Source organism: Aythya fuligula, chromosome Z (genome assembly GCF_009819795.1).
Source record: "Aythya fuligula isolate bAytFul2 chromosome Z, bAytFul2.pri, whole genome shotgun sequence".
Classification (NCBI taxonomy): Eukaryota; Metazoa; Chordata; class Aves; order Anseriformes; family Anatidae; genus Aythya; species Aythya fuligula.
Genome location: NC_045593.1, coordinates 5,342,686 through 5,486,864, shown reverse-complemented (window position 1 = coordinate 5,486,864; position 144,179 = coordinate 5,342,686). Strand labels below are relative to the sequence as shown.

Here is a 144,179-nt window from a genome sequence, read left to right as displayed (position 1 = left end):
TTTAGTTGTGGAAATGGCAAGAAGAAGCTATAAAGTCATGGCACTGGGCTCTGAGCACAGGTCTGAGGCAGGACCAATTGAGCCATCTTCTGAAGCAGAATCAATACAGCCATGTGAGTGCAGCCTGTGACCAAACTGATTAGGCTGATGAAAAGGTGGATTTTGTGCCTTTGTTCATGTTATTAAACATGCCTCAGTCTACTCTGTGACACCAAGACTAGCATGCAAAGCCTCATGTCAGTACTGAACCCTCCAACACTCTGAAGTTGTGTGGCTACATCCAGACTGCCCTGAGGGAATGACCCCAGACCATGATAATATCCCAAAAGCATCTCTGGATGTTTCCACTGTCTGTGGGAGTGCCTGGGGCAAGAATGCACCAACAGTTTATCAGTACAGACAGTAGAGCTGCAGTGTCCAGCACTGTTTAATTTAGAAATACAAATACAGCCAATTAAACTGCCTGTGAGACTGACTGAAGTACTTGCATCTCTTCATGAGTGAACGTGCCAGCCCTCTGGTGTTGGCTGTGGCCTCCTCACTATGCCCATGACCCAGGACAGCCCCATCCTTGTTACAGGCTTTCAACATCAGACCTTGGCAGACCCAGCTTTGCCACCCCACTGCACCTTTGGGGGCAGTTGCTGACTCTCTTCCCTCACTCTGTCCGGGCTGGAAGGTCTTATTCTGCTTTTGAGATAGTTCATCACTGTGGTTACAGGTCCATTATTTTGTTTTTGGCCCTTGTCGTGGTTTAACCTGGCCGGCAGCTAAACACCACACAGCCGTTCGCTCACCCTCCCCCTCCCTCTCTGGGGCGGGGGAGAGAAATGGAAAGTGAAGCCCGTGAGTTGAGATAAAGACAGTTTAATAAGACAGGAAAACAATAATAATAATAATAATAATAATAATAATAATAATAATAATAATAATAATAATAATAATAATAATAATAATACAATGGTGATAATAGTACTACTACTAATAATATGTACAAACAAGTGATGCACAATGCAATTGCTCACCACCCGCTGACCGATGCCCAGCCTAACCCCGAGCAGTCCGGCCCCCTCCCCCGGCTAGCCACCCCTGTATATTGTTTAGCATGACGTCAGATGGTATGGAATCCCCCTTTGGCTAGTTTGGGTCACCTGTCCTGGGTCTGTCCCCTCCCAGCTCTTACTGCACCCCCAGTCTGCCTGTTGGCAGGACAGAGCAAAAGGCTGAGATGTCCTTGGCTTGGTATAAGCAGTGCTCTGCAACAATTAAAACATCAGGGTGTTATCAGCACTCTTCTCATCCCAAGCCAAAACACAGCATTCCACCAGCTACTAGGAAGAAAATTAATTCTGTTCTAACTGAAACCAGGACAGCCCTTCAGAGAACTTTCTTTCCCTGGAATATTTTGGTTAGGTACTTGGTTGGCAGAGAGCATGAAGATGAAGCCAGATCTGAAGCAGGACCCTCAAGAAGAACAGCACACACTTCTGTGCCCCTTCCTGGCACCACATGCAGCACAAATCCTGCATCTACAAAAACAACAAAAACCTCCCCAGGTGAGGTTTTTCTGCCTGTGAGTCAAAGACAGCAGGAGAGCAGTGGCTGCGGAGGAGGGCAGGCTTTAACTGGTCTCTGGTTGACTCATGTCTTTCCAACATCCTTTCCAACATGGCATGTGCAGCATGAGGCGAGCAGACACCAGTCACCTCCACAGGCTCCAGAGACACGCACTTGTAAATCAGTAATATTGTCTCACTGAGCAAAGCTTTGAATAAGGCCCTAATTGTAGCATTTATGTGGAAGAATAACTGAGTAGCTGGGATAGCAAAGAAAGAAGGGGTTATGAACATCAGGAGGAGCCTGGGGAAAGGTGGGGAAAGGAGCAGGGCTGTCAGGGTGAAGGGGAATGAGCTGGGAAAACAGTTGATATAAGGAACATTTGTATGGCATTAAGGAAAATTCTGTGAGAGATGAAAATCCATGAAAAATTAAAGATGAATAAAGAGCTCCAGACACTCACTAATGCTGCAGTTCAGTGTTTGGAGTCTTTGACAGAAGATATGATTCATCAGCCCCCACATACACTTTTTTTTTTTTTTTAATATGCATGTTCATTCCTACAAATGTGATTTTTTTAGTCAAAGCAAGAGAGCTGCAAACCCACTCATCCCCAAACAGCCTGGCATGGGTATGCTGGTGGAGTCCTGGGGCTCCTGCCAAGCTCAGCAGACACCACCACACCTCTATCCTCCTCCTCCCAATGGAGCAGTAAACAGGCACTCTTCACTCTCCTGCTCCTCCCCTGTGCATTTTCACAAGAAAAGTTTTAGGCTTATTCTGCTATGAACTGGGTGATTCATCTCTTGCATACGTATGAATTAAAAACAAAAATAATATATATATATGTATGTATTATTTGCTGGGACAGCTAAGCTCTGAGGGGACAAAGATTTGATGAATCTGATGAATTTGATGAAGAGTGCATGGAGATACATAAGGACTTTGAATAGCTACCCAGAGGGCACTCGGAGTCTGCCATTTAATGCAAAGTTGTGCTCTGCCATTCATAGTTTGGTTTTACAAAGAAAATGTTTCAAAGCTCATAATTGTGTGGAAAAAAAAATAAACAAAACAAAAACACCCACACACCCTAATATGAAAGATGAATGGGATCAGATGTAGTAACAGCAGTCTGAATATTCAGTGGTTTCATACATCACCTTCAGTAAATGGACGTGTCCATGATGATAGACAGCTCTGAAACCTAATAACATTGGAAATGTAATCTATATTAAACTTTTTCAGTTTAATGAGGCAGTAGTATCTGAACAACCTTATTATGATCCCTCCTCTACCACGCTGCTAGAAATGCCACAATCCCTTACAAAAAGCAAACTTCATCTTCCTCCCTGATAATCCAAACACATGACTAGCAATTATTACATAAAATGGACAACAACAAAAGCAAACAAATAAACGAAGCCTACACTTAAGCAGGCAGATGAATAAAGTTAAATACTCAATTGCTTTTCTGCTGTCTTATTCATGCTTCTATACTTAATTTAATAAAAGCCTCCATCAAAAATAACTGAGGCTGCTACAGACTTTCTATCTTCTTGAGTCTCATGCAGCAAAATTTAGGGATCCTTGACTCAGGATTTATGTCTGACTTGCCACTGAGTACCATCACCTCTGTTGGTGAGAACAGCCTGAATTATCACCCTGGCTATGAACTAGACTAGATGACCTCATAGGTCTTTTCTGGCTGTGCTTTTGGAAAGTCTATTAAACGCCACTGTCAAAACTCCGCCTCTGTTCATGCCACCAAGAGGGAGGGGGCATACTGGTTTTCAGTCAAGGCACAAACCTGAGACATGTAAAATTAAATTTCTATCCTTCCTCCTATCCCAGTTGATATGGGTATGGATACAGATCAGCAGAAGGAAAAGTAATATTCTTCAAATGTTCACATTAACTTGGTGACTTAGACCCATCCTCCAAAATAAATGAAATACTGAGGAAATGCAGATTTTTTTTTCTATGCTAACCTAGTTTCAAAGAGCAAGCTGCCCTATGGCCAGCTTATTATTTGGTAGGATTTTCTTAAGACTTTCTTACAAGAAGACTAAGAGAGAAATTGGAAAAGATAGTTTAAGCATCTGCATCCTAACCTCAATACATACAGTGTCCATGTTGTACTGAGTACGGGTGGTAATTTGAAAGATATGGACACAGGCAGTCTGCACTAACTGCCTCAGGGAGCTGCATGGGGCACAAAGTCATTACTGCATCATTATAGATCTTAGAGGAGTAAATTCCCTAAATTCCTATGTTAAGTTCAGTATAAGTTTTGGGCAACTAAGTTTTGCTGCAGCAAATAGCTTTATGATCTTGGGCCTGATTTCTTTTTCATATATTTATGCATAAATTTGGACACAGATCACTTGAGGATTTCATATAGAGATAATTGACCAGGACAACTGGGATGCCCAGCTGAATGATGAGATTATTGGACATCCAAGTATCTAAGAGCAGGACATGTGAATGCATGAAAACAGAAATCCAGGAAACAAGTACAATCATTTTGTCTTTCTCTTTGAGTGCCAAAAGTACTCAGTGATAGGTTTAGATGGAGTTCATTTGCTTCTAGCTCATAGCAGAAATTAGGTGGAAGCTGGGCTATCCACCTTGGCTAGGTGTGGAGTGTGAGGTGTGCCCTCAGCTATACATTTGGGGTACAACTCTGCTTGGTTTCTGCTCACAGGCATACTGTAGACACCTAAATTCAGGTGCAGACACAGACAACTAAATTCTGATTCAGGCCAAATGTGAGACCTCCAAGGGAAGCTGGCAGTGGAGGAAGGAAGGAGTTCTAGATTTTGCCATCATGGCATTTACACTTTCCCCAAATTTTGCTTCTTATATTGTTTTAGAACCCTATCCATCATTATTTTTGAAAATTGTGCAGATTTCATTTCTGATACACACCTGATGGTTTCCTTCTGGAGACTTACTGTACGGCAGCAGCCAATATGCACTTACATTTCTGAGGACTGTCATATTCGATGATATACAAGAGGTAAATAATGTCACATATTCTTAGTTGCCTTGAGAAATGTACAGGGAAAATATCAAAATATAGGGCAATGTGCTGCAAAAATAATCAGTTAAAAAGGAACTAAATGAAACTGAAAAACAACCCCATGCATATGATTACCATTTCAAATGGAAAAAGCCTGACCCATTGGATACTCCAGAGGATCCTCCCCCATGGAAAGGTATTCATATATATCAGCATTTGTACGATCCGGAACAACACTGGGGTCATTTTGTTTAAAATATACTGTGAACTCAGCAGGATACATCTGCTTTATATTAGTCCTGTGGAACTACTATAAAGGGCTTTGGGGGGCTTTTTGTTTTTTGTTTTTGTTTTTATTTAGTGGATAATTGAGGTAAAACTAAACTTGTGCAAAAATGAAAGCAATTCTTGATAGAAATAGCTTGCCATCCTAAGATAACAAAAAATGAAACAGCAGTTGGAAAATTAAGTATGTACTTTTGAGCAACAATTTATTAAATTATCTAATGAACTTTCAATATTTCCATTGTCATTATATTGCAATGCTGGCTTTTTATTTCCATTCTGGCAATATGAAAAAAATATATTTTAATTCTTAACGCAACCGTAGTTCAGGTTTCTGAACTGATTACTTGTGGAATGAAGTCAATTCCATTCACCTTGTACTGTCATTAAAGCATGTGTAAAGCCAGCAGCTCCTGTAGATAGTTAAGCTGATCTGATTTGGTAGCATCTCTGTTGCAATTCGTCATTCTCCTTGCACAGATGCAAATGACAAAGGAAGGGAGAGTCAGGCCCTCCACACTGACAAAGGGCTCTTATCTTCATAGTGTTTTGCTAGCTGATCGTACTGTTTCCTTGTCCTTTCATTTAAGGGTCATCTAGATAAAAGTGTTTACTTGAATTCTTTTTTCTCTTGCTCCCAAGTCCTGTTATACATAATGGTTTTACTCAGGATGCACTGTGTTCCCCTAACTAGGTCTTTATGTGTCTCCAGGTTCTGCTCTGCTGTTACATTTTTTCTTAATTATTTTATAAAGTTATGTTAGATCTTAATACAGAAAACACAGTGAGGTTGTGATGGATCTTAAGCATCATTCACAAATTCTCCTCTACAATCTTTCCATCCTGTTAGGAAAGATTCCCCTTCTATCTGCCCTGTCCTCAGGTCCACAGTCCCAGCTCTGCTGTGTGGCAGAACCAAGCAGGAAGTGTTTATTTAGACAAGGTCTTGCATCCTTAGCATCAGTGTTGAGATCAGGAGCTACTACAGTCATCTGTTTACTTTCTTTCTCAACTTAAATAAAAAAAGAGGGGAAAAATGTTCTAAAGAGACAGTTCCTGCTTATGTGAGAAATTCACAGGGAATAAAAATAAAAATCTATTTACCTTCAACCACTTGCAATGAATTATGAATACAGAGGTGTCACCAATTTGCATAGAGCATGTACATGCAGCTCATTCTTGCTTAATCCTTTTGCTTGAGCTTTTTATTATTTCTTATTATTATAAATTCAAGTACAGAAGGTAATTTCAGCACCTGAAATATTTAGAGAGGAGACTGATTATATTATTATGGAGAAAACTGATTTTTATCAATTGATTTGGCAAATTCAGGCTCAGACACCTCCAATTCTGTGATCTCCCATCTTGATTATTGTGACATCCTGCTCACTTTACTTTGATTCATATTTCCATGGTGTCAGCCATTCAAAGCACAAACAGCGAAGCACAAAAATGAGGTCTACTAGTTTACCAGCAACATTTCTGTTTCTGGTCCTGTCCCTTACTTGTCTGCCACACTTTTTCAAGGGTTCAGTTTCAGCTTCTTTACATCTGCTTCAGCTTATACTCAGGACAATGAGGATACTGAGGAAAATCCAGCTTTGATGGAAGAAGGCAAAGTATCATTCTTCTTGTGAAGATGAAGATTAGTTTAAGAGTTCCTTAAGATAGGAAGCAGGGTAAGGCAAAAACTGAGTAGCAGGAGCTTTTCTGAATAGCAATGGGAACACTGCACCTTTGCATGGTTTGAGAAGCAGCTGCACAGAGTAAGGTGCAAGCTACCTTTCAGTTTGATTTCCCCAGGTTTGTTGGGTTATTGACCCATACTCTCAATACTGTGTATTGTTGCCTTTGACTGCGGTGATGGCATACAATCCATAACACAAGTATAAAGAAAAGACGAAAAAAAAATGAATAAGAAATTAGGAAAAAATGGGAACAGAAGAAGTGCCCAATGCCAAGGTCTGAGAGGAAGAGAGGCTACATCTGGGGAACAAGAGAAGGCAGAGCTGTCACATGGCTGTAACCATGAACTTGAAAAAGACCAAGAGAATGGACAGAAGAAGAGAAAAGATGGCAACCAGCAAAACCCTGCAAGATGTCATCCATATCGGTAAAGTGGAAGCAAAGGAAGAAGAAATGAAGCCAAGAAGACAGAGCAAGAAAATTGAGACCAGAAAAATCACTTTGTGGTTTAGCTCAGGACAGAAGATCTCTACTGGACTTAGTCAGTTGACAGCCAGGAGCTGAGAGCCAGCTTACAGGAGATCAAAAGAGAAAGCAGGAGGAGCAGAATTTAAGCCAAGAAAAGGCATGCTCCGTAATTTTGGAGACCATGGCATTTGAGAAGCAACTGGAAAAAGTAGGGCAGTAGGGGACTACCCTGTCAACGAGTGATGCTGGTGCAGAGCCACCCTGAAGCATCCCTGGCTCAGAGGAGCCTTCTGAGCCTTCTATTTCTTTGTTTCTTCCCCCCATTACAAATAAATAAATAAATAAATAAATAAATAAATAAATAAATAAATAAATAAATAGGGAGAAATTATGATTAGCAAAGCAGGAAAATGGTTAATGGCATCAAGCAGAGAAAAGCACTGTCACGGCCCAGAGCCCCAGCCTATATTAAGTGTGTGGCCCATATGTCAAAAAGGTTAGGGCACTCCCTGACTACCCAGATGGCTTCCCAAGGGGGAAAAAACATTTTGTCCTCATTAACAGGATGGTAGGTGAGAGGGATGGGAGAGGAGGAGAAGGGAAGGAGGCAGAAGATAACTGAAGAGGAAATTGATTTACATTTAAATGTTATGTTTTTATTACTTTCCTTTTTTTTTTTTTTTTTTAACTCAGTGTGAAATCTCATCTTTTAAACTAGACAAACCAGAGTAGACTATTTTTCTTAGCACAAAAAAATGATTGACACTCTAAGGTAATACTTTTTAAATTCCTCCAATTAAACAAAGCGAATTTAATTTTAAGTTTAATTAAAAGGAAATTTAATTAGAAAGAAGATTAAATTTTAATTAAATTTCTCCAAAATCCTTATCCTTGCCTTTACTGCTAATATTTCTCTCGGAACCAAATCCCTTTTTAATATTCTTAAATTCTATTCTAGTAAACTTCCTCTTTATATTAAAATTATATCTGCCTGGATGTACTCGCTACCACGAAAAAAAAAATCATTACCCCTCTTAAAATACTTGAAGAGTACACCTGAGACACAGAGTAGCTCAAGAGCGACCAGTGGAACATTCAGATATGCTCGGAGTGAGACACTGCTGAATTAACCTGCTTGCTGCTGAGTGCCCCACAGCCAGCCAAAAAAAAGCATCTTTGTGTTGAAAAATATTCCTTTCCTGCACACAGCTGTCTGCTGCTCAGCATAGTCAGGATGTCCGTATGGGCTGTACTGCTCAGTATGCCCCATGTTCTGTTTCTGCATCCTTTTTTCTTTTCATCTGCAGTGTTGTTTTTTGTTGTTGTTTGTTTGTTTGTTTTAGTTTGTTTGTTTTTTCCCCATCTTCTCCAGGTCATTGGACAGGCTTGCACGGGCTGCAGCCCTCAGGATGGACTGGGTCTGATTTGTCTTTGCTAACTCCGTACTCCTCAGGCATCAACTCCAGTCTCCTCAGCAGACAAAGCTGTTTAATAGCTATAAGATTATCACTATGAGGTACTGTAAGGATAGCGCAAAGCTTTGCAAGACTCTGCTTGGTAGTTTCTGCAGGAGACAGCCGGAGCACCAATGCAGCCACTCTGACTGTGCACCTCTTAGGACACATCTCCTATGGCCAAAGCAACACCATGCAGAGACAGGGAGCTGACACTGACTGTGCATCAGAAGCAGCTGTAGGACAGCACTTGTGCCAACCAGCCAGACTCTCACACTTCCAATTTTGTTCTTTTTTCCAACAAGTGCAACTGAATTTCATAGCAATAACCAGATGAAACGAGAATTTGCAACAGTGGGAAGGGGACAAAATGGTACTTGGTGGGACTTTCCAGGGTTCAGAGCAACCCTGGCAGCCATCTCTCAACACCTACATGAAGTGTGCTGCCACTCTGCCAGGATCTGTCTACAAGACCTTTCTTCCTCATAAAGAGCTAGTTTATGTCCATCATTCCACATTCAGAAACACCCATGTTTATTTTAAAACATTGTTATGGTGACCGCAAGTTTTGGCTATGGATACTGGATTGTAAAGAATCAGTATTTATGCAGCTACTCTTACATGTAAAATATAATTCTCAGAACCAATAGATTGCTATGACTGACAGCTGCCTATCTGCTCCAGCATCCTTTCTTTAACAGCAGCCAGGACCAGATACTTCAGAAGAGGATTTAAGAAACTCTATAATGTGTGGACCACTTGCAAAAACCTGCCCATAGAGAATGCTTTGTCCACAAATCTGTCAACCAGAAAAGTCACATGACCACTTGGAAAAGGAAAAACAAAACAAAACAAACAAACAAAATAAAAAATATGACTGCAAATATTTGTGCCTGTGAAATTCAATTATTTATTTATTTATTTATTTATTTTTGAGTCAAAAAGCTCCATTCAACAGTTCATTCAGCTTTTGGAGGACTGCTCATAGACAATGTTTTGTAGAATCCAGAGAGCTCCATTTACCTTGCACAGGAAGCCAAATAAGAGCTACCTTTTCTGCGGCAATCAAAGTGGATTTCTCAGAAGCTGCTACATTTTCAAGGTCAGTCTCAACAGCCTCACCACCTATCATAACCCTGCATACCATACTCTACAGAAATCATCCAGTAATACCTGCCTGCTTTGGCCACTTCTCTCCTACTTGTTGACGTTTCTGGAGTCACTCATTCTTTTTTTTTTTTTTTTTTTAAATAATCTTTCTATGTTCCCTCATTCTAAAGTCATCTATTTTGTCCCTGGTGGCATCTCATTCACCTTCTGATCTTTATGCTCTCCATGCTTCCCTCCCACCCACCACAAAAGTCGTCAAGAGCTGACCTTTCTCCTCACCAGCTGTCAGACCTGGCTGAGGTTCTTGAACAATGAAATTATTGCCTTGTGGGGCTTTTTTTTTTTTTTTCCCAGCCTCTCTTAAAGATAAACATGGACCGAGTGACAAAAATTCATACACTAGGAGTATGTTGCATCCAGTGACCAGAAAACACATAGAGCACAATGATAACAATGATAAATAAAGTGGGCCAAAGGTATTATACAACTTATTTTTTCATAGATGCAGTCCTGAATGTATTCCAGGAAAGGCTTGATAACATGTTGATAATCTTTTATTTACAGCCATTAAACTGTAAACATGATGGAGATTTAAGTTCTTGTTACTGTATACCATTATTCATTTCCAAAATCTTTTTGTGGGGATGAAGGTATTTTGTTATCAGCTTCTATTATACTAGGAGCTGCACAGATGATGTCCAACAGACAACTTTAAGATTTTAAGTAGAAATGGAAATAAGGGAAAGGAAATAAAATTACACCTATTTCTAAAATGAGAAACTGAGGCAGAGGGAAAAGAGTGTTGCATACTCACGACTTGAAAATGCTCTCTCCACCTAATTTGAAGAACTCCACAAAGCTGACCTGCAAAATCTGTTGCAAAACAAAGAATTTAATCCTGATTTCCATAGTCACAGACTGCTACTTCAACAACAAATAATTCCATTAGTTTATATGGAAAACAAAATTTAAAAGATAACATAAAAAAAGAGAAAACGTTTGGATCACTGACTGAAATGCTTCAATAAATATAGTATCATCCAGATGATGAAATATGAAACAATCTAGATATCCTCGAGAAAATCACTGCACTATACATCTTTTAATTAATGGATAATTTGGCTTCATCTTTTGTCTGAGGGCTCAGCCTATTGAGATGGCTCCCTGAGAGAGAAAAAATGCCCTGTTAGGGCAATTACAAAACAACCAAGGCTGCCAGTACCATGTCAAGTTTCAGTGTGCAGATGTGCTGCACATACCTAGGGAGCTCCAACAGCAGGAAGCCTAACACTGTTGCAGCCATTCAAAAAGGAAAAGGAAAAGGAAAAGGAAAAGGAAAAGGAAAAGGAAAAGGAAAAGGAAAAGAAAAAGAAAAAGAAAAAGAAAAAGAAAAAGAAAAAGAAAAAGAAAAAGAAAAAGAAAAAGAAAAAGAAAAAGAAAAAGAAAAAGAAAAAGAAAAAGAAAAAGAAAAAGAAAAAGATTCATCATTTTATTAGATGTTTCTCCTGAAAACATGGCCTGAGCCACGTTCTTAATCAGCATGTGTTGTGACACTGAGCTGGAAACTCTTCAGCACATTGGTACTGTGTTATGTTAAACTACAAGGCTCATGATATTCGAGGTGAGATTTGAAAACAAAGCAAAACACAAATGTATATGAAACTGTAAATAAAAGTCCAAGTGCATAGCACTGTGCCGATTTCCTTTTATTTCAACTCTTTGAGGTGATATGCCCTACCTATAGATCTGAGTTTTCTGCAGAAGAGTGAGGAAACAGGCAGTGCCGGACTGCGAGAAGCCAACAGCTAACCTGATTCTGTAACCAAGGAGGTATCAGAAGAAGGTTCAAGAAATTTCTCTTACAAAGGAACTTTCTTCCTTTCCTACAGCAGGTTGAGATCTTCTTGTGTCTGAAAGTATACGGATTTATCTCCCTTCTCTTGCTGATGTTGAAAGAAAACTGTTCTTTACCATTAAGTGTATTCTGCAGACTATCTGGAGAGTAAGGAGCTTTCATCACGTAGACACAAAAATAGAGAGAGTTTTATGGGGTGTGTTTCATTCCCGTTGGGTGCCCACCAGCCATGACTACTGCCCTTTGGGCCACACAATCAACCTCCTCACTCATGAAGATAAATGTCGTATCAGCCCTGCAGTAAGCCATCATCTATTCTTGAGAAATAAAGAGAGAATATAGCATGACCTTCCTTGAAATATTGGATCTATTTACACGGGTTTGCGTGGACCACATTACTTATGAGTCACCAAGGGGAAACTGAGCTCCTTGTAGATAAAGCGATCAGTGCAAACCACTGTAAATAAATCTGAAATTTCTATGAAGGTCGTACTATGTCTGATTTATACTTCAGCACCCTATGAAATAATGTTGACCAGGTAAGTGGTTTTCAATTATTATTTTTTTTTTATTCACATAAAGAAAAAAACACTTTTTTTTCCTTTTTTTTTTTTTTTTTTTTTTGGTAGTGTAAGGGACTACATATTTTAAAGCACATCTTGTTAGAGAGATGACACATGCCCAGGAAGTAAGTTACTATTGTCTGGCATAAGGCTAAATGTCCCTGGACCAGTTTCTGCCACCTTCACTCACCAGGATGACTGGCTTAGACACACATATCAGAATCAAACCCAGCAGCAGCAACAGATGATGCTTAGAAAGTTTGAAGCTCCATTTTACTGACTAACCTATGCCTTTGTTTTCATGAAGAACCCCAGTATAAGTTAAGCCTGAGTGAAAGCTTTGTATGAGTAAAGTAGGAGTTATCACAAGCACAGGCTTTTGGTATGGGAAGGTAAGTAATGCTCCAGTGACCAATTTACAGGAGTGGAAGTCAGGAATCTTGTTTCTGTCATTAATCTGCTTTGTGACTAATTTCACTTCCCTTAACAGCTTTCACCTGTCTTGTCTGTTAAAGCAAGAGAGCCCCTGATATCAGAGAGGACTACCTGATGCAATTATAAATTGGCGATAACCATTCGGACTTCATTTTATGGTCAGAAGTCTTCTGGTTAAATGTATATCTTGTTGCTTCAGTTTGCGAAATCAGACCAGAAATCTATGAGCACATTCTCTAAGAATTATAACAAGATTTCCACTTGCTGTCCAGCATGTCACTGGTAGGAAAAATGGTGTCTAGGGAGTGAAATTAATCCCATCATATGTACTTCTGAGGCACAGAACAGATGTTTCAGTGTTCTAAACAGGACAAAATAATTATTATTCCAGTGCCTGATATGAGCACAGGAAAAATAATCTTTTGAGAAAAAGCTTGGATTTGCCTGAACTGTTACCCTGTCTCACAGAAGTAAGCTTTACTTAACACACGAGCAAGTCAAGATTCAAGAAGACTGAGAGCATCATCAGAGAAACTAAGCAGCCTAAGTGATGGATAGCAGAAGAAATTCAGAACTGGCAAAGAGAATGATGCTCTTTGGAAGAAGAGATGAGTTTTAGTTACCAGTGATTCTTCCGCAACTTCATATTTCAGATTACCTGTAAACAAGACCAGCCCCAGGAAAAAGGCAGTCACCTAAGGCAGCAAAACAGTTGGGGAACAACAAAATGTCCAAAGTCATGCTATTTCACTCCCAAATCTCTGAAAACCAGAACTAGCCACTGCAGCAGTGAGAATAATACAGATCAGCAGTTACCCCACATGGAGTTAGTCCCTCTTAACAGAACTGGTTGTCAAAGTATTCTGCCACACCTGATGTACATTTCCTCCACGGCCACCAAAGTCAGTGGATGCTCAGCTGTTGTTGCAGTACCTCACATCCATGCAGGCTGGTCCTGGTACCCATCCCCCCGCAGAGGTTGGCTCTGACTGCTGCCCACCACAACACTCAGAAAAGAGATGTGTATATCTGTATGGCTGTACTTACCTCATGTAGGTATGCATAAACTAGAAGACAGAAACAAAGCAGAATTGCTTTACTGTTTAAACATAAAATCACAGAATCACAGAATCACAGAATCACAGAATCACAGAATCACAGAATCACAGAACTGTAGGGGTTGGAAGGGACCTCGAAAGATCATCAGGCCCAACCCCCCTGCCAAAGCAGGTTCCTCAGAGCAGGCTGCCAAGATAGGCATCCAGACAGGCCTTGAATATCTCCAGAGACGGAGACTCCACAACCTCCCTAGGCAGCCTGTTCCAATGCTCCGCCACCCTCACCATGAAGAAGTTCTTCCACATGTCAGTGCGGAACTTCCTGTGCTCTAACTTGCAGCCATTGCCCCTTGTCCTATCCCCACAAACCACTGAGAAGAGGTTGGCTACAGCCTTCTGTCCCCCACCCCTCAGATATTTATATACGTTGATGAGATCCCCTCTCAGTCTTCTCTTCTCCAGGCTGAACAGACCTAGGTCTCTCAGCCTTTTTTCATAGGGAAGACGCTCCAGGCCCCATATCATCTTTGTGGCCCTCCGCTGGACTCTTTCCAGGAGATCCCTGTCTTTCTTGCACTGGGGTGCCCAGAACTGGACACAGTACTCCAGGTGAGGCCTGACCAGGGCAGAGTAGAGGGAGAGGATCACCTCCCTTGACCTGCTGGCCACGCTCCTTTTAATGCACACAAGGATCCCATTAGCCCTCTTGGCCACAAGGGCACAGTGCTGGCTCATGGTCAACCTGTCGTCCACCAGGACCCCCAGGTCCTTTTCGTCAGAGCTCCTCTCCAGCAGGTCATCCCCCAGCCTGTACTGATACATGCGGTTGTTCCTTCCCAGGTGCAGGACTCTACGCTTGCTCTTATTAAATCTCATTTGGTTTCTTCTTGCCCATCTCTCCGGCCAGTCCAGGTCTTGCTGAATGGCAGCACAGCCTTCTGGCGTGTCAGCCACTCCTCCCAGCTTTGTGTCATCAGCGTACTTGCTGAGGGCAGACACTATTCCCTCATCAAGGTCGTCAATGCAGATGTTGAGCAAGACCGGACCCAGCACCGACCCCTGGGGAACACTGCTAGTCACAGGCCTCCGGCCTGTTTAAGGCAACCCTGCACCCTCGCTTTGAATACTAATTTTGATTCCATTCACCTCATCTTTATAAAGGTAGAAGCAAAGTGATGGCTTACTTAGCACTGACTTTTCATTGCTCTGCTGTTCCACTGCTGACATTTACCTGGTGCAGGGAATTCACTGTGGGTGTAAATAATTTTAATAGTTGTGTTTTGCACCTCCTCTTCACTGTGTAGAGCAATACAGAATCAACCTTTCTGATTAGATAGCAAGAGCGGATGCTCATTAATCTTGGTTTTGGTGGCCAAGAATCTTTGTTATAAAGCATCTCTTTCAAAACTGGGATTAACAACTTCATGAAAGCTAAGGTTTGGTTTGGTTTTGTTTTGATTTTCTCAAAAAGTGAGTGTGTGAACTTCTGTCTTTCCTATTTCCATTTCTGTTTTGTTTTTGTTTGTTTGTTTGTTTGTTTGTGTTTGTTTTCTTCTTTTGTTTTCAAACAAAATGAAGCCCAATGTGTCTTTGCATAGATACTGCAGGAAAACATTCATTCGTTACAATTTCCTGTAAAATATGCCTGATACTGAGATTTTAGACTGGTTTTTAAACATCTAATAAAATGGTCTAAGTTAGAAATGGGTCTGAGGCACAGCCTCACAGTCCAGCTAGATTAAGGTTTCTCTGAACAAGACTGAGGTTTTAAAACTAGGTTGGTTAATTTAAACCAGACCAGGACCATCTTTTTGTTATCATCAGCAGTTCTGCCACACCTCAAGACCTTTTATCAAATCTATGCCTCAGCAAATTTAAATGCTAGTTTAACTGCAGTTGTTAGTTAAATGACAGTTAATTACATTCTTGTAGCTCAGATTAATCGCTTTAGTAGATGAGTACCTTACACATTGGACAGGATGTATCTGAAATGTCTCCGGAAAAGCTGAGTCAGAGCAGCAGGTTTTCTCTTCAGTATGAAACCACCTTTCTGTCCTTCAAAGGGCAAATCTTAACACTCATGAGCTCTCCAGCACCATCTTTCAGCGTTTGGACTGTGCTCTTAGAATTCAAAAGAATTCAAAATTCACAAGAATTCACAAGAATTCAAAATTCTTGTGAATTTTTGGGTAGACCTGTGTGGTGCCAGGAATTGGACTCGATGATCCTTATGGGTCCCTTCCATCTCATGATATTCTATGATCATATGATCTTTAGGAATGGGAGGTGACTCACATGAGTGCATCATTTCCTTCCTGAAGAAAAGATCACAGAAACACAGAAGGATAAGGGGTTGAAGGGCCCTCTGGAGGCCATCTGCTCCAAGCCCCCTGCTCAAGCAGGACTACCTACAACAGGTTGATCAAGATCAAGAACTGCCTCCTGACACACAGGAGCAGAGCCTCAGTAAATTGCTAAAGTAGCTTTATCACATTAAACGTTATTATTGTTGTTGTTGCTATTATTAATTCTATTATTATTGTGCCAGGTCTTCCTACAATTACCAGACAGAAACAATCCCCAAATTTTTCAGAGCCTGTGTAAATGAACAACAAAATGCCAGTCTGCAACTTAAGAAAGTTTACAGTTGAAGTACATAAAGTGATTGCTATTTAATTTAAAATGGGTTCAATGAGTTAAGAGTAATCACATTAGAAAACCATCTATGCAAAATATTAATTCATATCTTTATTTCTTTCATTTGACAGTTTGTTTTGCCTCGTCTTCTCAACCCAGATTTATCAGTAGTCTGGCGACCCTCAGAGACTATTTGAGAAGTGGTACAGTTTTGGCAAGGGCTAAATTCTAGCAGAAGACTCTTTGAAACTTGCTGTAAATCTCTCTGTTCTGTTGCTCTACAGACCCCGCTTCACCATCTGCCTTGCGAATTGCATTTTTGTTGCGGTATTTCACAAGTTTTAAAATATGGTTATTACAATCCATAAACTGGCTTTCACAGAGATTATTAATTAAGTCCAAAATATTGAACCGACGTGCTTTGTGAAATATAGCTCAAACGTCACTGCACTGCTGCCATTATAACCCATCTGCATAACATTAGATTGGAGCACTAAGAAGCTGTAAGTTTTCTGTTTGTTGCAGGGGGGAGGTTTGTTTTGTTTTCCCTTGTAGCAGTCCAAGAAGTAAAACCTGGAGCCTTAAAGTCAGGTGGATGAGATAAATTGAAACGGATCTTATTGCTCCCAAACACTCTCCTGGAAATAATGGCATCTTGACATTTTATCAGTCACTCATGCGGTCATTCTCAGCGGTATCAGCCAGAGCTTGAAGGATAGAGCCGTAAAGAAAGGATTGTCAGCCATAAACATTCCTCAAAACCATGAAAGCCACAAATGAAAGCTTAAGTAATGGAGGACGGAATACCCTTGATATTTCAACAATTACCTGCAACAACAGGCTTTGTTCAGAGCCCTGGACATTTTTTCAAAAGCCTTTAGTTGTCATGGCCAGAATAGAATAGGGAAAAAAAAAAAAAAGGTGGGGGGGTGGGGGGGAGAGAGGAGAGGGAAAAAAAAAAAAAGGATCAAAAGCTGTGATGTGAAAGGATAAACATCGGTGGCTGCACATATGAGGAAGTTTATGGAAAATTTTCAATTTTTTTAAAATCATAATTTATTGCCAGATATTAGAATTATTAGGCTGGTATTGAGATATTTTTCTCCTTTTCTCCAAGAGATCATTAGGAAGACATTCATGCTGCTGATCTGTTACCTTTGTGTCCATTTCTAATGTCAAATTACAGAGGAAAAAAATGACACTTGCAAGCACGTGGCAATTGAAGGAGCTTCAGTAATGGACAGAAGTGAGCAAAAAAGTGGAAAAGCAAAAGTGAATTCAACTTCCTTACATTTTGGAAAGATATTATACTTAGTGGCGGACAAAAAAAAAAAAAAAAAAAAAAAAAAAAAAAAAAAAGGAAAGCTAATTTCACATAGCCTTTGTGCCATTATTTTGGCAATTTAGAGCTCAGGGAACCTAAGTAAAATGTAGTGCTTGGTATCCAAGTCAACCCAAACTCTGGAGGCAGTAAACATGAAAGGTTAAATGCTCTAGAAATTGCATTTGTAGAGTTTCTCAACTTAGGAGATTAATAGTTACTCAAAGCAATGGATAAATATTAGCAAAGGACCATTAGCAGAGGAAAGCACATCAGTGAATCAGAGCTCCCCAGCTTATCAGATCAATTTTAAATAGGTTTATCTTGGACTTTTCTAGCACCTTAATGAGGAACAAATTGGTTTTTTTACCCCTTTTTGTTTCTTGAGCCTTTGTTGACTTTTTGATGTTTCCTACAAACAACCAACCATTAAAATAAATGGGTCAGCAGCATAAGTGTATTAATTCCCTCTCCCCTGCAGGTTCCTGGATACAGTCATTTTATAAAAATTCCTTTTTATTACTCTGCTTATAGTCACCTAAAGTTTAAGAACAAATCAGTTACTGTTGTTTAGTGATTCTAACTAAGGCAGATGAGGGCAAGCAATGAATGGAAACAAGACCAGAAGCAGGAGGCCAGTTTGCCTCTCCTTTTATATTTATGTAGATGACTACAAGAACAGCTAAGTTAGTGCATGTACAGTTGTGTAAGCCTGTGGTCAGAGAGAAAAGAATCACATCTTGTGTTTGCAAACAAATATTGAATCCAACCAATTGAACATAAAAGCTCCATTTTACCCTTCAAACCTCTAGGGGGGGAAAAGAGAGACAGATAGAGAGGGCGAAAGAGGTAATTGAAATATGGTCCTTGTTAAAGCAAAACAGAACACTGACTGCACTTTAGCAATGGCAGAGAAGAGGGCAAAGCAAGGGCACTCTTTCTTAACTAAGCTCATTTGCTCACTTTTGTTCACATTTGTTCAAATGTAGAAATTTGAGGCCGTTTGAAATGCCCCAGGACATGCCCCTGGCCTCTCTCTGCCATCTTAGAAAACTGCACTTCTTCCATAGGTCCTAGACCATTTCTGAAACAGAATTGGATCTCTTGAACACCCAAGGTTGTCTCGGATGATTCAAAGCACCCAGGGGAGGGAAACTGAAATGAAGTGGAAAGAAAAATTTCCCAAGTCATACAGACACCTCCCTCTGGGCCAGGCATCTTATTGACTACAGACTTTTGGCACCTAAATGCTCCTTTGGAGGACTGTAGGATCCTTTTTTCCTGGGGTACCTCTGTCTGGTATTCAATAACATTGCCCTGAGAGCTGGGAGCTGAGTTTTGCTCCTGACCAGCTGAGTAAATCCTAAAGATCCATTACTTACTGCTGCCTTCATTTTTCATATTTGTCGTATAAGTTTGGTTTATTTAAGCTAAGTTGTCAGCAAATCCAGATTGCTCTATGACACTGTTATTGGAGACTCATTCTTCTCATTCTTTGGGGACCACCAAATGGTGAGGTAACAAAATAGTTTTCATGGCCTCTGAATGCTGAGTTAGTGGTGGTCAGTTTGGAAGGCTGCTGGAAGCTGTTTGTGCTTTGAGGTGCCTGTGAAATGGACATTCGTTGCTCTGTGGACCTGTAAAGTCTCCAGAGGAATGTGCCTTCACTTCCAACACCCACTATCTCAGGTGAGGAACATCATACTGTCTCCTCCTGACCATGGACCTCATGGACTACAGACATCCACTTAGTTTCCTCCATTATCCGCTGACCATAGGTTCCAGCAAAAGTCTTGATTTAGTTGATGCCATTTTTTTTAGAAAATAATTGCCAACAGGCAATGTGAGAATTGAGTCTGACAATGGAAGTCATTTCAGAAACAATCTTGTCACCTCCTGGGCCAAGAAGCATGGTATTGAGTGGGTGTACCACAACCCTTATCACCCACAAGCCTCTGGGAAGGCTGAGAGGTACAATGGACTGTTAAAGACTATGTTACGAGCATTGGGAATGGGACATGGAAACAACGGAATCTACCAGAAGACACTTGGTTAACAATAGGTGCCTCTGACAGCCATGCTGGTCCTGCCGAAACAAAACCCCTACATATGGTGAAAGGAGCTAAACTCCCCATAGTGCATGTAGGAAAGTGGATGGGGAAGGTAGTGTGGGTTGCTCCTGCCTCAGGAAAAGGCAAACCCACTCGTGGGATTGTCTTCGCCCAAGGACCAGGGTCTACCTGGCGGGTCATGCAAAAGAATGGGGGTATCAAGTGCATGCCTCAAGGAGATTTAATCTTGAGAGAAAACTAATCTGTAATCTACATTATATGTTGTAGGAAGATGCTGCAGGATCAACGTCAGGTCAACTTTGCAGGGAACCAGGCAGTGCAACAAGGACTTGAGCTAAACTGGTGCTGGCGTCCAGACATCCAACTCTGCCTGCCCTGAGTGACCACTTTGGCAATATTTCCAATAAAAGATGGAAACAGGAAGAAGAAGGGAGGGTTGGGCTCTCATGAAAACGTCAGTCCTCCTCCCAAACAGCAGCTACATGTGTTGAGGCCCTGCTTCAAGGACATGGTCAAGCATCGCTCAGCTATGGGAAGTAGAAAGTAATTTCTTTCCTCTGCACTTCAACATAGTTTTGTTTGTTTGTTTGTTTGTTCTTCTTTTTTTTCCCTTACCTTTTCCTTTTTCCCTTTTCCCTTTTTTTCCCCTTTAGTTAAATTGTTTAGTTAATAATAATTTTTCCTTAATAATTATTATTATTATTTTTTCCCTTTAGTTAAATTATCCTTATCTCAACCCGTGAGTTGTTCTTTACTTTACTTCTTCCCCTCCTCATCTAAGGAGGGGGAGTGAAAGAGCAGTTGTGGTGTTTAGCTGCCTAGCACAGTAAAAACACCACACATTGAAATAATAGTTGGTTTTATACAAGATTTGAATGTACAAGGTCTAACACTATAATGTAGGAAACTCATTTTATACCAATTGCAGCTAACAAACCAATGCCCTTATATTTTTTCTTATAATCGGAATTGTCTGAGTTCTGCAAATACTGATGCTGGCAAGTTTAGAAACCCTCTTTGGATTCATGTATTCATTCCATTTTCACGACAAAACAATTGCTTTTTTTGTGTGTGAATACTTCATTCTTTTATGGAGGGAAGAACACAGTTACCATGAGGTTAAATGTTGCAGTGTAGGTCTGGGCAAGTTGAAATACAGAATAATATTTCTACTTCCTCCAACAGAAGATGTATTTTATCTTATATGATGACTTGTTTCTTGCTAGTCTCTGTCAGCAGGAGCCATCAACATAATAGTGTTTAGCTGACCTGTGAAAGAGCTTCTGGTAACCACTACTCAAGAGCTCCATTAAGACAGAATCATTTAAGCTGATTCCATAACAATGTGAAACTTTTGTAAAATGAGGTTAAGAGGTTGATGCATTTTATATAACCAAATGCAACCATTTTGGGCCTGAACTTGTGAGCTGCTGAATAATCTCAGCTTCCATTAACAATATAGACATGCTCAGCATTTTACGGGTTCAGTATCAACAAAATCTAAAATTTTAAGATGTTTTAGTTACAATAATAACAGTAAAAGTGCACAGGAATTTGAAGACATTTACGAAGTAAAAGAAACAAAACCTCATGACAGTTTCTAGTTAAAACTTGCCTTACCTTGCTTTACCTTCCTCCTTTTTAATGTGGAATGCCTCTTAGAGTACCTAGTATAGCTAATTTGATTCATGATACTACATTTTTTGACTACACTGTTCCTCAACAATCATCAAGCACATTATGGTTTTTTAATAATTATGCTTTTTAAAAATTACTCAGACAACTCTAGTTTTTATTAAGTACAACTGAAGACAGCCCGCCCATTTAATGTGAATGTAAGGGCCAATATCCAATGTAGGTACATCAGATCAGAAATCTAGCCTGGAAAGTGTCCAGTCCAGATCCATGCTTTCACCTGTAGTTTAGTTCCACATATAAATGTACTGAACACTATTTAAAACCTCGTTGAGTCTTGTTGATTCCAAAGGAGACAAGTTCCACAGCCATTTTCCACTAACAGCTACAATCCTTACCTTTTTTTTTTTTTTTTTTTCCAGGCTAAATTTATTCATTTCTACTTTATCCCTATCAAAAAGATGTTGGTGATACTAGTAATGCCTATGATCTGAATGTGTAGAGTTTTAGACTCTGCCTGGAAGATATTCAGTATCTTCCATTCCTACTGACTGCAGCAGGTTTGGGCAGATGTCACCAGTCAGGTCCGAGCTAGAGCGCCTTCAAAATTAAATTCTGTCAGTGTAAGTAGAAACATCACTGCTAAAAAGCAAGTTAAAAATAGTTTGCAGGAAGTTATAGACAATTCCCCAAACAAACTCACTTTCCTCTTGAAACTCTTAGGATTTGAACACACAAATCACTCCTCTTTCTTGGGCTATTTATCCTTTTTAGACGTTATAGATTATATACACCAAGCACCGATTCTATACACCAACAACCTTCACAATGCAGATGCAAAACACAACACTCTGAAGGATATGCTCCCCTTTCAAAAGGGATGAAAAAGAAAAATAAGACGATGCCTAGGTCTGCAGTAATATTTTCCATTCAAGGATCTCAAACTGGTTATAAAGGGGCCATTAACTTCATTAAACACCCACGAGACAGGAATTGAGCCATTATATCATGAAGGGGAGGTGTATGTGTGTGGGGGGGAGCGTCTTAAGTTTGTATATCTTAAGGGGAAGTTCTGCAAATGTTTCCCACACTTGCTATGACTGGTTCAACTCTAACAGTTTTAAGCAAATCTGGGAGCAATGTATTGATTGTTCTTAGTCAAGATAGATTACAAGATATATAACATGCTGAGAGCAACACTGGATAGATCAGGGCTCAGGATTGTTGTTAGAACTACCATTAAATTTATTCATAGGGTGCAGCCAATGCCCCACAGAAATCAAAAGCTGTATATCATTGCCAACCAATGACGTTTGGGGTCCTTCACTGCCTCAATAGAAGGAAGGTTATCATAAGCTGGAATTAGGAAGCCACCCTCAACTCCCTGCCAAGGGGAATATCCTGAGTGGAAAGGAACAACTCACAAAGCTAAGGCCAGCAGCATGAAACCTTAGAGACAAGTTCTGCATCTTGTTTTCCTTTTGGCTAGCTCTTGATGACTTATCAAGAGAGATTCAACCAGTATTCAACCCACCCTAAAATGGATACTGGCAGTTGCCAAGCTGTAGCTACGTATTATTAACTAATCCAACAAATACCTCTTAAGATTATTGACCATACAGTACTGACTGCAACAGACATATACACCCACAGCAAGTACAAAAACATTTATGTCTAGGGGTCTGAATCTAGAGCCAAATCCCACTCTGAATTGCACCACTGTGGCCAGGCATTTATTTTGTCAGATACTGAGATGCCAAAGTTAACAATCTGAGTCTTGCCCTGTGTGTTTATAGTTTATGGCACTTTGGGTCTTCTGCCTCCTCTTACTAATAGCATTTTTTACAAAGTTTCTATAAGCAAACAGGCCTAGAGAGGCTCATCTTATTGCTCAGGGCCATCACCACAGAAACAGACTCCAAATCTCCTGCCATCTCCTGCCCCCAAATCACTAGGCAGACCTCCTTCTCCTGTGGAAGACATGTTTTCCAACAGAGTTAGCTTATTCTCTGGAGAAAGTCTCCTTTGAAGTCTCTCTCTGGGTGTCTCCAGAGACTTTTAATTTCCATTCAAAACTCACTCAGCTCAGTCCTGACACTGCACTGGCACAGGGAGGTTGTGCCTTGTTGTGGCATGCTTATCTTTCAACTTTTCTCATTTCTCTTCTTTAAATACTACATGTGGATCATTACAAAACCTTAGGAGACTACAGATACGCAGTATTCCTCTAGAAACACATAAACTAATAAGCCATTTCCTAGATACCTTGAGTTTTAGTAATATTTAGGTTCAGTCAGTACTCAGGAGGAAAATTCCAATTTTTGTTTTACTTCATAAACATTAAGAAGGTCAATCTTTGTTCACCCTCATTATAAAGTAAATTTCCTGATAAATGTCAAAACTGCATCATAAGCAAAATGACTCTTGCATTACTGGTGTCATCAGTTTGGAGATATTTCTTGTGTGGTGAAGATATTAAGGGAGTTTGACTGGTGTTGGAATATGTGGGAGACTGGCTCCCAAACTCCAGCACAGCCACTGTGGCAAGTGCTGTACATGGAGTGGGTTCACAGAATAACAGAATCATTAATGTTAGAAAAGCCCTCCAAGATCATCCAACCACCACCCTACCATCAATATCACCCACTAAACCACGTCCCTAAGCAGCACATCCAACCTTTCAGCCCCAGGGATGGTGACTCCACCACCTCCCTGTGCAACCAATGCCTGCCCACTCTTTCTGAGAAGAAACGTCTCCTCATTTTCAACCTGAAACTCCCCTAGTACAACCTGAGGCCATTCCCTCTTGTCCCAGAGAGTTGGAGCATCCCTGAACTGCTAAACAGACAACAAGACATAAGATAAGACAGATAATATCCATGAAGGCAACTGGGCACAAAATATAGAACAGGTTAAGGAGGAAATGAAACATGGATCACAAATCCCTTATCTCATACTAAGTGTCTTTGACACATGGTAAAATATCAAAATAAGTTGTTCACCTAGCCTTTCTATTTTAGTAACAACCACTAGATGAGATTCCCCTACTCTTTGTTCAGACTAATTATACAATTTTAATATTCCTGACTTAGTAAGGAGTTCAAGTCCTGAAAGACTGAAAGCCCAGTTTGTTCTGGACTTTTGTTCAGTATGACAAGCAAAAGAAAACTGACCAGGAGAAGTAAAATCCATTTTCTTTAGCCTTACTGCAGAGATGTTCACAGGACACATATATGTCACCATCTGATTTTCCCCAGAGAAGTCTAGATAATCATATTGCACTGTGCTCTTAAATAAAAATGAACCTGCAGACTACACACTCTACTTTTCCCCCCAACACCTGCCAAATACCTGTAAAACCGTAAAGAGTTTAGGCTTTTCTCTTTGTAAATGTGCTTACTTGGGATATGAATTCAAGTCTGAGCCATGCTTTGCTTGATCTGGAACTCATTTTGCCAAGAGGATGCAAACAAGAACATATAAGTGCTGACACTTCTCCAATGCCATCTTCACAAATCCTCCTCCAGGGACAGATGAATAATGAAGCAACTCAATGGGAAATAACTCTAAAGTATCTCAGCCCACAGAACCACGGGATATGCACCAGACATACATGGGTGAATGAAGAAACGCTGAGAACATTTAGCAACAAGGATACGACTTTGGGAACCCTCATGCTTGTCTAGGCTAACCAAAGTGTAAATCTGAAATAAATGGAGCAACAGTGATGCAAACTGTCATAACGGATTGAGAACCAGACTCAGAGTTCCTACCGTCTACCTGCATGATAGAAAAATCTCCATCATCTCTGTATCACAGCATATTTCTTAATATTTCTCTTTCAAATGCTTACTCTGCCTGTTTTAGCAGTGCTGAAATGCAAATTATTCATCTTACATTTTCCACAGCTGACTCCCATTCCACTAATTCAGTTATGCAACACTTGACCAAAATGATTTCTCTCTCTCAATTTTTTTTACTACTTTACTGATATTTGTAGCAGCCTTTATGTCCAAGGCTGTCAGTGAACTGAACTTGATCAGGCAAATTTTTACTCCCAAGACTGCGCTGCTGAATTACATGTAGAATGGCAGAGTGTGCTCTCAGCTACTGCATTAAGTAAAACAGCATAACAGCATGTCACATTTTAGACTTGTAGCCTACAATTTCCCCTCCTGCCCAGAACTTATCAGGGAGATCTATTAACATCCTGCAAGCACAGGATTTTTCCATTCAGTTACCATTTCCTTTCCTATTCATTACTAACAAGCTATTAACCATTTCCATCGCTACTGAGCATTGAGCCGATGTTTACAGAGAACTAAAACGATTCTAAAACAGTCTTCCTGACTGTTACGTATTTTCTTAAAGAACTCTCTGAGCTTTCTTTATAACTATTGTAAATGTATATATATATTTATTTCCTTAATTAGGAGGATGGACCACTATAATTAGAGAGGGGCCATAGACCACCACAGACCCACATATGATCTCTGAAACTTCTCAGATACATGAGGGTCTCCAAGATGATGGATTTAATGCTTGTTATTGACAGGACTGACTTTAGTTTTCTCTAAGCAAAAGGCAAGTGTAGGATTTAGTCATGTGTTTCAGTCAGTAAGCTGCACATAGTCCTCCTCTCCCCGTTCAAGAGTTTACTCCTGACTCCCCTCTTCTGAGCTAGTGAGATGAAGCATTGGCTCTGTTTGGAGATGACATCATCAGTGACCCAATTTTCTATCACTGACTTTAGGTAAAGCACATCTCTTTTTCTTATTCAGTACCTTTTTTTCTTTTCCTGTCAGTATAGCTTTGGAGTATACTGTATAATATGATATCTGTTGTTCTTTGGGAGGATTTTTCTGATTTTTTTGCAAGACTGCAGTGTCCCATTCAGATACACTTTTAACAAGAGGCAGGAAGGGGCCTTTAACCAGCTTAAAAGGGAAGTGCTTTTCATACAGCAGCTCTTCAGTTTTCATATGGCTCTTGCTCATTGTGCTTTGATCCTATTGACACTGAATGCTCTCTTGCTATACCTCAGTGTGATATAATGGAAGGAACGCCATGTGGTAGTCTGCAGAAAAGTCGATTAAACTAGCAGACATAAAACTGCAAACAGCTTTTACGCGTCACTAATGGACTGGGACCGCTTGGCTTTTATGATAGCTCAGAAAACCTTACACACCTGAGGTGTTGTAAAAATGAGTAACAGTTAAAAACAGGAAGAAATGTAAAGGATGAGGGGCAAGGCTAGATGGCTTTTGGCATTAGCTGTTGAATGATGCCAGACCATGGTCTGTTTACAGGTACACACAAAATGAGCTCTCCTTCTCATGGGAGATTGCATTTATCCCAAACACACCCTAGAAATTTGGTGATCAAAACTTTTGCTGTTAACAGAATCCCTTTCCATCTGTTTTAAAGAGGTAATAGCTTTGGTCAATAGGGATATTTAAATTGTAGGTTCAGTGTTTGTCTAACTAAGGATGTGCTTTGGCATTTTCCTCTGAGTTAGCAGAAATACTAGTCATTAAATATTTCCCCATATTGTGTTTAGTTCTGGTTAGTGCTGTCTGACTTTGGCTTTCAAAGGAATTAGAGCCACAAGGCTTTTTCCATCACCACCTTGTTGCTACATGCAAGTCCTGCATGGTGCTGTTTTCCATTTTAGAGCCCAGGGCTTGAGAGGACAAAAGTTCTATAAAATCCTTTTCTCGTCTCCTCAAGTTGTAGACACATGGGTTAATTTTCCAAGATGAGCTTCAGAATGTGCTATCCGAGAAATGACAAATTTCTATAAATAATGCTGAATACTGCAAATTATAGGCCTGAAAAATCACTTGATCATTAAACAATAGAAGATGCCTTCTATAAAATAAATAAACAGTGAAAGGAGAAGGCAAAAATGAAGCTTATGATTGATATGGTCTGAACAGTTCAGGAAGTTGTTGGCCAAATGCTGTGTGTGTCATATACCTTTGAGAGATCCTGTCCCTAAAGCAAAACTGGTTAGGTCTGACACCTGACTGATACCAACAGCATAGACAGAGAAATCTCCAATGCTGGCTCAACTAGGCAGCAGACAGCAGGGTTTTTTATGGCAAAATCTTTTGACCATCATAAATTTTCATGCTCTGTACCTGGATACCACAGTGAATGGTGATAGATCAGATCCATTTGTCATTCCTCTCCGAGTCACTGAGTTAAAGGAATGTGACACTTAGCAACCTAGTCATGAAAAAATAAAACCTCGGTGATGTCTTATTAATATTCTTGCATGTAGTTGGAGGAAAAAAGTTAACTTGCAGATAGTATAGCTCAATTAAGCAGAAAACACGCATCCTAAAGAAAACCCCACCTTAATTGCATAGCTTTGACCTAAAATGAATTGAGTTTGATCATAACTGGCTGGGCACCAAAATACATATTCTATTATTTTTTATCTTGCTGTGGTAATTAATGTAAGAAATGTTTCATGCCAAGCTAGCTCTGCCTGTAGTGTCCTCAGATTAAAGGGAAATGGAAATAGCATCTCTGTCAGAGTGGTTGCACAGTGTTCTCATCCCCTGAAGGAAACCCAAGCCTTGCTGACTAAGAAGACTTCAGCTTTTTGATCATGAGTTATTGGATATCGACCCGTCATTCAGTCAGGGTTGCAAACTGACTGTCCTGAACTGAAAGGGTTGGAATCAGATCATATCCAGGGGGAACAGCTCTCCCAGGAAAACTTCCTTCCCATCTAAATCAAGCCTACAAATAGCAATTCACGTTTGTCAGACATTCATCAAATGTGACATGCTTCATGGAGCCAGGCCACAAAAACACAGGAACCTGTCATAATAACCTCATGGAAGATGGCAGACAATTCTGATGCTGCATGACATGTCAGGTAGCGGATAGTGTGTTTCCTGAAGAGGTGAATGTAAAACTCAATCTCGTAGAAAGGGAACTTGTCACTCATGAAATGAAAACAAAACAAAACAAAACAAAACAAAAAAAAAAAAAAAAAAAAAAAAAAAGAAGAAGACTATCTGATCCAACTAAAATGTACATTGATTACTGTCAGGTTGTGAAAATGCTGACATGCAGGGATTGATCCTGCTGAGGGATGTTGCAGAAAGCAACAAGCCCTATAACTGGAAGCTATTGGTCTCTTCAAACCCACAAGGAGTAGCTGTTAATCTCCAAAATTAGATATCTCAGCCTATCACTTAAAAGCACTACTGTTTCAGGCAACAATAATCACTATTTTTGTAATTTTGCAGTACAGCCAACTCTGATTTAACCATTGTGGAAAGGGCAGACTTTCCACAGGGCAGACCCTCACCCTGAACCACTGAGTCTTCTGCACTGAAGAGCAGCTTGCAGGGCTGAGGCTGGGTATGGACTGATGCAAAAAAGTCACAGAGAAAATCTGTGATGGGCAAGAAGACTCAGTGTTTGTCCAAACCCACCTTGATTCACAAGTGCAGCAGGACTGCAATAACAGGAAATGCAAGGGGAAGATGTTGAGGTGTAGTTGAAATCACCAGTGAAATCACCAGTAGCTTTGATTGTTTGGTTGGCTTTTTGTTTAAAGCTTATTTTCCTATATGCTCGTGTGCCACTTTGACTGAATGTTGGGAGTAAAGGCCAAAGAAGGATCAAAGTAAAGATGAATACTGCTAAGGTGAAAATACAGTCAGTGAGGGCTCCCAGTGCGTGGTTCAGGTGCCCAGGTGAGTCTGGCAGTTTTCATGTATGTGGATGTCTCCCTGACAAAGATGGTATAAAATGACACCTACATTTAGGTAACTGAAGGGCCTACTACTTAGATTTTATCCCCTTAGGTGAAATTACATTGATTTTCCTTGTATCAATTCATTAATCTTCAAAAAACAAAACAAAACAAAACAAAACAAAACAAACCACTAATATGTTTTCTGCATCACTTGGAAAATTCTATTTAATCCATTGACAAATTTACAGACACACAATATTAATTTTTGGGGGGCTTATTTATCTCATATTGATATATTTTAAATCTGTAGATGAAGGGACACAGATACTAGGAAAATATTCCAATAGGATGGTATGAGGAATGCAAAACTCAGCCTTCCACTGAAAGAAATCATCATTGTTTTACTGTCTTACGTCCTTCAGCACAAGAGATAATTGCTATAGGAGGTAAGAGCTTATAGGTGATTTTTCAGGTAAAATGATAGATGTCAGTAGTGTGCTGATAGAAAATTTTGCCCTTCTATATTACTGTTTCAGACATTTTATTGACAGCCTGTGACAATACCATCTGTTTAGAGGTAGGTAGCTGTGCCCATCTAGTTTATGCACACCTATCAGTCTGTGAGCTACAACTTACAAACCTCCCAGAACTGCAAGTCATCTTGGAAAATCTCCACATGGAACTTCCTGCATCCTTCTTCTCAACACAAGACATAAGAGATATTCTATACTATGACATAAAATGAACAAAAAAGAGCCCCAGATTATTGACAATCTGCAGCTGGAATGAGGTGCTGTATGATTAATGCCCTATGGGGAGGATGCTGTAAACAAAACATTATTTTGTATTGCAAATAAATGGGTCTGCTAAGTACTGTGTAAATCCCCCCAGGTACCAACAGTCTGTAGCTCTGACAAAAAATGCATTTGCAGAGCACTTAGTGTCAAGAAATCCCATCTCTTGATGCCAAAGGGTTGACTGTCTCCAAATCACAAGATAAACTCATTAAAATAGGCCATTACTGGAGGAAGAAGAAGCCCCAAGACTCCTTCCCCATTTCTTTGTAGGGTTAGCAGGAAGAACCAAAAAGCATAATACAGGTTTGAGTGAACATAAAACAATAGTAAGCTCCATAAGGAGTAAGGATTCCAAGGTAAATAAAATACTGAAAGTCAGCAGAGGCAAAAGTTAACTTAATATAAAATACTTGACCCTCAGGTAAGGCATTAAGATGCTGTTTTGGCAGCCAGAACTGATAGCAGACTTGCTGAAAGGGTATTGGCTTCAGAAAGAAGACAAATACAATCCTAATCCCTTTTTCCTGCCACACGCTGGAGATGAGTGAAACCCAAGGGGAAAATTCTTATTACAGCAAATAGGTGCAAGTCCAGAGGAAAAATTAAGTCAACTTGACAATTTACAAATTTCCTTTCAAGCATGAAAGGTAGATGAAAACAGAAGGTTATTTTTAAATCCAGACCACAGTATTTTGTATGTTAATATCACCGCTAAAGAATAAGGGTCACAGGAAAAGAGTTCATAATGAACCCAAGCTTCATCTCACTGGAATGAAGCCAAGATAAAATAACTTTTGTCAGACAAGCAATATTAGGAAATCTAATACAGGGAAACGACATCCTTCCTTCTTCCCATCAGGGGCAGCAAGACCTGGACGTTTAAATTGAGGCACAGCTTTCCAGATGCAAACCAAGATAAAATCTGCTTATCCCTGACTTTGCTGGGATAAGGAATATACATCATGAAGTTCCTTGGAAAATAGATATTTCTTTGCTGTTTGCTTCATGTTTGTCTTGATTTATTCCCCCACAGTCGAAAGAGGATTAGATATAATCGAAGTTTGCCATCAGCATACCTGTACTATTTCACAAATGAAAGACCTTTAGCTTTGTGGAAAATATCAGTCCTGTTAGGTGGGCATCTGCTTAACTTTTATGGTCCCTTAACGTGCTTTAAAATGCTCAAGCATGTCAGGACCACAGACCTCAAGTCCTAGCAGTGTTGAATGTTGTTTTTGTAGGTGGACAAATTCCAATCCCTTTTGAGTTGTAGAGAAGTGATTGTACAGATCTAGTTATATCCTGACAACTACACTAAGCCAGATACTCTCTGATGTTGAATCTTGGGCTCAGTCTTCCCTCAAACTGCACAGTCACTCATTTTGCGGCTGGAAAATAACCCCCTCTCCAAATTAAGAGCAGTTTGGGTTTATATCAACACAGGAATGATAGTGTTGGTGAAGATTATACATGGGGTCAAAATAGATAGTTTGGGATGAAATGCAAATCAGTTGAAATTACATCTTTTCTTGATGTTCCAATAAGCATTTGGTTGACTTTTTTTTTCTTTATTTTTTTCCCCCCGTTGTAGAGCCAGATGCGTCTTCCTCTTGAGTGAGGATATCAAAGCAGACTACTCTTTTCAAGGAGTTGCATGAGCTCTAGGCACATGTGGCTGCCATGAAAGCATATTCTACAATGAGAAAAGATCTCATACAGAGGAGCAGAGAAATGCTGGAGGAAAAGAAACCACATCTCAGGGCTGAGAAGAAGGAGTTTTGCCCTTTCTTGTAGACCAAAGAGGAGCTGAAATGAGGTGGCAGATGACATAAGAGAATTTGTCCAGAAATCTGTTTTGTTTCTTCTCTCAGAGGTCACCTACATAGATAAATGCGTCCATTCCTTGGGGCACTCTGTGAACTTAAGGCTGAAGAAGTGAAGAGTTTTGTAGAGAGAGTTGCCAAGAGAAGAGAATATCAATTAAAATTCTGAAATGGAAAACCTCATGGAGGTTCTTAAACTGAAAATATTTAAATGCCTCTGTCAGCAGATAGGCTGCATTATCACTTGCTACCTCAGATTGCAAAAGGATGACCAGCCAATAAATAAAACAAAAATACCATGCCTGAACACAACAAAATGCCACTGAAAACTTCCATACCATAAGAGGAATCCATCTGGTGGCATATTTGTATGCTTTTCTTCCATATGACTTATAGCTGATTTATATCCAAATATGATATATGTGTACCTCAGCTAGCACGATGGGGTCTAGCATTACACACATAATGTTAATAATGTAATCGTTACCATAAATTACACTGTAGTGATACTAACATATAGTAAGTGCTTACAAGATTGGGGCCTAAGCTGCTACCTCATGCCAACTTTCCCCAAATCCAAAACAATTGTTTTTGAAAGACTGTTCTTCTTTGACAAGATCTAATTAGAGAATTGCTTGGTGAAGAGATCTATATGTAAATATGCATATAAATAAATATATACCAATGAATATATAAATACCTTTATAGAGAGAGATTTGAATAAGCATTAAAATGCATCTTGGTTCCAGCAATGTAAAAAAAAAAGGATAACTAAGACAGAGAACAAAATTTCTGTTACTTTGCTTTTTAAGATGTCACCACAGATCCATCCTCTCTAATCTTATATATTTAATTGTTGGCTGTAAGTTATAAGTTGGTCACATTTGAATTTCTGTGTTGTTCAGAGAAAGGCAAAGGGAGAAAGATACTCTTTGAGAAGGTGACCTTTTGGGGGTTGAACGACCCTTTTGGGTTGCCTATTTTATTCCCAGACCAAGCAACCAATGTAGAACTACTCATTTAGCATGCTGTTTGAAAAGCCAAACATTGAATACAATTTGGTCACTATTTCCAAATTCCTTGATCATCTACATAAAGTAATGCCTGTACTTATTTGGTGCAGAGAAGAAGCATGCACGGTCTTTGAAATCAATGAAGTTAGCCTGATTTGTACAGCAGTTGTTCTCATCTTGGAACAGGCATCTGCAACTAGTGACATCAGTGCTACAGGTGTCAGCCTGATGTGACTAGTCAGACATTAATGTTATAACTTTGCAACTTCTGAAGTTACATGAGATCTTCTCTCTGCTTCATGATATGCATATTTTCAGTCATCTGGGTGAATTCCAGATTTCCTTGCAAAATCATCTCTTAAAATTCAGGCACAGCTAGGAAACACAGCAGATTTTTTATCATTGCTAACAACACTGTACAGTTCAGGAAAGAAAATGATTTAAGTCTGCGCTAGACATCTAAGCTCTATCATAGATAATAAAAAGTGGTAAACATCTTCAGAGGGCAATTAATTTGCAGGCTCAGTCTTGCTTTTGGTAAAGTGAAAGTCATTTTGGGGTGAATATGAGATGTAGGACTGTCTTGCAAGAGTGATAAATATAAGAAGAGGTGTTGTGAGACAAAAACAGGGAAGATAACAGCATAGGTGCTAAACATCTGAGCTAAGAATGCAATGGCTGGAATTTATCTCATCCACCTTTGTCTACTTTAAAGATCATCATCAGGTCCAAGTTAATCATCTAGGCTCTTTTCTAGCTGATGAGACAGTGTGACCAGAGAGTGGTCAGCTCTCTATATCCAACATTGGCAGGCTGAAATGCCCATGATATGTGTTGGTGTTTGCCATCAACTTCAAAAAACAAAAAAAAACACTTGTTGATCCAATTACTGATTACTTATACACAACTTAAGTGAGGTGAGATGAATCGCATACCACATATTTCCTATGTAGTCATGTTTATTTCATTTAACTGTTGAGGTGGGAACTGGCCATGGTCCTTCAAAAAACAAAACAAAACAAAACAAAAAAAACCTTCTATTTTATAAGCTCAGAGAGTATAAGGAGGCCTGGAAAGAGTTTCGGCACACCTAGACTAACCACTTGGTTATCATTAGCTATTTATGGACATACACTTATTGTACTAAACCCAGTTACATGGGTTTGGCTAAAACATAATCTCTATTTTGCTGCATTAACTCTTCAGTCTTGAATTGAACATATCAAAACTGGAAGAATCCCCCTCATCTCTGTATATTGTCCTGAGAGTTAATTCCCTGGTCCAGTACAAATGTGTACCTTTTTCCACATTTGAATTTGTCTGGCTTTCAGCCACTGCCTCTTGTTAAGACTTTATTTTTGAGATTCAAGATCCTTTTATGACCTAGCATATTTCCCTTAGGAGGCAACTTACACATGGTCACAATGTAAAAGTGTGACAGAGCAAGAAACCAAACCTTAGCCTCCAAAATCTCATGATAATACACAGATCATCAGCTCATCCTTGCTGTTGACAGCCCTTTGGTGGATAATGGTTATTAATGCATGATGTAGAAGGGTTTTACAGGTGAGACTGCAAGAAAGGACAGTGTTACTTCTGACTCTTACAGTCACACATAGGCAAGTGAGCCACAGCTGGAGGATAACAAAAGAAATCAAGTTTTATACAACACAAAGAGCTTCTGATCTCAGCTTTGTATGGCTTTGGCCCCTCATGAGGCAGACTGTTTCCTACAGTTCTGCTTCAATCCTTTGCTAATGCAATGGCTAAGGCCTTCTTGATTGTCCTCTGACTTTCATGGCCTTGATGATGCTGCAACCACAAAGTGCCCATGACCCCAGCACTCCTCCTCCAGCTTTTTCTGCTCCCCACACCCTGAGCATCCCATGAGTTAGTCAATGTTAGGCAAGGTGCAGAGCGCGGCAGCCTCCTCCAGCTGCTCAAGCCCAACCCGGCTCCTGCTCAGCCACTGGCACCACAGCCTGGGCCTACACCCCTGGCCTGATGCCAGCAGCTGGCACTAAATTCACACACAAAAACAGGTCCCACTGTGAGTTGGCACCTGGACCTTCAGCACACATACACATGGGAGGGAGTGTAAATATGCAAAGAGAGAGAGTTGAGAAAAGATTTAATAAGAAAATATGAGAGCACAGGACAGACTGCAGTGACCAGACACAGGCTTGACCAGACAAGAACACTGACCTCCCTGTTTTACACTCAACCAGCCCTTCTCCACCTTTTCTACTGATTCCCCTTTGATCCTGCTGCTCCTCTTACCCTGCACTCCCCCTCCCTACCCCCCCCATGGCACCCAGTTTCTGCACCCTCCCAGTCTGGGCCCCTTTTACCAGCTGCGAAGTCCAGGCTGATCTTTCTGGAAGTGGGCGTCTACTTTGGAGCCCATAAACTAGTGTTGACTGGGAGGTTTGTTTCTGGTCATTGTCTCCATTTTATTTTATCAAGTCTGTGTCTTAGCATTCAGATTATTGTTCACTCTGCTTTTCTTATTATTCAGAAATCCTCAGTCAGACAAAACCATGTTTGAATCCACATCCCCAGGTTCTCGCTCTCCTTATCAATTTGTACAACTGACTAGGTTTGTATCCAGTCCTTGTCTCCCAATTTAGGAGTCCTCTGTCAGATAACCCTGCTGAAATAAACATTCCCATATTCTCATATAACCATCAGCTTGTGTGGCTGACTAGACTTTGTTCCCATCACTGATTCCCTTTCTTATTATCCCTCCTTGACCATGTACCCTTAAAAGGTGCAGGGAATCTCCTTCTACATACATTACAGCCAAGAACCATGAAAGGACTTGCAGCTTTTATAGAAAGTAGCAAATTTCACTTATGAGAAAGCACCTTCCCCCTCCCTTGAACTTCACCTTGCAGTTGTGAACTGAAGCTCTTCTCTCTGTCTGCCGCAGCCCCACATAAAATGAAAATTGTTTCTCATAAATTACTTTGGAAATGCACATTGCATGTTAATTGTAAAATAAACAGTTTAAATTCATTTCATTGAGCACAACATCAGAAAGAAAATGAGCCAACTGCAGTAGATTATTTTTGTTGGATAGGTTTCAATCATCTTTACTGATGCCCTTCATTCTTCTCCTGATTACCATCACTAAAAACCCCCACAGCAAATTTCATCTGAGTATCTAAAAATAGAGATATTTATAACTTGGCTGTTTTTGTCTCACATCTCTCCTCCCCCTTTCCTCCTTGCATTTCTGATCAGACTTATTTCAAACCCTGCTGAAATATGTAAAGCATCCATACAAGGACTATGTACGGAAGAGAAGCTGGGGGTTTCACCACCTTTTTTGCTATCTGTACCATAGCAGGCAAAAGGAGTAGCCACAGCCTACTTCCAGTTGTTCTGCCAGGGCTAGTCATCCCATGAGTGTTGCCCTCTCAGCTGCTTCTGTGAATGCTGTCTGTCATCACCCAGATTCAGCCAGGTTTGCAAAGATTCCTTAATCAGTGCTGTTAAGCTAATCTGATTTTTCACTAGAGAAAGAGAGGTAAGAGCAAGCTACACAAACAGTCCTTCCAGAAAGACAGGGAGAGCAGCGGTGAATAGGTGGGGCTGTAACAGTAACTTCTTCAGCTGGTGACACTGCAGCCACAGAGACTGTGAGCAAGGCCTTAGTGCTCGTCCTTATTTTAGAAGAGGAGTGGCATAGCTCTACTGCTAAGGAGCTGCCTGATAAAATAGATGCAAACCCAGCAAGTTTCAAAAGTCTCAAAGAGAGGGGTGAATGTCACCCTTCAGACTTTCTCTTTGATCTTTGGGTTGACATGCCAAAAATTAAACAATTCATATTGAAGACAGAAGTCTACATGTTGAGCCTACACGATCACTTTGTAGGTTGTAAGTCATACCTTAAGGCACAAGATAACTTGAAACTTTGCCCAGGCTTGTTTAAAATTCAACTTGGGTTCACAAAACTATGAACCTCAGAGAACCTTGTGAACTTGGCTTGATTTTAGGGTTTGAACAGTCCAGGTCTAAACACATTTAAAATTTACTTTTTTTTTTTTTTTTTTTTTTTTTTTTTTTTTTTTTTTCTCCCACAAGAAAAGAAGCCTGGGTAACAACTAAAAGCCTTGGGAAAAGTTCCCCTGCATAGGAAAATAGCTAATGCATCAAGTTATGGTTTCTTAATGGCATTCAATTAACACATCACCGTTGTTAGTTGATTAAAAATTAACTGTGAATACACATTTAACATTTAGTACTTACAAATGTTCCTTGATTTATTAAAATTGTCAGGAGTTAAGGAGTCTTGGGATAAGCAAGGAATATTTTCTTTGCCTATTTTGGTAGCTCTGTAATGAAGCAAGCAGCTTTTAATAGAGAATTCAGATTTGTCGAAAACTTTTCTGTAAAGCACATTATAAATCATTCTTCACATATTAAATACTCACTTTGCTCAACTCATGTTGTTTGCAAAAGCCTGTATCAGCTAGAAACAACTGCATGAGAAGAAATCCCCCTTTTCAGGAGTGCAGCTGAGTTTCCACTTGTATCAGTCTCTCCAAATTGGGAATCTTCACAGCAACACTTCCCTTGGAATAATCTGATATCTTGTCCCTGGGTCAACATAGTAGGGTGGCACTATGGAGGTATTCCACAGTGAATTTTGGGGTTGCAATAGACCAGCAAATGCCACCTTGGGCCCTTTTCTGCTTGGCACCCCAGTACTGATGCTTCATCAACAGGGCTAGAGGTGTCACCCCCAGCCTCAGCCAGGAGCAAGAAGGCAGAGAGCCATGCTCAGAAGCACGGCCACATGTTAGACAGTGATGTGCGTCCTCCTCACTGAGTTTTTGCAAGAGGTTGGCAGTCCCACCCAACCTCCTAGGTTGTTTACTGGACCACCTCTGACAGACCTGATGATGCAAGCAGCCACTATTCCCTATCGTTTGACCCCAGCGTGGTTCCTCCTCTCATGCGTGATTTGCCTAAATTTGGACATGTCAGTACTGATGCTGTATACAGGGCTGACTCTGACTGCACGTGCAGTTACTGCAATCACATGTTCAAATAGACATTTAAGCCTCTGAAGAAATATTTGTACTCTCAGATGTGGCTAATGTGTTTATTGAACCAGGTCCAAGCAATGACAGGCATGAGGACACTGCTGAAATAGAAACAGTCCAACCAAGAAGCAGCAATAGGAATGCAAGTGCTCAACATCTCAGCTAAAGAAGTCAGGAGAAAGAGGGATTTCTTTCTACCTGAGCACTGACATTTCAGATCTGCCTGCTTTATCCCACGATTATGCCTCGCTGATTAAGTGTGTGACATATGGATGCAGATCATGAATACAAGACCCCTACAATGTGAGCATTTGGTCACCCAGCTCATGAGATGCTGACAGAAATCTTTTAAACACAGAAGTTGGTTTCCAGGACTATAATTTTCTACCTCTGCCCTCCCACGTTGTTCTGCCGTCAGTATAACACAAGCAAAAAAAAAAAAAAATCTTGAGAGCACTTTATATCACATCCCCCTCTCTGACTTGCTCCTGGGGAATGCAGCAGTGTTTTTCCCCAGTTCTGCACCTAATGTAACTCTTAATGCAGGGATTATTGTGATTATTTATTATTTGCATTAGGATGATGCCATCTGCCCTTCCCTCCCCTCTTCACTCTCTGTCCCTGCATGATTAGGGATCTATTGTGTTGAGCAAGATGGGTACTGTGTTAAGAAAAGGTTGCTATCCCTGTTTCAAGGAAGGAAAGTGAGGTGGGGAGAATTTCTAGATTTAGATGGAGTTCACTGAAGCACAATGGATATCATCCTATCCATTTCTGGGGGTTCTGGACAAGCCTTTAATCATAAGCCCGCTCTGTGTAAGACATCACTGTGAGACAGAGATTTAAATTGGCTCCAAAATAGCTGGTTGTCTGCACTGCAGCATCGTCGCCTGAAGAGAAGCCAGCCCTGGCTGCAGGAGCAGGATGGCCATCCTAGCCTGGTGCTGGTGAACTGAGGTCCTGCAACCCCCTTGTTCATAGCTGGCTCAATGTGCAGTATTCTGAGGTTCATTAAGCAAATATGAGCACAGACGCCCAGGATAACTTCCTAAAATCACTGAGGAAGCAGTAAAACAACAACAGCAACAACAAAATAATGCTTCCATTCACAAGCCCTTCTTCATGACTGCCCAGTGTATAAGCACAACTGCCTTGCAGATAACACAGGGTTCAGGATGAATCCAAAAGCAAGATATATGTTTTGCTTTTGTTTCTTCTCACATCTTCTGCCATGTTTAGTGTGCCCTTTATTGTGTCCAAGAATCCAGTTTAGCCAGCAAGTCAGTGAATATCCATTCCCCAGAAAAAGGATAAGCATTGCATTATGATACCAACAATATAACAACTAAACATAAATGTTCCTTAGTGTTCACTTTTAAAATGAAGAACTTTTTATCTAAAAGTTCCTAGGGAAATTTCTAAAGACATCTAGATATTTTAAGGATACTAATAGGTGGCAACTTAAGTTACAAAATAATGCTTATCTTCTTTTGAAGTTAATAGGAATGAAATGCATAACAACTTTTGAAAATCCCCCCTCACATCTGCTGATCTTTAATCTAAGCATCCTTGAAAATCTGTCTTGTGTGCACTTAGAAATGATATTTCAATATTACCAGTGGCTTACTTGTCTGACATTAGTAGCATAAATATTTTGCTAACATTACTTTCAGCCTCTGATACCCTAGGAGAACGCTAGCAGTAATATCCCCTTTTCTCAAATGGGGATGCTGACTTTCATCTGCTGAGAAGTCCATGAGCTGATCCAGGACTCCCAGAGCACTGCTAGGTACACCCTGCTCTATTTACTAGACTGCTCTTGTTTCACCATCTCCCTGCATGAACCACATTTCTGCTGTTACCAGCACTCACTGCTTAAGTCTGAGCCTGACATTGTTCAAGAAAATGAAGGGAAAGGGCTTTCTCACCCTGATGCTCTTCATGTAACGAGTATGACAATTTATGTGCCTTGGAGACAGAGCAGGATCTACCCAGGCAACAAAAAAATCTCACAGAAAGCAGATATTTGTCAGATTGTGAGATAAAAGGCTCATCTCCACATACACAGGAACACAGAGCCCAGCAGTGGGGAGGAAACAAAATAATCTGAGGGTGCCCCCCACCCCCCCCCACCCCCAGCTTTAGGTTATTTAACACTTTAGGTTATATATACAAAAAGTAGCCCCAGTCCCTCCCAGAGCTGCCCTGTGAGAGCAGCACCCCACAGTGAGATACAGGAGCTGCTCTCTGGATCAGTTTGGGATGGAGAGGGATCACTGTTCAGGGACACGTTATGGAATGCACTGAACAAGCATTTGGGAATTGAATGGGATCTCTTTGGGGATGTTTAGGGGAGGAAAACAAAGGTGGGAAAAGCAGAGGTCAAGGTTGCTCGGGAGGACCAGCATCTGAAAATTTAGTAAAAAGGGGATAAAAATGGCTGGCTTTGTGTAAAAAAGAAGAACTGGTCAGCATGCCTGTCTGGATCCACTCTGTGTGTGTGTGTGTGTGTGTGTGTGTGTGTGTGTGTTTGATGGTGTACACAAGGGGTCTGTGCCCCTGGAGCAACTAGAAGGTGGCTGCAGCCTAAGGGCCTCCTGTGTCCAGGTGCCAGCAGCTGGTAAGGCTGGGACCCAGGAGCAGTTACCGGGCAGACTGAGTGGCTGAATCCAATTACTGGATGATCTGTATTTTATATTTATATATGTATATACATACATATATGTGTATTTTGCACTGACAGACTTTCATCCTGATCAGCCAGAGGGGGGACGGGATGAGGCTGTTGGTGTGGACTGTTAATGTGAGTGCTCTATGTGTTTGTCTGTGATCTGTGTGGATCTGTATATATATTTATATTATATATATATATATGCTGTATACGTGTGTATATGTGTGTGTGTCTGCTGGGAATACATGCCCATACTGATTGGATCTGGGGTGTGGAGCTGCAGTAGCCTTGGCTTTGTTAGACTGCTGTCTTTCCCTAGCAATATTCTCAAGCCACAGAAAAATGTAGCAGTGCCATATGCTAACCTGCAACAAATTGCTGCAATGGTGATCTCAGTATTTGGGGTCAGACTTTGGAGAGTTGGAGAGGTTACTTTTTTGTAATGCTCTTCTTGATAAGCTTCACCAGCCAGATCTGAGAAAGGGAATGAGAAAAGGAGGTGCTTTTGGTCAGGTCTGCCAGGAAGATGGACAGGGGAGCCTTTCTTTTCAGTTGAATGATTCCAAGCACAATTGCATGGAACAGTTGATGGTGCAAAAGAAAAGATAATAAGAACTTAATGTGGAGGAAATTTTCAGATAGCAACTGTCTTCTCTGTATCTACAGGCAGATATTGCTTGGTATTTTCATTTTCTGTTACTCCTTACATCCAAGCTGTGATCTATGTTGATGAAGGTGATGAGACAAATAGCAGTTAGGTGCCAAAATTTTTGTGGGTCTAAATCTCTCAGTGGATCTAGCTGTGAAGACCCTGAACACTCACAATTCAAAATGGGGTTAAATTCCTCCAGCTGCAGAGTAATAACTCTTAGAGCCTCTTAAGTCTAAAGTTGGAGACTATAATCAGAACCTTAGTGCAATTGAAGTCTCTTATTTCATATTCCTTTGAATGAAGACAGCCTGGAACTTGGGACATCTCACTTTTTGTTTAAATAGATAGACCTGTCTTATCTTTGAAAAGGGCCTTGACTGAAGGCCATGTGCTGAACTTGAAGACATCAATGATGGCTCAGTTTGTACCTATCAGATTCAGAGGCTTAATTTTGCCTGATTCCTGGATCTCAAGAGGATTTATACATAAGTTAACCGCCTTGCTTTCAAATTGGGTTGCCCAGGGCATGTTTTCAAAGAAAAAGCATACACACCCAGAGAGTTTATGCTTCCTCTGGATTAGTTGAAAGGAGGTGTGGTTTGGATGATGATCTGAGACTACTTTTGGCACCGAACTCCTTCCTTGGGACTGCTGCTGAGATGCACTCATGGGCTACAGAGCAATGAGCTTTGCAGGCAGTGTCCATAATTAGAATAGGTTTCATCTCATCTCACTTGTCCCGTTTCACTGGGTAGCACTGAGCCTAGAGGCATCTGGAGACACCTGGGCTCCCTCCAATAACAGAGGGAAGCAACAGAGATTCCCTTGTCTACCTACCCAGCATGAACTACCTTCTTCAGAGTTCTGTCTCTCATTTGCCTACGAGAAGGAACCTGGCTGTTTAGCTTAGACAGTGCTTGACTTCAGGTAACAAAGCAGAAAAGATGGATCTTGCCCTATATATCTCTCTGTGAAGCACTGGGCCACTGAATTTGAACCAGAGAAAACTTTGGGAACTGACCACTCATTTCAGAGACCTACTGTATAATCAGCAGACATTCACTAGAGCAATGCAGCTTGTTAATTATGAAGCACTAAACCCACATGGCCAGATTTTGATATCTTGACAATTATAGCAATGTACAACAACAGTCCTGCGACGACAAATGGGGCCATTTGTGCAGTGGGTCCTACCCAAGGCTGTGAGTCACTCAGTGAATCAAAGCCTGACACCTCATATTTATAACAGGGGGCTAGGCGACTCGGGGCTTTGTAAAAAAACAGAGAGTTTTTCAGCCTCTGGCTACCTGCTTTAATCTCACCGCTGTCAGCGGTGACAAAAAGTCAGCACCACATGACAGCTGTTCAGAGACATCCTAATGAGCAGGTGATGTTAGAGGTCCTGGTGGACATCACCCAGGAAAGAAGCACATAGGAAAAGCAGCAGAGGAGTGTCAGCCTCCAGGTCAGGGTTGGAGCACGTTGGGTGGCACAAAGAAAGCAGCATTTCCAGAGGAGAAAGGCTCACTGCCGCTTGCCCAGCACTGTCTGCCCATCCTGAGGACAGAGCTCCCGACAGCATGCATGGCAAACAAAACATCCCCTCGGCTACATTGGCTCACCAGTGAGGCCTAAACCATGTATTCTTCAGGGAGCACAGCAAACCTGGAGCCCATAATTAAAATATGTTAATCTACACTGGGCACTTACCCATGTATAAACACTTCCATTTGGCACCATTTCCCGAACTCTCCTTCTGAGATTTGAGACAGATCTCAGAACCCCATTTCTTTCCCTTTTGACATTTTTTGGCCTTACTTTTTATCCAAAAAGAAAGAAAGAAGGAAAAAAAAAAAATAAAAAATAAAAAAATTAAAAAAAAAAAAAAAAAGAATGAAAAAAAAAAGGGGGGAAAAACAAAAAAAAAAAAATGGAAAGAAAATTTTGGGAAAAAAAAAAAAAAAAAAAGAAGGAAAAAGAGAAAAAACTTGTATTCTTCAGAAGCTTTGTAATTCCAGTTCATTTTACTGGGGGTGGGGGAATGCTGTAGCTAAGCTATGTGTTCATTACAGCCAGGGGGAAAAAATGAGGTTGGCTCCCAGTTTTGCTTATGTTGTTAAAAGAGCCTCTGAAGCTGCAGTTCTGGAACAGGTCTCCTCTTTCTTTGAAAGCATGCTGTTTGATAGACTGTCATTTGTCCCCTCCTTTCAGAAGAGCCAGCTGGCAGCTAAGTGCTAAAGCCAGTGACTTGCATGTGTTTTTCTGACATTTAACAAATGGGAACAGCTTGCAAATCTGCATTAACTCACTCTGTCTCACAAATAATCATCGGCTACGCGGTGTAGACATTCGGAACATTAGCGCAAACACAAAAGGGAGCGGGAGGCTGTGGGAAAAACAAGTTGGCAAATAAAAGATGTTTTACTGAGGGACGGATATAGCTTTTTGGTTCAGATGGAGGGTTTGGATATAGATGCTGAAGGTGGGGGGTGGGCGGAGGTATGAGCAACGTGTGGGGAAGGGAACTAATCCTCTCCTTCCAACCGCAGGGGAAGCTATTGGATTTGCACCTGAAATGAGAGCTCCCTTCACCTACCATTCACAAGTGTTTATCGGCTGAGCATTTCCATTTTGCAGCCACTACCTGAGATAGCCTGCGAAAAATAGAGAGAGCGCACCCAGTGCTAAGTTGTTTCCTCACCAGTGCCTCTGTGTGGGAGCTTACGGACATCCCTGAGATTTTCTCTTTGTAAATTAACATAGTGTCTGTAACCAGGATAATGAATGCCATGGTATGGTTAAGGTAATACAGCAGCACGGATAACTCAACACATGGTCAGTTCTGAGGTTAAAATACAGCAAGCAAAACATTTATCTTACAGGCTTAGGTCAGAGATTTGGATTTTCACTTGAAAAAGAAATGGATACTTAATTCCTTTAGCCTTTCTGAAAACCATAGCCACAGCTTGTAGAAAGTAAAAGAAAAATACAACTGTTCTTTCATCTCAAACACACTTTTTCCCCATTTGGAGGGCTGAAAAAGACACGTCCTCTGGTAACAATGTGCACATTTTTGCCTTCTCTAAAAAAAAGCTTTCTTTCTTTGCAGTCTCACACTCTTGTAGATCATGAAGGAATGCAAAACACATGCAAAACAAGTGATGAGAAAGCCTCATGTACAGGCCATATTAGTTTGGGGTGATCATCATCCTTTGCAATAGCACCCAGCCAGCATGTAGACTAGACCAAAATGCCTCTGTTGCTCAAGGTAAGTACTGAGTCCTGTCCCTGGGTGTCACCTCAGACTGGTGATACCCTCAAAGCAATGAGCAGTGAGTTGTGATCGCAAATTTGGTTCCCTCCTAGGGCAGAAGGAAACCATCACAACACTGGCTGAATTGAGTGGATACTGAGGCAGGACATCTGATTTCCAGACAGTACCTGATGGATTTCAGTGCAATTAAAAATTGTTTTGCACATTGGACAGGTAAATACCTGTCTAATACTTTCTAATAGTGGCAGCTGAAAAGGAAATGTGCCTTGGTAGAATCTGTGAAGCACAATAACGTTTCAGAAAACAGCATTCAATATGATCCTGGGATTTGATCTTTCCAGGAGCTTGATCCTGCCAGAAGCCAGACAGCACCTTGCAAAGGCTGTTCTGCTGTTAATCCAGGACCAGACTCTATCCCACTCCCATCTGACACACCCAGGCTCCCCAGACTCTCCAGCACAGGGTGTTATCCTCTCCAGACACGGAGGTGTGTAGGCAAAGCTGTAGTGCATTCATTAAATTATAGACATCTGGACTCTCCTTCCATCAGCAACAAAGCAGACCCATACTTTCCTGGGATGCCCTGTGCTGTGAGTGCTTCTAGGTGTGCAAAACCTGTCTCAGAAAGGGCAGCAGAGTATTTCCCCTTGTATTAACATCTGCAGGCATGCCTTTTGTATTTTGGGTTTTAAAAATATAGGATCCTAGTTAAATAAGAGTTTTTATTGTTACCCAGTTCTGTTCAAACCATCCCACTCACCCCAAACACACAGTCTACAAGAAAAAATCATCTGGTCATTCATATCAGCTACAGGAAGTTCAAGACCATGGATGACAAATTATATGCACCATCTCTAATTACTCTGTTATCTGTTTTTATGTAAGTACTGGGCAATTTCAGTGAAGCCTTAAGTAGGGAACTCAAGTCACACTTCCTTATCACACATGCACTGTAGTGTGTTTGCCTTTCTGAAATATAAGAGCTGCCATTTCTCCCGTAGCATTGACATTTCTTTTCACTATATCCCTCCACCACCTTTTCTGTCTCTTTCCCTCTCCCCCTCACAGCACTTGGCAAGTTTCTCCCTGACAAAATGTCCATCTGTAAAAAATAAACAGAACAATAACACCTTGTAGGCATGATGTAAGTGTTGCTTGGGTTTTATTTTTGTACTTATATTTATATATTTAATTAAATACAGTCCTGGCAGCTTTGTAATTGCTTAAGAGTATTCTAACAAAAACCTAACTGCTGAAGTGGGCAGAATTGCATTTTCCTTCATTTTTCTTGTTCTCCTTTAGTGTATTCTGTGCAGCGCAGCAATGAGTGTATGATTTACTATTGTCCTGGAACAATCTCTGCAAAACCTTACCTTGGATTCTCCTCCCCACCTCTGATTGTGCACAGACACACATTTTGTGTCTGGAGTGGTCCCCAGGGAAGACTGTGGATCAAATCCATCCCCTGTATAAAATCATTGATGTCAATGAACTTTCACCATCACAGATGAGTTTGGCTCAGATGAGTAAAGCTTTGCTGCTTTGCAAGAGGGTACAAGAGGTATATGAAACAACCCAAAAGGTTGTCAGTCCCTTCTAGACTGCAGAGCAGCAGGTTAGACAGACAGATGGAGCAACAGACAGAAACAGATAAGATTTGCTTTAAGAAAAAGAAAAGGTGAATAATTTCATGGCTGAGTTAGGAGCTCTGCAGTTGAGGACCTAATTTTGGAAAGGAATTTCAGAGGCTTAGAAGAAAGCTGCAATTACTACAAAAGAAGTTACCAGCTGGAAGAGAGAACAAAGTGTCCTCAAGCGTTCTACAGCTGGGTCCGTGCTTTAACATGTCCACATTAGAGAACACATCTGGGCAATACATACAACCAGCGTGTGACTTCTGAAGATGCCTGTAACGCATCATTATGAAACACCATAGAGCAAAATGAAAACTGCTCATAAGTTTACTTTTAAACAACCTTGATTCTAGAAAATTAGTATGTCCTCTCCAGCAGCTACTCAGGAATTGCAGGGTAAACCTCACGTTCAAAGATTTCACACACAAACTCATTACCAAATCCAGGTCATCTGGTGCAAAGCAATTAATTCAAGAGTAAATCTCAGTGATGAGATCAATGCTACAGCTATTTCTGAACTGGTTGTGTGAAAAATATTCCTATAGCTAATAAATAGATTTTGACCTCAGAGAAAGCTTGTCCCAGACACAAGGAGCTCTGGATCCAGCCCAAATTTTTGGATTGGTGACACTTGTTATGACATGCAGAGCTTCATATTTTTCCTTAAAAAAAGTTATATCTGGGTAACAAAGCAACTCTACTAACTCTCTGGATGACCTAATACTTTATAACATTTCTAGACCCACCTTTCCAATTTTAATGTCTCTCATGGTTGCATACATAAAGATGTAGCAGGTTTGTTTGTTTGTTTGTTTTGGGATAATTAGCAATACCAAGCAAATATTTGCCAGTTTTAAAACTCAGAGTCATGGAAAACCTCAGAGACAAATCACCTGAGATACTTTTAGAAATGATCTAGTGCTATTTTTTTAAAGAACAGGAATCAGAATAACCTCTTCATGTACATTAAGCAATGGTATTGATCTGCATACCTCCAGGCGCAGTTTATTGGCAGAAGAGGTCAGGAAGAAGTGTTCCCTGTTGCACAGCAGGGTGTTCGATGGGAGGAGCTCCAGGGAAATATTTGCTATTCCCAATTTCCTGTAAAATCTCATTGACCTCCTCAGCGTTCTTTCTTGCTGGAACAATTTGTGTGGGGAATATCTTTTTGGAAATCAGAACTGGCAGAAAGGAGCAGCTGTAATTGAGCTATCTTTTCTGTAGGTCCTGCTCCCTACCTCTTGCATCCTTTTCCTGTGAAAATATAAAAATTGCGAAAGGTCAGAAAGTAACACATAGGCATTTCTGGGTTTGTGAGCATGTGGTTGCATGCATGTCAAAGAGAGAGATTGGGAGAGGATTTCTGCCCCAGAAGTGTGATTAAAACCAAAGAAGGTTGATAAAGGATCTACTGTAGTAGGATGTATTAAAAAAGAGAGTTATTGTATCTTCTGAACTGATCAAGGTGATAAAGTAACTGATCACAGAGAAGAACTGCTGGAACTGCACCCAATTCTACTGTATGAGTAAACAGAGTCCTGTGGCTCATTCAAGAGGCTATAAATTTGAGCTTACTATTTCAGGTCTATATCTAAAGAGTGACAGAACCTCATATCTCCTGATTCATCCAGAAAGAATGCATCATCTTTTTGTACCAATCTAATCAGGAACACTTTTGCCATGTCCATTTTTCTTTTTAAGTCAAAAAAGTCAGAGAAGAGATTTAGTCTTTTTTTTTTTTTTTTTTTTTTCGCTCCTTTTTTTTTTTTTTCCTCCTGGATATGGGGAAAATAAAAACAACCTCAAGCCTCAGACATAGGTACCCTGTTTATACATTTCACAGTACAACAGTTCACTTCAACGCTGTACTTTAAGCACCATCTAGTGGTTAAAAATATATTTGCAGGTCTGTCGGAGGATTTTCAGATTTAGATTTCGGTACCTTCTGGAGATTATATAGTCTCATAATTTTCTAAAATAAAATAAAAAGAAAAGGAAAAGAAATACTTTCCCACTTATTAGTGTTCTATTTTTTTTTTTAAGAAACAAAATATTTGTGTCTTTTTAACCACTTTGCCTCGGTTCCACCAGAGGAACTGTAATATTTAGCAATTTAGTGAAAAAGGGCTCAAGAAAAAATGTAGCTTCACCTCTTTTTTCTTTTTTTTTTTTTTTTTTTTGGATAAAGAAATAATAAATATAAATGCATGATCTTTCTTCTACTTATATTAAGAAAAGAAACAAACAAAACAAAATATACACACACCAAAAGCCAAAATCTGTTTTTCTTTCTTTGAGAGCTGAATTCATTGGTCTCTGAATATACATTTGAGATCTGGCCTTCAATTTGAGCTGTTTATTTGAAAGTATTGTTCCATCTCTCTGTCTGTCTTAAATTAATATCTCTCTTTGTGTGTTCCCCTTTCCATATTGCCTACCATCTGTTTTGTTATCACTGAGAGATAATGCCTGGTTCGCTTGTTTGATTAGTTATCTTGCTTTCTATTTCAGTGGACATTGGTTAAATGTACCCACAGCACTCTGCTGCTGATACCAGCAACGTTACACCATAATTAGGTAGAGGTGGCCCCCTCCTTTCCACGAAATCTCTGTGATACTTTTCCAGCAGAAGGCTCCTAACATGAGTTAAGTAAGACTTAGCTAGTCACATTTAAATAATAATTTGGGAGAAATTAGATTTTGTATCATCCTAAAATAGGTATTTAAGATAGATTAAATGAAAATGCTGCTGAAGGCACCTGCCTGCTCCTCTGATTACAGAGGCAGCTTACCAGTGCAGGTTGGGTGAGGGGCATGATCCGACCACAATTCAGTTCCTCACCATCAACGTCAAGTTCTCCCGGGCTGTGCAGGGTGTCTGGGGCCAGGAGAGCATCAAACACCTTTGCAGAAGACCTGTCCTCTTCCTGAACAGCAGCCCACACTAGGGGCACTAACAGCAGGACCTCAAAGAACCTGAAGTCAGACAGCCTGAAGTGAGTCCCGGCATGTCCTTAAGCTGTCCCAATGTGTAGGGGAGGGACATCAGTGCAGACCCTGGGGCCTGGGGACAAGGCTGCTCACACAAAGCAGGCATTGGGACAGCTGAAATAGGTCCCTGGAGCCACTGGCAGCACTGACTAGCTCTGTGCCAGCTCTAATGACAGTTTAAACACCCACCTGAGCATCAGCATCCCGTGGTATCTAAATTCACGTGTTTCCCTTGTGCACACCATCCCACTCAATGTTTTAGTCAGCTAAAATTTGGCAAGACAAATTCCACCTCGGAAGGTTGCTAATTTCATCCTGTAAGTCTAACTGGCAAGTGATGTGAGAAAAATAAAGACAATAAAACATTTATCATTTCCACGCTGCCTCAGCACGGGCTATTACCCTCTCAGAATTTGTCCCCACAAACATTCAATTTGGCGTTTGTCACAAGTGATGGAGCAGGATCCCATAAAGAAGGTCCTGCTGCTGATGGAAAATGTTTCTGTCCCTGGTTCTTGGTCTCTGCTTCTCATTCCCTTTCCCTTGTACTGGAGATTTCCAGCCAGAGCTGTAGGTAGGCATAGTCTGATTCTGGAGATACCAAGAAACTGTGCACAGGAGGAATTCTTACATGACAGTTTAAAAAAGTCAATTAAGTTCCAATTGGGAAAAGCAAGAATCATTTAACTGCTTCCTATTTGACAAAATTTAGATTACCACTTCTCCTGTTAGAATACTGCTCGTGCTGCCTGGATAATATATCATCAATTCCTGCCTAATGTTGAGCTGTGAAGTTTCATCTTACAAATTCTGTGGGAGACATTTTGACATGAGCACAAGATTTATTGCTGGGCAGCTAGTAGATTTGAAGTCTGTGATGACAGATAGTCTTTTTTTTTTTTTTTTTTTTCTCTTTCAAATTAGTATAATGACACTGAAAGGAACAGGATCAACCCTAAAGTCCCTGAAGTCTTTTTGTTGTTGTTGTTGTTGTTGTTCTGTATGTGTACCCACATGCAGATTTCTGAGGACTCCCCAACAGCATCATTCAGGCTTATGGAGGAAGAAAAATGTATGTTTCTGTATTATAAGGCAAATGTATTTCACCCTCAAGAATGGGGGGCAGGAGGGTGTGATGAAGCCCTGGGTTTGAGACAACCTAGTAGTTGTCTCCTGTTCTTACACTGGCAGATCCTGCACATCTGCACACTAAAGCACATTTCTGTTACTTTACCCAGAGCGAATAGTTTATTACGTATCATTACCTCCGAACAACAGATAATCAATTTGGATGTGTCCTTATTTACCTGGACAAACACTGGAAGGCTTTGCAATTTAATGGCCTAACTGTTTGTTAGAACAAATAGACCTATTCAATTCCAAGATCACAGTCAATCTGACGGTTTATAGCTGGTTGGTTTCTGCTTTTAAACTGTGAAACCCTGATTTGTTTTCAAGGTGTAAAATTAGCGGTAACATTTTCACATGCTAGCGGATAAGTCCCTTATTGAAACATATGACTGCACTTGCTCATTGCAGAGTGAAAATAGCCCTGCTCAAACACCCAGCACAAAGCCCGTGGCCCGCCTGAATTTCATGTGGGCCCTGGTGTGATGCCAGGTGTGAACCGGCCCAGACACTGGCTGTCTGCACAAGAGCACATTTCAACTATTAATTTACAGGTTGAAGCGGGAGGCTTCCCATTCATTATTGCATTGTACTATTTGTATACACTCTGTAGAACAGCAATGAGGTCCTTGAACTGCATGCAGCCGTTTAAAAACACAATTCTTCATTTCATCTCTGAAATGATTAGCTGAGGTTTATCTTTCTAACACTGAAAATAGGTGCTAAATAATGTCCCTCTGGTTTGGCGTATTTCACTTTATAATAATACCAATGTAAATAAGCACAAGTTTAAAATAAAATAAAATAAAATAAAATAAAATAAAATAAAATAAAATAAAATAAAATAAAATAAAATAAAATAAAATAAAATAAAATAAAATAAAATAAAATAAAATAAAATAAAATAAAATAAAATAAAATAAAATAAAGTAATATTTGAACCTAGATCCCTGTCTTTAGATCTTAGAAGTCAGAGGAGTCAGAACAATAAAGGAAAGAAAAGCAAGAAGGTAAATATATATATATATTTTACTGCATTAAAGGGTTGGTTATTTTGTTGTTGTTGTTTTCTTCTGTTTAGTTATGCAAGTGAAGTTTAATCCTCAAAATCAGAGAGCCAAGGTAAATTAAGAACAAACAAACAAACAAACAAAAACCCATCAAAGTGGATCTCAGTGAGAGATTTGAAGATGAAGGAAAGAAAAGTCTGGCAAATGAAACAGGCTGCAGAAATAGCTGCACTAGTGGAAATTATTGGGTCTGTAAGTCTGCTTTCTGGCCACCATGGAATGAGTTACTGTTTCCAGTATAAAAAACAACTCACCCAGAAATATCCCAGCATTAATCTGCTTGAGTGACTTGCTGAGTTTAGGCTGCCAAAGAAGTCACATATTAGACATGCTGGAGCACATATGTGGAGTGCATGTGATAAGGAGGTACTTGGGAATACACAGCAACGTTATACTGAATGTTTCAAAATGCTATTGTGCATCTTCCAGCTCTCTCCATCCAGAAGACACCCAGCTATCCAGTTTGTATGCATTTATCTTCATGCTTCTATTATTTTTCTTCTTTCACTTTGATAACTTTTTCTCTTTCCAGGGATTTGCTCCCAAGAGGAAAGATACTTAGACATTCATAGTATTATTTTCCTGCTTCCCCTCACTTCTTTTGGTTTAACAACCCTGTCTCTTTTAATCGCTCCACATCTAATAGGTTCTCTATTCCCCTCTTCATGTTAATAGTCCTGTTCTATTGCTGCATTTTGGATGCGTCTTTTTTTTTTTTTTTAGTTTCTGTCAGAAATCTTTTGTACTTGTCTTATAGTTGCATTACCTTAATAATTCATAGACACATGCAACTTCTAGAAAGTCCAGATCTTTCCCCATTCTCAGTAAAAAAACTGATGATCTCTCTATTGAAATCAGAAATGGCTAGGTTAAAGTGTCTCATCTTACAGATGGAATCACAGCACTGGTTCAAGCAACTCTGAAGAAAAGATGTATGCCTGACACAATGCTTTGGCATATATATGTGCAGTGAGATCATCTCACCCTTGTCCACATGGATATTTAATAAATATTCACACATAAATCATATTGATTGAATATAAATATTAGTGAATTGGGTGCTGCTTAAGAGGTAAGATTCACTAATGTACAGAGAGCATATGCCTTATTAGAGACATCATAAGCACCCCAGGAAGGTGAGAAGCAAAACTGCAGAGAAGACAGAGAAGACCGCAGCCCAGCAGCTCTAGCTCAGACAGAGGCATCCATAAATTTAGAAGTGTCTTATTCAACACCCAGTGATACCATTAACATCTCTGTTTAAAGGCTCCACCCCCTCATATTAAAGCTAGTACATGCTGACACTTTGATTTTCCCATCGTGGAGCTTCAAAGCAGTCTGAATAACTGGCGTTTTGCTTACACTTCCGAAGCCTGAGATTTTTTTGTTTTCAGTTCTTGACATAAGTGATCATATTTGTCAATCTTCCCTTGCATTTTCAATTGAAGGTTTTCATCAAATAGAAAGAAAAAAAATCCCACAGTGAAATCTTCTTCTTATTACCATTACCACTAATATTACCATTGTCATTACCAGATGCAGACATAATCTTTAGCTCCTTTTATGAAGACTTTGTGTGTCAGAGTATCTGCAAGTACCATCAGAAGGCTTTTATTGAAGGTCCCGAATAAACTTCCAGAATATATTAGGACCGGAGTGCTGTGAGGATTTTGATATTGCCAGGGATTCATCTTTAAATTAACTGTGCCTTTATGGCACTAAAATTCTTTTTTTTTTTTTTTTTTTTTTTTTTTTTTTATTAGTGACATAGCTTAATTGCTTCACAATCAGGGGAAAAAAAATTAGAAAGGAGAAGAAGAATGAAAAAAGAAGAGTAGCAAATACCTGCACGACTTAGCCACATTAAGCAGCATGGTGCAGAATATAACTTAACAGTCCAGTGAACTGTCAGTGGCAGAAGTAATTGGAAATTGGTGGGATAGTTCTTCATGTGATGGGGATGGGAGTTTTTCATGCCTATTTTTAATAGGCAAATAGCTCTCAGGGCAGCTTCATATTCTGTCATTAATTTGTAAAGATCCTTTATAATGTAGAAAAGTTAAGATAGGAAAAAAAAATTCCAATTACATGTTTAATGACTTGGCATTTGTGGTAATGCTATCTAGCACTAATTCACCTGTTACAAAACAGTCTATCTTTTAGCCCCTGGGGTTAATAGAGTGCAAAAGCCTAGTCTTATCAGAGGGTGGGAGAAAAGTGATTAATTTTTTCCTACAAATAAGAAAGGAAAGCAAGAATGACAAAATTGATTATGAGTTTTTAACTTTCTTTTTGAGCTTAGGCTATTTATTAAATATCTTTGTAAAGAAAGGAACAAACTTCCAAATGCTGGTGTCTGTCTAGCCCTCCCTTTTACAGGGAGGCCAGGGGGACTTCAGTCCCTCTGTACCCACAGGGGTGAGTCATGGGGCTGTAGTTGTGATGCTACATGCTAAATGCTGTAATGGTTTGATCAACCAATAGGTGGATGGATGGATCTGTCCTGTCCTCAGTTGCCTACTCCTAGTTACACTGAAATCAATAGCTGATGCCTTAGTATAACTAAGAGCAGAATTTGTTCCACATCTGCAAAGAAATACAGTTTACGCAAACATCCACATTCATTTACATGTCTGTGCTTACCAGTCACTGTTGTATTAGTGTCTTACTCTGGATAAAAGGCTAGCAAAGGCATTTGCAATGAACCCTCCCATTTTAAGATAATTAAATATTCTGAAAACTGGACATTGCAACTGACTGCCCTGGTGTGCATTTCTGTGCCTACTGAAAGGAGGAGAGACAACATTTACTGTGTTTATGCAACATCTTCCTTTGCTTAATATCAGATTTATCTGTGTCAAGGCTAAACCAGGATTAGCAACAGAAACACAAAATGGTACTAGAATTCATGCTGTTCTGTCTGTTCCATGGAGAACATGGAGATATTGGTAATATCAAAAAACAAACAAACAAACAAACAAACAAACAAAAAACACTGATTGTCATCAGTCCAATCTCTAAGAGCTTAACATTAAAGATAAGTGCTGTCTAATGGCTGGAAAACAAGCCCAGAAATCAAGGCTTATCTCCTCTGTTCTTAACTCAACTCCTGGTTCATCTGTCAGGAGCTAATGAAGGTTGAATACTGAGCAAGCAGAACACTGAAATCCAGTGATTTCACCTGGAATTCTGTAAACCTGGGTTTTCTGAGAAGTCAGACTGTACAACTTGTACCTGATCCCTTTAGGGTCAATTATGTTTTTGTCATTAAATTCAGTTGAAGAAAAAAAAAAATGAACTTTATAATACCGGTACCTCAATATCTCCCATCTGTGGTATGGAAGCAGAAAAACCCACCTGAAAGCTTTAGAATGGGTCTGGTGCTAAGAGAACTAGCATTTGCAGTGTCCCCTCTAGTGGTCTGGTGGTTACAGAGAAAAATATATAAATCTCAACCTAAGTGTGGGATCCACCTCACTTAATATTTTTATAAAAGCAGTATTTCATACAAGTAGGTCATCTAGGCTCCTTTCAAAGGTTTGGGAGAAAAAAAAAAAAAAAAAAAAAAAAAAAAAAAAAAAAAAAAGATTTGTAAACAGTGGTACATCCCAGCCTCACAAAATTATTGAAGGTAAATATTATATTGCTCTTAAATGTTACTGTCTCCTTCCATTGACTCTAAAGCAAGGTGAGGCTAGCCTAGATGAGACAAAATGACACATCTTGCTCTAGCAATCTAATTTTGAAGAAATGATCAATCTTTTGTTGATGGCCTGAAGTTTTATTTGGATTCAGATGAGAACGGACTCTCCTGTAAGTAGGACAGTGGGTGGGCAGGTGCAGGATGTGACGGAGAGAAGGAGGAAGGGATAGGCAGGCTACATTTTGCCTTTTACTGTACAGGAAAAACACACATTTGTTTGGTTGTTAAAAAAAAAAAAAAAAAAAAAAAAAAAAAAAAGTTGCTATTATTGCTGCTTTGTATTTGGAACAACCTAAAAGAGATGTTCAGCTACTTTAGGAAAACAAGGGGTGCAGGTGAAACTACCAGCCCATTCTTACAAAAGAGTCAAACTTGTTTCCCCAAGTTAGTTGAAAGAGATGTGTCCTCATTCCCATGGCAAGAAACATTTCTTTAGTGCAGCTGACGAGTTTTTCAAGGTGTTTCTGCACATCCTGTAGGGAAAGCAAATTGTCATCAAAATTGAAAATTCAGAATATGTTTTTTCCCCCCCTGAAGGTCCTTAGGGCTCTTGAAATGCTAAGTAGAAAACTGAGCTCAATGCATATGGAGGAGATTTTCATATTTTAAAAGACAGACAGTGTCAGCCGGCAGACGCAGCAACTCCAAGAATCTTCAAAAAGGCAGAAGCAGAAAAGTTTACTGCTTGTTTGGCGGACATGTTATTTTAGCCTGTGTTCTGCAGATTGAGAATCAGATTGCCTAGGGTCAGAGGGTGACCCTGCCCTGCAGCATGAGTATCATTCCTTTTTTTTTTTTTTAAGTGCAAATTTACATTTGGCTGCAACCTGCCTCCTTAATGATGGATCAGCCTTTTGTGCAGGTATAAGTTCTGATTGATGGGGCACAGGGATAGGAGAGCAGAATGGAGAAAACAAGTTTATAAATTTGACATAAGATTTGAATCGCAGCAGGAACTCTGCCAGTCTCCTTAGGCTTAAAATTGGACTGGCTGGAGATACGTACTGCATGTGTGATGTTTCAGCACTTATTGCTTTCATTATATCTTTACTTACTCAGTTAACAGAGTACTGAACTTGCAAAATCTGCCAGACTGTTTTTTTTTTTGTTTTTTTTTTTAAATAAATTGTGATTTAAGATTCTATAATGGGGCTCGGAGAGAGAGAGAGAGAGAGAGAGAGAGAGAGAGAGAGAGAGAGAAAGAAAGAAAGAAAGAAAGAAAGAAAGAAAGAAAGAAAGAAAGAAAGAAAGAAAGAAAGAAAGAAAGAAAGAAAGAAAGAAAGAAAGAAAGAAAGAAGGAAGGAAAAAGAAAGAAAGAAAGAAAGAAAGAAAGAAAGAAAGAAAGAAAGAAAGAAAGAAAGAAAGAAAGAAAGAAAGAAAGAAAGAAAGAAAGAAAGAAAGAAGGAAGGAAAAAGAAAGAAAGAAAGAAAGAAAGAAAGAAAGAAAGAAAGAAAGAAAGAAAGAAAGAAAGAAAGAAAGAAGGAAAAAGAAAGAAAGAAAGAAAGAAAGAAAGAAAGAAAGAAAGAAAGAAAGAAAGAAAGAAAGAAAGAAAGAAAGAAAGAAAGAAGGAAAGAGAGAAAGAAGGAAAGAGAGAAAGAGAGAAAGAAGGAAAGAGAGAAAGAGAGAAAGAAAGAGAGAAAGAGAGAAAGGAAGAAAGGAAGAAAAAGAAAGAAAGAAAGAAAACATTACAGATCCTCCAGTATCATTTAATTGATTTCACTGGAGTTACACTGATTTTCTCTAGCTGATGACCCAACTCAGTAGTTTTGTTTTGCTTTAGCTTCTTCCTTCCTTCCTTCCTTCCTTCCTTCCTTCCTTCCTTCCTTCCTTCCTTCCTTCCTTCCTTCCTTCCTTCCTTCCTTCCTTCCTTCCTTCCCTCCTTCTTTCCTACTTTCCTTCTTCTTTTTCTGAACAGCCTGTGTTGATATTTTATGTTTCTTATTATTATTCCTTTTTCTTTGTTTTGGGAATTATATGGCTTATTGACTAAATAGCATTAGAAAACTAAAGTTAATGGGCCAAATTCTTCCCTAGTGCAACTTTATTGAGTTAAAGTTATATGGGGATGAATGAGTTTAGGGACTCTTCTAAAGAGGGTTATTGCAGAAGATGATTCTATAATAAAAAGGAAGTCCATGGCTTTGTTGTCATTTAAATGGAAATTAAATGTTGCAAGAAGCTTCATGCTTTTAGCTCCAACCAGTGGGACAAAACCTGAGGGTACAGAGCACAAAATGGTAAAATCATATCTCCTTTTAATGGATTAGAACAAATCCTTTAATATTATCAGGAATGTACTTAATAATACTCCTTTTCATGTCTACCTAGAGCACGGACTTCTATGGCTGACCAGAATGGCCATTTTCTCTTCTCCACAATGTCTACATCAATGCCAATAGAAAGAGGGGTCACAGACAGATATGACACTGGTCCAAGAAGCAAAGTGACACTATAAGGATCTGACTCCTTATAACTGCAGTAATGCAGCACCAGTCTGCATTGGGTCCAGTGAAAACAGATTCTCATTGGTGTGAAGAAAAATAGAAGAAGGTTCCTAACCAGAAGTGTTCTGGGACAACCTTCTCATGGGTGAGCTGAAACACTTTTTGCTTGTAAAGTGGAACTTGATGTGACAGATTTGAACAGTTGTGACTGGTAATAGTAAAAGATGGGACTGAACATGTGAAGAGATTCTTCCAAGTCCCAAGTTTCTCTAAGCATAAGGAATGTTGCTGTTGTGCTTGGGAAGAAGGTTGAGAAAACAAGAATTGGAACTGAAAGCTCATTTACTGTCAGTGTCACTGAGTAGAGGGCTAGCACACACTAATGTTTAAGTGCTAAATCCAGTAATATAGAAGCATGGTAGAAATGCAGAAGGGTAGATGATTTCGTTCTCAAAGAATGCAAACCTAAATCTAATAGTCTTTAATTACGGAAAGATATATAATCAGCTGAAAAGTGCATTTGTTAAGTAAAACATCATTCCATAAACCTAAGTTACTGGTGCCCTGTTTTCAAATAGAGCTTTATGCACGGCTTTGTGCTATGTGATGAGAATCCACAGAATCACCCTTGTGAGGGCCTCAGCTCTCTAAAGAAGCATATGCTGTTGGCCAGACACTCTGATAGGCTTTGGATGTTGTAGTGGGTTTACGTGGCAAGGTTTTGGTAGCAGGGAGCCATAGCGGTGGTTTCTGTGAGAAAGATCTAGAAGCTGCCCCATGTTTGGGAAGGGCCCCATTGTTTTCCAGATCTGAGCCAACAAGCGATGTTGTTTTGCGCCTCTGTGAGAACATATTTAAGACAGGGAAAAAAACGCTGCGCCACTCAGCAGCCGGGAGAGTGTAGGGTGTGAGAAAACAGATTTGCAGGTGCCAAGGTCAGTGTAGAAGGAGGGGGAGAGGTGCTCCAGGCGCCGGAGCAGAAGTCCCCTGCGGCCTGTGGTGAGGACCATGGTGAAGCAGGATGTCCCCCTGCAGCCCATGGAGTACCTCGGTGGAGCAGGGTTCCACGCTGCAGCCCGTGGAGGAGACCACGGTGGAGCAGGTGAGCCTGCACCGACGGAAGCTGCCGCCTGTGGAAGACCCCTGCCAGAGCAGATTCCGGGCTGGACCCGTAGCCCGTGGAGAGGAGACCATGCAGGACCAGGGACCTGGCAGGAGCTGCTGCCCGTAGGGGAGCCAGGTTGGAGCAGTTTGCTCCTGAGGGATGGACCCCGTGGTATGGACCCATATCTGGAGCAGTTCTGGAAGAGCTGCTGCCTGTGGGAAGCCCACGCCGGATCAGTTCATCAAGGACTGCATCCCGTGGGTGGGACCCCACAGCACAGGGGACGAGAGTGACCAAGAAGGAGTGGCAGAGAAGAAGTGCTGTAGACTGACCATAACCCCCATTCCCCCGTTCCCCTGCGCCGCTCGGGGGGAGGAGGTGGAAGAGGGTGGATGGGGGGGAAGGTGCTTTTGTTTTTTTTTTCCTTTGTTTTCTCACTTCTCTTGCTTGTTAGTAATAGGCAATAAATCTTACTATCTTCTTATGCCGAGTCTGTTTTGCCCGTTACAATAATTACTGAGTGATTTTCTCATCCTTGTCTCAACCCTTGAGCCCTTTTCACATATTTTCTCCCCATTCCTCTTTGAGGAGGGGGAGTGAGAGAGCGGCTGTGGTGGAGCTCGGCTGCCCACTCGAGCGGAACCATGACAGATGTTTACTCCCTGCTCTATATGTTCTAGATCTAAAGTTTTATTAGCACATTAAAGGGGAACTTTTGTTCCAAGGCTAGAATTGTGAGAAGGGTAATTTCTTTCTGGACCAAAATGATGCTCCAATAAGTATCTCTGATAATGATACCTATTTTGTAACACTTAACTATTTTTCTACATGGGTATTTACAATTCTTAAATATCTACAGTGTATGAATTGATGGCACTTTCACGCATCTATAAATAAACATAAAACATACATTTGAGGAAAGGAAAGGTCTTTTCTTAAACCTGCTTCTTATCCGTTTTTAAAGGACATATGATAATCACTCCTGTGTTTCCAAAGACCTGCCCATCATTGTGGTTTTCAAACAGCAGAAATTCTCTTAGTTGTATATTCAGTATGTAAAGTCTTTCTCAGGATATTACTAGAGGGAAAAAGGCTGTTGCCTATTCAGTTTTGTTACAGTTCATTAGTGACTGAAAGTCATTACCATCTGACTGATGTATAAAGGGTTATATATAGTTTTCAGTCCTGTTTCTAGTGGACAGATGTCCACACTCAGAAAGAAAGAAATACAGCAAGTCTGTCAACTCAGCTACCTTCAGCAACTTTGCTGAAAGTCTTTGCCAAGAATGTGAGACCTGGCTGAACACCCAAAATGATCAATTGCCCTGCTTATCATGGTAGTCCCACTAGCAGAAGATAGATGGCATATGAGGAAGCATGCTGTTCTCTTGCAGATGGTATGTATTTCTTACCAGGACTGAGAGATGACATATTTATCTGCGGCTATCAATAGAATATGGACTGCAAGTGACACTTTTGCTTCAAAGCAAGGAAATAGCTGCATTCCCTCCAAAGAGCATCATGTCAGCAGCAGTGCTCTCTACTGCTCCCATTGTTTTCTTGATGCTTCACGTCATCAGGCCTCAGGGACCTCTCAGGGAAACATCAAACTGAGAAACAGAAAAACAAAGGAGGAACATTTTAATGCATGAGCAAAGTAATGAAGAGCGCCCATGGTTTTGCATCGCTTACTACAGGTTTTCCAGTGACAGGAAAGACACAGCAGCAGTAGGTAACTAAATCTAGGCATCACTAGACAGTTCCTTATACTCTTCATGAGAGGAACAGAATAGGTTTCTCTTTATTTACCTTTATTCAAAAAATGTGTAGATGCTTCCATGCATAAATTGGTGTTTCAAGACAAAAGCACTTGGGTAAACCTAGCTGTTGCAGAAAGCCAGGGCCTATCCCACCACCCTGGCCAGTGAGCAGGCCAGGCCAGAGGGCAGCCAGAGCAGCCACAGGCATTAGGCACCCCCTTTGGGATGGGCCAAGGCCAGGCCAAGACACCAGTCCATGAGTCCATGACCTCATTTAATGAAGCCCATGGCTCAGCCATGGACAAGCCGACATCTACGAAGGGGTGTCCTGGGCCATTGGCAGGGGAAACTGGTGACCATTAAGGCCTTTTTGTCCCTCAGGCCTATAGTTTCACCAGAGGTCTAGAAGTAATTGATGCCTTTTTTTCTGTTTTCTGTTGGCATGATGAAAGTCAGAGTTTGCTACACATTGTGCTTAGGACACTGAAAATCTTGATCCTCCAGTTTACCTCCAGAACTTGATCATGCTATCACTTCTATGCATATATACATTTCCCTGAACAATATATATGTTCATGTGGAAACCCCAGTAGAATTGCCAGGATAGTTTGCTTATGGGTGTACTATAGAGTAAAAAGATGTGCCATGTTTGATACCTAGTGTTTGGAAAAATCCTACACTATTGTAGTAGGACACAAATACTTAAATACCACAATATTTCTTCATGCCATGCCCTAGATGTCGTGCTATAAAAACAACCTTCCTGTATGCTGCAAAACAGTTCTTACACTACATTAGGCACTTTGAGCTGAAAAAACACATACAGAAATAATTATGTCTTTTGGCCACAAGAGTGGCCATCAAAACCTAGAGAGACAGGCCAAATATTATTGCATTTGGGATACCGATGGTCCAGTCTGCAGGGGTCAGGTCAAGATAGGGTAGATAGGAGCCCCATGTGCTAGCTGATGCAAAGGCAACAGCCTACAGTAACTGTTTTCAGCAGCACAGACATTGCCATCAAAGCTGAGAGCCCTGAAGGATCCACAAAAGTAGCAGCAGAATGTAAACGGGATAATGTCCTTATCTAGCTTTGCATCTGCTCAATACCAAATGGATATGTTCAGCTTTACTGTGTTACCCCAGTTGTAGCAGTATATATAGACACTGTAGACACTGCACCAGCTTAGATACATGTATGTCATCTCTGGCAAGCTATGTTTCAGTGGTGTAGACAGTGATGCACAGATATGCATGGTATGTTCATTTCTGCATCTTTATAGTCTTTTAAGATCCTTCAAGATGAAAAATACTCTTTCTGTCAGCCTCTATGTCATAATCCCCATCATAGCAGTATTTGAGAACTTCTAAATCTAAGGTTATTAATATGAGAAAGTAGTATAAAATGACACTTTTGATTGAAATTGCACCTTTCCACAATTTCACTGTCAAAAATGTCTTTCCTAAACATTTTTCTCTTCTCTTGCCTCCCACAGACCTAATTTACTTTCTTACTTAGACACACCAGGATCTGAGAAAACTGGGTAATACACCACTTTGAAAACTTTTTTTAAAACACGTGCCAGTTTCAGAGGTCTTCTATATTTTTCCCTATTTCTAAGAAACAAAAAAGAACTTGAATAATGACCTAAAAATGTTTCTGTAATGGTGAAATCGATGGTGGGATTATTTAACTGATATTACTAATCCAGTTAATTGAAAATGGATCCTTTTTTTTTTTTTTTTAAATGTTAGTTTAATATAATCTGTTTAAAGGAATTTGTTAATTTAATTGAGTTTAAATTATGTTTTTCACTCATGACACACACCAGCTTGGCAGGGCTGGAAAGCAAAGGCTTCATTTTAGTGATACATGGTTTTGGGCCACAGCCTTCTCCAATTTGCTAGATATTTTGGAGAAAAAGATAACAACAAACAAAACAAACAAACAAAAATAAAACTCCTGGTTACACCCTCTGAGGGGGGAAAAAAAAAAAAAAAAAAAGAAAAAAAAGAAAAAAAATGGTGTTGAGGTGAAATGGCCCTTTTTCCTTAAAGAGGCCTCCTTTCCCTTTGTAGTTAACTAGCAAGAGGACAGGACTAGTTGATGAATGCCCTTCCATACCTTCTAGTTAATGGTTCTTGTTGTGAAAATAGAGTAGAACGTGCCGGTGTTTTTTTTGTTTGTTTGTTTGTTTTGTTTGTTTGTTTGTTTTTGTCTTTGTTTTGTTTTGTAGTATGAGCAGCACAGACTAGGAGAGTTCACCTGTCTTGATGCTCCCTCAGTACTAGTGCTGCTGTGTGCCATCACTCCAGTCAGCTACACCAAAATAGCACTTTCATACTTGCATTCAGCAGTTTTGAGAAGTTTGGAGTGTCTGTGATCAGAAAACACCAACCTCCTCTCTAATCACCTACTTGCTGCTCTGCCTAGATAGAAAGAATTGGCATACAATAGTAATGACACGCATATTTATGTTGCTTGAAGTACCCGCAATCCTTATAGCCCTCAAAATACTAAGAATTTTTCCACAACCATATTTTTATTACAAAACATAAGTTCTGTGTGATTTTTGGTTGGCTGTAAGGCTCATTTATAGAGTCATTCTGCAAATATATTTTTGTTGTTGCTGTTAGGTGATGACTGCTGATCAACTACAGATTCTAGCTGCTGAGGCTTTGGAAAAAAAATAATAAAAAAGAACACACACACACAAAAAAAAAAAATACTGCCAAATGAAGTGTAGTGAGACTCATGATAAAATCGTTACAGTAAATACAGCCTTCAACCTGCAATTTCCGCATCGTGGCTGGTACTGTTTTGTTGTTTTGTGGGAGAATACAACTGCCATTTTTGCTTGGCCTTCTTTAGAGGTGTCAGTAATCTGAAATAAAAAGGATTGACTATAGAATTAAATAGCATGTGACAGGTGCTAGAAATGCACATGTACACCATGCACATCATCCCTTTGCTCCATGAGAAAGCATTATCTCTGGGGGCACAGAAGGGTTTCAGTCAGGACAGACTTTGTTGTAACTGCCTCAGCTGTGCTGCAGCATGGAGAATAACAACCAGAGGGAGAGAGAAGGGGGAAAATGCAGATGTTGCTGGGGACTCCTGCTAGAAAATGGGGCAGGAGTCACCTCCTTGACGCCCTCAGTCTCAGCTGTAGCGTGCCCTGGCCCTGTGCTCTCCGCACAGGCGGCCATCTCGCCTCCACCCGGGGGTAACGTAAGTGAAGGAGCCGCCATCTTGCGCGCCGTACACCTGGGGGCAGCCATGTTGGTGAGCGCGCTGTGGGCGCAGCCATCTTAGGTCCGCCCCCTCTGCAGGGGCAGGCTGGCGGCCATCTTAGAGAAGGGCAGTTGTGAGGGGAAGGGGTATCCTTGCTCCTTCCGCCCTTAACTAAGATGTCGGTGCCGCTCGGCCCTGCCGGCCGTTACGCTGCAGGGCTAGGGCGCCGCTGAGGCGGCAGGCGGGCGGCGGCGGCAGCATCATCATCATCAGCAGCAGCAGCAGCCGCCATGGGCGAGGCTGAGAAGCTTTATTATGTGTATAGCTGTGACCTTGACATCAACGTGCAGCTGAAGATGTGAGTGAGAGGGGCACGGACTTCAGCCTCCGCCAGCTCCGGGGGTGGCTGAGGAGGGGCCCGGCCGTGCTGGCGGCTGGGGAGCGCAGCTGGGAACCCCGGGCATCCCGCAGCGGTGCTTTTTGGGGGGCTCCAGGGCCGGGTCGGTGCTGCTGTGCCCTCCCTTCTGGGGGCTATGAGCTCCCCTGCAGCCCAGCAGCTTGGTTTTGCCCCGGCCGCGTTAGAAGCGCTCGCGGCCTCAAGTTGTGTGGGGCAGGGCAGTGCTGTAAGGCACAGGTTGATTGAGCTGAGTCCTCATGCCTCTGATAACCTGTCACCAGCCGGTGTTGCAGCTCCTCAGTGATAAAGGCAGGAGATAATCTGAAGACACTTCTTTCGCTTACTTGTTTGCATGCTTCTTTGAAAGCACGTTTCTGTTAGGTTCTCTATTATAGGCAGAGATACAGCTTGTAAGTACGTGCTTAGCTGGTTATATGCAAGCACTCCTGTTGAACCTAGTGTTTGCACGTACTGATGTATTTTCTGGTTCATATTTTATTACAGTTTCTTTTCCTGCATCACAGGGACGCTTAAATTCTTGTAGAGTAAACGTGGGTGATTCTGAAATGTATCCCTAATGTAGTTACATTGAGCTATACTTCTCTTTTGTGAAAAACTGACTTGAGGAAGCTTAATTAAGGCCTAAATAGTTTCATCTGAATAAAAAATAGGAACTAAAGTGAGATGTACGTGTCCTCTTTGCTAATTGGTACTGCCTATCAAAAACTCTGATTTTGTTTGTGCATCAGAGTGTGTGTCTTCCTGGAATGTACTGTGCTTGCTTCTTGCAAGAAACTTGTTTATCTACTCTGACTATTTTATGGTACTGAAAGATTATTGTTTCCTGGAAGATACATCTTACTCATTTCCACACCAACACCAAAATTGTAATCATTTGGTGTGAATAGTTTGCTTAGCTGACCTTTGATTTGTTAGTGAATGGGTTAGAAGTGAATGGCATCCAAAGTCAGTCATACATTTCAAATTTCATATGGCTTTAAAATAAGGTTTGCTCTTTTTTCTAAGTTGTACTTGGAGCAAGTTTATGCTGATACTTACTGATGTAATTTTCATTTTGGATGATAGTAGTATATATCATCTCATTGTTGCCCTGCTTGAGGGTACAGTCTAAGAATCTACAAGGTGTATTAGAAGTTACCTCAATTGAAAAGGAAAACAAGTAATTATTACATTTGTTAGTATTCCTCTTCCCCTAAATTGCAATGAATTCTGTACTTTTTTCATCACTTCTAATCATAGAACGGCTTGGGTTGGAAAGGACCTTAAAAATCATTTAATTCTAACCCTCCTGCTATGGGTAGAGATGCCACCCACTAAACCTTGTTGCCCAGGGCCTCATCCAGCTTCTAGGGATGGAGCATCCACAGCTTTTCTGGGCAAGCCATGCCAGGGCCTCACCACCCTCTGAGTGAAGAATTTCCTCCTAACATCTAACCGAACTCTCCTCTCTTTGAGTCTAAAGCCATTTCCCCTTGTCCTGTCATTGTCTGCATGAGTAAAAAGTTGCTCTCCATCTCTTCTATAAGCCCCTTTTAAGTATTGGAAGGCTGCAATGAGGTCTCCCTGGAGCCTTCTCTTCTTCAGGGTGAACAAATGTAGAGTTTCTCTCAGGTATTTAGATTTCACTGCTTGCTAGTAATTCAAAACAAATATAGCTGCCATAATGAGTAGTCTAAATATACCTTATGGAAATACAGTAGAATTTTTAGCATGCACAAAGTAAACTGTGGTTTATTTCTTTTTTTCCTCTTTCTCTTACCTCCTTTTTTCTATAGAGGAAGTCTAGAGGGAAAAAGAGAACAGAAGAGTTACAAAGCTCTCTTGGAAGACCCCATGCTGAAGTTCTCAGGACTGTACCAAGAAACTTGCTCTGATTTGTATGTAACTTGTCAGGTGTTTGCAGAAGGGAAGCCTCTTGCTCTTCCAGTTAGAACTTCCTATAAAGCTTTTAGCACTAGATGGAAGTAAGTGACTGCCTTTTGTTTCATATATCTTAGTTACTGGGACATCATATTCTATAAGTAATTGTGCGGGTTTTGTTTGTCAGAAAAAAATATATATTTTTTTGTCTTTTTCAAGTAACTTATGTTTCAAGTCTCTGTATAGTTATTAGCTGTTGCCCTGACAACAAAAGCAATTTTTTTTGTGTGTAATGGGTAAGAAAAAATTAAGTTGTGTATTTGGGCATGGTTCATTAATGTAATAACTTTCTTGAGGCCTGGACTAGCACACTCTACACTGTTTACTGGATAGACTGATCTTGGGCACTTAGCTGTAAAGTTCAGGAACTTTTCCTTTGGTTGATGGCCTTTTAATCATACATGAACGTAGTGACTCAAGACAACACTTAAGTGTTTGAATAACTAAAGCCCATGGGTAAATTGTCAGTCTGTCATTAGAAGTTCATAGTCTGAGGAGAATTTGTATTCTGTAAACTACTGTAGGGTAACTTGAATTCTGAGGTTTTATGACTAATAAAAACTGTTTCTCTGCAGCTGGAATGAATGGCTGAAACTTCCTGTGAAGTATCCAGACTTACCTCGCAATGCACAGGTGGCTCTAACCATCTGGGATGTATATGGACCTGGTAAAGCAGTTCCTGTGGGAGGAACAACAGTCTCGCTCTTTGGGAAATATGGGTAAAATATATATATGCTTTATATATATATCTATGTGTGTGTGTATAAAATCAGATTTACTCTATTCCTTCTTCCTTCCCTCCACTGTAGCTTCATATGTGCTATGGTTTTGAAAAAATAGTTTCTCATGTAAAAAGCCAAAGCTTAGGCTTTTTAAAAATACCACTTTGTATATATTTTTAATGAATTAATTCCAGTTCTGATTACGTGACATGATTTGTTTAATTGCCTTATGATTTGTCTGTTAATGCAGCTGTTAATTATCTATAAGAAACAACATGTAATGCAGGAAATAAGGAATTTTCAAAATTAATAATCTGTATGATTTCGTAGAGAGCAAGGTTGGTACATTTGCAGATAATATGCAGCTGGAAAGGATTACAAGTACACTGGAAAGTGGCAGGACACCAAAAGGATCTCGACTAAGTACAAAGGGGACTGAAAAATATAGGATACAGTTTAAGGATACTGTGTGCAATTGATATCAATTAAGGATACATTGTGTAATTAATTGTATTCAAATCCGGAGTAGAGAAAATAGAGAGTACCTACAAAGAAAACTGGAAAAAAATGTGTTTTAGAGTGTATCTTTAATTTACACGATTCATTCATGATGTTGTGAAATATGCAACAATATTAAATATATAAACAGTTCACAAGTATGCACATCAGGGACAAGGTTATATCCTTCTGCTTCTTATTTGTCTCCTCTGTGGGAATGTGTCCAGTTCTATGTAATTTCAGACAAGTTTCTGGCAGCTGGGAGCCCAAGGGAGTCCATATCACTGGACATATAGGAAATAAGTGTAATGGAGGAGGAGTAAGGACAGGTGGGGCTGAAGAAAAGTCTGGGAACACTTTGCTACTGTGTAGGTAGTGTTGGAAAAGGGGGAGAAGTAACCTTGGTGTCTTGTGCATGGGTAAGGAGTAATGAAGCTAAGCTGAGCAAGGGCAAGTTTAGGTTGGTGATAGGAAATGGTTGGCACTAAGAAGACTGTCCTAGTGGTAGTGAATGTAGAAAATCTCTGTAGAGGGAGGTTGCATCTCTGTCATTGAAGATTTTCCTTTGACAAAAAAATTGGCATTGTCTTAGGGCAGAAAATTAAACTGGATCAATTGGACTGTGGCCTGAAGATTGCTGGTAGTTTTTTAAAATATTAAAGTGTAATTCCTGAAAAAGATAGTATTTTATAAATTACATTTATTTCCAGAGCGTGGGGGATGGACAGAAATAACTATTTCATTTTTTTTATTGGATTGTAAATGGTAACCCCTGCAGTAGTATTCAACAATGTGTGAATTTAAGGTGAGATGGTCCTTCTAGTCAGTGTTTCTTAATAATTTTTAATCTATGATGATTCAAAGTGGTATATCCCTGAAGATGTTAGTCAGTTTATGAGCTCTTATTTAAAAAATATTGCACCCAATTTGTTGGGGCACCTTTTATAGGTGAATTGGTACAAATATGCAAGGGAAACAGGGTCTTGAATAGAAGAGGTGTGGTGAATTTCCATGCAAAGTTCTGCTCACTGCACAATTTCAATTATCAATTCAATTTCAGGCATAGATGGAGAAAATGGTATGGTGAGGGTTGTGTTGTGTTTTTTTTTTTTTTTTTTTTTCAGCTGAGAAAGCTGCTTTTTATCAGTTGACCTTCAGATGAAACTTACATTTTATAGTTTAATTTTTTTAGGTGGACCTAAAGTCAATATTGTAATTTGCAAGTCAAGAGGAATTCTTTCTGCTTCATTACAAATAATAAAACTATGAAGGTCAGGCTCTCTCTTCAGTTCAGGTTTGTACCACCCCATTGACTTTGGGAATTATCCATTTTTCTTCCACTTGCCAAATAAGTTACCTCAGATTTACTCATTTTCTTTCAAACTTCATGTGCCAATAAAAATGAAGGCCACAGAGGGGATAAGGTGCTAGGCACTTCTACAGTTCAGTTAACTTATGCATGGTAATACATGTTTGTAGGTTTGGCAGAGGAATCCTATTCATTTTTGTGCAGCTGCCACTGTACTTTGATTCCTGACAGTTGTGTTTTCAATTTGCTGAAGTGATCCCACATTTTTCTTTGCAGTATGTTTCGTCAAGGAATGCATGATCTGAAAGTCTGGCCCAACGTAGAAGCTGATGGCTCAGAGCCCACCAGAACTCCTGGGAGAACCAGCAGCACAGTTTCTGAGGATCAAATGAGCCGCTTGGCAAAGGTAGTAGAATAGCAACCTTTAAGATGTACATGGAAAGTTTGAACTATCATTGGAGCAAAATTAGACTATAATAACGATAAACTTCTTGTGTTTTCTCACATGAAAATTACCTTACTTTGATTTAGGTATTTTATAGGGTTTACACAAATGGATAAAGTCCCTTGCTACAAAGATTCCTTAAATTAACACATAAATACATTGAACAGCATAAGAAACTTGTGATATATGTAGCATTCTGTTGTAGCGACTTAAAATCCTTATTCTTTGTGAAAAATTAAAATATCAATGCACCTTGAAAATGCTCAGAAACAGAACTCTATCCAGTTCAAGAGGAGTAGCTCCTGAGAGTAGCTTGTGAGGACACTAAAGTTTCCTTCAGTGGCTGTCTGGTGTACTGTTCAGGCATGTTATGATGTACCTTTGCATTAGGAAAAAAAAAAAAAAAAGGTAGACCTGCAAAAATTAACCAAAGTTGCATTAATTTAAGATTATGCATATGTGTGCATATTAATATTTCTATTCACAGCTTGTTGGCAAACTCTATTTTTGCCATCAAAGCTACCTCTGGAATTCATAATGTGAGCTCTTGAACTTTACTAGCTGATCTCTCATTCTTCAGGTGAACTTACCTGAAGCTTGCCGGATGTCTCAGCCCTTCTTATTTAGTGTATGTACTTGCATCTTAATCTTGGCTGCCTAGTTTTCATCCTCGCCTTTGTTCAGCTCCAGGTGAAAGAAAGGTCCAGTGCCATAAATACATCAATTTGTCATCTAGAGTTCTGTCACAGAAATACACTTTGATTTACAGTCTATTTAATTAGTCTTGCTCACCTCGAATTTATAATGGAGAACTCATAAATGTTTTCTGACTTGTAGGTAGTAGGTCACTATCATGAAGAAGGTTTGTTTGTTTCAACAGTGGCTTTACAAGAACACTGAGATGCAAATATTTTTCTTCGGGAGATACAGAAGTGATGTAATTGGGTAACTTAATAGTGATTTTTTGTTGCGAGTTCCTATTAACATTGTATAGTATTCTAAAGAAAGCATGGGATGTGCAAACCTGCTTTATTCAGTAGAAGCTCAGGTGTGAGCATACGTTTCTTGAAAAGAACAACTGTAGGCTTTGGTTTGGAAAGAGGAGCAGGAAAATATGCCAGGAGGCTTTTATATACCTGACAGAGGACAAACTTACCTTTTTCTTGGGTTAGTGTAGTTGTATATTCCTGTTCTGCTTAAGTGCATCTACTTCAAGCTTTCTACCAGCCATGGTGTCCCATTTCTTGATCCTAGCAGATTAAATCCCATCTAGCCCATGGAAGCTCTGTAGACAGACACTGAGTATCTGGACTGTTTTTGTAGTTTGTTGCATGGTTATGTGATGGCGGTGATGGGTCTCTGAGAAAGGTATTAATGTAGATCTTCATTTTCATGTTAGATTTGTTGCAAACGTGATCACACCCTATCAGCGCTTTTCTTCCCCATCATTCCTTTCTGCTCCCTACTCAAACACAAATAACTAGGTATTGCAATCTCAAAATACATGGGTCTGTTCTAGCCTGTTCTTTTGAAGATGGGAAATGAGGGCCCAAAGCATTTCAGGAAGATGGGTTTCTTTCACATCCCAAATAAGTGTTCTAATGAATAGCTACTAACATAGCTGACACCATCTTCTCTTTTGAAAGCTGTTTTTTCAAGATACTAATTTCTGAAAGATATTACTGTTTTCTTCACTGGTATTTTGTGTTTCTTTGTAAAGGCATTTTATCGATAGATGCTGCTGGCTAGCAAAGCAAATAGGGTTTCTGAGTAGTGTCTGTGTAAGCTTTCATCTGTATAGCTGTTTCCATAGCAGACTAGGTTCTTGTGGTGTGTCGTTCCTAAATAGCCATTGTTTGAATACAGCCAGCTTCAGATTTTCCTTTGGCTCATCAGTTGCTGGATGCCTATTAATGCTACTGTGTGTAAAGGTGTCCGTGCAAACTGAAACACAGAACTTTTTTAAAATGTAAGTGTGGTTAAACACTGTTATAGCAGATTGCTGGGAAAGGTTTTGGAGTCCCTGTCCGTGTGTAGTTAAAACCTGACTGCACAATGTCCTGTGCAATGTGCAGTAACCCTGCTTTGAGACTAGGTAATTTCCAGAGTCCTTCCAACAGCATTCTTTGGCTTTTAAATAGAAGGCTGTGGCAGGTGAGGGTGTGCTGAGCAAAGCAGGGAGGTGGAATATTGGTGACATGCTGCTTTCCTTCTGAGTGGCAGCTTCTGTGTACTTTGGGAAATAGCAACTAAGCAGAGACCTTTCCCGTCCAGATACTATTGGGCTTTCTGATAGGCTGCTTTCAGATGCCTAAAAAGAAAAGGAGAACAAACTCTGATTTGCTGTAAGTCTTCATTGATCTTTTTCAATGTGTAAGTTGCAATCTGAGACCTTGCTTTTGTAAGGCTTATAAAGGTAGAATTATTCAGTTGGGATAATTTCTCAAATACCTCCTTTTTGTGTTTGACCTGGTAAGTTATGCTGTATGAAAATCAGTAACTCAGTCAAGTGTTTTTATTATGTGACTGCTTAAAAAATAGGTTACTGTTTTAATGTTTCACGCATTCAAAGATCGTGTGCTTGTTGAGTGGTTTTGATATTTTGCCATGATATTTTGAGATATTAGAAGTATTGCTAAGGCACAGCTTAACTGTTTATGAGGATCTGCTGTATGTATAATTTACAGGCTTTTTTCTACAGTTTTTTTCCTCCTTATATCCTATGTTAATGTATCGGTAAAATTGAGTTTGATATTCTTTTTCTTACTTGAAACAATTTAAATGTTATCATTGTGATTTTGTATGCAGCTCACGAAGTCTCATCGGCAAGGCCACATGGTGAAAGTGGACTGGCTGGACAGGCTGACCTTTAGAGAAATAGAAATGATAAACGAGGTAGGTCATCCTCGATCAGATTTGTAATTTTCTTTTTGAATCTTGCTAATGTGGAACTCTCACATGTGTGGGAAACTAACTGGTCCTATTTTTCTTCAGTCACTGATGTATACAATTAAAGGAAAAATAATTCTTTAAGCTTCCCATCTGGACTTGACTTGGGCAATTATGGGAATAGAAAGCTCTTTTATCAACTTTTAAGTGACTTGGTATAGTGATTTGGTAAGTGATTTGGTGTAGCTTGGAGCAAATGTTGTTAGATATAACTGAATAACCTCTAGGATTTAGATCATGATGGGAAGTTTTTTGGCCATATAGACTTTCTTTGGCTTCAGACCTGTTTAACTTTATTGGTTTTGATTTTTGGGTGTTGAAGAAAAACATAAGATTTGAGTGAATTAAACAAACTCACAAACCACAACCTAACACCTGTATGAGGTGTTAAGCCTCACTGAGAAAAACGACTGCAGACTTACTAACTGATTATACTTATCTTGCACAACAGAACTCCTTTGTATTCTGCTTTGTATTCTGAGATTTTTTTTATCTTACTTTAATTAGAGCTAATTAATTAGAGGTCTGGGATTTTATGTTTATATTTGTGTTTTAATAACCTCTCAAGTCTTCTTGAGAACTCAGCCTATCCTGTGTTGGAAATGGGTATTTTTGTCGTCTTCCTGGTTTTTATAAAACTACATAAAATTCAACATCTCTGATTCCTAGAGCTGTGTCTTAAATGCAAAATTGCATTGTTTCTGCTGGCAAGTTGAATCCAGTACGAACGTATGAAATGAGCTTGATTTGCTTGCTATCAAAGGGCATGATTTTTTTTATTAAATGTTCCCGATAGTGGTTTTATGTATAACTTCTTTGTTACCCGTCTGGATTTCAAAAATCTTAAAATTCTAAACACTTTTACTAATAAATCATTTAAAAAACACATACACAAGCAAATCTTCCTCTGAAAGTCTAAAAGCTGCAAGTCTAATTTTGGTCTAGGCTTAATTTGTCTCTTTCATTGTTTCATCTAAAGCAGTCATTTTTCATGTCTTCTGGGTTTTGACTGATGTGCATAATTACATGTAATCATTTAAAACAAAAGTCAACTGGTTATTCTTCATTGCTTCTTTGCAGGCTTTTGAATCATAATTGCAAACTACTGATTAAAACAATATGATTTTGTTACATGTGGATGTTTATTGTGAGTTGGCAATGTAAGTTAAGGAAGAATGTCAGGAAAAAGGTCTCAAGTAGTGCTATGAAATGATTAACTGAATAATTGCTTCAGCAAGTGATAATCTAATTAATCAGTTACAGCACAAAGGAAGTAGAGTAATTGCTGTACTGTGAATGCTAAAGATCGATGTTCTTTAATATGTGATACACATCTGGTGGTTCTCTTCTCAGAGGGAAAAACGAAGTTCTAATTTTATGTACCTGATGATTGAATTCCGTTGTGTCAAGTGTGATGATAAAGAATACGGAATAGTTTACTACGAAAAGGTATGTGCCTTGCAGACTTTATGGTCTTCTTTAAAAAGCAGTGTGTGCATATGAAATAGATAATTTTTTCTGCTGAGGTGAAATATTCTGCTGCAGGATAGTAGCAGGCAGCTGTCAGTAGCAGCTGTTTATGTACATACAAATCAAATGGTATGGATGCGATGAAATTACAGAAGTTATTCATTCATGTAACAGTTCAAGATTATAGAATTTTTAAGTGAGTGATTAAAAACTTTTTTGATATATTGTTCCTCCAGTTGCCCAATGGTACTTTTAGAGTAGCTGTATGTAAAATTGTCTCATCAAGAAGAAGTGTACCTGTATTGATTTGTGATTTTATAAAATACAAGCTTTTAAAACTTCGCACAGGTGCTCAGCTTGTGAACGTTCTCTAAAATCAACAAATAAAAGTTTATACTTCGATGTTGAAAATGTTATGAAAATTAATTTAGGAGAAGACTTTTGATCAGAGTGTCTTCCATCTTTTCTTCCTGTTTACAGGAAATGTATCTCCAAAGCAATATATGAAGCTAGTAACTATATTAATGTTCTTGCACAGAAAGTGTGTATGTAGGAATCGCTACTAAGAGGGATATCCTGCTGTCATTTTTCAGCGTCTGCAATAGGGCTTGCCAATTTGTATGTATGCATGCAAAACTTAATTGTTAAAACACCACAACTCAAGCTTCTGGAACAGCTTATTAATTTTGTTCTTCTGAAGTATCCAGAAAAATGCAATCTTTAAAAGTAGATTTCGAAACCAAAAAGATCAAGTCGTAAAGTCGTAAAAAAAATCAAGTAAAGTCATAAAAAGATCAAGTCATAAATGTTGTGAAACATTTAAGCAGTGACATCAGTATTGTGACTTAAAATTTTTTGAAACAAAGGATTAACAGTGAGCTTTACAGGCAGTATTGTGTCCTTGGCAGGCATTATCAATGCTTCTATGGACCTGTGCATTGTAGAAAGATCCACTGAGATAGAGATGACAGCATCTCTATCACTTGGCTTCAGAAAAAAAAGAAAACTCAACAGAAATTACCTTTTAAAGTTTTCAGTATGTTTCTATTAATAAGAATTCGGAAAATTAGTGAATAAGGCAGCTGTATGGAAAAGAGAAAGTAGATGATGATAGACTGGAGTCCTGTTAAGCTTGGAGACACTATAAGTAGCATCTATTCTGAGAATTTAAAGAATGTGATTCAATATAGAAAATTATAATATGATGGAAGATAGGTTAGAATTATTTTCATGGCAGCATTACCAACTGGTCTGAAAGGTAGCACTGTGATCTAGGTAAGGTACCAGAAGGCAGTGAGAAATACAGCAATAAATTGCAAAAAAAACAGCATTAAAAACAAACAAAAAACACCTGAGAAAACACAAATCACAATCAGCTTAAGTTTTATTCTGTTGGAAATTAGTTATTTAAATTACTACATTTAATTAATTTTAAAAATTATCTTTTCCTGTTGTCATACCAAAAATGAGCATCTGATTAAGAAATTTTGCAAACCCTTGTAAAAGTTCAGTCTTGCAGACAGGATATAGAACTAAAGCAGGTGGATGCTATGTTCTGTCCCATGTAGTGGTGGCTGTCTCTGTAGCGCTTCCGGAGGCAACAGTGGTTCAACTTGGCTCTTACCAAATTCTCCAGTACACTAAAGCAAATCTGATGACCAAGCAGTGGGTTGGTGCAACTCTGAAGCTGGTTTGCAGATAAGATCAGGCTGTCTGTAGGGCCACAGACAACAAGAGGCTCAGAATGAACTTGGAGACCTTAACCAGATAAGAGGGAACACTGCTGGGTTTGGGGATGAGTACTCCATTGCAGAGCTATCTTTTATGTTTTCATGTCTTTTATTTTTTATGTCTTCTATGTTTTAAGGTGTTCTGGGTTCCAAGTAGAGAGGTGCCTTCTAAAAATGGCATCTAGAATCTTGTCCCACTGTTGTGTTTCTTGTCACAGAACCAGCAGTTAGACTTGAGTCTTCACAATTCCCTGTTTTTGATGACAGAGCTGATGTCTTAAGGCAGAAGTTATTTGTGCTTTCCTGGTGCACCTCTGGTGCTTAGAGGAAATATGCTTGATATACTGAATATACTTCTGCATCAAATACTCCAGTCTCTGGTTATGTCTCAAAGGTTTGAAGTATTTGTCCTATTTGAATGGGTCACTTGTGAATGAGCGCTTATTGACCAGAGGGAGCGTTAAGTGTTAGGTGCTTTGTTATGGCTGTGTCTGTTTCTAAAGCATTGCAGAAGAATTTAAGGCTAACATTTTAAATGAGCAAAGCTCGTGTAAAGTCCAGAAGTATCCTGTGGAGTTGAAAAAGATAAAATGTTGATACTCTGTGCCTTAGGCAGGTGTCTAGGTTAAAAACCTGCTCAGCTTACCTGCTTACTGCTTGAGAGTCCAAGCGTTTGTTTAGCATTTGTTCTAGCAGACTGTATTTGAAAATGGGACCCATCTTCCCGAGTCTTTTTTTTTTGCCTTTTAGAATAGCTTGTTTGGTAGTGTTTCTGTAGATTTCTCTTAGAACCAGCTGTTTTAGAGGATCTTACTGTGACAAAATTCCATGGTGTTACAAAACACAAGGCAACTTAGTATGTGTCAAATTCTTCTTCAAAACCAAATAGTTATTTACTTCTTTGTGAATCAAGGAAGTATTTTTTTGGAGAGCATAATGGAACATGGTCAAAACACAAACATTTTACTAAGAATTGTTAACAAGTTTACTCTGCAGTAGGGTAAAAGCTTAAATTAAAGGAATGTGTTGTATGTGTCACAGGTGCAAACTAATGAGCATGGCTAACATGCAGCTTTGTATTGTCTTGACACTTTATATAGTTGTATGCAATATTCCTAAAACTGGTTTCTTTCCTCAACCTCCAGAAACCTACCATTATAGATGAGTTATACCTGATTTGCACACACAATTTTTTCCAGTCGTCATTATAGTCTTAAAGATATAAAAAGTGAGGGAAAGAAGACTCAGACTTGAAACATACATCTATTTCTTGACAGATTTTACTGAGGCATATTAAAAATGCATGGAACAAAATAACTATAAATTGTCTGCTCTTGTGGTGATAAAGTAATTGAATGTGTAATAGTACATATTAAAACTCAAGCTGCAGTTAGTTATAGGGGTTTGTTGTTATGAAGTAGCTTTTCAGCAAGTTCTTGACCCTTTTCTGGCAGCAGTAGGAAACTACATAAATTAATGCCTATCTTCTCAGTATTTTCATGCTTTCAATTACAGTGTACAGTATACATACCCAGGATATTGAAACTAGGTTCTGTTGTCACCTGTCTGTGACCGATAGGTGAAGAGAAGATTACTTGTCACAGTTTGGGTGATAAATTTGTTTTCAAGTGTTTACAAAGAACTAGCCTGTTAAAGAATCTCAAATTCTATCAGCTACTGCTTGATTCAGCCTTCAATTACAATGACGTAAAGTGGCAGTGGCTCTTTCCATGTTCTCTGTTAATTTTAATACAACATTCATGATGTGAAGGATAGCAGCCTTCTAGTGACAAGAGCATCATTTCTGATTCATTCAGGCAAAAGTTCCCTGTGATTTTCCAAGTGCAAATAACATCAGTATTTTTCATTAATGTGTATTCTTGCAAAGGTTCCAAATGAAACCTTTGAATAAATTGATTGCACTTCTGCATTTGGTTTAAAAGTGACACATTCCCAGAGAACCTCTTTCATGTCTTGGAAGAAAGTAGTAAAGAATAAGATAAATAGAACTTCCTTATTTATTTATACTGTGAAATTAATTTTCAGGTAAGAACTTTGTGGGTTTACAAAGCTGCAAATTTTGTTGACTTTATATAAACATTATAAACTATTTAAAGTTCTTCACTGACCTTAATGTATTGAAGTACTTCTAAAATTCTTAAGATTAATTTAAAGCAAGTGAATGCTTTTCAGTATTGTCATTGCTTTTGTTTCCTAGTTGGAAAACAACAGGTCATCTCTCCAGCTCTGGCAGTGTTAGCACATAAGGCAGTAAATAGAAGCAGATTTCCCATGAGGAAATGGTTGCTGAAGGCCTAATGTCTGCATTGGATTCTCTTACTTGAGTCTAGTTTTCCTCAAGTCCCCCAAGTTGAATGACTCTTAGCAGTTGGAGGGTATTTTTAAAACTTGAGTGTTGTAAATGAATTCTTATTACATGGGGATAATCAGGAGAGATATTTCAAAAGCATGCACCTGACCAAACTCAAAATGCAAATTGAAATTTGACTCTCAGACCTTGGTGTGGTTTAATAAGTTTATATGGTCAGGGTCACGGTGGTCCATGTGATATTCTCCAAGTATGACACAGAATTAGAGCTATGCACTAATCTAATTGGAAGGTGAGTAAAACAGCTGACTTCCTTCACAGGCAAACTATTCACAATGACCTTCTTTAAGGATTTCATAAAATAGTCAGTTTTTAACATGTTTGTAACTGCTGACAGTAATTTGACATATATGCTTTGGCAAAACTTGGCTTCCCAGCAAGTTTTGGTTGAAGCTTCTGGTTTTGTTTTCTAAAATGTAACAAAACACTAGGAAACAAAGTTTTCCTAGTACTTGAGCTTAATAGCCAGAACTTTCTAGGTTGGCTCTTCAGCATTATAAAACTGCATTTGAGCATTTGAGTAAAGGTGGATAAAGAAGACCTTATTTCTTTCAAAAGCTTACACAGGTGTATTACCAATGAGCTTGGAAATAATTATTTTTTAATACTAGTCTTGCATTTAGAGGGCACTATAAACATTTTGACACTAGTCACTGGAAAGCTTGGTGTCTTTCTAACTTCTGTATTTTTTTGTTTAAGCAGATTTCAGGCACTTAATAATTTTCATCCTAATAAGCTCTGAATTGGCAATCTCTGTCATAGGTTTTTGATTGTGGTGCTCCATTTTACAAGTCTAAAACCTTTGTCAGAATTTTTCCTTCTTTCAGCTGCCTACTTTATCTGAGTGTATTTACTGAGGCAAAGATGTAGTATCATTACTGCCTATCCCTAGAGACGCTACATGGGATATGGATGTTAAAAATGCTTCAATATGGGTTTTGAACATCTATTAGTTGTTATTGATTCCACCGCTGTGTCAAGTTTTTCCTACAGTGCTGTTGTGGGAAGGGCCCAAACTGAGGGGAAGCACTGTTTGTCTCTGGGGCATTTGTAATCCTCCACTGCTTTTAAAGGCCACATTGGATTGAAGCCTTATTACAGTTTTGATTAGGAAGATAACTAGTTACTTGATGAAACTTGGTCTGTCATCCTTTGTCACTAAATTTATTTCTTGGACAGTTTTTCCTGCCAAAACACGATTCCTTAATATTTCATTGTTTTTATGTAATTCGACTTAGTAATATTAATACTAATGTCATGATTTGAAAGCTGCTTGCAGTGAGGTCACAGAAGTGTTAGTACAATGTGATCACTGATGTGCCTATTTCCTACTTTATTCAGTCTACTGTTTATATCAGTGCAGTAGTAGTTTTGCTATAATAGAACTACTTCAGAATTAGTATTTCTGTAGAGTTAGGTTAATGTGAAGTGTCCTCTTCACTGTGCATTTGCATACATTTTTTTGCATACATTTGGAAGAGCAGTACTGCTTATTTTGGGACTGCCATCAGCCACAGAGTGTGTGTGTATATACATACGAAACATTTAACTAGGATGGATAGATGTGTAGTTGTTGCCATTATTTTGACCATAGAGTTGTACTTAAGAAAGACATGAGAAACTAATATGGAGTTGTCTTCTTGAACATGCTTTTTTAATATTAAGAAATCTTTTACTGTAGTCAGCAACACAGAATATACATAAGTTAATAAAATACCCTTCTCCTGAAATGGTGAAGGCATTATTAATTCCTGTTTCTTGTTGTTGATAATTATTTCCTTTTTCCTCCTTGATACAAGTTCCTCAATTCTTTGAAAGTTACCTCTGAAAAATATAAAAGCAAAAGCATCCCAAGAAGCATTTGGGACTGAAAAATGAAAGAAAAAAAAAAAAAAAAAGGGGCTGGGCAGAAGCAAACTAAAACAAATTACCTCAAAGCATTACTGACAGAAGAGTTATGTTTAAAAAAAAAAAAAAAATTATTTTAGTGGAAATGTCTGTTTCCCTTATAATGAAGCTGCTGAAGGCCTTAGCTTTTACCTTTGTAATGTGTATTATACTCTAAAATTAAATAAAACTAGAATAGATTCGTGTGAAATGAAGGTTTGATATTTTTGTGTGTTTAATATGTGTACATTCATAAAAAAAACAAAACCAAAACACATATATACAGTGTGCATAAATATAAAAATATAGAAAATCAAAATATAAGAAACTATTTTATTTGTGATTTGAATAGATTATATGGAACATCTTTTGGCCATTAACTTTTAGTTGTTTTTTTTTTTTTTTTTTTTTTTTTTTTTTTTTTTTTTTTTTTTAACTAAGGCTGCATACTTCATTGAGATCTAGCAATTCTTTCCCTTCCCCATGCATCCTATTGAAACTGTGGAGAGGCAACACATTGCAGATGAAAAATAAATTAAGCTTGCTGAAGTCAGTGGGAAGATTCAGTGTTAGCGGTTGTCTTTTCGATTAAACCCTCAGGGCTTAGTTTTTGAAGGTAAAATATACATTGTGATTGAGATAATAATTCCAGTAGGCACCTTATTTGCATCTTTAGTCCCTGCTTACATTTGGAAATTGGGCTACATGTTCAATTCAGCCTTTAGAATTTTTGCCATTACTTCTGTCCTGTTTGACAATGCTGGCATCAAATCTTTTCATTAGGATTCATGCCTGAAAATTATTCTGAAATAAATGAGAACAAACTTAGTTAAGTATAGTACAGCATGTATTATGCTAGTGGCTTCGTGGGTTTTTTTTTGATGACTTTTCTATTTTACTGTTTTATATTGTCTTTTAAATATTCTGTAGATCATGTCAATTAATGCTTGGTTGCATTTCTAAAATAAAACAAAACCAGTCTTCTGGATGTGACTGAAAAGCAGGGAAATGATGTTGCTGGATCTTGTCTTGTGGTGGCAGACTTTATTTTTTCTTTCTGCCAGATTCAAACAAGAAAAATTTTGCTTCTCCACTGAAACCAGCAACACCTTAGTCTTCTAAATGAAAAAATTATCAGGCATCTGCCTTGCGGCTCCAGAGTAGCATGTACAGCATGAACTTCCAGAGAAGACCATACCACACTGTATGTGGAACCTGTGATAGATGGGCACAGACCTTCCTACATTGGGCTGTTTCAGAGGACCTTTATTGTTGAACTGTTTTGAAATGTTTTCTGCCATGTTGCTGCTGTTTCTAGGAAACTCTTTGTTTTTAGTGAAAGTACGGACCCTGATTTAGTTTTTCTTTGCGCTTCCAGAGGACATGAGTAATGATAACAGCAATTTTTTCCACTTGCTTGTTTGCTTCCATGGTAGTGAGTTGCCAAGATGCATCTCCTCAGATGAATTTCCATCTCTATTGTGATCTTATTTATCATCTAGCGAAAACTAACCAAAAAATCCATTTTTTCTTTTCCCCTTTATACCCACAAAACTCTGCAAGGTGTGGCTGCAAAATTTTTTACTTCAGTATGTTATATAATGCTTTAATATGACATGCTATTTTATTTTAAGAATTGGAAATATTAAGTATGCTTTTAACTTTCTGTCATTCAGGATGGTGATGAGTCTTCTCCAATTTTGACGAGCTCTGAAATTGTTAAGATTCCAGATCCACAAATGTCTATGGTAAGCATTGTGTGTAAAGCATCCATGTAAAGCAATGTGTATAACAGTACTTTGCTGAGAAGTTTTCAGAAGTGGAGTTAAGTTTGTCATATCACTCATATCACTTCTAGTTTGTAGTAGTTCAAAATTCTGTTGCAAAGATGTATTTGACCAGTTGAAAAGTATGTTGGTGTGACTTTTTTTTTTTTTTATTGCTGCTTCTGGTAGATTTAAAATACCAGAAGTGATTTAATGCTGGTGATGCTTCTCTTCCTTTCCATACCTAATGTGCTTGCTTCTGAAGTATAGAAAAGCAAAATAGGGGGATTGTTGGTAAAAGAGGGGAGAGGGTGGGAATATAACGTAAGAAGGAGCTGAAGAAGAGAGAAATCAAGTATAGAAGAAAGTATAGTAACTCTTGGTCACTTCATCTGTTAAAATATTTTCTCCCTACGCTCTCTTGTATGTTGTCTTTCATGTAGACAGTGCCTAAATACAGTTCTAGAAAAGATTTCCATTATTGTGGATGCCAATTCAGTGGGACTGGTATTGGCAGCTTTGGGAACCTTAATGTAAGTGGGCTTCTACTGGCAACACTGTTTGAGCACTGTTTAATCTAACACTGCAAGAGCAAGTCTGACAATGCTGAAAACTGCCTTGGCTGCTGAAATCTTGTTGACACTGTGGCTCCTATTGTGGCTCCTACTGTTGCTAACATGTTATTAACAGTGGGAAAACTTTTTGAGAATGTTTTTCTTGCATACAAAGCTTTATACTGCAAACATCCTAAAAATGTTTTCAAAGCGGCTAGCACGTTTGAGTGCTGTCTAAATCACAGATGCCTTGACTGGAACACTTGCATTCTGCAGCAATTCACCAAAAGGCAACATAGGGCTTGTAAGTCAAGTGAAGTTAAATAAACTAAAACCCCAACAACCCTTACTTTTAATGAGTAAAAGAGCATATTGTTGAAGGATATCTTGTTAAACAGCAATGATGAAAAATAAACAATCCAGAAGATGCTGTAGTTTTAGATGTGAATTTTAATTGTCATGCATTATTTAAGATCCTGGTGAGTTTTTGCTAGGTGTTTTCACTTCAGTAGTAACTTTCTCTCGAGTTTAAATATTTATAAATATTGACTTACCCTCTGCATTTAGGAGAACTTAGTAGAAAGCAAACATCACAAGCTTGCTCGAAGTTTAAGAAGTGGACCTTCTGATCATGATCTGAAGCCTAATGCAGCTACACGAGATCAGCTTAATGTAAGTCATTCATCTGACGACTAAATTTGAAGTTACTAGGTAGCTTGGTATTAATACGTAGTGACAACTTCAGGGAAATGTTTCACCACAATTTAAAGAAAATCATTAATAAAGAACATTTTTTTCTTACATAGTTATATCGGTCCAACTCAGGAATGAGGAGAATGTACTTTTTTAACTATTGCTGCAGTTCTGTTTGGATAAGAACATATACCTATATGTTGGTGTTGATGGTAGTCTTAAAACTAACTGCATACGTTTTCCTACACAGCCAGTTCATTCAACATAACTGAGGAGCATCGCCACAATGGCACGAGAAATTTGTGTTGTTGGAAAGCTTTTTTATAGCTGTTTTTGTCTCATCAGTGTTTTGTCACAGTATAGTCTGTTAACTCAGTGATTATGCCTGCCTGTGTGTTTTAAACTCACTTTCTGACTGTGTGTCTAATAGATCATAGTGAGTTATCCACCAACAAAGCAGCTGACATACGAGGAACAGGATCTAGTTTGGAAATTCAGATATTACCTTACTAATCAGGAGAAGGTAAGTTGAATTATTTGAGAGGATTTATTAATGCAAGAAGCATTTCATCTGGCACTGATTTTTTTACAATGTTTTGTTCTTGCAGATACAGAGTTTGTCTTAGTTATTCAAGATTATTTTAACTTTTTCTATAGTCGTACTGATTTAAAAATTAAAGACCATAGTTCTCCTTTTCAAATCCTAGTAACTGGCTATTATTGCAGCAGTCTTTCTGCAAAACCCAAGTGACAGCTTAATATACTAGTGATGCTAATTCTCCTGAAGCAAAGTAAAATGCTTAAAAAGTAGTTGTTCATCCCTTTTCTAAAAGGGTTAATGCTACCAAAATACGTAGCAGAACACCAAAAGCCCAAGGTATATCAAAATATATAAAGTAATCACCCAGCAGTAAATATTTCTGTATAGTTGCAATGGTGGTTGAGCAGTAATCACTGACTTTACATTTTGCTTAAATATCACTCTACAATTTCAAAAGATGAAATACTTCATTATTAAAATACTATTAAAATACTTCAAATTGTATTGTCACTTATGTCAGTAAAGCTTCATAGGTCTGTGCTTATGTAAAGATAGTTTTGATCTAGTTTTGCCTTAACTTTTGATTTCTGAAATCTATTTGTTTGTCCCAGGTCTCAGTTGTTGAATTGTCCCATCTTTCATTTTAGGCCTTGACAAAATTTTTGAAGTGTGTCAATTGGGACCTACCTCAAGAGGCAAAGCAAGCACTGGAGCTACTGGGCAAATGGAAGCCAATGGATGTGGAAGATTCTCTAGAACTTCTGTCATCTCACTTCACTAATCCAACAGTTCGACGATACGCTGTTGCTAGGCTTCAGCAGGCTGATGATGAGGTATTCACTGTTTCATGAGCACATGTGGAAGTTAGCTCCAAGTTGGGCTTGGAGCAGAGAGGATTTTTTACTCTTACCAAGTACTTCAAATGTTTGCTACATTTAAGTGATAACAGCAATGGAGAAGTTTAAAACAAAAATTCACAATGATGCTCTTTAATAAAAACTCTTTATGGAGGGAAGGTTACAATATTAATTGCTATTATTGAATATTCATTGATAATTGTCTTAGCTTGAACAGTCAGTGACAGCACTTTTTTGTGAAGTTGAAAGAATCCTATGTTCTCCCTGCAAACCAATGATAAATTTTCTCTGTTAACCTGTTAACTATGCTGAACTAAGAATATTCACTACAAGATTTCCAAACAGAACTGTCTGGTAGATTGAAGCAGTATATCATCACAAACTTTCTGAAGAAAACGAGTAGAAAAATGTATGTGGGAATAAGGTATTTCTGATTGTATACTGATTAGAATGTGATGAGATGTGATTTGTGAGTAGAGCCCACTTAATAGTTGCTAATCTTCAGTATTTTAATTATGTATTTTCTTTTCTTTTGACAGTAGAAAAAAAAAAACACAAAACTGAATGTATTGCCATAGCTCTTGAATCTTTGATAATCAATTCAGATTAAAATAGGGAGCATAAATTTCTCTAATTTTAGCAAGCCCTCTTCAATAGCCAAGGTCATACTGCTTTGTCTGTATAGAGTACCTTTTACAAAACATTTAAAGACAGCTGAGCAAGTTGAATAGTAGAGGAAATTAATTCATTATAACCAGCAAGTGATTAAAATTCTATTATTCAGTCTTAAATAGATCAGATGCACTGGTTCATTACTAAGGATAAAAATAAATACTGTACAGAAGAGAGGAGGAAAGAAAGTGAATTCCTGGTACCACAGTCCACGTTTTGTGCTCAAGTTTCATTCTCAGAAGCCCTAAACTGGAAAGTTTATTTCGTGGATGCCAGAAGCAAGTAGGGCTTAAAGGTGTATTTTAAAGATGCATTTTCACTAAAATCCTTAACTAGCACTTAATAAATTTGAGTGAACTAGTGATGTGATAACTCATTATCTTTTGGGAGTCAAACTCCATCCTAGATCATTTTTTTTCTGTTGTATATTTGTTTCTGATGAGACTCTCTTCCAGTTCCTTATAGTCAATAAATTCTGACCAAGTTTTTCTGAGATTAAGAAATTGTGCAGCTTTGATCCTCATGATTAATTTTCCTTTTTTTTTCCCCTCCATAAGGATTTGCTGATGTATCTGCTACAACTAGTCCAGGCATTGAAATATGAAAACTTTGATGACATAAAGAATGGACTGGAACCTAGCAAGAGAGATAGTCAAGGTTCAGTGTCAGAAAGCATGACAACATCTGGAGCTAATGGTACAGAAATAGACAGGTAAGAAGCTAAGATTTCTTGTAGAAAAACAGAAATGTGTAACAAGTCTTCAAATTCTTTCCCCTTTTTAGGGACTGTTGCATATTCAGTGTTCTTATCTAATCTGAAGTGGTGACATGTTAATTTAAATAAACAAAAATCCTAACCTTTCACAGAATGTATTTACTGAGTAGAGATAGTTTACAGAACTAACACACTCAATCTAGAAGTTGTGGCCTTTGACATTATTGTGCAGAAGGAAGGTAACTTCAGGAGGAGCAATGACATTGCTTCCTTCTGTAAGGACAGAAGGTAGGTTGCTTTCCATGAAGCAGTTTCATGAGACTCCACGTAATTTCATCAATTGAAATGAATGAAATGAATTGAAACATCTGATCAGTCTGACATGGAAATAAATTTCTTCCTGCTCCTTCAAAAGAATGTGTAGGGATAGTCCTGTGAATATGAAGGAGCTGCTGGGGGCATGCTTTCTACTACTTGGAAAACCTGATTAATACAGGATTAAGGTGCAAACAAATTTGGTTAACAGAAGTCTTCTTCTGAACTTCATGTGAATGTGTAACAGGTTTCCAAGTTTCTAGTATTAAGCTTCAGTGTCTAATCACTTGTGTCACTCATATGTACTCTTTATATTACAAGTGTCCTGATTTCCACTGATCTTTCCACTAAGCTGTAGATTATGTGTCCTGGGTTGCATGCTGCAATGGCACCTTGACATCAGTAGAGCTGTTTGATTACTTCCTTGTAGGTAAATTTACAATGTAATAATTTTGCACAGGAAGCATTGGGTTTGTCTACTCCAGTATGTGTGATTGCATTCCAGATCTGAGTGCTTGCTGGTGTTGTGTGTTGGTAATTTAATTGAAAGCTTATTTTTAAAACAAAAGCTTATACTGAAAATGTGGATTTTCTAAATTTCCATGAATGTTTGTTTATTTTTCATGTAAGCTGAAACAAAAGACTAAGTTTGATGTAACTGAATGTCCTTCACAACCATAGCCTGTGTAACTAACCAGACACAGATTTTTGATGTGTTCAGGAGCAGCAGCGATCAAAGCTGCTGTTCAGGCTGTTTGCTCCAAAACAGAATTCAGAGAGATAAGGGTTGAGGGTCAATTACCCTCAGAAAACCTTACAGTTTTCTGAGTTTATTATGTTGTTGAAGTGAAATGAGTTGCTATTTTCTTGCATACTCCCTGTCCCCCAATCAAGAACTTTGAATCATGCCAGTTACATGCTCTCCTTTATGTAGTTCCCAGATTATGACTCCTATACCATCTGTTTCCTTACCACCTCTTACCTCTAAAACAAAGGAGCCTGCAGACAATGAGAACCTTGATGTAAGTTGAATGTTTTAACTTGCATTTGTGATATTTGAGACTTCATTGGCTTAATACTATTTTTACATTTTTATACATGGTTGAATTTTTATACTATATTTTGCTGAATACTTGAAGTGCTCTAAGAACATGCATGTTATTTAAATGCTTGAGAAAATAGCAATAGGTTATCTGATTTTCTCTTACAGGCTGTCTATTTATCTTCTTGGTCCCATTACCAAAAACTGGGGGACTAGGCATTGATTTTTTTGTAATACCTGTCTTTTAAAGTAGAAAATTACTGAGAAGATGATCACGTGCTGGTTAGATACTGACAACTACATGAATTTGAGGTGTTTTAAAGCCACCCTTTTTTAAATAGAAAACAGTTATCCAAGTATTTTTTTAATACCTGCAATGTGTTCTTCCTGTGCCCAGATTCTTCGGCATTTGTGCCATCATTATAGACCTTAAAGACGCTGTGACTTATATCTGCCAAGGATTTTACTCTTCTTTTAGTAGAAATTGCAGGAGGGAAAATTGCAAGGTAAAGACAATTTGGGGGAGTCTGTTTTTAATCTGATGTACAGTTGTACAGTTAATTGGTCTTTGAACAAAAGATCCATTGTCTTTGTCAATCTTCCTGTTTGGGTCTCAGGACTGCATGGAAATTAAGGCTCAAAAGGAATATCTAGGTAAAGATGTTCATATTTTTTTAGTTGGACTGTTACACCTTGGAAAAGCAGCTAAATGTTGTATATACTCTACAAATTTGTTTTTTATATTAAGATGTAAACCATCTTAATGAGTTTCAGCTTTTTTTGGATGTAAAACAGGTAGCAAATCCCTTTCAGGGTTGATTCGCACACTTGGGTAATTGCATAGGAGAAAAGTAAGGTATTGTAAATAGAAAGCTAACATTGAAGGTTTATAGTTGGATAACATCATGTACTTGTGATATATTAGCAAATACGCAACCATGATATACTTTACTTAGTGTTGCTGCTGGAAATGTTTGAAGTAAAAATAAAAATAGGAGTTCAGTCATAGGTTGGATCGGATTCAGCCTTTACAAAGGAACATCTCTCAAACCTTCATGCATTTGTGTTTTTTCCTTATCTTCATCTCTGTGATGTGCTCAGACTTATGTTACAATGTAATTTTGCTTTTCTTAAATCTCTTTCAGCAAGACCTTTGCACTTTCTTGATATCACGAGCATGCAAAAATTCCACATTGGCAAACTACTTATACTGGTATGTTAGAAACTATTTATTCATTCTGTATCAATATGTAATTGAAATCAAAGCTATAATGCCCAGAAGGATGCAAAGCAATAGAGAATTTGAGAATCTCAATTTCAGCCAGGATAAAGTAGTATTTTTATAACACACAGCAGAACAGAATAATCACTAAAAAGAGGACACTGATTTTTAAAGCATAAAAAGGTGTTTCTCTGTTAGACAAAGGAAGGTGATCTGTAGGGCATTAAGTATGGTGTTTGGGGGGAGAGGGGCTGATTGTATAGTTTTTATTGTATAGTCATTCACTTTGTTTCTGGTATTGAGTAGGAAATCAAGTTCATTTTCTGCACTACTTTTGTTTGCTTTGTGTTTATACTTTTGGCAGTGTTGACTAGAATATTAAAGTTACTTAAATAAGTCAAGAGCATACTTTATAAACATTCATAAAGTCGTTAATCAGATTGTGCTAATCTAATTGTTTTTTTAGATTCAATTTGTGGCTGTGTTATAAGCACAGTCATTGCAGATGTGTGCTTTCTTTAGGGGGAACTTTACTTATGAATAAATAGTTCATGTAGGTGGTGAAGAGGTAAGATGTTGTCTCATGTAATTTAAGAATTAAATGCCTAAACTAGTCATCTGTATGCCTTCTGTACTTAATGAAATAAGCATTTTCAGATATGATCTCACTATAGGAAAGCTGAGGTGACTAGAGCTGTACTCCATGAAATGTACTCCCTGTCTGCGTGTATATGCATATAAACACACATGAGCATATACTTGTATATGTGCATGTTTTTTATAATGAACAGCTTAGGTACCTTTCATATGGTTAAAAATGACTTGATACGTATGATAATCATTTGATTTCTTTTAGATGCATATAATAATTTAAAATATCCATATGCATTAGTACATGCTTATTAGGTGAATTGGCTGTTTTAGGTGGTATAAACTTAAATTGTTCCTGTTTAAATTTAAGAACCTGTCTTGAGAGTGACCCAGTCTGTAATTTTCTTCATCAATTCTGTTGCTTTTTCAGAAATTTGAGACGTGTAATTCAGTAATTTAAATGAAAGACAATTCAAGTGCATTACTTAAATAGGGAACATTACTTACAAGGAAACTTTTGTAGGGGAAAATATGATGTTTGGCTTCAGAATAAAGATGTTAATAAATGTAGATGATTAAAATAATTGCAGGCTAAATTGGAGTGTGTAGAAGCCAAATGTTTGACTTAACTAAACTTTATTTATAATGTTAATAAATGTTAGTGGATTATATCAGCATAATAAAAATGAGCTAAGCTCTGCAACTTGTCAGAATCTACAGAATATTTAAAAGTTTCCAGAACTCCAAAGTTTGTCTTCCAACTGCAGAAGCAAACAATAGACCAATAATAAAAACAAAACAACAACAACAAAAAAAACACCACCACAGAAGAGTCAATTCATTCATTGTTTTCTTTCCAGACATCTTAATCTCAGTGACAAAATACAAATGTTGTAGCCACTGTTTGAGCTGACATAGCCATAAATCCTTGTGGCTGCTGATCAGTTGCTTGTTTCATCTATCAAGACACAATGTGCACCAAAATAATCAATGGAAAAGTACAATATCCCTTGAAAATCAAACCTCCCTGCTCATTCACTTGTCATTGTAAAGTTCTCCTATTCTATATAGGAGATAAAGTTATACTATAAAGTATAACTTTAACAGTACCTGCAGAAATCACTGCTACTGCTTTTAACTTCACCCCCATCTGGATGTATGAGACACCTGTGTGTGTGGAGTGTTACTTCCTCCTTGTTTTAAGGTGGTTTTGAGAAACTGCCCCAATTTTTAACAAATGAAAAAGACGTGTTTCAATTAATGACACCCTTTTTTCCCCAGAAGTTTTAGTGCACAGATTTTTTTAAAATGTTTGTTTATTTTCGCTCATATTACAGCAATCTAACTCTATCACTTTAGTAAGGTAACAGTGTATAGAAAAAAGTATCAGCCAATATTTTGAAGTAATTTCTGGTTATAGATTTTCTTGAGATAATACGAATAAAATACTTTATGTGTACCTTAATGTATATAATGCACATTTGTAAATGAAATTAGTCAAATTTGACACAAAGTTAATTTTGAATCACTTCTAGTAGACTTCTTATATCAATGTGAAAAAGAAAATTCAGATTTTTTTACATCCAAAACTTTAAATAAATAAATCATTTAGTCAGAAGTACACTAAAGCTGCAGTGAAATTTTCCATGATATCTGTCTGTAACTTTCCGAACAGTCCAGGGATGTGCAGGTCTGTAGCTATTTACTTTCAGATGGATGTGCCTTTCTTACTTTGCCCTTTCTTTTCAGGAGGAAGGAGGTTTGAGTTATAGAGCAAGGGAGTTGTTTTTAACTTAAGCTATTGACAAGTGATTTCCTTAGTGCTCCCTTTTATGATAGCAATTTCTGGATTATCAGCTAATATTGGAACCCAGGGTATTTTGGCATTCATTTCTTAACATATAAAGCTGATGTGAAATCAGTTTAAAACTAAAATGTAACAGCCACTACCACCAAGTTAATCTATGTAGTGTTCATTTGATTCTCATCTGCTGTCAGCATTCTTTAGCACTAGCTGAAGTTATAGAAGACCCCAGATATGACGTTATTGATTGTTTACAGAAAGGCTTCTATCCATGTGAAAAGTGATCTGTAAAGGAGAAGAAACATCATTTTTTCAGCTGCAATCAAGACCTATAATCTTGTCCTATAATCATTCACCTGCAAAGAAGTTACAAGTCCAAAAAAAAGAAAAAATTAATCGCTATTGTGAAGTGTGAGCATGTTTATTGAATATGTAGAGCCACTTCTGAATCCAAATTCAGTGTTTGAAAACAGTTGCTAATCTCTACCTTTTTTTTTTTTTTTTTAAAGTGGGGTTGTTTAGCCTGGGTAAAGCTATGAAATATATTGGTAAACAGAAGGAAGATCTGTGCACAGCTACTTTTTGTTTTTCAGTGCTGTGAACAGAAATAAGCACAAAAGTGTTTCCAAACTGCTAATTAGCACATCAAAATAAATTGACAGTAACTGTCTGGAATATTCTAGAAATGAAAACTAGATTTGAAATGTAGCCTTTGCAGAGCTATTTCAGGATCAGTACAGTTTCTTCCACTGTTGCTAATGGCAAAATAAGGAACAAGTAGGATAGGATTTTTTTTTTAAGGTGTACTTGAATAGCAAGTTTGCAGCAACAATTTTATCTCTGGGCTGTAGAGGGTAGTAGTGGAGTACTCGCTGTCCCTGTTTGGAATGTTCTTGTGATTCAGACTTCTGTCCTGTCTAAGTGATGTTTGACTGCTTCAAGTGAAGCACCTCAAACTTTTATAGGCTGCCCTATCCAAATGGGTATTTAAGACTAAGCGATTTTGAAGAGCTCAGCTAGTATTATTCAAAGAACAACTTTATTTTGAACAACTTTATTTTTAGCTCTAAGTGTATAATACGGGACTGCAGTATTTCACTCAGATTACACAGCGCCAGAGTACAATATAACTTGAATTGTTTCTGTGCTGCAGGTATGTAATAGTGGAATGTGAAGACCAAGACACTCAGCAGAGGGACCCAAAGACTCATGAAATGTACTTAAATGTGATGAGAAGATTTAGTCAGGCTTTGCTAAAGGTAATGCCTCTGTGTAAGGAAAATACTTGGTGATTCTTTTCTTTCAAAAAGACACAAGTGTCTAGATAGAGGACAGCTTGTCATATGATGTATTGAAATTTAGAAAGCTTCTACTTCAGTTTGTATTTTCAGTGATTGTGGTAAAGCAAAGAACAACAATCAAGAACATTTTTCTCTGTCTTATTTATTGCTCCCGTTAACATGCTGATTCTGAAATCCTATGCCTTGTATGATCAGCCTAGTTCATTTTTAATTTCTTTATTAGAAATCTACCAGTGCAAATTTAGACAAGAGGCCTGTCTTTTGAATCCAAAAGCTGTGTTGCTCTGTATGCCAACAGCAAAGGGTGCTGTAGTAACAGGAGAAAAAAAGCAAAAACAGACTGAAATTCATAAAAGCTTTTTTATTTTATAATTTTATAGTAGATGCACTAAAATCAAGCAAGACTGTGAATCTTATACTTCACATTAATTCCCATTTTAGGAAAGCTACTCAACACTTTATATAAAGTATTTCATGTGCTTGTTGTTGTTACTTTATTTTGGTTGTGTGAGCATTTTTTTTTTCCTGCATGAATGTTCATATTTGAAATTGTTGAATCAAATTGAAGTGAACTGATAGGTCAGATAATTGATTGTCAGCTCCAATGATTCTGACCGCGCTTTACAGAAAACATCTTTTGAATTGGGAGGAAATAGATCTTTATTCACGTACAATTTAAAAGCCCAAAGATGTAAGAATAAAGAATAAAATATTTCTAAGTAAAATAATTATGGAACAAATAACTAATTTTGTTTCTTTTAATTCATTTAGGGTGATAAATCTGTCAGGGTGATGCGTTCATTGTTGGCAGCCCAGCAGACGTTTGTAGATCGCTTGGTTCATGTAATGAAAGCAGTGCAGCGTGAAAGCGGGAATCGTAAGAAAAAGGTAAATAAAGCACTGGAACACTTACATTGTCAAATTCTTCCCAGAAATGAATGTTACCCTTTCGCTAAAAATTCTTACTACTTATATGTATAACAGATGTCTGTCTATCCTATAACAATTTTAGTTAATTTTAAAGAACCCTAAGAAGGGATTAGATAGGTTAAAGTTACTAAATGTTCTGAAACTTCAGAAATGGAAAAGGAAAAGAGGCCTTCAGAAATGTCTCAGGGTATTTTTGCTAAAGTAAAGTATAGAAATCATTGAAGAAGTAGTGATTTGAGGGTGAGCAAGTTGCAGAAGATTGGAGAAGGGAGCAGAACTTGTGATATGAGGATCATCACAGAGTCATGTAACAGCTGAAGTTGGAAGGCACTTCTGAAGGTCATTTTGTCCTACCTTCCTGCAAGTCTCCCTACAGCAGCTTGCCCAAGGCTGCTGTCCCGTCACTGGGCACCTTTGTAAAGAGCCTGACTCTACGTTCTTTGCACTCTTCAGTCGCGTATTTATATACATGGATTAAAATCTCCCCTGAGCTTCTCTGGGACTCAGAAATCCCAGCTCTCTCAGCCTTTCTTCCTAGGAAAGGTTCTCCAGTCTACTGATGATTTCTGTTGGACACTCTCCAATATGTCCATGTCTCTTGTACTGAGGAGCCCAGAACTGGACTCAATATGCTAGGCATGGCCTCATCAGTGCTGAGTAGAGAGGAAGGATCACCTCCCTTAACCTGCTGTTGGCCCATGTTTAACTTGGTGTCCACCAGGACCAACCTCAGGTATTCTTATATCTGTGTTCTTATTATATAAAGAGAATATTTATTTCACTGCATTTTAAGAATGAAATCTTGATTCTTTAGAGTAGTAATTGAAGAAGCTGGTGATTTATTAGTAACAGTTATCTGCTGTTAAGTCTTTAACTGTTCATGTATGCCTAATAGTTTTGCTTGTTGGAGGGGGGATAAGACACAAGATTTTCTTTTTCTTTCAGAATGAGAGGCTTCAGGCGTTGTTAGCAGATAATGAAAAGATGAATTTAGCGGATATGGAACTTATTCCACTTCCTCTGGAGCCTCAGGTGAAAATTAAAGGGATAATCCCTGAAAAAGCCACACTCTTCAAGGTAAATAATGTCTGAATAGCTGAAATATAAACAAATCTAATGAGCACCAAGCTTAGCAATACCAGTTGAAAGATTGAAAGAGGCTGATGTAGTCAAGGAGAAATCTAATTGTAATGTGCTCTTAAAGTGATTGTTTTTTCTAAAGCTGATTTCAAATTAATGTACTAAATTCACAGCAGCTTTTATAAGACTGATATACTTTATTAAATAACTATAATCTACTTTTGAAAAAGGTGAAATGTTATCCGCAAATCTTCTTTAGAGTAAGTGGTTCACAAGCCGGAGACAGTCTCCAAGGTAGCTGAATGCTTCCTAGTTCAGAACTTCTCTGAATCTTAGTCTGTGTCCAGAGGGAGCATCACTTATGTTTAAAATCTTACATGTAGCATACCTGTTTTGATTTTTAATCTACATGTTAACATTATTGTACTGCAAAATGAAACTTTATTTCCTAGGGAGTAGGAGGAAATAAGGTGGTCCATTTCATTATGTTGCTGTGGACTGCCATATAGATGATGTATCCCAAGTATAAATAACTCCTTAAATTGAACCAGATCAGTTGCTTGTAATTACATAGCCATTCCTTAATATAGTTATTGGACAGTCAGTATGCTGTTAAAAGGGTTGAATTCTTTTGCTTTATATGCTACTTGGAATGTAAGTAGCCCATGTTCATCATAAATGTAATTTCAAGCCATCTAGTTGACTATTATCCAGTTTTAAGATGACCAAAATGTGTTTTTACCAGTCAGGCCTCTAACCAGGAGGCATTCCCTGCTAGTTTTAAAGAAAAGAGGGGGAGGAAAAAAGTTCAAGCTTCTGTTGCAACAAATGTTAACCATGATTTCTAGTAGGTTGTAAATGTATACCTTCTAGTTTTATGGGAATCACTTGTGAAATGCAATAAATTCTGTTTACTTAAAATAAGAGTTAAACATTTTTGATAGTTTTCTGCCACCTTTGGTTCCCCACCTTTGGCTTGTTTCTTTATATACCTATTAGTTACGTAGAAGAGGACCCATCTACCATTCCATGCTCTTAAAACTTCTTTTGAAGTCAGAGATGGTTTTGATTGTCCTGATTCTGAATGCTTACTCATTTCCACTTAATCTATAATCCTGTGCTACAGGATGATAGTCAGAGGTGAATGACTAATTTTTGGTGCTCTTGGTTATCACGTGGCAGCTTTTGTAGGACTATTCAAAGAATCGTTTTTCTTTTATTTATGAAACTTTTTTGAAACATTTACTGCATGTGAAAATATTAAACCATATTATTGATTTTTTTAATTGTTTTTGCTTTGAGGGAAGTAACTTGGTCAGTTGCAATAGATGAAATTCATGTAGGTAATTGATCCCTTTCAATCCATTTTGTTCAGAGAAACAGCAAACAAATTGTTCTTCACAAACAGCAATGTAAAAAGGCTTTTTTTCTTTTACTAAATAGATTAAGAAAGTAATTAATTGTTTAAGATGACTTGCCCCTAGCATTTCTTCAATGTTTATCCTGTAATTGTCTCTTTTTGATCTCGTCAGTTACAATTTGTTTTGTTGTGACCTTTTTTACATTGGTTTGAATTGCATGCATGCAAACAAAGTTTGAATCCTTCTGTCCTTTCCTCTTCAGTTGCATGAGGGATGGGGTGGCATGCAGGGGAAGAATGTATCCTTTGTAATTCTAGTTTGTTTTTTCTTCTCTAAACAGTGGAGAACCTGAGGTGTTTTTTTTTTTGTTGTTGTTGTTGTTTTGTTTAAACATACCTAGATCATAGTGTTGGTAACTGGAAATGACATGGTCTGACTCTATCCTAGACAGTAGGTAACTGCTTCTAGAATTTTAGAATTGCTTATTTACTGCTGTATTTGAGGAACATTAAGCGACTTCTGGTTCTTGCTGTTATGCTATTGGTAACCAGTAAGATTATTCTAAACCTTTTTCTAACTGAAATTTATGTCAGTATAGTATGATCTTATTATATGTGAACTAGACAGGAATTAATAATACAGTAAATAAGGATTTGTGTCTCAGGAATCCACTGTAGCAAGATATTAATGTGAACATTGCTGTGAACGAGCTTAGTGGAATAAATTTCCTTTTCCAGAGTGCCTTAATGCCTGCTCAGTTATTCTTCAAGACAGAAGATGGAGGTAAATATCCTGTAATTTTTAAGCATGGTGATGACTTACGTCAAGATCAACTTATTCTTCAGATTATTTCACTCATGGATAAGGTGAGAATTACTTACCCATGTTGTCATTTTAAGTTCTTGATTCTTTGGGTCAAGAGCAAGACTGGTAGAAAATGTTCATGTGGCTAGCATGGCTGTTGAAGTTGCTAACACATACCAGGGTTTTCAGACTTCACTTGGCTTTTTTTCTTTATAGACAGATATAGATTCTGTATGGATCCAAAAAAAAAACAAAAACTAAAAAAAAAAGGCAAACTGGCTTTTACACATCACTAACTTCAGTGAAGAACTGTGTAGATCAGTGCCTCCTGTTTAAAAAAAAAAACAAAATGGTTTGTTTCACTTTTTTTTTCTTCTCCCCACTCCCAGCTGTTAAGAAAAGAGAATCTGGATTTGAAGCTGACACCTTACAAAGTGCTGGCAACTAGTACAAAACACGGTATGAATACTTTGGTTTTCTAAAAGTATAGTATTGGGAATAATTTTCTCCTTCAGTTCTTAGATTGTTGTGACATAGTATTTTCATGACAGATGTTTTGCTTAAGACAGTATTCTAAAGAAGAGCTTGTGTTAGAAAATCCTGTCCCACTGTAAGTTGTGGAAGTAAACAAGTTGAGTGGCTGTGGTATTCCACAGGTGACTCAAATATCTTCATAAAATAAACCTGTTATTAACTTCTGAAATGCGTGACAGTCATTTAGACTATTTACAGCATTATCTTTAGTGCAAGCTTGCAGTGTGATCTTGGGCAAATCATGTTAATACTCTAATTGACCTTTGCAGGAAGATGGGGGGGAAAAAAGACCAAAACAAAATGAAACTTAGATGCTTTTAGATGCATTGTGGATAAACATTTAGAAAATGACTGGTTTATTTCCTTTTTCATGAAAATTTGGACAACTTGCAGTTAAAACTGGTTGTTAAAGAACTACTGAATTTTGGAGAAAAATTGGGGGATTTTTTTTACTATAGAGAAGCAGTTGAATGAAACCATGTGTTAGTGGTGGCCTTTAATAAAAAAGGCTCTGGAGTAGCTTCAAACTTGTATGCACTGGAGATTTTTTGGTTTGTATCACAGGTTTCATGCAGTTTATTCAGTCAGTGCCAGTTGCAGAAGTTCTTGCTACTGAGGAAAGTATACAGGTATGTGATGGTATGTTCTTTAAGTCTTCTACTGATAACACAGTATGAATTGCAGCCTTAAATCTCACACATCAGTCTTTACAGTCTTTCAAATGATCTTTACCTACTGTTTAGAAGACAGATTCAAACTTGAAACAAATCAGATTTTTTGCTTTAGAAAACACTTAAATCATCCTATGACCTATCATCTTATTACCTAACAGTAATATCATTGAAATAAAGTGTAGCTCATTTATGATATTGAGGTTCTGGCTTTCCCCTGGGCAACTTAGGATAAGAGGAAATTGTTGCTTGGGAGAAGAGACTGACCCCACCCTGCCTACAGGCTCCTTTGAGGTAGTTGTAGAGCATTGTAAGGTCTCCCCTGAGCCTCCTCTTCAGGCTAAACAACCCCAGCTCCCTCAGCCACTGCTTGTAAGCCTTGTTCTGCAGACTCCTCACCAACTTCAATGCCCTTCTTCGGACATGCTCCAGCACCTCAGTATCCTCCTTGTAAAGGGCCCAAAACTGAACACTTCTTGAGGTGCAGCCTCACCAGCACTAAGTACAGAGGGACAATCACATCCCTGGTCCTGCTGGCCACTCTATTTCAGATGCAAACCAGGATGCTGTTTGTTTATTGGCCACTTGAGCACACTGCAGACTTGTGTTCAGCTGGCTATTGACCCATACCCCTTGGTCCCTTTCCATCAGGCAGCTTTCCAGCCGTTCTTCCTCCATCGTGTAGTGTTTCAGGGGGTTGTTGTGCCCCAGATGCAGGACCTGGCACTTTGCCTTGTTGAACTTCATACAGTTGGCCTCAGCTCACTGGTGCAGCCTATCCAGATCCTCCTGCAGAGCCTTCCTACCCTCAAACAGATCAACACTTGTGCCTAACTTGGTGTTGTCTGAAAACTTACTGAGGGTGCACTCAATCCCCTTGTCCAGATCACTGATAAAGATATGGTAGAACTGGCCCCAGTACTGAGCCCTGCGGCACAACGCTAGTGACCAGCTGCTAACTGGATGTACCTTCATTCATCCCAACTCTTCAGGCCTGGCTACTCAAACAGGTTTTTTTACTTAGCGAAGCATACACCTAGACAAGCCATGAACAGTCAGTTTCTCCAGGAGAATGCTGTGGGAAATGGTGTCAAAAGCCTTACTGAAGTCAAGGTAGACCACATCCACAGCCTTTCCCTCATCCACTAAGTGCATCACTTTGTCATAGAAGGAGATCAGATTGATCAAGCAGGACTGGGCTTTCATAAGCCCATGCAGACTGGACCTGATCACCTGGTTGTCCTGTATGTGCTGTGTGATGGCACTCAAGATGATCTGCTCCGTGAGCTTCCCTGGCACCAAAGTCAGACTGACAGGCCTGTAGTTTCCTGGGTCTTCCTTCTGGCCTTTTTTGTAGATGGGTGTGACATTTGCTAGCTGCCACTAGGCTTAACACCTTGTCAAAGCAAACATGTATTAATGCTTTCTGGTTTAAACAACTAAATAGCTCATCTGTGTAACATCAGAAATCTGTTTCCATGTGTGGTCGATGTGTGTGATTGATTTGGAGCAAGCTTTCTTTGATTATAATAGGATTGAGTAGGGATATGTAATTGAATAATGACACATACAACTCCTGATAGCTTCAAGCACAGCACCAGTTAGGTTACAGAGCTCACTTAGTTGGTCAGGATAAATACAGCTAAATAAAATATACCAAGCTTCCATATAAGATACATAGACACAAATAGTAACAGAGCACTGAAATAAGCTGCCAAGAGAGCCTGTGGAGTCTCCTTGGAGATCTTCAAGAGCTGACTGGATGTGAACCTGAGCACTGTGCTCTGGGTATTCTGCTACAGCAGGGGAGTTGGACCAGGTAACCTCCAGATGTCTGGGTCAACATTACCCGTTTTGTGACAGTACGTTCTGAATGAAAACACAGTGTATTTATATTGCATTTAGTTCATTACATTACCTTTTTTCATACCTTTTTTCAATTTTTATAGCTAATACTGAAGCTTGCATTTAGTCATAATGCAGTAACTGCGAGTCAAAATAAATACTTACACCCTTCTGTTAACTATACATTTGAAAATATGGAGATACAAAAAAAAAAACAAACAAACAACACTACTCTGTCCAGTTGGACAGTGACCAACATAAAGTTGCACACTTTTCTTCTCACTTCTGTGAAGATTGTGATAAGCTACAATTATACCTCTTTTCAGTGGTTTGCAGGGACAGGACAAGGAGTAATGGTTACAAGATAGAGCACAGGAAGCTCCACACCAACATACGAAAGAATTTCTTCATGGTGAGCGTGACAGAGCACTGGAACAGGCTGCCCAGGGAGGTTGTGGAGTCTCCTTCTCTAGAGATATTTAAGACCCGTCAGGATGCCTACCTGGGCAGCCTGCTCTAAGGAACCTACTTTGGCAGGGGGGTTGGACCCAATGATCTTTCGAGGTCCCTTCCAACCCCTTCGATTCTGTGATTACACTGTCGGTCATACAGTTTCTGAAGTGCTTTCTTCTCTGCAGTCCTTTGTGATCTTAGAATCCTACTATCTATATTCTATTCCATATTTTCATAGAATAATGCATTTAGAAATGAATGTGAAATTGTTATTTTGCAATTATAACATCCTATTCCAACCTAAGATAGGTGCCTCACTGTTGATTGCTCTGCAGACATATGGAGCAATTCTTCCTTTGAGGAACCACTGATCTAAATAGACAAGACAACAAAAAGAAATGTAATCTGAGATTACTTCGCAGAGTAGTGACAAAGTACATTACAGAACCCAGATTTCCTGTGCTGTGAAGCATGATAAAATAGCTGTGCATTGTAGGCCAAGGAGTAAAAATTAAACGAGCACTGAGTGTGGTGAAAGTTTATTCTGTTGTTTTTGTAAATGTTTGTTTGCATCACAGGTGTTTTAATAAAAATTGACAGTATCTGAAAATGAAAAAAAAAGTATTTTGAAGTTTCAAAGCAAGTAATTTAATGTGGACTGATAATACAGATCTGCAGGAAAGAAAAAAAAAAACAACAAACATTTTGATATTTGAATGTTACTTAACTTACATTAATAATCTTGATTTTAGTTTTGTGTTTTTGAGGGTTTGTGTTCCACTCCGCACAGCTTGCCGTTTGGATTCTCTGAAGTTGTTTTTTAACATACAGTGTCCAAAGTTTTGGAGCACTGAAGCTAGAATTTTCTACTACGCTATTAAACAGTTAAAATTTTTGTTCCACATTGCTTTTATGGGTTTCATTTATAAGAATCATAGAGTATCCAAAGGGAAGGGATGCACAGGTATCATTGAATCCAGCTCCTAACTCTGTATAGGCAACAGAATCTTTCTACTTTCAGGTTCTTGAACATGTCTTTGAAGTGCTTGCTCCTGTGTAAACAAAGGCAATTAAAGCTTTTTCCATTTATAACAAGGCTGCTTTTCATGCAAAACTTTCTTAAATAGTCAGAAGGTACCTGCTTTCAGCACCTCTTTATTTTGTGAAATTCATTTCAGTGTTTCATCAGGGCAGTTATTTGTTGTGTAGATACATAGAAAGCTCCTCTTCTAGTGCTTGCTTAGCTTTTGTGCCTGTACTTTCGTTCAGTGGAATAATCTTAGGTTTAGGCTTAGATATAATTTACATATCTTTTTATCTTGGTCAAGAAAAACAGTCTTTTTAAGTAGTGGGAAGGACTGTTTTGGCCTCAACCACGTACCATTTAGTGATTTAGATCTTACTTTTAAACTCAGTTGTATAGAAGAATATAGAGGCATATCGTGTTAAACCTTATAAGTTAGAATGTGTGTCCCAAACATAGTTACTGATCTGAACTTAGTCCTGTATGTTTTCCGTAATCTCATATAAGTTTGCCTGTTCCTGTGGAAGTATTTTTGTATTCATATTTATTAATAAGTAAATCTTGAATGTATTACTAATCTTCTAAGGCTGTTTTAAAGAAGTACATTTCAATTTGAATTTCAGATCTTTTCCTGCTGAGCGTAATATGATGATTAAGATTAATATTAAAGATAGCAATATAGAAGTAAATTTAGATCTCACTGGGTTTGCTGGGGATGATTCTTAGTTTAACAGTTTACACTACTGGGCATTTGTGGTCTTGTTTTAAATCTGTGATCACTAGGTATAAGAATCACATTTGAGATCATGTGTAGTAACTAAATATGTTGATGACTTTTCCTCCAGAACTTCTTCAGAAAGCACGCACCGAGTGAGACTGGGCCTCATGGAATAAGTGCAGAGGTGATGGACACGTATGTTAAGAGCTGTGGTAAGTTAAACTCCTACAACTGATAACTTCATATATGAATTACAAGGGATGGGATCAGTGAGCTATTGAGACACTTAAGATGAAATGATAGCAAGTACCTGCATAGTTCCTTACCTACAGTCAGAATACCTGTTGTAGATCTTATTAATGTCACTATTGAGCTCTAACACTTATTCAGCAGACCAGTCATGTTCAGTGTCAGCATTAGGGTAGGTTTGAATTGGTCAAGATTCGACTAAGTGTCAGATATTTCTCAATTGACTGTAATAGCAATTTATGTTTGATATTTAGATGGCTATATGTTTACTTTGTGCCTTAATCTGGAGATGAATCCTTCTTGTTATTACTATTAAATTTTCATTTCTAGTTGTCAGATTCTAATAAGTGAAAAGCTAATCTTTCATTTGTCATGACTTCAACAACGTACCAGTTCATGTTTCTTGTAGGTTTCAGGGTGGAATTAGAGGTCATAATTTTTCCTGGTCATTAGCATCCATGCATAGATTTTTGTGATAAAGGAACATGAGAGCTAGGATTTTCTTTCCATTTAGTGCCTTTTGTGAGCATTGTAAAATTATTTTGCTTATGTTTTCCGTTGTGCTCAAGGAGTCTTCATAGCCCTTGAAAGGGAATGGCATTGTCTAGTGAAAAGAGTACTTTTGAGTCAGACATGTGACACACTATTTCTTTCGTCAGACCTCTTTCCTTCTCCTTGAAGGTTATTATAAGTTAAGGACATTCTTCTTTCTAGCAAAAAAAAATAAATCCTACCTTTGTTTCCTCCACGTCATGGGATATTCATCATCCGGGGAGATGTAAAGTAATGAATCATCAGTATTTGAAGTAGAAAAGTTCAATTCGTTTTTGTAAAAAGTCATCTTTTTCATGGAGGTTGTAGTCGTGTGTTTCTTCAGTAAACTGATGCTGACGTTAAAACATTGCATTTGCTGTCCATTAAATTAAAAAGCTTTATCCTATCAAAAAGTCATTCAGTTGTTGCTGTACCACATTTTCTGCTTTGCTTTTCTTTCTGACAGTGCAATCCTTAAAACTTATTTAAACCTTTCTGGTTAGTGGGTGAAAGAAATGTAACAGTTTGCATTAGTTTTAACTTACCACCTTCTGCCTTACTGCTTAGCTTGTAAATACATACCCATTCAAATTCACATCGATGTCTAATGCTTGTTCATGAGTTTTGTAAGTATCTAGTGTTCAAAATGTGTATGTTAGCATGGCATTGTTAGTCGGTTGAGGGAAGTGATTGTCCCTCTACTCTGCACTGGTGCGGCCTCACCTCGAGTACTGTGTGCACCACAGTACAAAAAGGACATTAAACTGTTGGAGAGCCTCCAGAGGAGGGTGATGAAGATGGTGAAGGGCCTAGGGGGGAAGACATGCGAGGAGCGGCTGAGGTCACTTGTCCAGTTCAGCCTGGAGAAGAGGAGTCTGAGAGGAGACCTCATTGTGGTCCACAGCTTCCTCATGATGGGGAGTGGAGGGGCAGGCGCTGACCTATTCTCCTTAATCACCAGTGATGGGACCTGCGGGAATGGTGTCAAGCTGAGGCAGGGGAGGTTTAGGCTGGACCTCAGGTAGATGTTCTTCACCGAGAGGGTGGTCGCACACTGGAACAGGCTCCCAAGGGACGTATTCACGGCACCAAGCCTGTCTGAATTTAAGAAGCGTTTGGACTGTGCACTTAGTCATATGGTCTAAGCTTCTGGGCAAACCTGTGTGGTGCCAGGAGTTGGACTTGATGATCCTTATAGGTCCTTATAGGTCCCTTCCAACTCGGGATATTTTATGATTCTATGATTTATTTTGATCAAAATACCTCATCTTACTTTGAAGTAGCTTAATCCTAATATTGAACAGAAGTGTTTTTTATATTCCTGTTAGGTGTATAATAGGGTAGTAAAAGCTGAATCTAGGCAGTACCAAATATATTCCAGAGTTTTAATTTATGATGAATGCAAAGTAATACTGCTGATAATCTTGATTATTCATTCCCACTTTCCCAGCCTCTGTGGCATACTTATTACTTGTGAACAAGAATTAAGATAACATTATATGCTGTTGTTAATTGTGTGGAACTTGTTGCTCTTTCCAGGAAAGGTACTTGTATTGATGTTTACAATTTACTTGTTACAGCTGGTTATTGTGTAATTACTTACATCCTTGGAGTTGGAGACAGACATCTGGATAATCTTTTGCTAACAAAAACAGGTAATTATTTTTAGCAGTATAATTTTATAACAGCAGTTGTTTAATTTCAAGTGTGTCGGTAACATTCAAATGTGTTGGCTCCATTTTGCTTGCAGATACAGCCCATTGAGTACTGTAGAATATTCTTGCATTCTAAATGTAAAGATATATTGGCTCATCTGAGGTAATATTTGATTCAGTGAATCAAAGTTTAGATTTAAACTGTTAGTAGTGTGAAATGGTAGTTGAAGAATAAGAAAACAAGTAGATAAAGTGCACTATAATCAAATGGGGCAAGAGATAACACAACCAATATGTGGTATTGATGTCTGTGTAACAGCCATTTATGCATCTGTAGGTAATGGAAGTCCTAAGTTTACCTAAACTCAGGAATGTTTATAAGCACTGGATTTTTGTGTAGGTTTCACTTGGCTTATTTTACAGCCATGTGTTCTACTGTCACACTTCTTAGATGCATGAAAGCTGGACTTGCAAGTTATTTTTGTTAAGCACAAGTTTTTTTCTTGAGTGATGCTGACCTTTTTTGAAAGTGTTACAGGCATACTACAGGGTAAAATTTGACTGCGTTTCCTTAAGATCATGAAACCTGTCACTGTCACCTGAAACTTTGGTAAAAATCATTCTTTCTGGGTTGTTTTTTTTTTCAGAACTTGTTGAAAGCTGGAAAAAGGATGCTGTAATAAGTATTTGTAAAGTAATAAGTCCAAGTTTCCTAATTTTATTTATCAAACAATTTTCTAAATTGTTACATTCCTATTTAGTTGTTTTTCTAATATGGTGTCAGAAAGCAATTTCAAGATCTATTAAGTGGAAGTATTTTAATAATTTTAGGTACACTGTTCAAAATACAGTAGATATTTAGACAAGTATTGTTAGTAGTCCTATGGAATTGGGTATAATCTTGATGACTTCAGTGAGAGTTCCTTGCTAATTTCTGTCTCAGACTGGACTTTCTTTTAACAAAATTGATTCTGTGAGCTTTCCAGGTCTGCATGTTTTTCTAAAAAATTACAAATATGATGCATCCCAAAACTGGGAATGCCACTTAAGACCTGTCAGAACAAGGTTCAGTTTGGCATTTTCTCCTACTTGTGTATTTTGTGTTTTTGATGAAACCAAGCCACTATACAACAAAAATCCAAGTGTTTCATCAGCCTGATGGACTAGACTGTTCTGCTCAAGCAGAATTATTTTATTTTTTTCTCTCCAGCTTTCTGTAAAATGATAGGAACTAGACAGAGTGCTCTACTTATTACAAATTCATGGTTGAAGGAGTGAAAATAAAAAAGGTTGCCATTTATTCAAATGTCCTTTGTAGCAAACCCTATGTATCTCAAAAATTGAAAATAGGAGGTAAGTGTTTTGATTCTCCCTCCCTACCTTGTTTAACTTTTTAATGCCATTTTTGTTGCATTATGTGTATTAAAAATGGACCAGGTAGAATGAATAATTATAGTAATTCTAAATCAATAACTTAGTTTAAAAAATATTTTAATACATTTTTCTAGCTAACAATTCAGCAACTCAGAAGGAATTCTGTGCTTATTTGAAGTTGAATTGTGCTTTGTGTGTTTTTTTAAGTATAAAAAAACGTTTAATTTGAAGTTAAACGTTTCATTTTTCAGAGAGTGGGAGAGGTTTAAACAAAAACAAAACAAAAAAACAGTAAAAAAACAACAAAAAATGAAATGTTCGATCTATAAGGAAACTTTTCCATGAAAGCAATTAGCAGCTTAATTGCAAGTGACAATGAAACCATTTAGACAATCAGCATCTATTTTCTTACAGCTTTTTGTTTATAATATACTTGGCAGTTAGGAATGTTTGTTTTCCTGAGGAGTGAAATAAAAATGCTGGACATCATAGATTGTTTGGCAGGTGGAATTCTAGCTAACTTGGCTTCATTTATCAGGTCATCTTCTAGAATTCCTCTAATTGAACACTGGGAGTATTGAGAAAAAGTCTTGGATGAGTTGTATCAATTGAACATCAAGCTATAATGCCTTGGGTTAAAGAGAAATTAAAATAATTATTGTTTCTAGCTGGATAAAGTCCAGAAACTCGTAGCAAATATTTTGGATACTTGTGTAGGTGTTATGACACCTTGAATACCTTAATTTCCTCATGAAGAAGAGTTAGAAATTGCTTTTATAATACAGTAAATAATTTCTTGAAGGAAAAATGTGTAAATAACAAAAATCTTATTTGTGGAAAAGAGAAACATAATATTTTGTTAGTTTACAGTAGGCCTGAAGTATGTATTAATGTGAGTCATGTATTAATGTGAGTCAGCATTCTATGTAAGGAATAGGTGAAAATTAAACATCTGGCCTTCATTCCAGTGGAAGATCTTGATCTAAACTCGTGGGGGAACAAACACCTAAATCAAATGTATTTCTCCTTATCTGCTTGGGATTGTCCAAGTGGACATTTAAAAATATCTCTTGAGAGGTCCCTATTACTTGTCAAAGGATAATATAAAGCATTTTCTCTAGCAGGCACTGTTTGGATACTCAGAGTTGTAATTAGTCTGTTAGTTTGAGGGAATGTGTATGTATATTGTGTTTAAAAAGTAACCGAACCATGGCTGTTTGGCACTGTTGAAAAATTTAAACAGAACAGCAGAGGGCAGCACACATCCACGGTAAATTCTAAGTATGACATTCTTTTCATCTGCTACCTACGTTCTGTAACATACCAAGAGAGGTTTATGTTGGTCATATTTTAAGAGACTTTGTTAAGCTACCAAGAGAAATTCATATGTTTCAACCACTGCATAGACTTGTTACCAAGGTTTCTGTTTCTTGCTACTGAAAATTTCATTGAGTTATAATGAAAAAGTTAATTTATCTAGAAGAATCTAAGCTAGAAGAACTTTCTTAATGAATGATAGGATTCATATATGTGGTCATTTCTTAACTACGCTTAAAAAATTGAAGTTTCTAAGAGTAAAAGACAGAGTCCCAGTTTGGGGTTCACATAATTTTTGTTTAATATAACAAAGTATATCATTACATTTGTTGTACCTACCTGTTTGTCTGAGTTTCAGTTTGGTTGATGTATCTGTATGTGTTGGACTCATTCCAGTAAAATTGTTGCATCATCTTTTATTATGTAGGTGGTTATGTTTATAACAGATATGGTATAATTTAAATATTGAGCAACAGATACTGAAGTTCATAAAAACAAATTATTCCCCACTCAAACTCTTTTGCACTGAAGGGTGAGAATGTCTGTCACCTAATTGAAAAAAATTCCATCATCTTTTATGACTCCTTGCCTCTGATTCTAGAAATATGATGGCTTTTTCATATCAATTAAAAAAAAAAAAGTATTAAGATTTGTAGATGCTGGGCCATTTTACTTCACAGGCAGCAGTAGTATTTAGTTTGGAAAGAGATGCTTCTCTTCTAGAAAGAAGGCAAAACATCCTTATCTGTGAGTAATGTTTAAAATAAAAAGTTAAATCTCAGAAAGAGTTGCAAGGTAAGACAGCGAACATCTGAACATTTCCATATGCAAGATAGTGCACTCAGTGCTTTTCAGATAATAACATCTGTGCAGAAGCAGGTTTGAAGATGACAACAATGAAAAAAAAAAAAAAGGAGTCAAACACTCCTTCAGCATTAATTTTTAGATAAGTACTTTGCTAAATACTTTTATTAATGTCACCAACTCCAATAGCATGTAAAAAGCAATTAAATTTTTAAATATGAATATAAATATTGGTGATCTTCATAGGGGATCATCTTTTTTAAAAAAAAGCAGAACACTAAGACATAATATTATTCTTTAGATTTCTCTGTGTAACACCCATTTCTGTGATGCGTTCTAAAGAGAATATATATTTACCCATTGAACTGCTGATTTTTTTCCACTTAAAGGTATTACCTATATAAAAATATATACCTGATATCTTCTCTGTATGTAGGCATAGCATAAGAATGTATTTTGATAATGGACAGCTTAGGGGAAGGGTATTAAAATGCTTAGCACAAGCTGTGCCCTTATCCATTATATGGATGATGATAATAAAGTTTATCTACAACTTGCTTTTCTACCAGCATATTGAGTTAAAATCTGTATCCTAAATAAGTCCTTAACAGCTCATACTATTTTCTCCTATTTTTGCACGGTTTTAGAAAAGTTAGAAGATGTGATTACTAACGAAAAATTATGCATTCTGGTATTTTTTTCACTATGGCATTGCTCTATTAGTGAAGGAGATATTTTGATGGTGACACCAGAAATTGCTGGGAAATCCAGGAAATAACCCTGTCTCCCCAACTATTTCCATCAGAAGTGTTTTTATCCTGTTCGTATTTAAAATAGGAATTCAGTTAAAGTAATCACTAAATGGTATTTTTTCTGCATGAACCACATTAAAATAATAATGATGGCTGTTTACAGAAAGTACACTGAAATTCAGAACTTGATTTTTCTTTCCCAGTAGTGGGAACAGATAATTTTGGGATAACTTGAGGCTTGCTTGCCTGTTAAAATAGAATAAGACTGGTGGCAGTTTTTAATAGTTGCGTCTAATTTGCTTTGCCTTTTGTTTAAGGATTTTGGAGTTGTGTGCAGGCTGTTAGTAGCTTTTCCTAATAGTACTCCAGAGAAATAAAACAATTTCTATGCTGCTATATAGGAACTTTTTCCTGCATTAGAGTCTAGATATTAGCAGTAAAAGATGGAAAAAACAGCCTTCCCAGCTGCAGTCCGATTTTTTTATTGCCTAGTTGTGGTGGTTTTACCGTGCTGGGCAGCTAAACCCCACAACCGCTCTCTCACTCCCCCTCCTTTAGATAAGGAGGGGGAGAAGTAAAGCAAAGAACAACTCACAGGTTGAGATAAGGATAATTTAATTAAAGGGAAATAATTATAATAATTAAATAAAGACTACCATGAACTAAACAATTTAACTAAGGGGAAATAAAAGGGAAAGGGGAAAAAGGGAGGAAAACAAACAAACACAATAAATGAAAGCTATATGGAAGTGCAGAGGAAAGAAATTACTCTCTACTTCCCACAAATGAGCGATGATTGACCACGTCCTTGAAGCAAGGCCTCAACGCACGCAGCCGGTGTTCGAGAGGAGGACCGACGTCTTCTCAACGAGAGCCCACCCCTCCCCTCTTCTTCCTGTTTCCACCTTTTATTGCTGAGTGTGACACCACATGGTATGGAATATCCCTTTGATTGGTTTAGGTCAGCTGCCCTAGTGATGTTTCTCTCCTCACTTTTTTGCCCACCCCCTAGGAGGGTTAGAGAAAGGCCCAATGCTGTTCCACTGCTGCTCAGCAGTAGACACAACACTGGTGTGATAACACTGCTGTTCCAGCTACAAGTACAGAGTACGGCACTGAATGGGCTGCTGCCGGGAAAGTTAACATTCCAGCCAGACCCAGTACACTAGTGCAAGCACCAGGTATCAATTTTTAGTCTCCATAAGTTCACGTTTCACTTAATCAAAGTTCTCTTCAGTCTCAAGGCTGGAAGGAACTAAAACTGACTTTCAGATCTCTTATGGCCTGACTGCTGGTCAGGGGATCATTATATGTTTGCCATTCCCTTGAGCTCCCCAAGGGCCTGTCCTCCATTTTTCTACCGAACACCTGGTACTGAACATATGGAAAAGACAGTCAACCTTGTAAAATTAAAAAAAAAAAAAAAAAAAAAACTTTAAAATATACAACTATATTAGCTCTTAAGTTTTGAACTCAATTTTGTCTGTGCAGTTATAATTGCATATTTCTGGAAATATCAGATTCTTTTCCAATCAGTAACTGCCTTTTCTTGCTTTTTACTTGAGTTTTTGCAGTAAAAGTAAAAATCCTTGAGCAGGGGAGTGGAGAATGGTTAGGGCACTGTTTTTTAAGATCTGAGTTTACTTGAAGTTGTTCCACAGTCTTTCCCACTTCTAAAAGGATGCTAATGTTGTCCTTAAGACTTCTGACAAGTGAGACGCTTTCAAAGTCAGAAATGTTTGCACAAAGCTGTGTAACTTGACTATATGTAGACTATATGTAGGTATAGCATGTACTCCTGCTTCTAACCTCAAAATATGGCAGGAATTAAAATACGGCAAGAATTTCAGGCGTACTTCTCTCTTAATGCGTTTCCTAAATCCGTATGTGTAGTTTTCTCAAGTGCCTAAAGTCCTGTATTTTTTAAAGGAACTCAAATTTCTAAATAGCTTTCAGTATATAGATACTAGAAATACACGGCCTTTATATCTAGATGTACAAAAACGAAAGTGACTCGGGACCAAATGTTTCACTCATTTTCTTAAATTATTTCTGTTTAAAAAAAAAAAAATCACTCAGGTAGGGGGGTTGGGTTTTAGAAGTTACTCAGGAACAGTAGTAAATTAGTATTTGTAATCTGTTTTTGTCTTTAATTATAAGCATGGCTAATAATTTAAAGCCTTCTCAAATTAAGATGTAATAACTCTGAAGAAGATGGATTATAAGCCAGAGTAAAAACATGATGATAAAAGATCGAGGTGTACGTGTGTTATGGCACTAACTGTAAATTGAAGGAGGAAAATGTTTGTTTTTGAAACATGGAATTTAAAAGCCTTCAGAAAAGCAATGTGTTGCACAGATTTCACAACTGGGCTAATACTGGCAAGATTTATGATAACTGTATATAAATACATGTGGTGTGAAATCTTGCGGTATGAAATAGTGAGGGGGACGAGAGCCCTAGTACAGGCTACACAGTGGAGTCTTCATCCTTTGAGATATTCAGAAGTTATCTGGACATGATCCTGGACAGGCAGCTCTAGGTGGACCTGCAGTAGAATTGGACCAGGTGGCCTCCACAAGATCCTTTCCAACCTTAACCATTCAGTGAAATACAATTTTAAGAATAATCCTCTAAATTCAGATGAGAAAAGTTGGTTGGTAAGAAACCATATATGTAACTTTAAAGAACCTTCAGTTGAAGATGTCATAAATTTTGTTGTGTGACATTTGATAATCAAAAAACTTCACTCAGTAGTTGCCTAGATATGATGCTGATTTCTCCTGTAGAATTTTTTTCCAGATGTGATTACTTGCAATATTTTTATTTTTATTTTATTTTATTTCTTTTTTTAAGAAAAAGTTGTCACATCTGAGGCTGACAAATCTTGAATGTTGAATGTTGTGTTTTTGAGGAGATCAGATCTTGGAGAAGGATCATGACTAAGCTGACAAACTAAGTTACTAGTAGCTTTTGCATCCTTCATTGCAGGTGTGTAACAGGAATGACATGTATGTTACAGGTCCATCCTCCAGGAGCAAACTACTCCAGCATGGGCAGCAGCTGCCCAGCCCCCCTGCTCCTGCATGGGTTCCTCTCCACGGGCTGCAGCGTGGAGATCTGCTCCATGGGACCCATGGGCTGCAGGAGCACAGCCTGCTCCACCAGAGGCCTTTCCACAGGCCACAGGGGAACTGCTGCTGCGTGCCTGGAGCACCTCTCCCCCTCCTTCTTGGTGTCTTCTTGACCTTGGCGCCTGTAAGGCTGTTTCTCACTTCTCTCACTCAACCAGCTGCTGTGTGGCGCAGCCTTTTTTTCCCCTGTCTTAAATATGCTCTCAAAGAGGCAAACAACATCACTTACTGGCTCAGCTCTGGCCAACAGTAGGGCCCTTACCTTACATGGGGCAGCTTCTAGATCCTTCTCACAGAAGCCACACCTATGTCCCCTGCTACCAAAACCTTGCCATGCAAACCAACTACGGTGATATTTTGTTTGAAGTTCGCACGAAGCTGCTGTTCCAGATTATGTACAGCTGGAGAGTTCAAGTTCCTGTTTTTGTCCTTCTCTTCCTGCTGCTATTTATTATTTTAGCAGGTTTTGGTTAAATCTGCACTCTTTGTTTTGGTTTCCGATTTATTTTTTATTGCATCTTTACCTGATATGTTCTTTGCTGTCTGTATAATACAAGGAAGTAGCATCTCCCACACACTATATTTTCATAACATGTTTTTGTATAGGTCACCTTTATGAGATATAACAAGTGACATTTTCAGTAGAGTGCCATAGGAAAAAACACTATCCTCAACATCATCAACTTGGGATTAAAAAATGCTAAAAATATCCAAGAATGCAGCTGAGCTATCTCAATCATTAATCATCTTGAAAGTGAGATGCTGGTTGTCATGCCCTGATACAAATTTTGCTTTAGATGATCACTTGAGATACTTGCAACCTTTTATCTTAGTATTAAAAAAATCAAGTCATTAAAAGTATCTTGATAAGTTTATTATTTATTAACATTAATAATGTAAGTTCCACCTAATTTTCAATATTATATTATACTACCAATTTAATTTGTTCAAAATGAGATTGTTCTTCATTTGTTCCAATTTTAGTTATGTCCTCAAGGACAGCATAAGTCAAGTTTCTTTGTAGAAAGCCCTGAAACAGCAGTGTTCCCTCCAGCTGGCTGGTCAGTCTTTTCTTTAGCATAGTAGCAGCTTCAGGCTAATATCAAGGGAGCATTCTGTCTTTATTTTGTAATTTGGTATGATGATTTAATTGATCTTGAACTTTCCAAATGAAAATGAATAGTGTCTGTGTTTAGTACATGCATTTGAAAAGTATTAAATATATTTACTGTATTCAAGTTAAAGCGTTTGACATATGTTTTGAGTCAGCCTAAAAATCCGCTAAATTTTGAGTATAGCTAGGGAAGCTGTAATGTTAAATGAGGATGGTCCCACCTTATAGTTTGCTTACTCGTTTTTAGGACTGAGATATAAAAAAGTATTTGATAACTAATGTATGTTTATGTATATCACTCAAGTATTATTGTTCTAGAATGATTTAGATACATTTTAGTTACCAGGCTACATTATTAATTATTCTTTATCTCTAGAGCAAACTAGAAAAAAATACTGCCACGAAAGTTATTGTTTTATTCAAATGTTCTCCTTTGATTCTTCATGATGACAGGTTTGAATAAGTTACAGACCCCTCCCCAAACTTTTTAATTAAACACCTTTTATCATCTAATTTGTCTGTATATATCAATGTCTACTTCAAAATACTTAGTTTACAAAAGTGAACTCTAAGAGTAACCAGCAACAGCTTGAAAAAAAATTACTGAAGGAAATTCTTTAGCACAATTAGATATGCAACAAGTAATGATTGTATTTATCAACTAGTGAATAATTAGTCTGCTTATTAAGCATCCTTGTGATCTCTCTTAGAAAATTGACTGTGATGGAGTTTGTTTCTTGGCTTGAAGAGTGCTTATGACAGATTTCAAGCAAGCTTCTCCAATGAAAGAACATCTATTATTCAATGAAATGGACAGAGAGATGACTAATTGAAAAATACTACGTTCCAATTTTTTTTCCAAGAGTGATGAGTGTCTAAACTTATGAAAATATTAAAATGAATATAGACAGTGCAAGTTAAAACATCCGAAGGGTAACAAACCTCTGTTTATAATGCAGTTCAGTTCCATAATGATGAAGCAAGACTTGGTATGTTCTGTGGTATCTGGGAATAGATAGGTCATGATAACCATTTTCTAGTTATTATTTAGAAGTTTCTCAATTTTTTTATATCCACATTTAATTTTATCCACGTCATTTTCTTCTATGAATTAGTCATCTAAAAATAAATTTATTAATGTTACTGCAGAGCTCTGCTTTGGATGCAAAATTCAACTTACCTCACATTTCAAATGCACATCACTTGTTTGCACTTATTTCCTAATCCTTCTTAATGTGGTCTTCAGGAACGTGTTTCCTTTGTCTAAAGGCAATCACTTGCCTTCAGACAGCAGAAGTAGGGAAGTGAATGTCCCCTTGTACATAGCACTGGTAAGACTGCACCTTGAATAGTATGTTCAGTTTTGGGCCCCCCACTAGAAGAAGGATATTGAGTGGCTCAAGTGTGTGCAGAGAAGGGCAGTGAAGCTGCTGAAGAGACGAGAAAACAAGATAGGGGAGTGACTGAGGGAATTGGGGTTGTTTAGTTTAGAGAGCAGGAGGTGTAGGGAAGATCTCCTCACTCTCTGCAACCTACCTGAAAGGAGGTTGCATCAATGGGGGTGTCTTTTCCTCAGTTGGCAAGTGATAAGATATGAGGAAACAGTAACAGGTTGAGCCAGGGGAAAGACATCAGGAAGAATTTCTGTCATGGAGAGGGTGGCCAAGAATTGGAACAGGTTGCCCATGCAAGTGGTGGAGTTCCTGTCCCTGGAGATAAATATTTAAGATATGGTCATGATAGTAAGGGACATGGTTAAGTGATGGGACTCAGTAGGGTCAGACTGACGGTTGGATACAATGATTTAGAAGGTCTTCTCCAAGCTAGGTGGTTCTATGAAATTTCATTTATGTACCTTCTATATGCACATTTGGACATTGGCAGAACTGAATTCTTTTTTTAATTCAGCTTTATTATTGTTTAAATTCTGCAGTTCAAAAGCTTAGTATCAAACTGAAAATTTGATTGCAAAACACATTCACAAACACCTTTTTTTCTCTGTATGGTCAGTATTTTCAATTTAGTAAGTCAAGAATATTCCTAAAAACTGGCTTCGTAGGGTTTGTGAATTGAACCACTTAGGCTTTTGATGACTGTTTCTGTTTGCATGTTCATATAATACTTAATCTTTATCATATGAATATATTGTAGTGTTTTTTTTGTTTTGTTTTGTTTTTTGGAAATTGCTGTTTCAATTTTTTATTTTGCTCCATATTGCATCTCACGTAAGATTTGGCACTAGTAAAAAGGAACACAGTGAACATGTTCCAAAGAAGTATGGACAATCTTGCAAATACACAAACTCTTTATAGGAACAAAAGTTGCCTTGTGCATTTGAAATGAGATGTATGTAAGTTTTTGTCAAGTTAATGACAGGAACATTACAAACATAGTTGCTCTGAGAAGGGAAAAGTAGAGATCAAGTGGTGTAACTCATGCATTTTTGTACAAATGGAGTATGTTGAGACATTGCATTCAAAATACAATTGAAATACATGTTTCTAGAAATATTTCAGAGGTATTAAATTTTGTATGTACTCGGACAACTCTTAAAGGATTTTAAGATCATGATTCTTATTTTCCCTTTGGTTAATATAATGTATTACTAAAATAACTTATTGTATACTGGGGCAGCCAAATGGGATACTAGGAAAAAAAGCAATATGTGCATTAACACTTTGATTTGTTAAGAAGTTCTTAAGAAGGAGCAAAGAAGTAGTAGTATCTATAACATGACTAAGCACTTAATGTCTATTTGATGTCTACTTATTTTGAACATTGGTTCAGTCTTTATGAATATATTCCATATGTTTAAAAAGTAAACAAAATCCTTACCTTATTTGTTAGTACTCTTGAGTGAATTTGAAATCAGCTTTATTTAAGTCTATAATTTCAAGTTTATATCTGAAAACATGAATTATAGTTATAAGCCTCATAGAAAATAGTGAATAGTATTTCTTGAGAGCAATTTAGCATCTTCAGGAAACTGTACTTAAATTTTTTTTTTTGAGTATTTTTGCAATTTGATATGTGAAATACTGAGGTAAATGTTTGCCTTTCATCTGTAGGTAAACTGTTTCACATTGACTTTGGTTACATTCTGGGTCGGGACCCTAAGCCTCTACCTCCCCCAATGAAGCTGAATAAGGAGATGGTGGAAGGTATGGGAGGCACACAGAGTGAGCAGTACCAGGAGTTCCGTAAGCAGTGCTACACAGCTTTTCTCCATCTCCGCAGGTAACAAAACTATTTGGATAAGTTAATAGAGCCTCAGTAAAATAGAATATTGAATATATCAGGGAAGATATTCCTGTTAAAAATTCAAAACTTGTGTATATGTTCAGAATTCAAACAAGAGTTTGTACAAAACGAAGGAAACCATTAAAACACTGGTATAATGCGGAGCTTGAATATAATTGCCTTTTAAGTTAAGGTTCTCAGTTTTACTTGTTTAATAACATACCTTTTTCATAAATTCTGTGGGGGTATTAAATTGTTTTTTTGGACGTGTTTTTGCCCTTAAGCAAGTTCTCTGATTACTGGTGATCAAGTAAACTGGTATCCTTTTAACCCTAAATCATTATTAATTTGCTGCTTTACCCTCCTCCAATTTAGACGAGTGATGATCAAAATCAAATTCTTTGCCTTGAAGATGGTATATATAAGCTTAGTTGGATGCAGGTCCCACAGAACAAATACTAGCTGCTGCGTGTGGTCGTCAAGTATGTTAGCAGCTTTTGTAGATAGACAGAACAATGGCAGCTAAAGCCTCTTTAGATTTCTGTTTATGGAGGAATTGATCACACCTTCAGATTTTGAAGCAGTTTCATTCCTTTGTAGTGACCATATAATTTTCCATCAGCTTTCTGAGCTGTGTAGCTCATCTTTCTGTTTGAACATAGAATGCATGTAAACACTCTTGGTGTGTACTGTGACTGATTTAGTACATTTTCCCCGGAGATGAAAGAACGTCATTTTAGATCACACGATGTAAACCTTCAAATATATGAAATAAAACAGAAATATTAAAAGAATGTGAAAATACCTATATGAAAAGTACATAGCCAATGATATTAAATGATAACAGAAAAAGTCACAGGTGGTTTCTCCCTTGTTAAAAGAAGAAAAAGAATACGGCATTGTTTTATAGACTTACTAAAAGCATTTCAGTAGAATGAAAAAGCAATAGCATGTTAGTGGCAAAGATTGTTTGACTTCAGAGAAGTCTAATAGGAAGGCCAATATATATTCAGTGTTCTGAATTTTTCTCAAAACTTCACAAATCAGAAATACAGTATTATAAAAGTAATACTTTTTTTGTTTTTTAAACTTAGTTTTTTTCAGTGAACAGGTCTGTTATGTCAGTGAAGGATTATCCATTGCATTAACTAGTTTACGTAATGTTTTGCTACAGAGGTGATATTCAAGTGTGGAGTGCAGCAGTCATTTTGGTATAAAACTGAACTGTAAATCAAGATAACTTCATTTTTAATTCTGGGACTATAGTTGTAATTATGTCTCCAATATTTGTTCAGGTTTATAGGAAAACATTTTTAAATGGTTTTGGATCTCTCTTTAAGGCATAGGATAGCAGAGGAGGCATAGGATAATACTGGTATTACAATAACTATTACTTTAAGCAGCTAAAATTAAAAATGATCAAGATTACTTGTTTATTGAGTCAGGAAAAAAAAAAAAGGAGGAATGTCTTAGCTCTAACGGTTCTGCACATTGATGCCAACCTGTTCACAGATACTTCTGGCTAAGTACAGTGAAATCATAACTTCTAATTGCTAAATCGAAATGCAAATTCCCTATTTGTTATCTCTATCAGTTCCTGTTTTGTTCTTCATTTCCCTGGGGTATAGACAGTGTTCTGCATGTTTCAAATGCTGAATCTGCCTTTCAGGGTTCCTGGTAGAATACTGTTGCAAAGCAAAAACAAAAACAATTTCCAACTTATAAGTGGAAAAAGTTTGTTCATAGTTTTAGATGAAAGAAATTTTGCATATGATCATTGCTGAGGGACTTTTGTGGTTGGTGTGTTGTTTTTGTTTTTTCCCCTGGGGAGAGATGACTTTCCACTTTTTTGAACGCCGCTGATCAGTTGTATGTGTTTGTCAGCAATGCTGTAATGAAGGAGCAGCCCACGTGTGCTGAATGTGCTGCAGGGCAGGTTGTAGCTGTATCCTCACTTGTGGCATAGCAGCATTTTACACCTTTTTTATACATGTTGAGCTTACTTAAAAACGCTCAAGTCCTATTGTGTGTCAGCTTTCCGTCCCTTTTGAATTCCCAGTTTCTGACAGATCCTTCAGCAGGATCTGTCAGAAAAGAATCTAGAATCAACACCTGAAGATATTTTTCCAACAAAATGTCTAATGTTAGGGTGAATTTGGGTTGTTTGTGGACCAGCTGTGAGCATCTTGACACCCTGTGTCTCAGGTGCCAGTATGCACCAGTATGCATACACCCTTGCTTCTGGCTCTTGGTTCTATTTTTTTTGGTTCTATTTTTTTTTTGCCTGTCCATGGCATACCATGCACCTGCATAAGACCTTATCGAGAGTTAGCATCAGTCTCTGCACTCTTGCCCTTTGTCTATCACACCCTGTTACACATCTTGTTCAGTCTCTGGTTTGTCCAGCCCTTCTCTTTCTGCCCAATTTCTCGCTACATAATTCAGGTTGCTTACATCTGAATGCTATTATTAGGAGCATGAAAAGTGAAGAAAGTAGTCTGTCCTTGGCAATTGCTATTGCTATCGACTGCCAGAGTTTGTAGCCAGATTTGAAACAAAATAGTAGTGTAATTTTTATCGTCTAAAAAAATGTCTAAAAGACATTTTCCAGATTCCAGCCCCTTGCCCTTGGGAAAGTGAAGCAGAACAGCTGAAACAAATTAGACAAAAGATTTCTGTCCAAACAGTTTAAAATAGTTGTGTTCTAAAGAGTTGGATCTTACACTGAAATGTTCTAGGTAGTGCTAGTTCCTGTTACTAGGTGTCAATAGTTTTTGGTAGAATTAAGCTTTCCAAGAGAGATTTTTGTTGAGAAATATTTGTAGAGTATGGCTAAGAGTCATTTTCTGTAGTTAAAATATTTCATGCTATTATGATTGCCAATTTATATGCATTTACAAGTTTGCTAATAAATTTTACTACTAAGAATTCTTTTTCTATCATCAAAGAAGCTCCTGCGGGTCTTCGAAAAGCAGTATTTCAGATTTTGAAGCTGGTTGCTTACTTTGTCTCTAAAAGAAAACCGTCTCTCTTTTAAGGGAGTAAGGGAAGTTTCAGTTTATGTTGAACAGCTTGGAAATTATCCTTTCAAATAGCAACTTAGAGCTAATTTCCTGCAAGGGTAAAATTATGTTCTTTAAAAGATTTGCAAGTACTACCAACACCATATTAAAACTTAAAACTACTCTGTCTTTTCTCTTTAAATGGTTATAACTGACGTCTGTACTACCAAAGTTACTGCAGCTTAACTGAGCAACTGCAGACTTAGATCTGGTTGAACCACTCATAGTCAACCTGTTATGGCAAAAGCCCTCACAGCAACATGAAAAATCATTCTAATTGTGAAGACTTCATTTGTTTGAATGCTAATATATATAATATCGCTATATAACTGTTACCCAATTAATAAAGTTAACCTTTGAATCAATATCCAAGCTTATGCTTGGTCTCCTAGGAGTGGGAGAAGGCATTAAATCTTACAGTATTTGAAACTGTTTATATTTGGTGTGTCTGTGGATAAACATTGTTCTAAAATATGTGCTATTTTTATAAGATTGTTTAAAAAACAACAAAAAAAATCCAACATAAAAAAAAAGCATGGTCTGTGTTCAGTGTTGGCAGTTCAAGACAAGGCTTAAACTGTCATTCATATTACTGGATATCTTAAATATGTCCAAATAAAGTGGTGTGTATGCATCTCCTCTGAAACATTACCAACTCAAGTTGATCTTATTTCTTATATGAAGTTGTTCACAAAATGTTGTCTTTCGTACATTTTACAAAGTGTATTTATCTAATATGCTCTTCTACTCAGGTATTCCAACTTGATCTTGAACTTATTTTCCCTCATGGTGGATGCCAACATTCCAGATATTGCTCTTGAACCTGACAAGACTGTAAAAAAGGTAACAGGAAAGCTTTCCTTGTCTTTAATTAACCAAAACCATCATATTATGAAATCTTCAGTCACTTCTGATGACTTGTGTGTAACCAATGACCTGAGGAGGCTTGCATTTGTTCTATGAGGTCTAAGTGATTTCTAGAATCACTGAGGTTAAAGGCGGGAATATACATTTGAAGTTGCCTAGTATGTGTGCTCATCCATATATGCAGAATTGATCTTGATCACCCATGGAGTCCATGCCTAGTCTGCCCTAGCACTCTGTTCCAAGTGATATTTCAACATTCTGCTAAGAACGGTGATCATACTTTAATGAAAAGCTTTTGATGGGTGAAGCAGTCAACGCTAATTGTATCATGAAAGATTGCAGGATTATAAACTAGGTGGAACAGTCACATATAGTTTTATAAAACAGTAACTGAGACTGTTTTTACTTCTTCACTAGGAAATCTTTGTTGTGAAAACAAACTAACAGGTGTCCCCTAATTCTGATTTTGTCTTGTTGCTCCAGCCTGAATCATTCTTCTCTATTTGGTGTTTCACCTACTGTTGACGTTGAAAATACCGGGTAAATGTTCCCATAAATTTCATTGCACTTACGTTTTAGGCAAATGTTGGCTTTTTTTATAACCTGATTTCTAGCGAAGGGCTATCTCTTTTAATTCCACAAAAGACTTTGTGGAGCCTGTGAATCCAATGAAAATCAGTTCAGTTCACTTCTGATTCAAGCTCTGTACTTTCTCTAAAGATCAACCTGATCTTTAGTGTTTTCAATAAGCTATGAATGCAAAGATCCACAATTATTTAAATTAATACTTCACATTCTAATGCAATTCTCGTGAAGGTAAGTGAATTGACTCCAACGAAGCTTTTCTTTTAGCATGTAAGAATATACATCTATGTTTAGCGTTTCCTAATTTCAAATTGATATAGAAGAGCTCATATAATCATTGTTTCATTTCTGCAAATGATGACATAGTGTGTTTTTTTTGTCTGTTTCGTTTTGTAATCAAATTCGGTCTCCTTGTTTTCCATTGCCAATTAACATACGTTTTTCTTCTTAGTATCTTGGCATCACATTTTATCTTGGACAACACTCCTGTGAATTATACCAGGAGCAGATTTTTTTTGTAGCAAATGATAGTAGGATGTCAAATTCTCTAAAATATTTTTAAAGGGTGCTTTTACTGTAGTAATGTCTGAGTGTTTCAGATGCTTATAAAATTCGTACTTAATAGAAGTTTCCTCCCTTGTTTTGAAATATTAATTCATATAAAATATTAAATTAAGATAGAGAATTGAAAGCCAACAAGTCTTTTCTTCAGCTGAGAAGTATGTTACAGTTCACTGATATACAGTAGCTAAAATCACGTTTATCTCAAGCCTGATTATAGTATATCCAATCAGAGATAATACACCTACGTGTATTGTAGAAGAAAGAAGCAAAATCTGAAGGGAAGTTCATAGGCATATGAATTAGATCAATGTACTTACCTCTATATTTCATTACTAAGTATAAATAATAGTCCCCTTTTTGATGAAAGTAGTGTATGTTTATTTGCTGTCTGGTAGGTCACTTAGGTCAGATACAACAGAGTTGTTGTCATACTGAGCTCTGGCAATGCTGCAACTTTGAGATCTGCAGTTTTTACCCTGATGAAATTTATTCTCATCTTAGAGGCTTGAAAATGTTGAGAGCTAGACCTGAGTCAGTGAGTCAAGTATTTGTTATACGGAATGCAGATTGCTTTCACGCTTTAAAATGTTGTTTAGTTGGGGAAGAGTGAAGACCTTCAAATTTCATGCAAAATAATTATAAATGGGTAGAGATAATATACTGAGAGAACAGATTTCGCTGTCACAACTTCTGTAAATTCATTTAGAGTGTGCTTGTTCCTTAAAAAAGGAAAACAGAATAAAACAAACACAATACGGTATTATCAGAAAGATAACTGTTTGGCTTGTTCATAAATGTTTTTTTACTTCATAGTCTTCTCAATCCTTTGCCCCAAGTATAATTATTTTAATAAACTAATTTTTTGACAGGACAGCAATTTATAATCCCAAATGAGAGGTTCAGGTTTGGACCTTTTGGTTTAAGAATTGTAGAATAAATAAACTTCTGGAATTTCTGCAAAAATGATACATTATGGTGAGATCTTGAAAGAGCAGGTGAATAGAGGACTCTCTTATAAAGCAAGTGTTGTTATTATGATCTACTGGATGAAAACAACTATGTTCAAAGCAACTGAAAATATTTTGGTTTTGGTTTATTTCTTTTTTTACTTTAAAGAAAAACATCAGGTAAACAGCTATAAAATGGCTAAGCAGCAAAATCATCTTAATTCTATGTAGAAGAGTGAAGAGGTCACTTTTTAGATAGTGATAGAAATTTTGTTTTTAATGTCCATTAGCCTGTCTCAAATCAGTTCTGAGCTTTATTAGTACCAATAAGAAAAGAGAAACAAGGTGTCTTGTACCTCTTGGGCTGAGTGGCAAGTTTGTTCAGTCATTTAACAAGATAATACTGTACCTTGTTGTAGGAAAATTGAATAAATGCCTTCAGCATCTCAATTGATTTTTTTTTGTTTGCCTTTTTTTAAAGCTTTAAACAAAAAATCCATATATATTTCAACAGACTCAAATTAGCTAAAGATCCATTTTGGACTGACCCGTAAAATTAAATTACCTTTATGTGAGTCAAGTCAATAGCCATTTCAACCATGATATCACTTTCATGGGAAAGAAAGGTGGAGATGTACAAACATTTCTGTATCTAAGAAGGTATCCTTCTTATAATAGTTATGGTGGAAATTTTTTTTCTTTACTTTCCTTACTGGTGCTGTAGTATCACTCACTCTCTGTTTTGTAGAGCCTTCATTTTTTTTTTTTTTTTTTTTTTTTTTTTTTTTTTTTTTTTTTAGAAGGCCAGTGATCTAGTTAGGCTCTGATCTTACAGGCAGCTGAAGTCAGGTCACTGAGGAAACAGGTTGGGTTATCTTTATTCCAAATCTCTCAGGTATCAGAATATTACTTAGGATGAAACTGTGAGAAAATGTATATAGTACAAATTTTAGTTTTCCTTTTTAAAGAAAGGAAAGTTATTGAAGGTGGAACATTATATTTCAATATATTTTGGTGTTCAAACTGTTCAGCATTCCTTGACATTGGAATTTTTTAGTAGGTGCAGCAATCCTATTAAGAGCAGTTATAAAGTATTCTAACTATACTTCCATAGGTATCTCTTAACAGGATCAAGAAAAAAGGCACCTTGTAACATACTTAAATGAATGTATTCTGAGCAAATTCATTTACTGAGCTGTTCTTGCCTCACAGGTTTCTGTTCTCATTGAAACAGGTATGCTAGAGTACAGTCCACGAAGTTGAGGTAGTAAGGGAGATTTTTCTGCAATGGCTACTATTCTGATTTCTCAAAGGGAAAGAATTATGCTTAGGCAGTACATTGGGCTGTGTTCTGAGCAGCTTTGCAAAGAGATGTAATGTGTCATTCTTGCTTCTGAGCAAGAATTAGAGGTACTTTATGCTGCAAGAAATATCTGTCTGCTGATGGACAATATATAAAAATACTCTGACGAGTAAAACATAACATCAGAAATATTTGGTGTTCTTCTTTTCCAAACTTACAGAAAACAGCATGCCTAATTCTTTGAGTATGAATGAGTGCTTAATTTTTATTTTAATTCAAGTAGAGGAAAGAACACTACAGCCGTTTTGTATGGCTTCATTTCTTGTACTTTCTTTTGTCACCTGTGGTATGTGTATGTATAACAAGACACTAACTAATGAGTTTGAAAAGGTAATTGGAAGTCTGCCATCTTTTGCCTTAATTTCAGACAAATCAGAAAACAAACCAAGATAATGGAAAAATTATGATGTAGAGCATGCCCTCTTCACTGAGGCTGTGGATGATACAAATTGTTCTTTGTTTTTTAACAGTTTCATTCTGCTATGGTAATAGAAACTTCTTAGAGAAATCTGAATGAGAAGGTACACCTAAGGAAAATGTTATTAACCTGAGGAAGAAAAAGGAAGGCAGGATCTTTAGTTGTAAGCTGTTTTTGCTGAAGAAACATCTACTTTCCAGTAACACGTTATAGCCCAAGGAGCTAACTGGAAGATCTTAAGCTGATTATAAAATTACATTCTATCAAAAAGCATGTTGTCTGGGTGTCATTTCTGTCCAATGCCTGTGAAATGTCTTTGGGAGAAATATGTATCGAGTCGAGGCAAAATTGAAATAGCAGCTTGTCATGTACAACTTTCTGTAAAATAAGTATAGATTACACCTGTTTGACATGGTTTATGGCACAGGATGGAGTAAGCAGAGTTGGGCTCTCCGTTTATATCATCTTTGAAGGCACTTTCACATTCTTCTTGTTCAAAAGTGAGCAAGCTCTACACAAACTGATTTTGCTTATTGGGGGAGAAGACTGGGTACTTTCTTCTCATTAATGTTAAATGTACCAGAAACTTCTGATGATTACAGCTGGAGTTGTGGATTTGGAACACACTACAATTTTACAGTACCTTCTTACTTGCTTTGTATAAAATCTGTGTTCAGAAATTAAACCAATGCTGACCTTAATGATGCTTTCTTACACCTAAAACTGAACAGAAAATGTGAATGTCAGTATTGGCTGGGCTGGAGGAAAGAGGAAAGCTCTTGGTTTCAAGTTTCACCATTATTCTTTGATGTATAGAAAATATTTTTTTAACCATCTCTCCACTTCCAGTGTGTATCACTAGGTAGATCATCTAGTGCCTTTAAACTGAAAGAAAATTTTCCTTTAATGATTTAATTCCCTCAATCCAGTTTCAATCAGTATTTTTCCCAGTAAAAGAAGGGTGAAGAGGGGGATAAAAGGGGTTGCAAATCAAAGCAGAAAAGTGGTTGTCAACTATACAGGTTATCTCCATCCCATAAAACCATAGAAATCCTCTTCAGATTCTTGATGTTTTGTTTAACATGAAAACATTTGTCAATTTTTGACCAAGAAAAAGGATCAGCAAAGCTTGAAATTAGTTGTCTTTTTTTAACCTTTCATGTCCTTTTGTCCTCTCCATACTATTCATAAAGAAACCTGGTGGACTAGTGTGCTTCACCTCATGGGTCAGGATACCATCTCCTACTGCTACCCTTTGATTTAGGCTTCTCTGAGAACCCCCTTTGGCTCAAAAATGTTACAAAATGAACTTAAATTGGAAAATAGTGGAAGGTTCTCCCCTGTTTGCCTCTTGCTTTCTCTGACCTCTGAGGTAATTGCCTTTAATTTTCCACTCGTTGCTTATTCTTTTCCAGATCTCAATTTTCAGGAAAAGGACTGGGCTGAAATCTGTTTACATTGACTTGTCAGTGCATAACTGAGGATATAATGCAAATCCCCTCCGCCCCTTTTTTCTGCCACTGCTACTTGCCTTTGTATTTCTCATGCGGCTGCAATGCTAATTGACAATTGTTACTCTTTTGAAGTAATGCTATAATTTTAAACAGTGGTAACTAGAATCTTCAGTCAATTACGCAGGCAGTTTTGTGTAAGGAGGAGTTATGCCATCACTCTTCCAATGTAACAAATGCATTCAGCATTGTCGTCTCTCAACAACAAAAAAAAATCTGATTTTTCTGCAGGAAAGCCAGATGGCTTGTGTCTGTCCTTCATAGCAAGTTTGACCTTTAAATTAGAAAACATCAGGGACCGGTGATTCATTGGCACACAAAGAACTCGGCAGGCATTAAAGGACAGTGTTATAATTGACTGAACTGTGTTTCAGATGCCCATTGATTTGAAGGTGCTGCAAAGATGCTGCAACTGTGTCATTTATAGGTGAGCTTAAAGGGATTGTAGATGGAAGGTAACTTTTTTATGAAAGCCCTGTTCAAATTTGATAGCACCTTTGGATTTACACAGGAAAAGGTTAAATTCTCATGATTCAGTGGAGTGGGGAATTTTCTTACAGAATGGACCACTTAGAACACTTTGTGTTTCCAAATCTATGTAACCTTTAACTAGGTCTCACTACACCTGATGAGAAACAAGTGGTAGAAATGTCTGAAAACTGGGAAGAAGAGAAAGCAGGCATGCTTTAATTCTTTTGCATTAAACACATCAAAGTGCAGTAATTTTTGTTTACAGGCAGAAAAGCTGAAACAGAGAAACAATGTGACTTAAGGTGCAGAGAAAGTTTGAGCCAGTTTGTTTCTAATGCTGAGTTAATTTATGAGGTTGTAGTAAAACGCCCTCTCTTCTTTCTCCCTCCTCCCCAGAAGTCAGTCAATGGATAATTGAGAGTTAAGTTCACAAGTCAGTGAAGAGGAAAAGGATTCTCATTTGTTGTCTGATCTGCATTTTTAGACAGCAGTAGATATCTGTCCCTGTTTACCTAACTGAAAATAACAATGTTTTTTGAAAGGTGGAGCTAGGAAACATTTCTGAGGTTTATTAATGTCAAGAGAGTTAGTATTATTTCTCTGTAGGAGAAATAAACTCAGTTTTGCTTGGTAAGTCTGTCTGTTTCTGTATTTATATTTACTTCCTCCTCAGAGGAGGTTTATTCTTTGTAATAGTGTCACATTGACATTGAGCTCATTTTGCCTAGGCAGACGTTCATCTTTCTGTCCATTTGGGTAATGATGCTGCAGCTGCACACCCAGCTTTTCTCTTTCTAGGCTGTTGATTCTGCATGTATACTCATTTTGAAACCCAGAAAGGATGGAATAAACTTCACAGAGTGAAGTGAGAGCAAGAACACCCCAGGTTCCTGGTGCTTTATATCATGCTGTTCATTTGGTCATAATTATTTGGCCAATATGATGAAATTCTGAACAGGAACAGTATGACCTTTGCATATTGCGTCAGCTAAAACCCATATTTTTCTGGAAGCTCAATTAGATCCTCACTAATGGGTTTATTAGCTTCCGTTTTTTGTTTTGTTCTGTTTCTTTTAAACAGAAGTCTGCACAGGCTTGTTTAGAAAGTGCAGTTTGTTCAAATCAAAGCCTGGAAAACAAAAGCTGTTGTCAGAATAGTCCTTCAAATAAAATTGTACATGCAAATAGAGCATCTGAAGAGTTTGTACAGTGAGTTGTTCGGACTGTGTTGTAATCAAGCAGCAAGGAAAGCAGGAAAGACCTTTGCTGAAATAGGTGAAACATGGTAAGGGTTAAGCCAAGAATTTAGTGCTAATTTCTGCTACATGTACGTTGAATGCTGACTGTTGGAACAATCTTACGGCAAAACAGTAAAAATCATGAAAACCTCACTAAACATTACTTGTTTGGCTATCAACTATTTTATTTGAGCTTTAATAGTAGTTGATGCATATTAAGACCCAATCAAAAAGAACACTGAAGCTTCTATTCAATTTGAGTAGCTGACTTTGCAAAGAGCAATCCCATATTAAAGTGATAAAACTACACAATGACTAGCTACTTAGCTAGTTGTTGCAGTAAACAGCAGCAGTGCTGCCTAATGGTGCTGGAAGAATAAGAGTAGAGCAGCCAGCAGTCTTGGAATGGCTGACTTGCAATTAGTCTGAGAAAAATAGGGTGGAGAAAGGGCTTTCATATGTCCATGTGATATTAACTCAAAATATTTTGCTACTTTCCTCAGTAATTATGTCAATCATAGCTGCAAATGTTTGCAAAACATAGATTGGTTAACTACACCAACAGTATTTCTGAACTGAGTTTGAGTATGGTATCTAAATCTCAAGCCTGTCACACATCCAAAAATGCAAAATAGCAAAAGGGAGAAGGACAAACCTGGAGATTTATTTGCTGGAAGAAAACAGAGGCCTGTCCATTATCTTAAACACTTCTACGACTGTTAGGTGGTTAGGCTTTTGAGTATAGTCTCCTCTATGCTGTCATCTGGATTTTTATAATGTACATAGATCTGTGGACATGATGTGGAGTTTTCTCTGAAATGAGCTTCATATAACACATCATTACTGTTTTGAAAATGAGTCTTTTTAGTTTTCTGTGAAGACACATCAAGCAAAAATGAATTATGAATTTACCATCAGATAACTGTCTGTTATTCTGGTTGATATTATCTTCTTTCCATATCAGTTACCTTTGCAATTTCCCTTTTAGTGAGTTGTCACATGAAGTGTAAGTATACCTAACGTTTAATTTTCTTTGAAATTTCATGTATTTGAAATGGGTGTTTGGGTGTGCAGGATTATGTGGTGGGAATTATCAGTATTTTGCATGAAATAGTTTAATTCCTGCTGTAGTCTGATCTCTCATGATGTTCTACTTCCCAGTAACAACGCTTGTGCTGTGGTACTACTTTTAATCTTTTAATTATTCCAGAAGGTAGCTGGTGGGATTCTAGTTTGTTTGCTTTGATCAGGCTGCATCATTATAAGATCCTGGGTTTTCTGCTATGCATGGATAAAGTGACTACTTGATTTTCTTTTTTTGGGAGAGTGGGGCAGCATTAATTCTAATTTTAATTCCATTTCTAATGAAATTAAGAATGCTTTCTAATGAAGCACAGGTATTTCTGCAGCAAAAGGGTACTCAGAACTAATGACTGTTTGGTTACCACCCCACGTGCACTAAATGTTTACACCTTTCCATTTGTTTAAACTGTTCTAGAAAGCATAATAATATAAAAGCATAATTATATAGCTGCAAATTGTGACCTGTTTAAAATATGTAAATGCAGTTTTAGACAATAATAAAAGTGCTGTGTGAGTTTATCTTTACATAGAAAAGGAAGACCTTTCATTTAATGCTTTAATCTGCAGTCTCTGCAGATACTGAAAAATTCTCTGCAGAGAGTGGCAGTTAAAGGCTGTGTGAAGACCTTTGATATTTCAGTATCAGTTACCAAACCCTACCAACCAAACATCCTATTTCTGTTACTATATTGTTTGCTACCTGTGCTTGACCTCTAATATGGGGAAGGTGCAGAGGCTGCTAAGTATCCAGTTCCTCCTCTTGTACTGCTTTTCACTTGAGTTTGCTTCACCAGCAAACTTATCATAGGTGAAAAGCCTGTGATTTTTCATGGGATGATCATGGTGCAAAGTGGTATTTATTCATGGTTACGTTGTAGAACTTTTTCCTTTTTTTTTTTTTGCTTGTTACTTTGCAAAGTTTCCCTCTTCTTCCATGTGACTGCAGGAAGTGATTATCAATTTAACTGAACAATAAAATTCCTAGTCACGTAAATTCATATACTATGCAATTCTTTTATTTTACCCTGTATTTAGTACGAAATTATCCACTGTGCAGGTGGATAGATAGTGGGCAATTTGAAACCTTTAGGCTGAATGTCAGTATTTGCATGGGTTCTGTCATTCTTTATACAGCCTTTTCACCCTTAAATGTTCAAGGTTACTGTTGAGACGTGTTTAAAGGAATGTGTTTAAAGTTATTGTGTGCATACAGTATGGGGTTTAAAACTTTCCTTTCTGGAAACAAAAGCTTAACTAGATTCATCAAGTATATTTCTTTCCTCTTTTTGACTAATGCTAATAGCAAGCTAACAAGACTAATATAATTCAATTGCCAAAACAAGAACTCCAGGTAAATAATTCAGGTGGCATGTTTTTGATGCATTCATGGTGACCGTTTTCTTTTGAATGTGTAGAATGATAAATTTTGTTCTTAAATGTGTAGAATGAGATAATTGTATAACTCATCATAACTTGACCCCTAAATTCCCTTCTACCACCATGCAGAAATCTCTTGCTAATTTCACCTCCTCTGTGAGAAGCCACTATCTTTCACAATATATGGTTTAGTTTGGAGCTGAGAGATTTCAGATAACAATTACTATTGGTTTTGTTACAAGAACCATAAGTCAGTATATATTAATCTTGTTGCTGATGTTACAGCTCAAGAGGTAATTTGTCATCTTGCCATGTTTCTTCTCAGCTAGGTTGCAGCAGTCATTTTTAATTGCAGTGCTGAAAAACTTCCAGGCAAAGATCTAGTGCTCAGCAGCATTTGATCCTGCTGTTAATTGCAATCTGATTTTAGGGTCTAGCTGTGGCTAAATTTCTTTCCACATATATCAGTATGCCAGTCTGTTCTTGGGGAAGGTGGGAAGTAGTTTAATCCTAAATCCCATAGAGTAAAGCAGCATTTTAACATCAGTAGCTGCAGTTCTGTGAACGGATTAGAAAACAGTTGAAGTGCTCCATTACTAGAGTTTTAAGAGTGTTACTGGTTTTTTTTTGTTTTTTAAACTGCAGTTAGAAATTTTGTTAAAATCTCATTGCATCACTTTTTCTACAAGCATTTAAAAAGGTGTGACAGATATCTGTGGACTCATTTGGGGAGGTATTTGAGCTTGTGTATAATTGCAGGCATGTGAGTAGTCCAAGTTCAGTTGGATTCTTCTGCATGTTTTATTGACTGTCAAACTTCTAACATATGTGGGAGATAACAAACCTTTTATTATGTTTGTTATGAAAATGAAAGTTGTATAAAATTAGCCTGAAATACCCTTTTAATTTCCTCCCTGTGATCTGCTTCCTGGGGAGTTTGAACATTTTTCAGCTTAATCTAGGCTTTCATACTGATGAAACTTTGAAGTTGCAGAAAAACTCAATTTGTAGCAGTATGTTTGAAGTAAGTTTAGAGTTACAACTGTATTTTGAGTGAAGTGGTGTTGTCTTTCTGTACCTGGTAGGCTAACTTAGGCTTTTATGGTGGCACTGGAGGGCGCTCCCCTGCAATACCTCGCCTTTGGAAAGGATGCAGAGTAATAATTAACTGATATCTCAGAATTTTTCTTATCATAAAGAGGGCGGTTGTCTATGTGGTATCCTTAATGTTGAAAAAGAATGCAAAAGGAGAAGAGAAGGTGGTATTATCGCTCTAATGTCTTTATTAAGAACATTGCTGAAATAATCTGGTATTTCTTTTCAATGTGTAAAGGTAAATGAATGGAAGATATTCAGGAGAGATGTTATTCTGTCTCATAATCTGTTTCTTCAGTCTTAGCCAGGATAAGGTTAAGAAGCAACTTAAATCATTTGATATTTGCCTACGTGAAATATATTTGTGATAGACAGCTCTTTAATGTAAAAAAAAAAAAAAAATTAATGAGCTCAACTGTTTGAGATGGAAATTGGACAAGTTCAGATAGGAAATAAACCACAATTTTTAAACAAGGCAATTAATCATTGAAACAACCTACCTAGGATGTGATTCATTCCCTCTCACTGTAGAGACTCTGTAAAAGAGATTGTCACAAATAAACTGGAAATTATCAAACAATTTTTGCATCAAGTCTATACTATTTTACCTAGCTCATTATGCAAGAGACTGAGTAGATGGATACGACAGTCTCTAGAAGAGCTCACATCCCTTGAAATTTACCATTATGAACATAAAGGAAGTGATTAGATGGCTGCAACTATCTTCTGCAAGTGTTGGAAATTTGCTGAGGGATTTTTATATTGTGACCAGTGCTACTTTGCAAAAAGAATGCTGGGATCATAGCATCCTTAATTTTATTTAGGGAAATCAGGACTTGCTAGGAGTTCTTAAACAGCACAAATGGCTTTCCAAATTGACCTCCCATAGGTAGCATTGTTACGCAAGAGATTTGTTTTTCCTGGAAAAAAATCTGAACACTCACCATTCCTGTTTGCAAGTCTTGCTTTACAGACATCACCTCATAAAAATTAGAAAATCATGATGTCTTGATATTTTTTATCATTTTACTGAATCTGTGCATCAAATTACATGAACTCACCCAAAATGCTTACTTAAGCATCTGCCTTTTATGTGTTCTGAGCAAAAAGGCATGTCTGCAAAACTAACTTGGCTCCCAAAAAGCAAAATGTTATTTCTTTTTCTGAAACTGCTGAAGCTCTTGCCAGTTCTATGTATGGAGGTTCTGAATATTAAAAGAAAAGTTTGTAGTAATGGTTCTTATGAGATGTTGCCATCTGGAGCAGTCCTGAACAATTGCCATGGAATTAGCTGGAATTCACAAAAAGGCATCCACTGTACCTTTGTAAATATTCATGGGTCAGGGCATTACCAAGGCTGTAATAGAGGAATATAGATCTTGGTATTCTATTCTTAATTACACTGCTTTAATTCTTAGGGAAATTGTAAGTACCAAGCAAGATATGTTATTGGTACAATAATGATAATAGTTAAAATATGTTGTCAAATAAAAAAACAGTGTAGGGGGTAGCAGTGTCTCCAACTGACTGTTCATGGAGGGGAGTTGGGAGGGGTTTCTCACTTATTTAAACACTCATTTTTATGAAAAAGTTAATCAGACATTTTAAATGAAAGTTGTTAATATCCAGTAATCTGCTGTAAAATACATATGAAGTAAAATACGGATTCTTTACTAAATTTTGACAGCTTAAATCATGTCTGCTACTGGGTAAGTCTGATTGAAATCACATTTGTCATCTTTTCTGTCTTCCCAACTCATTCCAGGTGCAGGACAAGTTCCGTTTGGACCTCTCTGATGAAGAAGCTGTCCATTATATGCAGAGTCTAATTGATGAAAGTGTCCATGCCCTTTTTGCAGCTGTGGTGGAACAGATACATAAGTTTGCACAGGTGAGAGAGCTTCTCAATTGGTAGTCTTACTGAAAACTGAGTAATGTGAGAGGTCCAGAGTGGTAAGTTCAAGACAGGAGCTCATTGTTAATGATGTCGTAGTTCTTACAAGTTAAGTGTTCTTGCTGCCAGGACTGGAGAGCAAGCTTGCAGTGGTACTAGGAAATTCTTATAAACTTCTTGGCAAACATGCCAATTGGAGTGTAACTCATCATCTTACCAGGGGTAAGAACTGCAAATTGGAAGGATGGGGTTCCATGAGAGGAGGAAAAAAAATCTTACATTGAAAGTTGTTATTCAAATTTCATTTTTGAATTTATAATGCTTCTTCCTCAAAGCTCTCTGGCTAGTTTATTTTTATCAGGCGTTTAAGGTAGTATGCTATTTGCCTTAAGTATTAGGCTCCTGACAAGAAATAGAATTGAAAGAATTCATTCAAAACTGATCAAAATCTGATAAAAACACTTCTCGGTTTCTATGGCTGTCTGTTTTGTTGAAGGTTTTCCAACTAATCTATTCTTTCCTGCAAATCAAATTTTTATTTTTAAGAACTTCACTACAGTGCAGGTTAAAAAGTAAAAACATCTTTTCTGTCTGCATATGTGTTTAACAAGGGTGATCTTTTGCACAGTGTGGGAGAAAAAAAGAGTAATTACACAAAAGTATTGCGAAAATTGTTATTCCTCATGGATTACTTCGGTCATAGGATGTAGGATAGTAATTTCATAAGACCAAGTGAAAAAGTCTAGCATCTACCTCACGTTTTTCAGAATAAACAAGACCATTACAAAGATGTAATCTTTTTAAAAGATTAAAATTAAGTGACTCCAGTATGTGCCTAGACCTTGCTTTTATCACATACCGACAGTTTATTTAAGACATCTTTTTACTTCATTGGTTTTAGGTGACTGGCAGTCTGTCCCAGATAATTGTTAATGTATTTCTGAAGCTGTATTAGTAAGTCAAAGTTTATGGATTTGATTTAGGTGACCTTTCCTTTCTCCATTCAGAAGTATACTTGCTTGACCTTTCCTCAACACTTAAGATTGCTTTTAAAATTGCAAGACAGATTTGTTCAGGATATGTAAAGTAACTAAGAATTTGAACCCAAGAATTTTAGATCCAAGGAAGCGTGGTTTAAGTAACAAGCTGTTTTTCATGAGGTTGTGAACTCTATGTGCTGCTGAAGAGTTGACACTTCTGTCCTTTAAGGTGTCCTTTTTCTCTCCTGGGATCACAAGAAATTGCACATTAAAATGTGAACAACAATGTGTTATATTAAATGCTTAAGGCATTTTTAACCTCTTGCGATGTAGGATTCTTGTTTCAGAGTTCTGATTTCTGCCTTCATTCATATTCTGTAAACAGCTACAGTTGCAAGCTTCCCCCTGCAAGAACATTGGGTAGTATCAGCATGAGGAGGACATGAAATTAAGTCATAAATGAATTGGCAGTTGACATGTATTAAGATTCTGAAATGTGTTCGTGTATTAAAAAAAAAAAATCACCAAAAATCCATCAAAGTTAAATGTAATAAGTCTATTATCTTTATACTACAAGTGAGGTAGGACACTTTGTAGTGATATTTAGTACTTCATTAGTCAAAATCATTGCTTTTTTTCTGAGACTGTCTTTGTTAGAAGAATCTGCTGCTGAAGTCTTCAGAGTCTTTAAATCGTTGAACAAATGAACAATTAATGCATAATTGAATTTGCAGTAAAGCGGTCATCTTACACAATGGCCAGTTGGAGCTTTCAATTTGTTCCTGTATAATGCTGCATTGAATTACCTTGCTCTAAATAGTAATAAAAACTGTCTCAAAAAAAAACAACCAAACAACAACAACAACAAAAAACTATGCGGGTATAATAACACCTGCTTAAATAGCAGATTTGGACCTAAAGCCACACAATTTTTCATTTGAAATGCTCTTAAGCATGTTTTTCTTTAAATTTATCAATAGATATTTATTATCCTGCTGCCTCCAGAATAGGTCTACAGGGAATCTGTGATATCTACTGCAGTAGTTAAGAGCTTTTTAATAAGGTTAGTTATTGTAGTGACCATTGTGTGAGCATTCTGCGTCACTCCCTATGAAAGTGGAGCTCTTCAGTAAAGCACTCTTAGATTTTTTGGCATCATCTTGGTCCTGTTCTTTTGTAACAATATTATAAATTGGGTTCATGTCAAAGCTCTGCTATGAAACCTTAGTTTCTAATGTATCTGTAATTTATTGTCATACTAGATATTTTACAGGCCCTTTTATGTGCTATGTATTTGTTTCCTTCTTATTGGTTATCAACAAACTTGTCTCAAAAGTAAATAAACATTTAGAACAAGTTAATGGTGTGGTATAATACTGCTCAACTGCTCAAGATGAGAAAAAGCGCATAGTAATTTCACTTGATACTAATGAAGACTGGCTAGCCACTTCTCCCAGGAGAGTCACTTTCATTCTAGCATTATTTATTTCTGCCAAGAAGGGAAACAGTCTCAATTTGAAGTGACTAACTTCACATTTTTTCCTTGTAAATTTACAGCTTAAGTAATTTGCATTGTTAATCAGTGATTTTTGAAGAGTGAAAACTTGAGGGATGAGGGGTGTCCCACCTAAAATATAGTATTGCAATTGAGGTTGTACTAATAGGCAGTTGCTCTTTAAGGAACAAACTCAATTTAAACTGTAAACGTAAAGAGGTATTATGATATTCAGAAGCTGTGGTCCAAGTGCTGCTGTGGTTCCTTTCACTCATAGTAAGGCTTCTGTTTTTCTCCTTTTGGAGAAGCCTGTCTTGCATGCTGAAAATAAAACAAGTGGAAAATCTACCACCAGGACTGTGCATATTGGATGAAGCTGTTTGTCCAGTGTCAGACAGTGTTGGTTTCCAAATGGTCTGGTCTCCTGAAGGATTGTGTTCAATGTTTTTTAAACCCAGTTCAATTTACACATAACTTTTGGTCCCTGAGAATAAGCCAGGTTAAATAAATTCCGTTCTGTTTTTTCTTCCCTTGTAGTATTGGAGAAAATAAGCCCGTCACGTTCCTGTGATGGAAACAAGCCTCAGCAAATGCTCAAGAAAGAGACTTTCTCAAGCCCTTATGGACTTCACTAAGCAGTTTTGGAAGGCAAAAGCTGCAGATTTGGTAGCATGGAGAACTGAGAACTCAGGAGGCAAAGAAGCTTTTTGAGTCTCATTTCTTTAAAGGTTTAAAAATACCTGTTTTTTTTTTAATTAAAAAAAAAAAAAGGAGAATGTTTATACCGTCCTTCAGGCTCACATACGATGGCATTTCTTTCTAAGGAAAATGTCAGCCTCAAAGGTTGAAGTGAGTATCTTCCCAAGCCAAAGATAACTGGAAGAGGCTGGATTTGATGGTAGATTCTTGTACCTGTTAAAATATTTTCTTATTTAAAAACGGAAATCATTGCTACACTGAATATGTGTATGTACAAAGCACAGCAGTGAGTCTACAGTTTTTCAGTACAGAAAAACATGAAACCATGTTAATCTCCTCTTCTCCCCTCCTGCTAACTCTAATCCTTGAGTAAGTTTTAAACATGATTCGTGTGTTCCTTTATTTCCCACCTTGGGCAATGTTATCATTTAGAAAGGACGATCATTTTTTCCCTGCTTACAAAAATGTTTTTAAGTGTTGATAATTTAGTCATCTGTAGGCAGTCAATTAAATCATCACTAACAGGCTCAGCAACAAGAACGCACAGTGAGGCGTTCAGTATTTCACACTTTAAATCTGAATGTTTTCTGTACAGCAATTATATATTCATGACTAATAAACTCTTTGTTGTTGCAGTCCTGAGGTATTCTGTTTTGTCTTTTTCATCTTACCTGCTGAGATGTGGCATGCTAAAGGATTATGTTCATAACTCTTGGCTTTCTGCAAGGATTTTCACTACTGTGTTTGTTTGATTCAGGAATAAGGGTACTAATAAAATGACTTCTGTGCCACATGTTGAGTGCATAATGATTCTGTTTTGAATAATCAACAGTGTAATTAGCTTTTCACGAATGTGTGGATCTTTTCAAAGAGTGCACTTACACTCCTTTTTTTGTTTGTCAGGAGGAGAGCCCTCCCAATTATGAACATAAGGACTGATTTGAATCTGAATCTGGTATTTGTGAATCAAGTCTTGCACTTTACTGCTTCTGCAAACATGAGAAGTGCTTTGATGGAGGAAAATCCAGCAATGGCTGTAATAGGCCCTTAGTTATTTCAGCATATTACCCAAATTAGCTAGTTAAACACAACATTGTTTCAGCTCCTCTTCTCCATATAAGGTGCTACTTAGTAGGATCTATATTACCCTTGTTAGTTAATGTTTGTGTTAGCTGGCAAAACTGCTGCAGAGGGGGCACAGCAGTACCTCCAATCTTCAGCTGACTCCTCTTCGGAAGAGCACTAATTATCATTGTGGGGTGTTTTTGTTTTTTAGTCTTGCTTTATCTGTCAGAAATACGGATTTCTCTACTGCTTGTATTTCCCATTGTTTCATCCTACATGCAGAACTTTTTGATATCTTCCTAAGGTATTTCTGAGAGCTTGGGATTTTCGCTACTTTTAGGGAACATTGCACAAAAAAAAAAAAAAAAAAAAAAAAAACTTTTTAAAAATTTGTTTTGAAGGGGCATCCTATGTGCTCATAAAACTTGTTGATTTCTGTGATGTAGCCGCACTTCATTCATCTCACCTCTTCACTTTGATCCCGTCCTTTGCACTTAATATATTGAAATTTTCCTCCAGTTCTTTTGAAGAAAACTTCAGAAGGAGATGTTTAGCAGTTGAGAGAACTTGCTCCAGGCTTAGCTCTATAGTGTTCACATGCACTGCAGCAATCATCAACCCCGAAATCAGGGACAGTATCCCATTTCTGTTATAGGAGACTTTCACAGAATAACAGAATTGTCTAGGTTGGAAGAGACCTCAGGATCATCGAGTCCAACCTCTGACCTAACACTAACAAGTCCTCCACTAAACCATATCGCTAAGCTCTACATCTAAACGTCTTTTAAAGACCTCCAGGGATGGTGACTCCACCACTTCCCTGGGCAGCCCGTTCCAATGCCTCACAACCCTCTCAGTGAAGAAGTTCTTCCTAATATCCAACCTAAAACACCCCTGACACAACTTTAGCCTAATCCCCCTTGTCATGTCGCCAGGCACGTGGGAGAACAAACCAACCCCCACCTCTCTCAGCCTCCTTTAAAGTACTAATAAAAGAACGATAAGGTTGCCCCTAAGCTTCCTCTTCTCTAGGCTGAACAATCCCAGCTCCCTCAGCCGCTCCTTGTAAGACTTGTTCTTCAGACCCCTCACCAGCTTCATCGCCCTTCTCTGAACCTACTCAAGCATCTCCATGTCCTTCTTGTAGTGAGGGGCCCAAAACTGAACATACTACTCGAGGTGCGGCCTCACCAGAGCCGAGTACAGGGGGACGATCACCTCCCTAGCCCTGCTGGCCACACTGCTTCCGATACAAGCCAGGATGCTGTTGGCCTTCTTGGCCACCTGAGCACACTGCTGGCTCATATTCAGCCGACTATCCACCAATACTCCCAGGTCCTTCTCTGCCTGGCAGCTCTCCAACCACTCATCTCCCAGCCTGTAGCTCTGCTTGGGGTTCTTGCGCCCCAGGTGCAGGACCCGGCACTTGGCCTTGTTGTGCTTTATACAGTTGCCCTCAGCCCATTGCTCCAGTCTATCGAGATCCTCCTGCAGAGCCTTCCTGCGCTCGAGCAGATCGACACAAACGCACCTAACTTGGTGTCATCTGCGAACTTACTGAGGGTGCACTCGATGCCCTCGTCCAGATCATCGATAAAGATATTACAGAGAACCAGCCCCAGTACTGAGCCCTGGGGAACGCCACTAGTGACTGGCCTCCAACTGGACTTGGCTCCATTCACCACGACTCTTTGGGCCCGGCTATCCAGCCAGTTTCTAACCCAACGAAGCGTGCGCCAGTCCAAGCCAAGAGCAGCCAGTTTCTTGAGGAGAATGCTGTGGGAAACAGTGTCAAAAGCCTTGCTGAAGTCAAGGTAGACACATTCACAGCCTTTCCCTTGTCCACCAAGCGCGACACTTTGTCATAGAAAGAGATCAGGTTTGTCAAGCAGGACCTGCCTTTCATAAAGCCATGCTGACTGGGCCTGATAGCCTGCTTGCCCTGCTAGTGCAGCGTGATGACACTCAAGATAAATCTGCTCCATGAGCTTCCCTGGCAGTGAGGTCAAACTGACAGGCCTGTAGTTCCCCGGGTCTACCCTCCAGCCCTTCTTGTAAATGGGCATCACGTTTGCTAGCCGCCAGTCAACTGGGACCTCCCCCGATAGCCAGGACTGCTGATAAATAATGGAAAGTGGCTTGACCAGATCCTCCGTCAGTTCTCTCAGTACCCTTGGGTGGATCCCATCTGGCCCCATCGACTTGTGTACGTCCAAGTGCCGTAGTAGGTCACTAAACATTTCCTCATGGATTGTGAGGGCCACAGTCTGCTCCCCATCCCCTTCCACCAGTAAACCACTTTGTCCTTCTCTGTCTTGTGATGAAGATACTTGGCTATTTACTAGGAGTTTATATTCACAGCACTGAGTAATACCATTTTTTAAATTTTACAATCATGTTTTGGGAAGGTCCGTAGTGGTTATGCTTTGATGCATGTTGGTGAATTCATTTCCAGTCCATTAAGCAGTGCAAGAGTTTTCGTTCAGGGTGTCAGTTAAGCTATTTGTGCTATGTGACCTGCTGCACAGAGAACTGGAAGTGCAATTCAGAATAAAAGGTTCTGGGAACCTGCAAGGTGAGAAACATTTGTGATGTATAAAGAAGATTGATGATTCTAGGTTTTTTTCACATATGTCCAAAGGAAAGGGGAGAACGGTTGATGGAGGTCTATTGATTGGAAAGGGTGAAGAGAAAGTGTATGTTTGCAAGTTGCTCGAGGTGCAGGAGTCCTCACAGCTAGGAGAATGCTGTTCATCAAATTGTTCTACTCTGAGATATGGGTGTGCAGCTGGACTTACCTGTGTCATGTCACAAGGCTGTGAGTGCTAGGCAGGGCCAGGCATACACAAAGGGAGTGATGTTGAGACCCTTGTGAAAGAATATTATTAGCACCCTAACACAGATTGTAGACAGCATGGCAGTCATTGCACTTGACTGCAATACCATATCGACCAGCCAGCTGGGCGGTCAGAATCGTCTGTCCTGTGGTCCATCAATATAGCCGTTGTCCTGCTGCACACAGGCATTGAGCATGTGAAGGAAAATACTCTCTGACTCAAAATGCAAGCTTCAGTCCAGTGCTAAAAAATAGCAAGCAGCAACAGCCAATGTGCACTCTGGTGTTTGAACCTTCTGGTGTCCCTAGGCTTAGGAATTCTGTAGTGTTGTCATCTTGAGCTTCAGCAGTGAAACTGGGCCACGATTCTTATATGGTGATTGAAATTGATCTGTAGGAAGAGAGAATTAACATTCTGTACTACAGATAGCTACGGAAAAGGTGTTTCAGGGTTGTTTGAGCAGTGTCTGAATGGTACACTTCAACAACCCCTTTGGACTGGGAGTCTGTGCAAAGCCCTGCATAACCTTGAGGATGTGGCTGCTGCAGACCACATGAATTTAAGACTTGCAGGATGGTGTCTGAGAGGAATACACGTACTGAATTTCCTATTTTCCAGCTGGTGATTCACTTGCCAGGTGACAGTTTGATCTCCACTGATCAGTGGATTTGTTGAAGGCTATACTCTACTAGAGATAAAAGCCTCATAGTTACATGAGCCATGTAGTAATTACTACATGTAGTAATAAGTAACTACATTACTCCAAGTGTTGATCATTGTTATTCAACTCTACTCCAAGTGTTGATCTTGTTGTTCTCCCTGCATAACAGTAATTATGAAAACATGTAGGCTTGAGGCAGGCTGTACCACTTGACCAGGCAGGCCAAGGATGACTCCTTATTATTAACCCAGAAGGCATCATCAGCCTGACTATACAGCACTTTTCAAGTGTATTTATAAAGTGTTAAATATAACTTTTATATAAACACTACAAACATATAGAATAGAGGGTTTTCACTATTTCATCTAGTTTAAAGTGAATATAATGACTTGTTTGTATGCTGGACTGTGCAGCAACCTATAAACACCGTACATTAACTCAGTTATAAATGTCAGCATGTGAATCCAAAATGAGATCTAAGTATGATATGCAAGGCTTAGGAAGACACTGATTTCACAATAAATCACATTATGAATGAAGAATCTATGTAGCAGAAATAAAAAGGTTGTGTGAGTCAGTGAAAGAGAAGCAACTAGTATCTTTATCTGTTTCTACTTGTCAATTAACCACACATTTTTTCAGTATATTTTCCTAACAATTTGATAAACACCAGCTGAGTGCTAAGAAATTGTCCAGGTGTGTCTCTGATCTAAGAAATGACTGTCTTCAGGCTGACTGCTACAATATACTAGTTGTAGGTAAGTTCATTACTTAAAGTATTGTATGAAAAACATCAAATATCATTGAAAATTGTACTTAGAAGTATATAAATCAATATAGTTGTTTTTAGTAGATATATTTCAAATCATGATACACAAAATAAGTTCTTGATTTCAACTTGGTTTTGTAAAATCTAACAGCTATCAGCATTTTATGCAGCATTATTTAAAGCAAAACAAAAGTAGAATTTGGAAGGAATTATCTATTTTATATTAAATGAGGAGTTATCTTTCAGTATGTTAGACTGAAACCTTGTCTAACAGGAATAAAAAATGCTTAGTTTAACATGTTTTCTATCATGGCTCTATGTAATCTAGTACTGTGAGCATGTGTTATGTGTCTGTCTCCAAAAAATTCTGAATCCCTTGAATAACTACTGCCAATTTTGACTTGAGGGATGCTGCGAGTCTTAAAGGTGAAATCCCTACATGTTTCACAAAGGTACATCATAGAAGAAGGCTCCCAGGGGAATGTCAGACAGCAGTATCACCCTGAACAAGTATTTGTACATATACATGGAGAGAGCGTGTTTGAATACGCACAAAATTTTACATAGAGTCAGGATGTGAGCTCCATCATATATATCAAAGCATGAAGCAGTAGTTGGTAGAAAACCAGGCTGTGCCAGCTGAGTCACAGAGTAACCTGTCAAAAATCATCCTGTTAAATCTCTCCAGGAAGCATTACAGAGAAAAATAAATACAACAGGCAGAAAATAGTTTTGCTAAGGTCTTGTTTTACCCTGCATTTGTATTTTGTATAACTAAAAAAAAAAAAAAGCATTAGAAAGCCAGCTTGTGAGTTCTTTATTTGCCTACTGGCATGCATGCCTTTCATGGTCTCACCCTCATTTTATTTTTTCCTGCAGTCTGGTCTTTCTGTTGGGTTTGAAAGTGAAGGAAGCAAAATAAATAGTTCCTTTTCCTTTTCCCTCCCCTACCTATGCCCTTTCATCATGGTTGTTTTCAATTGTCAGAGCAGAAAGTGGTGCAAATTTCTCCTTTTTTTTTTTTTTTTTTTTTTTTTTTTTTCTGGGGTGTATGTGTGTCTTCAAGCAGTAATTGCAAATATATATTTCATGGAGAGAAGGAAAAAAAATAAATAAAATAAAAAGGAGGGGCTCTTAGCTTTAATATAAAAGTCATCTATTCTTCAGCAGGAGATGTGCCTGTTCTTATAGACAGTTATCTTGCCTTCTTGTGTGCACTTTTGTAAGTCTTTGGGGGAATAATAACTTTGGAAAGGGGAAGGAGGAGCAGAGAATGTGAATCTTAGCACCGCGTCATGATGTCTTTGTAGCAAAGTGGAGTGATGTTGCTAAATGACACTTCTTTTGTAGTCAGCAGAGGTTTTACGTACAAGACCTAGTATCATCAGTGGATGGAAAATACAGCAGTTATTATGAAGTATCTGAAGTACGTACATCTAAGGAGTCTTAAGGGAGTCATTGAAAACAGATTGCAGGCAGATTGTGTTAAAATAGATTTTTGTAACCCCTTCAGCTGATGTGATGATTCTTTGTAATAGTGAAGCTGCTTAGAGTACAATATTGGTGCCCTCCTGTCCTTCCAAGCTTCCGTGATTTAGAAGGGACTCTTCCTTAAGAGAATAAATTTCTCTTTGGAGAGGAAAATCCCTAATGGCAGTTGTTTCTAGAGTACTGAGCCGTGAAGTGGTTCACCTGTACGGATTCTAACCTGAAACTGCAGGAGTGTTCCTTGGAGAGGAGTTCATAGCTCATCTACGCACCAATGTTAATCAGTTAAGCTGGTGTGTGGGATGATCCTTTCAAAGTGGATTAAGCTTTGCGACAGCAAGGTACTTGCATTCTGAATAAAACCTCTTCACAATTAGAGGTTGTGCAAAACATAACAAAACCAATATGAATTACTTCCCTTCACAGACGTGTTTATCCAAAATTTTTCCCCATCCTCCTCATCAGTGCTGATGGATCGGAAGATGATTTTATAGAGTTGTTCAAGAGGAGGATTTACTATTCATAAACTGTGACAGACAATAAATAAAGTGACAAGGAAGAGAGGATTGAGACAATGTGGGGGTCTCTGGGGAGCTCTGGTATCTGTTCTTCCACGGGCAGGCTGTAGTTTTCTCCAACGTGTACAACAGCTCTTTTCCTATCTTGTTAGGTGTTTAAACATGATTTGGAATATGTAATGGGTAAATCGTACAGATACACTTTCCAAACTAACTGTTGCTTCTGTCCTTGATCAATAAAACAGAGATTATTTTGTGCAGTCATTTCTTCAGTGTCTTCTTTTACTTGGAAACAGACTGTGAAGTTAATTGTAACTAAAGGCTTTTCTCTCCCATGTCTGCTTAATGCAGCATTTCTGTCTGATTAGAGACAAAGAACCCACATTGTGAAAGAAAAATGGCTTTTTTTTTTTTTTTTTTAATAGACGTCTTTTCTGGCACAGTCATATATAAACAGCTTCCTAACAGAAAATGGAAATGAATTAACAAGTCTAAATGCAAGGTGCTGCACCTGGGCTGGGGCAATCCTGGACATGAGCACAGACTGGGAGAAGAACTCACTGAGAGCAGTGCTGATAGAGACTTGGGGGTTCTGGTGGACAAAAAGCTCAACAAGAGCCAGCAGTGTGTTCTTGCAGCCCAGAAAGCCAACTGCATCCTGGGCTGCATCAACAGAGGGGTGGGCAGCAGGTGGAGGGAGGGGATTGTGCCCCTCTGCTCTGCCCTTGTGAAGCCTCACTTAGTGCTGTGCCCAGGTCAGGGCCCCCAGCACAAGAAAGACAGAGGCCCAGAGGAGGGCTACGAGGGTGATCAATGGGCTGATGCATCTTTCCTATGAAGAAAGACAGAGAGCTCGGAATGTTCAGCCTGCAGAAAAGAAGGCTCCAGCAGCCTTTCTTTAGAGGAGATTCTTCACTCAGAACTTCGAGGGTGGTGAGGCACTGGCACATGCTGCTCAGAGAAGCTGTGGATGCCCTATCCCTGGAAGTGTTCAAGGCCAGACTGGATGGGGTTTTGAGCAACCTGGTCTGCTGGGAGGTGTCCCTGCCCATGGTAGGGGTTTGGAAGTAGATAATCTTTAAGGTCCCTTCCAACCCAAGCCGTTTGATGATTCTATGACAAGAGCACACATGACAGGAAGCTTTCTTTAAAGAAGTGATTCAGCTGAGATTTCTGACCAGATTCTGCCAAGGCAGAATTACACTAGGATTTAATTCAGTTTCTTTTTCCAAGGGAGATCACAGCAACAATGCGGACATTAGCAGGAAGAATGAGGCCTTACTAGAGATGAAATATGCAGCAGAGAACTCTCTACCACAAGAGCAGTACTTGTTAAATAATGAATGAGGAAAAAAGTGGTGTTACATAATTTGGAGGTGTTTTGTGTGGCTGGTCTACACAATTTACTAAAATCTGTGCTTGCCATATTGGGCTATATTGCACTTCTGTTTTCCAAGTTGCAAACAAGATGCCATCAACAAGGTGCCGAGTGGCATCTTAATCTACAAATGAGATGACAGATTTAGGCTGCAGTTTTGCTTCAAATTTGACAGGCACTGCTTTTGAAATGAGAGTCGAGAAACTGTGTTACAGTTCTGGCTGTGGCTTTCATTGTCCATTGGCCCTGAAGATCTTTCAAGTTATGAACTTCCATTTCCCTTTGAGCTCTGTAAACTTGGTGGTGCAGACCCATTTCTAACTTCTCACATAAAAACACCATAGCTTGGGGCTCTAATTACAGATGGATCCAGAAAGCGCTATTATAATCTGCCAAGCAGCAGTTCATTTTGATTGTATTTTGCATTCAGCCTTGGTTTGTTGGCTTGTGTTCATCCCATACGTTACAGCTGAAAGATGCCTGAAGAAATGTACTTGCTGGAGCTCATGTTCCTGTCAAACATTGCTTTGCTGGTTCTGTCAATATTAGAAAGCTGTAGTAAAAAGAGGGAGAATTAGAATGTTCCTCTGCTTTCATTAACTAATATATATATTAAAAAAAAAAAAAAAAAAAAAAAAAAAAGTTAACTGAAACACAGCAAAATGTGATGATTGTGTATTCAGCTTAAGCAAGCAATAGCCACAAGGCATATTGTCAGGCCCTTTTTATCAGGGTCCACATTTTATGCATGAACATCATCAGCTTTATGGGTACCTGATCCTGATGCAATATGCAGCAACAGATAAATTCTTTTATTCAATAATGAGATATAGCCAGAAGGATAGCTTAAAGCTGTACAGATTTTCTAGCTTAGCACTGCATAGATTGTAAATGGGTGTGTTCAAGTACAGCTAAGAACTGAGAGTTCCAACTTTCTCATTTACAGCTAAAGCTTTATAATAAGTGAGCAGTCCAACTCACTTAAGAGTTGTAAATCAGCATACCCACAGTTCAGTCTTACACCTCCATTATGTATGTTTACAAAAGGCTTAGCATATGTTTTCCTGCTATTTCATTATTTTATGCAGCACATGTTAAAATCCCTAGTTGTGTACCAACTAATGCTCCTCAACAGCAGTTTTAGTTTTAAGCCTTTCAAGACATAGGAACTG

The 144,179-nt window shown here is 38.2% G+C and overlaps 1 protein-coding gene across 2 annotated transcripts; it reads left to right on the top strand.

Moving 5' to 3' along the window:
- The first annotated feature begins 63,390 nt into the window (after positions 1–63,390).
- Positions 63,391–135,084, top strand: PIK3C3 (phosphatidylinositol 3-kinase catalytic subunit type 3). 2 transcript variants are annotated; one of them, XM_032205784.1, is made up of 26 exons: positions 63,391–63,596; positions 65,432–65,620; positions 66,152–66,295; positions 68,382–68,511; positions 71,359–71,445; positions 72,853–72,948; positions 80,652–80,723; positions 81,185–81,274; positions 81,863–81,967; positions 82,419–82,511; positions 83,177–83,362; positions 84,616–84,770; positions 86,023–86,110; positions 87,276–87,343; positions 90,901–91,006; positions 91,820–91,936; positions 92,924–93,055; positions 95,157–95,285; positions 95,613–95,682; positions 96,322–96,386; positions 100,596–100,680; positions 102,832–102,906; positions 114,471–114,639; positions 118,457–118,547; positions 130,989–131,114; positions 134,130–135,084. In XM_032205784.1, exons 1-26 carry the CDS (start codon positions 63,529–63,531, stop codon positions 134,142–134,144), a joined length of 2,751 nt encoding a protein of 916 aa, XP_032061675.1. In that variant the 5' UTR covers positions 63,391–63,528; the 3' UTR covers positions 134,145–135,084. The 2 variants fall into 2 exon arrangements, with proteins under 2 accessions (XP_032061675.1, XP_032061676.1); XM_032205785.1 differs by lacking the exon at positions 81,185–81,274.
- The last annotated feature ends 9,095 nt before the right edge of the window (positions 135,085–144,179 follow it).

Coding starts and splice junctions, on each gene's coding strand:
- PIK3C3 (XM_032205784.1), top strand. CDS start 63,529: ATGGGCGAGGCTGAGAAGCTTTATTATGTGTATAGCTGTGACCTTGAC. Junction 80,724..81,184: donor CAGATCCACAAATGTCTATG/GTAAGCATTGTG, acceptor TCTTTCATGTAG/ACAGTGCCTAAATACAGTTC. Junction 84,771..86,022: donor AATGGTACAGAAATAGACAG/GTAAGAAGCTAA, acceptor TCCTTTATGTAG/TTCCCAGATTATGACTCCTA.